We start from the raw sequence: 138474 nt of genomic DNA on the forward strand, positions 1-138474 counted from the left end.
CTCCCACATTGCAGGCGGATTCTTTACCAGCTGAGCTGCAAGGGAAGCCCAAGAATACTGGAGTGGGTAGCTTCTCTTTTCTCCAGGGGATCTTCCTAACCCAGGAATTGAACCAGGGTCTCCTGCATTGCAGGTGGATTCTGTACCAGCTAAGCCACCAGGACCATGAAAACACAGACCCCCCAGTCTCTGGACACAGTGTGATGTGTTTCTCTCCTGGTAGTGACAGCTGCTTAATTAGATACTTGAAAAATCCCGCTGCTGCAGTTTCATCTTCTCCATCCCGGTCTCCTCTCAGGAAGGAGCCCTGTCTCCTGTGGCAGCCAAAGGAACCATGGACCCCCTTCCCCACCGATCAGAGCAGGGAGAGGGGCCTGTGGGTGGGGCCAGGGTCTGGCGGCCTTGGGCGGGGCCTCACCTGGGATCCCAGCTGAGCCCGGCCTCCGGAGGGCCTCCGTCTCGCAGTCACCCTCCCGGGGGCACCCAGCATGGAGGGCCCAGAGTCCAGCGGTGGCCAGCTCATCTCCGCTGTGTGTGGAGACGCCCTTCGGGCTGGGACGCCCCCAAGCCACGGGGGCAGCAGTTTGCTCAGGAGCTGCCGCAGCTGCATTGCTCAGGACGCAGGGCTGGAGGCAGGTCACCGCGCAGAAGGTGAGGGGCAGGGGTCCTTGTCCCCACCGACCCGGCCCGGCCCAGAGCCTTCCGAGCCCTGTCCGCCGGGCCCTGGGGCCAGAAGACACATCTCCGCGCTCCATCCACGCGGCCCTGCGCCCGACGGTCACTGCGCGTCATCCTTCCGGGCAGGTGTGGGCCACAGAGCCCGGGCCCCTCCTGCCCCCGGGGCCCCTCCTGCCAGGACCCCTGCCCCCCTGGACGCCCCCCCCAAACTGCCCCCCCTCCTCCCGGTACCCCTACACGTCCACCCGCGCGCCCCCCTCCCACCCCACTCACTCCGCCCCGCCCCGCACCCGCATCACCTTGGCAACCACCCACGGCCCACAGGCCAAGACGATGCCAGTGCGGAGCAGCCGTTGGGGGTGCTTCTGGGAGCTGCGGGCGAGGCAGCTGCAGCGTCAACTGCAGGTGAGAGACCTGGGACCCCAGGCCACCTGCACCCCACCGCCCCTCAACTCAAGGCACCACTTAGCCCCAGCGGGTTTTGGCTGATCGCTGAGCCCCGCCCCGCCACCGAAGCTCCACCCCCGCCTGGGGCCAGCGGTGGGCATCCCCGCCTCCCCGCTCACTGCCTTCCCCATCCCCACCCCCGAAGGGTCTCAGTGTCCCCCCTCCAGGGACGTCTCTCCCTCCACGCCCCACCCCCACTTTACTGACTGTCTTCTGAGCCCTGGGCTAAATGTCAGAGATCAGGCAAGAGGAGTAGGCTGTCTCCCCGGCCCTCGGGGGACACGCAATTGAGGAAGAGGAATATTGTTGCTGTTCAGTCGCTCAGTCATGTCTGACTCTTTGCGACCCCATGGACTGCAGCACACGGGGCCTCCCTGTCCATCACCAACTCCCAGAGCTTGCTCAAACTCATGTCCGTCGAGACGGTGCTGCCATCCAACCATCTCATCCTCAGTTCAGTTCAGTTTAGTTCAGTCACTCAGTTGTGTCTGACTCTTTGCGACCCCATGAACCGCAGCACGCCAGGCCTCCCTGTCCATCACCAGCTCCCTGAGTTCACTCAGACTCACGTCCATCGAGTCAGTGATGCCATCCAGCCATCTCAGCCTCTGTCGTCCCCTCCTCCTCCTGCCCCCAATCCCCTCCCAGCATCAGAGTCTTTTCCAATGAGTCAACTCTTCGCATGAGGTGACCAAAGTACTGGAGTTTCAGCTTTAGCATCATTCCTTCCAAAGAAATCCCAGGGCTGATCTCCTTGCAGTCCAAGGGACTCTCAAGAGTCTTCTCCAACACCACAGTTCAAAAGCATCAGTTCTTCAGCACTCAGCTTTCTTTACAGTCCAACTCTCACAGCCATACATGACCACGGGAAAAACTATAGCCTTGACTAGACAGACCTTTGTTGGCAAAGTAATGTCTCTGCTTTTCAATATGCTATCTAGGTTGGTCACAAGTTTTCTTCCAAGGAGTAAGCATCTTTTAATTTCATGGCTGCAGTCACCATCTGCAGTGATTTTGGAGCCCCCAAAAAATAAAGTCTGACACTGTTTCCCCATCTATTTCCCATGAAGTGATGGGACCAGATGTCATGATCTTAGTTTTCTGAATGTTGAGCTTTAAGCCAACTTTTTCACTCTCCACTTTCACTTTCATCGAGACTTTTTAGTTCCTCTTCACTTTCTGCCATAGGAATCAGCAAACTAAAATGGACTGGAATGGGTGAATTTAACTCAGTTGACCATTATATCTACTACTGCAGGCAGGAATCCCTCAGAAGAAATGGAGTAGCCATCATGGTCAACAAAAGAGTCTGAAAGGCAGTACTTTGATGCAATCTCAAAAACGACAGAATGATCTCTGTTCGTTTCCAAGGCAAACCATTCAATATCACAGTAATCCAAGTCTATGCCCCAACCAGTAACGCTGAAGAAGCTGAAGCTGAATGGTTCTAAGGACCTACAAGACCTTTTAGAACTAACACCCAAAAAAGATGTCCTTTTCATTATAGGGGACTGGAATGCAAAAGTAGGAAGTAAAGAAACACCTGGAGTAACAGGCAAATTTGGCCTTGGGATACAGAATGAAGCAGGGCAAAGACTAATAGAGTTTTGCCAAGAGAACGTACTGGTCATAGCAAACACCCTCTTCCAACAACACAAGACTCTACACATGGACATCACCAGATGGTCAACACCGAAATCTCATCCTCAGTCACCCCCTTCTCCTCCTGCCTTCAATCTTTCCCAGCATGAGAGTATTTTCCAATGAGTCAGTTCTTCACATCAGGTGGACCAAGTATTGGAGTTTCAGCTTCAGCATTAGTCCTTCCAGTGAATACTCAGGACTGATTTCCTTTAGGATGGACTGGTTGGACCTCCTTGCAGTCCAAGGGACTCTCAAGTGTCTTCTCCAACGCCACAATTCACAAGCATCAATTCTTCCATGCTCAGCTTTCTTTATACTCCAACTCACATCCATCCATGATTACTGGAAAACAATAGCTTTGACTAGATGGACCTCTGTTGACAAAGTAACGTCTCTGCTTTTTAATATGCTGTCCCTTTTCTAAATCCAGTTTGAACATGTGGAAGTTCATGGTTCATGTACTGCTGAAGCCTGGCTTGGAGAATTTTGAGCATTACTTTGCTAGCGTGTGAGACGAGTGCAATTGTGCGGTAGTTTGAGTGTTCTTTGGCATTGCCTTTCTTTGGGATTGGAATGAAAACTGACCTTTTCCAGTCCTGTGGCCACTGCTGAGTTTTCCAAATTTGCTGGCATATTGAGTGCAGCACTTTCACAGCATCATCTTTTAGGGTTTGAAATAGCTCAACTGGAATTCCATCACCTCTACTAGCTTTGTTTGTAGTGATGCTTTCTAAGGCCGACTTGACTTCACATTCCAGGATGTCTGGCTCTAGGTCAGTGATCACACCATCATGGTTATCTGGGTCACTGAGATCTTTTTTGTAGAGCTCTTCTGTGTATTCTTGCCATCTCTTCTTAATGTCTTCTGCTTCTGTTAGGTCCATACCATTTCTGTCCTTTATTGAGCCCATCTTTGCATGAAATGTTCCCTTGGTATGTCTAATTTTCTTGAAGAGATCTCTAGTCTTTCCCATTCTATTGTTTTCCTTTATTTCTTTGCATTGTTCACTTAGGAAGGCTTTCTTATCTCTCCTTACTATTCTTTGGAACTCTGCATTCAGATGGGTATATCTTTTCTTTTCTCCCTTGCCTTTCACTTCTCTTCTTTTCTCAGCTATTTGTAAGGCCTCCTCAGACAACCATTTTGCCTTTTTGCATTTCTTTTTCTTGGGGATGGTCTTGATCACTGCCTCCTCTGCAATGTCATGAACCTCCGTCCATATTTCTTCAGGCATTCTGCCTATCAGATCTAATCCCTTGAATCTGTTTGTCACTTCCACTGTATAATCATAAGGGATTTGATTTAGGTCACACCTGAATGGCCTAGTGGTTTTCCCTACTTTCTTCAAGTCTAAATTTTGAACTCCTTACTGAGTTCATGATCTGAGCCACAGTCAGCTCTTGGTCTTATTTTTGCTGACTGTATAGGGCTTCTCCATCTTTGACTACAAAGAATATAATCAATCTGCTTTCAGTATTGACCATCTGGTGATGTCCATGTGTAGAGTCGTCTCTTGTGTTGTTGGAAGAGGGTGTTTGTTATGACCAGTGTGTTTTCTTGGCAAAACTCTTTTAGCCTTTGCCCTGCTTCGTTTTGTCCTCCAAGGCCAAACTTGCCTGTTACTCCAGGTGTCTCTCGACTCCCTACTTCTGCATCCAGTCCCCTATAATGAAAAGGACATCTTTTTTGGATGTTAGTTCTAGAAGGTCTTGTTGGTCTTCATAGAACCGTTCGGCTTCAGCTTCTTCAGCATCAGTGGTCGGGGCATAGACTTGGATATTGGATGGTTTCCCTTGGAAACAAACAGAGATCATTCTCTCGTTTTTGAGATTACACCCAAGTACTGCATTTCGGACTCTTTTTGACTGTGAGGGTTACTCCATTTCTTCTAAGGGATTCCTGCCCACAGTGGTAGATATAATGGTCATCTGAGTTAAATTCACACTCACAAAGTAAATGTCAGCTCGGAAAGGAACTGATGGGGCTCCAGGGTGTGGTCGGCCATTCTGGTCCAGCCACCGTGGGCCTCACCTGGGTCCAGAGTGTTCCTCAGAGCAGGTGGAACCAAGTCCTGGGGAGGTGCGAGTGGGGTCAGGGGTTCAGGAATGACCTGCCCCGGGGGTGACCTTAGTGGGGCTGTGTGGTGGGCAGGGTGGGCCCCGGACTGGCAGCATGCAAGGCCGTGAAACAAGCCTCAGTAAATTGAAACGGGCAGAAATCAGATGCAGTATGTTATCATATTGCAATAGAGGGAAGCCAGGAATTAATGACAGAGAGGACTTTGATAAATTCACAAATATGTAAAAATTAAAAACACCTTCTAAATAACCAACAATTTAAAGAAGAAATCCAAAAAGAGATTAGGAAATATTTTGAGATGAATGAAAATTAAGGTTCCACACACTAAAATTTATGGGATGCAGCCAAAGCAGAGCTTAAAAGGAAATTTATTTAAGCACCTATATTTTAAAAAGAAGGTAGATCTCGTGCCAATGACCTAACCTCACCTCAGGACACACTGGATAAGGAAAATGAGACCTAACCTAGAAGAAGGATGGAAACACTAAAGATTAGAACAGAAATAAGAGGAATAGACAAAAGGAAAGCTATGCGGAGAATCATCAAAAGCAGAAGCTGGCTCCTGGAAAAGATGCACAACATTGACAAGGCTTTAGGTTGATGGAGAGAAGACTCACGTTAATAAAATCAAGAATAAAAGAGGGCTTGACTGCCAACCTTGCAGAGATAAAAAGGATTATACGAAAATACTGTGAGCAGCACTGCGGACTGATTAGATACCTGGGGTGAAATGGTCAAATGCTTTAAAGACAAAACTGCCAAAGCTGATTCAGGAAGAACTAGAAAATGTCAACAGAGCTGGAAGAAGTAAAGAGATTAATAAATGAAAAAAACCCTCACAGAGTAAAGCCCAGGCCCAGATGGCTCCAATGGCAATTTTTACCAAATGTTTACAGAGGAGCTAACTCCAGTCTTTCATAAACTTCCAGAAAATAAAAGAGGAAGGGACTCTTCCTGCTCCGTGAGGACAGGATCACGCTAACAGCACAGCCACAAATAAGTACCTCAGGGAATCTACAGATCAGAGTCTCTTACGAATCTAGATTCAAACTTTAACAAACATTGGCAAACGGAACCCAGCAGTGTACATAAAGGGTAAGGGTTATACATCATCACTAAACTGCAGTTGGGTTTACCCCCAAACGCAGAGTTGGTCTAGCAACAAAAATCAGTTAATGTAATAAACCACATCACTAGAATAAAGGCCAAAACCTCCACCCTTATTTCAATCAACCCAGAAAACAGCATTTGACAATATTCAGCTCCCCTTCGTGAAAAAGCACTCAGCCATCTAGGAACAGAGAGGAATCCATCAACCTGATAAAGGGCACCCGTGCAAACCCACAGCGACCATCAGGCCTTGTCCTTAATGATGAATGAGAGGAAGGTGCTCGTCGTCCCCGCTTGTGTCCAGTCTCATCCTGGCAGCGTTAGTCAGGATGATTAGATAAGATAATGGGGGGGTGGCATGTGGATCAGGAAAGAAGACTGTTTGTACATGACATGATCTCATACACAGAAAACCCTAAGGAATTCACACATCCCCCCACCAAAAAAACACCTAAAAAACTATTAGCACTAAAAAGTGAGGTCAGCTATGGTTTTTCCAGTAGTCATTTAGGGATGTGAGAGTTGGACCATAAAGAAAGCTGAGCACTGAAGGATTGATGCTTTTGAACTGTGGTGTTGGAGAAGACTCTTGAGAGTCCCTTGGACTGCAAGGAGATCCAACCAGTCCATCCTAGAGGAAATCAGTCCTGAATATTCATTGGAAGGACTGATGCTGAAGCTGAAACTCCAATACTTTGGCCACCTGATGTGAAGAGCTGATTCATTGGAAAAGTCCCTGATGCCGGGAAAGATTGAAGGCAGGAGGAGAAGGAGACAACAGAGGGTGAGATGGTTGGATGGCATCACCGACTCAATACACATGAGTTTAAGCAAGCTCTAGGGGATAGTGAAGGACAGGAAAGCCTGGCGTGCTGCAGACCATGGGGTCACAAAGAGTCGGACATGACTTTGCAACTGAACAAGACGAGCTCAGCAAGGTGGTGGGATACACGGTCAATACACAGAAGTCAGTGGTGTTTCTACTCCATAGCAGTGAGCGGTATCAGCAAAGATGACCAGATGTTTTGGAGGGAATTTGCCCCCTGAGGGTGGGTAAGGCTTGCCCTCTGAAACAGTGCTCGGGGCCACCAGCCACCAGGCACATCCAGACCAGACCCCAGCAAGGTGCTGCTGCGCACTCCCTGGAGGACTGTCATCAGAAAAACAGAGGGCAGCTGGGCGGGCCAGAGGAGCCGGAGTTCACGCACGCTGCGGGTGGGGGTGTGAAATGAATGCAGCCCGGCGTTTCCTCCACCGGCTGCAGACGGGCCCTGCGTGCAGTGCCAGTCCTAGGGCACGCGCAAGCTTGAGGAGAGCGTCCTCAGCAAAGGGAGGGACTCTCAGAGCAGCCCCCTTCATCACAGCCAAAGATGGGAGGCCGCCCCGCTGGCCCTCAGCTGGTGAATGACAGGTGTGGCCCCTCTGAACAATGGGATAGTATCAGGCAATAAAGGAACGAGATGCTGAAACATGCCGCGATGCAGTTACGCCTTAAAAACATGTGCTGAGGGGAGGAAGCCTGTCACAGAGGACCCCACTTCGTATGACTCTATTTACAGTGTCCAGAACTGGCAGAAATGCAGGAACTGGAAGTGAGTGAGTGGTTTCCCAGCGCTGGGTGTGGCGAGTCAGGGGTGATGATGTGGGTTTCTTTTGGGGGTGGTGAACAGATTCTGAAGTTAGTTTTGGCGACTGTCGCACAGCTATGAATGTACTTAAGAGTCTCTGAATCGTCCACTCAGCTGGGCGAGTGGTGTGTGAGCTGTCGCTTAGGACAGCTGCAGTCGGGGGTGGGCGTTGACCATTGCACCTGTCGAGGTAAGAGCTGGTGGGATCTTAGGATTAAGCGAACTCTCAGGGAAATATTTGAGGCGTTGTTTTTTAAGAGGTAAAATTGACTGCGTTGGATAACAGAAATCTAGATGGCTCCAGGTTTCGGGTTTTCTCAGCAGTCACATAGAGTTCACATGTCCACAAAGTTCACATGTCCTGAACTGACCAGGTTCCTTGTGAGCTGCTCGTCAAAGCCTGGGGGAAGGAAGGCTCCCCAGCGGGAGGGCCCCCCTGAGCCCGCCTTCCCGGGAGCTGGCACTGTCCTCTCCCCCAGACCCCCAAGGAGCTGGTGCTCTCAGCATCCGTGCGTGGCTAATACTGAGACTCCTCCGCCCTGAGCTCTGCAGCTCCTTCCTGCCTGCTCACGCCTCCCTCCAGGGGTCAGGGAACCCTCGCTGCCGTGCCCCAGGCTGACTGGCCTTCCCTCTGTGCCTGCGCTTGCTAAGCTCACTCCTGCCACATGGCCTTTGCACGGGCTCCCCCCTTCACCCGCCCGCCTCCAGGGAGTGGCCTGTCCGAGCTCACATTGCCTGTTTCAGTTCTAGCGGAGCTGCTACTCTCTCCGCTCACCGGCTCCATCCACGGGTGTGTGAGTTACCCCACAAGGGTGCTGACTCCACAGCCCCTGGAAGGTCCCTGGCACACAGTCGGTTTCTAACAAGTGTATTCTGAGTAAGTGAATAAAAGGGAAGAAGCAGTGGGTTTTGATGAGCAGCGTCTGTGGAGCCCTGCCTTTCCAGCTTGCGTGTGCCCACCGTGACCTGGAGAACGTACTGAAATGCAGACTTGGGTCCATTTGGGATGGGAGGGTCCCAGATTCTGGGCTTCTAGCAAGCCCCTAGCTGCTGGTCTGGGGCTCTCACCTGGGCCCCGGGGTCGCAGACAAGGGCCGGGGGTCCACCAGGGTCCCGGGTGGCCCTCCAGCCCCCGCCACCGCCTGCTCCCCTCCTTGCCGGCCAAGAGCTTGCAGCCTTGTGTGTGAGCCATCGTTCTGGGGGTGGAGGCAGCTGCTGGTGACTGTCACTGACGCTGGTCGTTTGCTTTCTGGATCCTTGGTTGTAGGCCAAAGAGGAGAGAATAGTTGAGCTGGAAACGGAGAACGCTCTTCTTCACCTGAAACTGGCGGAGGTAATACTCTTACCTGTCTCGCGGTTGGGATGGATTATGTCCGGTGTGTGGTGACTCAGCGTCCAGATTTGTTTCAGGCTCTGCAGAAGAAAGTGTTGAGATGCTCTTCTTCCCCCAGCAAGGACCCTTTAAAGTATCTTATGCTGAACCATCTGTAGGTCTGACTTTCTATTATCTCTGTGCTCATGAGTATTTAGGAAGTAATAAATTAACAAGCTGCCTGTGCTTTTAAAGCCAGCTTTATTGAGGACTTACGCAGGTACCAGACATTCACTCGGGTGAAACGTATGGTCCGGTGTTCAGTAAGCTCACGGCTACAATCCCAGCACCGCAGTCAGCTGTCGACCTCTCCCTTCCGCCCCGAAGACGAACCTGTGTGTGATTCTACCCGCGTCATCTGCCTCCCTCACCACAGCCAGAGAAAAAGGAGGCAGCGCTCAAAGCAGTGCTGCCCAACTTCTCTTGCAGATTTGTCCTTCGCTTTGACACATGGGGAACGCTGGCGGATCCTGCTTTGCTTATTCCTACGTGACTGGCTGTGGCCACCTTTGGTCAGCTGGAAAGTGGCCCCCAGAGATGTCCATTCCCTCCTAATTCTGGATGCTGTGGACGTGACCTTGACCAGGGATAAGACCTCTGCAGACGGGATTGGATTTGGGGTGGGGCCTTGTAGGACGGAGGCAGCGGTGACAGAGGACAAAGGAGGGAAATGCGGAAGACTCAAGAAGAGGGGCCTGACGACATCAGGACCAGTGGAGGGGAGGGTCCCCCGGGCCTCGCAGGGCGCGCAGCTCTGCCCTGGGTCTTGGAAGGCTGGCCTCAGGACGGGAGGAAAACGTTGGCGCAGTCCAGCCTCCCAGCTTGGGGTGCGTTGTTACAGCGGCGACAGAAAACCACCCACCCCCGTTGAATCACTCCCGCTCCCTGGAGGGCCCCCGACCATCCCCGGGGGAAGCAAGCTTCAGGCTCCCGGCGCCCTGCAGATAACCCTGTTGTTTCACTGAAAAAATGTAGTCACACTAAAACTGCCTGTTAATTTAGGGCTAGTCACACTAGCTTTAAACAAAGCGCATATTAATTTATTAGCTCCCCTTCAAGTCTGTGATTTTCTGGAGCTTCTGAGCACACTTATTGTATGGCTTCTCTCGGCCTCCAGCTGGCCTGAACTGATGGAAGGTGACACCCTGAACTCATTCTGCGGCATTTCCCCGGCCTCATCGTCCTGGACTCAGGCTGCCCCGGCAGGTCACTGCCTGGAACCCCTTGTGGCCGGGGCTGCTCACGCCTGAGAATAAACTCCCGGCGCGTGTTTGGGGTTTCCACATGTGTCTGCACCATCAGCCTCAGTGGTTGTTCTGCAGCCGCTCAGGCGCGTCCGACTCTTTGCAACCCCATGGACTGCAGCACGCCAGGCCTCCCTGTCCGTCACCAGCTCCCGGGGCTTGCTCAAACTCAGGTCCATCGAGTCAGTGATGCCATCCAGCCATCTCATCCTCAGTCGCCCCTTCTCCCACCTTCAGTCTTTCCCAGCATCAGGGTCTTTTCCAATGAGTCAGTTCTTCGCATCAGGTGGCCGAAGTATTGGAGCTTCAACTTCAGCATCAATCCTTGCAGTGAATATTCAGGATTGATTTCCTTTAGGATGGACTGGTTGGATCTCCTTGCAGTCCAAAGGACTCTCAAGTGTCTTCTCCAGGACCACAGCTCGTTCCACCAGTGGGGGAGCTTCGGAATGCCAACCATTTTTCCAGCTTGTCATTGAGACAATTTTTTTTGCTTGTTTTACATGTAAGATCATTAGATATAGAATGTCAGATACAGCCTGTAAAATTTCGAGCATTTATGAGTCCCTGTATTCTTGTCTGAAAATTGACAGAAAAATCTCAGTCTCTGTGGCCCACATCCCCCATACTGTCACGGCATCCGACACCATTGGCTCAGCCCCCGGCCTCGGTGGGAGCAGACTCTGTGTCTGCGCCGGTGTGTCCAGCACTCAAGGACCTGCCACGAAACGGTGGTCTCATTTTCACCCCCTGCTGTGCAGGCCGAGACAGCTGTCGTCCCGATGGTGGGACTGCGGCCCTCCCAGGATTCACACTCACTCCCGTGTTCGTTTCGCAGTCGCCTGGACGAGCCCCGTGTCCTTTGCCCGAGGGGCCCTGTGTTCGTGTTGGTCTTCATCCAGCCTGACTCCTGGTTCTCTCCCTCTCCCTGGGGGTCGCCCTCCCTGAGAAACATCTGAAACCTCCTCCCTCTTCCCCAGCCTCTGCTCCTCCAGCCCTGCCACCTGGCCCCTCGTCCTGGCAGGGGCGCTGGCCTCTGGTGTCAGTGGGGGCCTCCTCCCCTCCGGGGTCTGACACTGTGTCGGCTGCATCCCCTGGCGCTCCGGGCAGGGCTGCCCTTCCCGCGAGACCGGCTGCTCAGCTGCCGAGCCCCATCCCCTGGGCCGTTGGCCTCTGCCCAGAGCTCAGCGTCTGGTCCCGCCCTCGCTCGGTCCTGCCCGGCCTCCGGGGTCCATGTGCCCTCTTCCAAGCACACGCCTCGGGGCCTCTGTCCTGGTGCCCCCTGCAAATGGCATTACCTCCAGTGTCCCCTGCACCCCCGCTCGGAGGCTGGAGTCCCACCAGCCGGGTGTGGGCCCCCAGCACACTCTCCGGACAGGACGGGCCTGTGTCCTCACCGGGATGCCCCACTGGACCCCCGGCCATCTCCTCTGCCCTCTGCCCGCCCCCAGAAGACAAGCAGCGGTTTCCGCTGATGGAGTAGAGCGCGCGCCCACCTCTCATGTGGCTTCTGAGCTGTGTGTCTGTCTCCTGGGCAGGTGGTAAGGTGGGGTCATGGGTGGTCTAACCACTCGTTCTCACTGCGTGGGGACGTGAGCTTGCTGTTCTGCGGAGAAACTTTGCAGCGTCCGCTGGCTCGTGAGGACGTAGTGTGAGAGCGCGAACACCTAGAGAAGCCCGTGGGAGTCAAACAGAACGAAGGGAGCCCAAGCTGGCTGGCTGTGCCCAGGGCCTCCCTGCCCTCCCCGCCAGCGGCTCAGGCCGGAGCCCGTGTTTCCGTCCCATCCTGAGAGTTTGACCCATCGCTGTTCACACGGTGATGCTCTGACGTCCAGACCATGAGGGCCCGCCGTCCGCAGTCTGAGCGCCTTGTCCCCTTCCCCCCGTCCTCCCCGCAGGCACCAGCGTGAGCTTTCAGAACATGCGCCTGGGCTGCAAGTCCTCCTCGACGTCCACCACCTGTGGCTCCTCCAGGGAGTCGCCCGCAGGCCCCGCCCCCGCTGGAGATGGTGGGGGCCTCTGGGCTCCCCCGCTGGGCCCCCGGCCGTGGGCTGCTCCCCTCACCCCGGGGCCTCCTAATTGCTGCTCCCACTGTGCCTGCCCTGCCCCTGAAGCAGCGCTGACCTGGGCCCTGCTCGCCCAGCCTGGTCCTTGCAGGCTTGTTTCGGTGGCCGGTGCCCTGCAGTCCCACCACTCATGGCAAATCCATGGGGAACAATGGAAACGGTGACAGACTTTGTTTTCTTGGGCTCCAGAATCACTGCTGGCAGTTCTGGGGAGAACTGCAAACAGAGACCACAGCCATAAAATTAAAAGACGCTTCTCCTCGAAGAAAAGCAATGACAAGCCTCAACAGTGTATTAAAAAGCAGAGACGTTACTTTGCCTACAAAGGTCTGTACAGTTGAAGCTGTGGTTTTCCCAGTCGTCATGTATGGATGTGAGAGTTGGACCATGAAGAAAGCTGAGCACTGAAGAATTGATTTCTTCGAACTGTGATGTTGGAGAAGACTCTTGAGAGTCCCTTGGACTGCAAGGAGATCCAACCAGTCCATCCTAAAGGAGATCAGTCTTGGGTGTTCATTGGAAGGACTGATGCTGAAGCTGAAGCTCTAATACTTTGGCCACCTCATGCGAAGAGCTGACTCATTTGAAAAGACTCTGATGCTGGGAAAGATTGAGGGCAGGAGGAGAAGGGGACGACAGAGGATGAGATGGTTCGATGGCATCACCGACTCAATGGACACGAGTTTAAATAAACTCTGGGAGTTAGTGATGGACAGGGAAGCCTGGCGTGCTGCAGTCCATGGGATCACAAAGAGTCGGACACGACTGAGCGACTAAACTGATGCCCTGTGGCCCCTGAGCTTGCCTGTGGCCTGGGCAGTGGCTCCTGGTGGGCAGATTGGCATCCTGCGGACAATCAGGAAGTGTCTCCGTCAGAGAAAAGGCCCCTGTGTCTGTCCCAATGCTCTAAGTTGTCTTTTCCTCTCTTCTGGGCCACAGTCCTGGGAAGTGACCGGAAGGGACCGCAGGGCAGAGACACACACACTTCTCAGGGAGCAGATGCCCTGGCGAGGACACTCTCTCTCCGCCCTGACCCGGCTCTGCCTTGCTGCCCAGGTAAGGACTCCCTGGGGTCCGTCTTCACTCGTGGGAGGAGCGTTTGTGTTCAGTCGAGAGAGTGGTTATTTTCTGGGGAATTGTGTGAGTCGTGCGGGTCAAGATAGATGTGCTCTGCTTTCACTTTCACTTTTCACTTTCATGCACTGGAGGAGGAAATGGCAGCCCACTCCAGCGTTCTTGGCTGGAGAATCCCAGGGACGGGGAAGCCTGCTGGGCTGCCGTCTATGGGGTCACACAGAGTCGGACGCGACTGAAGCGACGCAGCAGCAGCAGCTGTGGCGGCGTTTGTGTTATGGGAGTTTAGTTGACTGACAATGTCGCGTTAGTCTCTGCTGTACAGAGAAGTGATTCACTCACATTCGCACGTTCGGGTTTCTAAATATTCTTTTCCATTGTGGTTTATCACGGTGGATCTGCTCTTTTAAAATAACTTCCTTGTTTATTTTTGTCTCTGCTGGGTCTTTGTTGCTGTTTGGCCTTTTCTCCAGTTGTGGCAAGTGGGCCCTGCCCCACCAGAGACCATGGGAGCCTCTGGCCTCCCCACCAGCAGCTCAGGCCGGAGTCCGTGTTGCAGTGCTCGGGCTCCTCGTTGCAGCAGCTTCTCCTGCTGTGGACACATGCTCCAGGGCGCACCAGCCCCAGGAGCTGGGCTCAGGGGCTCAGCGGTAGCAGTTCCCAGACTCCAGAGCACAGCCTCAGCAGTTGTGGCTCACGGACATTGCTGCCCTGCGGCATGTGGGATCCTCCCCGGGCAGGCATCGAACCCTTGTCTCCTGCACTGGCAGGTGGAGTCTCCACCACTGAGCCACCAGGGAAGCCTGACGATCCACTCTCATGGAATCACAAGCAGCCTTCGTTTCAGGAAGCAAAGCCCCACAGGGTGTTACGTGTGGACTTTCCATCACAGGCGACTGCGTGGTCTTGTTTATTAAACGACAAAATGATTCCCATTTTTATAATCAGTAGTAGACGCAGTTCACCGTGGGCATTCTGCTTTCCGAAACTAAAGAGAAGGCTAAACCTCAGAGTCCGATTGAGGCCTCGTGCAGAGACAGGAAGGAAATGCGTCTTGGCCGCAAGGCGGAGTGCTGCATGCTCCTGGTTGTGGAATTTCATACGTCACAGTTGCTCTCACCCACGCTTCGCGTCAAATGTTAGAAAACTGGCTCGTACACATCTCATTAAATGGTGTTTGTACAGCAATGGCACCCCACTCCAGTCCTCTTGCCTGGAAAATCCCATGGATGGAGGAGCCTGGTAGGCTGCAGTCCATGGGGTCGCTAAGAGTCGGACACGACTGAGCGACTTCACTTTCAGTTTTCACTTTCATGCATTGGAGAAGAAATGGCAACCCACTCCAGTGTTCTTGCCTGGAGAATCCCAGGGACAGGGAAGCCTGGTGGGCTGCCTTCTATGGGGTTGCACAGAGTCAGACACGACTGAAGCAAGTTAGCAGCAGCACAGCAGATTATCCAAGAGAGCACCTCCTTTAAAGCACTGCGGCTCCTGGCAGGAGCGGGGGGCGAGGCACACAGTCCGCCGGCGATTCTCCAGGGTGGGTGCCTTTCCAGCGCTGTTCCCCTTTTGTTACAAACAGTGTGACCTGGGTAAAGATTAGAAGGAAAAAAGATCATCATTGCAGCAATAGAAGCACCATCTGTTAATAGGGTTAGTTTGCCCTGGGGTGGTTCCCCGCCCCGCCCCCAGCATGAGCTGCATTAGTTTATTTAGAATGGGTTTGTATGGAATTAATTCTTCATTCTCTTCCAACTGGGTAAAATTAATCCATCCTTCAGTGAAGTATATAACTTTATCTGCGTTCCACAAAGTGAAAATAATTTAATTCAATTTAGTTTTGATGTTTTATGAAAATGTTTCCTAAACACACTGAAACGGTCCCCACTTTATAGCCAGAAAGACTTAGGAAAGGGACCAAGAACGTGTGTTTCAGCCCAGTTAGGGCTCCATGAGTTAAGCGTTTGGTATTAAAGGGCAGCACCTCCGTCCTTTCACTTCATGGACCGGTCTTCGCGCCAGCATACCTCCAAGTTATTTCAGTGCTGTTCAGCTGGGCTGTCGCATTGTTCCCGGGGCTCTGGAATCCAGTGTTTGTGTGCCTGGAATTCCGCTGTGCACGTTTATAACCCAGGCGGGCATTGTTCTCACGCCTGGGGAGTAGATTAGAGCTTTGTTCCCGGGAGGGGAGCCCCCTGTCGCAGGAAGTAAACAGCAGGCGGAAAATCGTTACAGGCGAACTCTCCACTGGGCCATGGGCTGCGCTTCCTACGGAAGCTGGTGAAAGACCTGATTTTCTTAAGCACTTCAGCTGCACAAGTGTGTAAAGCCACCCAGGCTGCTTTGTGAAGTGCAGACCCCAGGTCTGGGCTCAGTGCTGGGAGGGAGCCGGGGCGTGTCTGTGTGCCTGGCGAGCGTGCCTGGGTCTGGGTTGAGGGCAACAGCCTGACCAGATCTGGGTCTGATCGACCGTGTGTGGTTGTGCCTTGTGCCGGGGCGGGCTGTGTCCTCACCCTGTGGAAGTCCGGTGAGTGCGCTGTGATGAGCAGCAGCCATGCCCATCATGTTAGTCCTGTGGGTCCTTGTTTTGCAGAAGCTGAAACGAGAGATGGAGGCGCTTCGGTCCTCTTCTCGGGGGCTTCTCCAGAGTTACCGGGAGGAGTATCGGGACTGTCTTTCTGAGATAGTTCAGGCCGTCCAGACGGCCCAGCTCCACTGCGAGGCTCTGCTGGGTAAGACAGACCCCGACCGAGATGCCGCGAGCAGCCCGCCTGGGGCCTGGGCATCCAGCCCCCTCAGTGCTGGGGGCCTGACAGCTCACGGGCAGGGCTGAGTCCCTGCTCTCTGGGTGACCGCTTGACCTCTTGACCTTAACCTGTGGCTGAACAGGGCCCTCTGTGTAAGGGCCCCCACCATGGTGCCCCAGGAACCCACTAGTACCCCCCACCCCACCATGATGCCCCAGGAACCCACATAGTGCCCCCTGCCCCACCATGGCACCCCAGGAACCCACATAGTGCCCCCCGCCCCACCATGGTGCCCAGGAACCCACCTTGTGGCCCCCACCCCACCATGGCACCCCAGAAACCCACATAGTGCCCCCTGCCCCACCATGGCACCCCAGGAACCCACCCTGTGCCCCCCACCCCTGTCCAGACCATGGTGTAGGCCATCAGGATGGAGATGAGCGTCCATGGCCGCTGTCCTGAGACCCAGGGCCTTCCCTGAGGCTGGCACAGGCTGTATTTTGGTGCCCTGGCTGCCAAGGGCCCAGCCTGCAGCGCACTGGACCCAGGGCTGGTGGAAGGGGCCGGGCCCTCGGGAGCCGCTCTGACGGGGTGACCTTGCCTGCAGCAGCCTGTTCGGCGGAGGCGGGGCGTCTGGAGCAGTCCCTGAGGGATGTGACAGAGCGCTGGCAGCGGGAGCTGCGGGAGCGGCGGCGGCTGCAGGACGCCCTGGTGGTGGGTGACCCTCCGCCCGACCCTGACAACGGGGGCAGTGTGGGTGGGGGTCCTTGTCCCCCCGCGGAGGCCGCCGCCTCCCCGGTCCTCTGGCTGCTCTGTCGGGGACAGGGCTGGGCCCCTAGGCCAGGCTGGGCGATGCGGTGGCGGGAGGTGACCACCCAGCACCTGGGGGGCCTTCGGACGGGCCGGCGGGCGTGGGTGGGGAAGCAGTTTGCAGAGGCGGAGACCCCGACGCAGGACAGGAGCCCAGTAAAGCCTGAGCCGCCTCTGAGACGCTCGCGGGCACAGGGGGCAGGCCCTGCCTCCTCGCCAGCTCTTGTCCACCCAGCCAGTGTCTGTGCAGAGGTGACAGCTGGGCAAGGCCTGGGGATGTGCTCCGGCCTCCGTCCAGACCCGGACTCTTTGGGCCCTAATTTCATGTGACGATAGAAATAAGCAGGCAGGCTGATGACTTTGAAGATACCAGTTTGGAAGGAATTGATCGCAGACAGGTTGAACAGCAAAATATTTCAGCAGGCTGCACCTGGCCTGTCCCCGGAACACCAGGCACTTGTGTGGGGACCGGGTGTGGCCCCGCCAGCGCCAGCACCACCTGGCTGGGCCGAGGTCCGTTTCTAGGCAGACCAGCAGTTAGAGCCGGTGTCCCCCCACCCTCTGAGCCGCCGTTACTGTGGCTACTCGTGGGCCCTCTGGCCGACCTGCAGCCCAAGCTCGGGTGACAAGTCCCCCGGGGTCGCTGTCCCTTGGCCTCCAGGCTCCTCTGACCTGCCTCTGGCTGCCCACCTGTCCTGGGAGGTCGCGCCTGTCACTCGCAGCTGTGATAACCCCCGGATGACTGGTGGTCTCCCTTCAGCCGCCGCCTCCGGGCATCCCCCACCTCGTCCAGCGGCCACCTCTCCCCAGGCCTCTTGGGTCCCAAGGGTCCGCACGGCTCCCTGAGAAGCTGCGGCTTCTTCCCCGCATCTGGATTTCTGGCCTGGGATGTTTGTGGGCATCTGGCAAGCCTGCAGCTATTTCTCCTGCTTTCTGGGACTGTCTCCAAAGGCTGAGGAGCTGAGGAGGAGGAGCTGATGGCTCCAGAGTCCCCTGGGCACCAAGGCACAAGGTGTCCGTGGAGTCCCGGTGGGGGCTGGCCATTCGTGTCCATGGCTGCCAAGGAAGCTATTGGTTTACCCAGTGGTGTAGACAGAAGCCCCCTCCGAGAAGGAGGGGGCTCCCTCTGCCTAGAGATGTGCTTCTTGTCCCCGACATGACGCTTCAGGAAGGACGCGGAAGGGCTGGGTTGATCTCAGCCGTGTCAGGAGGACGGTGGACATGCCCTGGAGAAGCGAGGGCTGGCAGGGTGAGCAGGCAGGAAGGTTTCCGGGGGATGCAGGAGCAGGGCTTCCAACAAGCTGGGAGAGGAAGGGCCCTTCAGTGTGGCCCCAAAGGCGTCAAAGGGCCGCGGGTCAGAGGCTCCAGGAAGGGCCCCCTCAGTGTGGCCCCAAAGCTGTCAGAGGGCCGCGGGTCAGAGGCTCCAGGAAGGGCCCCTTCAGTGTGGCCCCAAAGCTGTCAGAGGGCCGCGGGTCAGAGGCTCCAGGAAGGGCCCCTTCAGTGTGGCCCCAAAGCTGTCAAAGGGCCTCGGGTCAGAGGCTCCAGGAAGGGCCCCTCAGTGTGGCCCCAAAGCTGTCAGAGGGCCGAGGGTCAGAGGCTCCAGGAAGGGCCCCTCAGTGTGGCCCCAAAGCTGTCAGAGGGCCGAGGGTCAGAGGCTCCAGGAAGGGCCCCTTCAGTGTGGCCCCAAAGCTGTCAGAGGGCCGCGGGTCAGAGGCTCCAGGAAGGGCCCCTTCAGTGTGGCCCCAAAGGCGTCAGAGGGCCGCGGGTCAGAGGCTCCAGGAAGGGCCCCTTCAGTGTGGCCCCAAAGCTGTCAAAGGGCCTCGGGTCAGAGGCTCCAGGAAGGGCCCCTCAGTGTGGCCCCAAAGCTGTCAGAGGGCCTCGGGTCAGAGGCTCCAGGAAGGGCCCCTCAGTGTGGCCCCAAAGCTGTCAGAGGGCCTCGGGTCAGAGGCTCCAGGAAGGGCCCCTTCAGTGTGGCCCCAAAGCTGTCAGAGGGCCGCGGGTCAGAGGCTCCAGGAAGGGCCCCCTCAGTGTGGCCCCAAAGGCGTCAAAGGGCCGCGGGTCAGAGGCTCCAGTAAGGAGCGTGTAGTGGTGACTCAGCTCACCCAGGAGACAGGAGCTCCCTGTTGGAGGGACCCAGGCACAGCCCTGTGGAAACGTGGCCATGTCCACGGGGCTACACTCAACACGCTCCTGCTGTGAATTCCTAAGATAGCGGGTGCCTCAGCTCTGTGAGTCCCGGTGCAGGCAGCTGTGGCTCCCGGGCTGTGCTGGTGGAGGTTCAGGGCCTTATTCTTCGTCTCTGTTTCTGCATCGTCTCCTCACATCTACCCCTGGGAGGGTCTGGGTGACAAGCCGCTCAGAAGCCTTCTCGAATCCCTGAGAGATTAGCCCGGGGCGCGGTTACACGGCAGCCTCTCGATGTGCACAGCCCCATGGTAATCATCTGCCACGTGAGCAAATAAGAGTGAATTTTTAAAAACGTCTGTGTCATTTGAGGTGACACAGACACTCCCTGCTCCGAGGGGTTTTCTCACTCGTTGAGGCTTGTGGGAAAGTCCAGCGCTCACGTCTCGGGAAAGTCCTTAGCAGACGCTCTTCGAGGAAATGGTCCCTGGGTTCCACGCGCTCCCAGGCTCACAGGAAACCTGCTGCTTCAGGAGCTGAAGGGCAACATCAGAGTCCACTGTCGGATCCGCCCTCTGCTGCCCTTCGATGACGAGGCTCAGGAGCCGGTCTCACCAGACAGGTAACCTGCTTCCTCACTCTGTGTGCGTACATGTGCACACATGTGTGTTTACGTGTGTGAACACACATGTGGTGTGTATGTTGTGTGTGTGTTGTATGCACACGTGTGTGGTGTGTGTTATGGGCACACATGTGTTGTGTGTTGTCTGCACATGTGTGTTGTGTGCACACGCGTGTGTGTGTTTAGGGACAGAGCACAGAAGCGGCACCTGCCTCCTATGTTCTGGTCTCTGGATGAGGCCCTTTTCTGGATGGAGCTGACTTGCTAAGTGAGTGAGTGGCTGCCAGTCTCTCTGGAATGTGCCTGAACGCGGCCAAAACATCTGAGCAAGAAAGAGAGGGGTCGTAGGGGCCCTGCTGCCCAGGCGCTCGGGCAGCCTTTAGTGGTGCAGGCCGCTCTTGCTGGTCCCTGCCCTCTGATTGCCCCCAGAGCCCCTCAGAGATCAGGGGTGGTCACTACTCAGCTCCCGACTGAGAGAAAGTGTCCGTGGTGACGGGTGACATCAAGTTACCTGAAGTTCGTTTCCTTGAAAATCATAACCCTGACTTTCCCTTCTTTCTCCGATGAAACACATGCCCGGTGGCCGTCTCCACGGGGCGGCCCGTCGGAGCAGCTCCTGACTCTGGGCCTCCCCGGCCCGCGTCCCGCTCAGCCCACAGCGTCCTCTGCCCCGCCGGGTCGGGCCGGGCCCGCCCGAGGGCTCGCGGTGGCCGCTCACACCCGCCCCTGGGACTGCGCTCACCGAGGCCCTCCCCGTGCCCCGCCCGCACGTCCTTCTTCTGTGAAGGCCCGTCCGCTCTGCTCTCCGCACGAGCTACAGTGCAGCGCTTGGCCTTGCAGGGCCTTTAGGAAGCCCTCGGTCAGTCCCGCGCGTGAAACAAGTGGTGCAGTGTCTAGCTCTGCAGTGCGGTCCAGCAGCCAGCGGTCCCGAAACGTGGCGTCTCCGTGAACGTGCTCTGGGTGCTGTTTGCAGATGGCCCCGTCGCATTACTAATCTGCTTCTGTGCTGCCTGACGGGGTCACTTCCTGCCTCAGGTGGTCTGTGACTAAATGAATTAAAGTTAAGTAATCTGGACGCGTAGCTTCTCAGCTGCTCCGGCCACGTCTCAGGTGCGCCGCTGGATGGCTCATCATCACAGAAGTCTGTCAGACAGCACCGCCCTGGGCTGTTCAGCGTGGTGAAGCTTCCCGAGAGGCGTCGTGAACTGGGTTTCACGTTCTCCTGTCATTTGCGGTTACTCACTTCCAGCGCTGGCGCGTGTCGCCTCTCTCTGGGTTTGCAGTTGCGAACTGGGGCTCCTGCAGGCAGAGACCTCGGCAGGCCTTTCTTTGTGTCGGTCACCCCAAGCTCCCCACTCAGGCTGTCTGTGTAGGAGGCGTTTACATGTAGACGTACGTGTCCCACAGCACAGCTAGAGAATGCAAAAGTACCCAACAGAGCGGAGGTGTGTGGGGAAAATGCGCCAAGATAAGGGGAGGGGAGCGGGAGCGGAAGAAAGGACAGAGAAGTCGAGACCCAGACGCAGGACGCCAGGGACCGAGAGGGGGGAGCCGGAAGCGAGCCCGAAGTCTGGGATACGGGGGCGGCAGGAGCTCCATCGTAACGCGTGTCTTCCATGCTGTTTATCCCTCAGCTCCGTGTCCGGAGGAGTGGTCCACGCAGTCGATGACGTGAGTGAATTTTCCTTACACTTTGTATCTGGGAGCGTTCCGTCTGACGGTTCAAATATGCCACCGCTGAGTGATTTGGAGGCTGAGTGAATAGGAAGCACCTCTTCCTTTATTGATGCTTTCTTAGTTAATGTTTCTGTTTCTTGATTTCTATCAGACGTGGAATTCGTGAGGCGTTGGGTGCCTGTCCCATGTGAGCCCATAAGGCTGTTCGCCTGTAACTCTAAGGGAGGGAAGCCACACCCCTTTCATTAATTCTCCAGCCCCCACGTCAATCCATGCACATGAGTGAGTCCTAACGTTTGCAGGAAAGAAGTGCAAGTATAAAACGAATAGACTTAAGAATGAACTTAGTCGTGTAAATTTGAAACAGACACTTCTGTTATGAACTCATAATTGTCTTTTCCCTTTAAAGCCCAATTTTCCTCATATTTGAGCTTCCCTGGTGGCTCAGCTGATAAATAATCCGCCTGCAATGCGGGAGACCTGGGTTTGATCCCTGGTTTGGGAAGATCCCCTGCAGAAGGGAAAGGCTACCCACTCCAGTATCCTGGCCTGGAGAATTCCATGGATGATGTAGGCCATGGGGTCGCAAAGAGTGGGACGTGACTGAGCGACTCTCACTTCACTTTCTTTGCTCACATTTATCCGTTGAAAAGGCCAGAAGCAGCAGTGGGTGCAGGGCGGTGGGGTTCCTTAAGGGGTCATGGGTCACAGGTCCTGACGAGCCTGGGACAGGGGAAGGGGAAGGGTCAGGGCTTCCTGCTGGAGGACTCAGAGCCTATTTAACAGAGCGCCCACGGGTGTCAGACGGAACAGTGGAGCTTAGGGGGTGAATGACACAGACCAAAATAACATGCTCTTACGAAAACCTTCAGTTCACAGCTATTACTATTTTTAGATCTCGTTGACCAGCTTGGGAGAGCGCTGGCATGTGGGTCCTTTACTCTGAGACGTGATAAAGAAAGAAGGAGACCTTCTGTGGCCCTTCCTGATGAACTTGTTTCAGGGCAAACGCATCACTGAGGAGGGAAAGTTCTTCACTGGAGATTCTAGTGAACGCATCCTGGAGGTGAAAAATATCAGTCGTGTCTGACTCTTTTGCGACCCCGTGGACTGTAGCCTGTCCATGGAACTTTCCAGGCGAGAGTACAGGAGGGGGTAGCCATTCCCTTCTCCAGGGGATCTTCCTGACCAGGGGTTGGACCCGGTCTCCTGCATTGCAGGCGGGTTCTTTACTGTCTGAGCCACAGGGAAGCCCAAAGATACTGGGTGAGGGTCCTCTGTCCTGCCCTATCCAATTTTGTGTCTGTCTGAAAGTCTCCGTAAATTAAAGTTTTAAAAGATGTCCTAGCTGTATTATGACCATCACAAAATGAATTGCTACAGTTTTAGCTCCTTTATTGACCATTGTCACTGAACATGAAAGTCCAGGCCCTTTAGAGTACAGCGGCCTCTTGGAAGGCGACCAGTCCTGGGCTGCATCGACTGCCCTCAGGCTCGGTGCTCGTCTGCCAGGCCCGTTGTCTGAATCAGTCTTATTGTGATAACATATTATAAACTTGAGCAACTCTTTTTGTTTTCATTTTATTTTATTGTTTTAAAATATACTCTTTTTGCTGGCCTCACAGTCAGGCATTCGGGATCTTAGTTCCCTGAGCAGGGGTCGAACCCTGCCCCCGGGACTGACAAGGAAGTCTCAGCAACTCTTTTTAAAGTAGTTTCAGTTAATGGATCAATAGCTTAATTTTTTAAAATAAAGAAACCATGAAAATTGTTGCAGCTGATTATGAAATTCCGTATAAAATAAGCATTTTAAACTCCTTGTTTTCAGTACTTTTCCTTCTGCTGTTCGGTGCCTTGTAGGCTGCTTTCAGTACGAGTGTCGTGGGGTTGAGCAGAAGACCAGCTAATCCTCATCATTAGGAGTTTGAGTCAAGGGAGTCCTCGGGACGACCGTACGGCCCCCACCTCCGTTTCTAAGTGGTTAAGCTACTGCCTTTCCTACGTCTCCCGAGCTCTGAGGGCATCTGGTCCCTGCGGGGAGCTTCCTGTGGGGGCACATCCGCCCCCCAGCCCCGCCCCCAGTGATGGGGCTCCCTCTGTGGTTTGGTTACATCTTCATCCTCCTCGTGGTCCCCGCCCGTCCTGGCAGACTCCACTGAGTCTTCACACTCGGAACTTGGAGGGTTTAGGAAAATGTTTTACCCATCAAGATGAGATAAAGTTTCTTTCCACTGGGGCCTTTCGGATTGTGCTTTAGGAAACCCGCAGAATCCAAGTCACGCTTCACCTTCACTTGACCCGTCTGTTAAAGGCCTTCCTGCCACTGAACGTGCTGAGGACGCAAGTGGTCTGCCCGTGACCCTGGCCCTCTGGGCTCCCGCGTTGTGCTTTTATTCCCAAGAGTCCGGCGCGAGTTTGCATTTGTCCTGGGCGTGTAGCGCAGCTCTGCGTTTCTTGTTTTTGGCTGAGCTGGGTGTTTTGTGGCGGCTCGTGGGTTAGTCGCCCTGCAGCAGGTGGGATCTTAGTCCCCGGACCAGGGACCGAGCCCGTGCCCCTGAATTGGAAGGCGGACTGCTCACTGCTGGATCACCAGGGAAGTCCTTTAGCGCTTGATTTTGATTTGCGATCCGATTCCACATTGCAGGGTTCTGGATTCAGCCTACAAATAAAGCCCGTCCCAGACGGAGTCGGCCTCTGTGCCGGCTCTGGGTCGCCAGGGCTGCCCATTGTGTCTCTTGCTTGGTTTGCTTGTTTGATGTGGAGGAAGAGATTCTGGCTTGGCCGGGAGAGCGTGAGATGGCCCATTTGCGTCTCAAACACAAATGCTCCAGAGAGGGTTCTCATTGTCCCTCCGATGGCCGTCAACCCCACCCCGCACCGCCTCAGGGCCTGGCACATGCCGTCCCATCCTGATGCCCACCCCCACCTGGCTCCCATACGCATCCTCAGCACACAGTGTGAGCATCACGGCCTCAGGAAGGCCCTTCCTGCTGTCCGGCCTCACGAGGACGCTCTCCCTTGCAGTCTCACCGCATCTGTATTTCTCTTCGAGGTTCTTTGTGGTATTTCAGGCAGTTCTGTGGTGAAGCCCGTCTGTGTTGCCAGACAGGCAGGCGCACATCACTTCTGTTCCCTGGAGGCTCCGTTCAGCTTCCGGCTCGGGCAGCTCTCCAAACATACTTGTCGTGAGGGAATAAAAAGGTGGAAGCACGTTTCTAGCTTGATTTGTTTCTGGGCAGATTGTATTCAGAGACTGAGACAGTTTTTTGCCAATAACTGACTTAACCCAGCTTCACCTTCGCATACAGGATAATGTCTCTTAAAAAGCCAATTAAGCAGTAACACACTGCAAGGGCTGGAGGCTCAGTGGTAAAGAACTTGCTTGCCAACACCGGAGACACGGGTTTCATCCCTGGCCTGGGAGCATCTCACGTGTCTCGGACCAAATAAGAAAGATTAAAAACAAAGCAACATAATACGAACACGATGGCCTGATTGTGCATTGCTCCAGGCAAGGGGACGAAAGAAAGGAAGTGCTGGCGGAGCTGAGGCGAGCCTTGCTGGAAGCTGGCTCCGCCAGGGCAGCCTCCCCAGCCGCGTGCGGGTCCAGCTCCTACAAACCCGCCTGCCGGGCCGCCTGGTTCCGGGTCCCTGTGCTCTGCTGCCCAAGGTACCTCCCTTAACCCCACGGCTCAGTCTCGCCCGCGTTCAGGCCGAGTCCTCGAGCCGCCTGGCCTTTGAGTCTCCTCCCTCGTCTCCCCCTCTCCCTGACCGGTGGTCTGTCCAGCAGTCTCGGCCCAGGGCCTGGGCTTCTCCCACCGTCCACGTGACAGTGTGCCCTTGCCGCCCAGCGCACCGCTGTATCTTCTGCACGTCCGAGGAGTGGACGTCAGGACCTCAGGCTTGGCTGGGCAGCTCGATCCCAGGAGACGGGGGCTCTGGTGGGGCGGCAGCGTGGGGATGAAGAAGGCGGTGGTTGGGGCTGTGGGCTCTCACTCGAGCCTCTGACCGAGCCACTGTCCCCACTCCTGGCCGGCCGGCGGTGCCCTCCACCAGGGACGCTGGATGACGCACTGCTCCTTCCCTGTAACTGATCGGCTCTCAAGCCGAGAGGCAGCTCCCAGCGTCCTGCGGAGGCCATCGGTGAAGTTCCTGCTGAGGTCGTGAGCGTGTGGAGGGAAGCGTGTCATTGGGTTTTCATGCGCTGCTGGCCTCCTGGAACCCGAACGGTCCATCTCTGTCCACCAGGAGCTGCTTCAGGTCCCGCTCGTCCAGTCTCAGGGAGGACCCTGTTGCTGCTGTGGATTTATCCCGGGCTCACGTCCAGCTGACCCCTCTCTACCCCCTCGGGGCCTGCAGGTTGGAGGGAAGCCTGTCTCTCACTTTTATAGTGAGTTTTGTGGGTCTTTGGTTTTGCTATCTGGTTGCTCTGTTTTTGAACGTGGAGATTTAAGGTGATTCAGCATCTGTGCCTGCGTATTTATTTCACTAATTCCCGAGCTTCTCTGAGTCTATCACCTGGTACGAACCAGCCTGTATTTGCTCCCAGGAAGTCGCTGCTTGGCTTCAGCTGTATTTTAGCCTCGTGGGTTTGCTGAGACTTGGCCACATGAGTGCTGGAACCGTTGGTGCGGGGGGCCCGGCACGGGCGAGGTGACAGAGGCCGTCTTTTGGGGGTCAAGGTACCCTGTGTCCCCTCCTGGGAGAGGTTGTCACTCCAGCTCTGCAGACTCATGGCCTGTCACAGGGGAAGGAGCAGCACCCCCAAACATGAGGCCGTGTGCTGTGCAGTGGGGATCCCCAATATCTGCCGTGATGTCCCAGAAAGTGTGGGCTCACTCTTCCTGCTGCAGGGGGGCCAGGGCGTGACTGAAGACCCCTGACCTTGGAGAGAAAGGTGTCCAAGGCTTAGAAACCGCCCACACAGCCCGACAGCGGCCAGGGTCGGGGGGAAGCGGCGAGGGAACCAGAGGCTTGGCTTCCCTCCTGAATGTGCCTGGAGACCCTTCTCAGCCCCAGATTTCTTTCTGTAAAACGTGGGAGCACAATTAAAATTTGCTGTTAGCTCTACGACTACAGGACTGAGTTGGTGAGTAAGAATTTTACGCCCTATATGCTTTGAAAGCTTCCTAGGGAATTGCATCCAAGTGAAATAGATGATGAAGCAGCTGAATGTAAGGGAGATAGCATTACTGATGGCTGACGCTGAGCATGCTGTTCCTTCGGAGCCTTGTGATTGCACAAGGCAGGGACTGTGAAGTGAGCTCTGGGGATGAACCCTGGTGTCTGGACCCGAGAGGATGTCTAAGGCTCAAAGGCATGAGGATTTGGATACGAGGGGTTACTCTGGATGCTTCTTTGTGAGAAGGCGGGGTGTGCGGTGTCGTGAGGGGACAACGTAGGACAGGCCGGGGAGAACTCGGACGCGGCGACTGCGAAAATGAAGCCCTGCCCTCGGCGGCCTCTCGGATGCTGGTTAAATCCAGCGATCACGCCCAGGGATGGCATCCTGAGGGGTCATGGGACCTCCTGGGGAAGGGCTGGTCTTCATGGCTTTGTATGGTCCTCAGATGGTGACCTGGAGCTTTGGGGTGAGACTGTACACCTTAGCAATTCTCACACAATTCTGTGTGGTTAAGCCCGAGGCATTTGTAGACTTCAGCCTGTCTTCAGACGGGGGGCGTGCCTGCACCGTACCTCCTGGGGCACCGGGATTCATTCTGGCTGGTGCTAAAGGAGCAGCCCCACAGTCAGGGAGCAGGAACATGAAGGCCTGCCGCAGGGCGGGGGCGCGGGGCCCAGGCTGCTGGGCAGACTCCAGGTCCAGTGGCCGGGGTGACAGGCAAACCGTTTTGGCCTGCAAAAAAACCCAAATAGGCCACATTTTGCATGTGTATTTATTTTGCATATATATATATATATATATATATATATACATATATCGGAGAAGGCGATGGCACCCACTCCAGCACTCTTGCCTGGACACACACATGTATATAGGTGTGACACCAGCGTTACTAAAATAAATATTAATGTGTGTGTATACTTCCCTGGCGGCTCAGTTGGTAAAGAATCCACTTGCCAAGCATAAGATTTGGGTTTGATCTTTGGGTCAGGGAAGACCCCCTGGAGAAGGGAATGGCAGCCCACTCCAGTACTCTTGCTGGGAGAATCCCATGGACGGAGGAGCCTGGCAGGCTGCAGTCCACGGGGTCACAAAGAGTCGGACCTGACTGCGTGAGTCGGCCGCCACGCACACTGATGTTAGTTGGTGATACTGGTAAGACGATGTCAGTAAGACTTGGAGCGCGCCCCCCTCTAGCGTCTCTGACTGCTGTCACGGAAACCTCAGGTGCCCCCGGGCCTCGCATCCCTGCAGCTCTGGGGCTTTCATTCTTCCCTTTTCTATGTTGTGTTCGCATGATTCACGTTTTGTTTTAGAAGTGGAACCGGCTCCAGTGGCTTGTCCTTCCTTTGCTCGAGAGAAACTCAGGTTCCTTTCTTGCTCACAGATCGCCTTGGCTTCTCTCCGTACAGGATGTTGTGTAAGAAAATAGTTTAGCCAGATCAAAAGTTGATGTGTTTGAACAACAATCCACTGGTCGTAACTGAATTATAACAATATCTGAGAAAGATTCCTTTGGCCCCGGGAAGTCTGACGCCGCCTCACTTGAAAGAGCCGCCGGGGCCGGCTGCCCAGAGCCGGGGCAGAGGAGGAGTGGTGTGCGAGTCTCTCTGTAGACTTGACTCGCTTCTATCAAGAGCCTGGCAGGCTTTCCCTCTAAAAAACCAGAGTGAACCTCACCGTCCTTGGGACCATTTGGCCTGTGTCTCAGTTACTCATTCTATGGAGGAAAACTGAGCCACAGACCGTCTGCAGACAGGGCGGGCTGTGTCCCTGCAGAACCTGTTTACAGCAGCGGCCATCAGCCCGATTGGCCCAGGGGCCGCGCTCTGCCCCCTCTGCTCAGCACTATTAATGCAGCCCTTCGGGGACGACAGCTTGCTTTTTTTTAACTCTTTTCTACTAGGAGACTGTCCTGGTGGAGTGCAACCGGCCTGGCCACGCTTTGATTAATAAGACATACACGTTTGAAAGGTAAGTGCTTTTCAAGACGACAGGTAGAGCAAAGTTACACAAATGGAAACCTTGCACCAGGGTTTGGTTAACAAAAGGCACAATTCATCCTGTCATTCTGACTGGTTGCAAAGGGGCAAAGGCAGTTCAGTGGAGAAAGGTCAGTCTTTTCCACAGGTGATGCTGGGACAACTGGACGTCCACGGGCAGAAATGAAAGGGTCTTTGTGCAGATGTCACAGCTTTGGCAAAAATGAAGTAAAGTGGAAGCTGAGTGTCAAGCCTGAAACCACCAGCTTTAGAAGGTGCACAGAGGAAGCCTTGTGACCTTGGGTGAAGATGGGGTTCTCAGAAACGTGCCCAAAGCATGATCCATGAGAGAGTCAGAAGTTAAACTTTCTATTTTGTTTATGATACTGTTAAGAGGATGAGGGGACAAGCCACACACTGGAGAAAATATTTGGAAATCACATAGCTTACAAAGGACTGGATCCAGAATACACACAGAACCCTGGAAAATCAGAGAACAGACAGCCCAGTGAACAAGCCGGCAAAACACCCAAACAGACATCACTCCAAGGACGGAGGCTCAAGGTCCAGTTACGTGGGAAATGCGCTGACAGCCCAAGGCGATGGCAGGCGGAGCAGTAAACCCCTGACCACTGGACCCAGCAGCCTCTCCCGGGCATTCACCCAAGACTCACGGAAATGTTTACACTCATGTTTGCACAAACCGTGACAGTGGGTGTTGACAGCTGCTTCACTCACGACCGACAAAACCGGGGACAAGCCAGCTGTCCTCAGCCGGTGGGAGGTGGAGCCTGAGGGCCCCGGGGATGGACTGCAGCCCAAAGGGAGGACAGACCACCGTCGTGGGCAGCGGAGGCCAGACCCAGAGGTTCACTGGGACTCGTTCCTTTACAGACGTTCTGGACAAGACTGAACTCTAGTGGCTGCTGGGAGGTGATGGGGGAGAAAATGTCAGTCGCTCCATCATGTCCAGCTCTTTGTGACCCCACGGACTGTAGCCGCCAGGCTCCTCTGTCCATGGGGTTCTCCAGGCAAGGATACTGAAGTGAGTTGCCATTTCCTTCTCTAGGGGATTTTCCCAACGCAGGGATTGAACCTGGGTCTCCCGCATTTCGGGCAGACGCTTTACCGCCAGGGCAGCACTTGGTGGGGGCGGGGCTGGTGTGTCTGCCGGGGCTGCTGGGGCATTTCCCAGTGAGGGCTCGCCCTCCCGGGCAGGCGGCAACGCAGTGCGCTGATCGGCGGGCACAGGGCTGCGGCCCCAGAAAGTAGACTGCACTGTTGGAGGACTTTTAAAATACCAGACATTTTTTCAGAGAGACTTTAACACACCTATCTGTCACTTGTGATAGGGGGATCCTGATTTAATCAAATAAACAAACCATTTAAAACAAATCATGCCGGAGTGACTCTATTCATATCAAAGTTGTTGCTGCTCAGTTGCTGAGTCGTGTCTGACTCTTTGTGACCCCATGGACTGCAGCCGCCAGGCTCCTCTGTCCTTCACTGTCTGCCAGAGCTTGCTCAGACTCGTGTGCACTGAGTCGGTGGTGCCGTCCAACCCTCTCATCCTCCTCCTCCTCCTGCCCTCAGTCTTTCCCAGCATCAGGGTCTTTTCCAAGGAGTCAGTTCTTCACATGAGGTGGCCAATGTATTGGCGCTTCAGCTTCAGCATCAGTCCTCCCAGTGAGTGTTCAGGACTGATTTCCTTCAGGATTAACTGGTTTGGTCTCCTAGCAGTCCAAGGGACTCTTAGGAGTCTTCTCCAGCACCACAGCTTGAAAGCATCAATTCTTCAGCATGCAGCCTTCTTTATGGTCCAACTCTCACATCTGTACGTGACGGCTGGAAAAACCATAGCTTTAACTATAGGAACCTTTATCGGCAAAGTGATGCCTCTGCTTTTTAATATGCTGTCTAGGTTGGTCACAGCTTTTCTTCCAAAGAGCGAGCATCTTTGACATCATGGCTGCAGTCACCGTCCACAGTGATTTTGGAGCCCAAGAGAATAAAGTCTCTCACTGTTTCCATTGTCTCTCCATCTATTTGCCATAATGGGACTGGATGCCATGATCTCAGCCTGTTGAATGTTGAGTTTTAAGCCAGCTTTCCCATTCTCCTCTTTCGCCCTCATCAGCAGGCTGTCTGTTTCCTCTTGGCTTGATTTCAGATAAATAATAATATTACCCGGGAGCAAGAGGGTCATTTCCTAATAACAAAGGAGTCCACGCTGAGAGGACTCACAGCCCTGAAAGTGACAGAGCTTCAGAATAAGAGACGAATGTGAAAGAACCTGAAGGAGAGTCAAAAAGATCTGTCACTGTAAGCAGAGATGCTAGCACATCTCTGTCACCATTGGACGGGCGAGGACACGGGGCTCAGTGCAAATGTCTGCCCTCACGACGTGGGAGGGGAGCATCTCCCCGTCTCCCTCGGGTGGGGTGAGCGGCCCTCAGGGTGGTCCCCATGCTGTCTGCTCAGGGGTGAGGGGCCCTCAGGGTGGTGGTCTCCCTGCTGTCTGGTCGGGGGTGAGGGGCCCTCAGGGTGGGCGTCCCCGTGCTGTCTGCTCAGGGCTCAGCGGGTGTTTAGACCCCGGGAGCACGCAGGCACGATGCTGCCCTGGGGATCAGCCACCGGGAGGTGCACAGCCCCGCCCGGCTCTGACCCAGGACACTGCGAGGGCACCGACGCAGCTGCTTTTGGCTCCAGGGTCACGTCCAGTTATTTATTTGGCTGTGCTGGGCTGTAGTCAGCACGTGGGATCTGTGGTCTTCACTGAGGCACGCAGCACGTGAGAGTTAGTTCCCTGAGCCGGGATGGAACCCGCACTGGGAATGCAGGGTCTTGGCCACGGGACCAGGGAAGCCCCACTCAACTCCTTGCCTTTCAGGAAACTGCCAGTGGACCCAGGGTCAGGAGAAAGTGGTCTCTCCAGAGTACAGAAAATAGTATTATTTTTAAAGTGACAGGAACTGACCCAAAATGCAGTGGGAAAAATCGGTCACTTTTATTGTTTGAGGATAATTTGTGCAGCAGGCAGCTGAGGCCTCCTGGCTGTGCTTGTCTGTTGTGTGTCTCTTTATGCTGTGATGTATCTGCCAACATATTTGCAGTAGTTTCTAGGTGTAGCCGCTCCAGCGTCGACTGAGCCCGTTACGAGCAAGACGCTATTTGGGGCCCACAGAGCGGACGAGGCTAGGCCGTCCCTTCGGCCAGCGTCCAGCTCAGGGGAGGGCGGGGCGGGCAGAGGCACAGGCCCTGGGCCTCCACAGCCAGCTGACCGGGAGGAGCCGGGAGCAGAGAAGGGTCCCCTCACCCCGGCCTGCGTTCCGCCCCCCGCTCCACCCCGTCCTGACCTTCCGTGTCCCCAGCCCGTGTGGGCCCCAGGTTGGCTGCTGGCCGTGGGGAGAAATGGCATCTCTCTGTGCCCCTGGAGGTCAGGTCCAACGTCCTTCCTGTGACTCTGACGTGTTTCTACAAAGTCTTCCTATCTCTAGCTGTTTTTCCATGAAAGTATAGAAAGGATTTCTAATGTAAGGAATTGATTAGAAGTTTAAGGAATGCTCTATTATATTCTAAATTTGCTCTTCTCTATTTTTAGGGGCACTTTATGTATTAGGGAAATCAACCTTTTGTCTGTGATTGAGTTGCCTCTATTTCCCTCACAGTCATTTGTATCTTTTTCCTTGCGCCTGATAGCGTTCAGCCACCTAAAAGGTCTTTTCCTCCCTTCATCATAATCATAGTTGGGAGCCTCCTGGGTCACACAGGAACACGCCCACAGGCTCTGGTACTTGCACGGTCCGATTTCTTACATGGATCGGATCTCACGACCCACTTGGGACGGGACCCAGTGAACTGGGTGAGGTGGGGACATCTCCATGGTGAGACTTCATAGCCAAGAACACAGTGCCGAATGCCTGCTCGCTCATTCACGTGGAATTACGTGTCTTTCAGGGGTGGTTCATGTTTTCTTCATAAAGGGTTTAGACATTTCTTTTCAAATTCCTGCCTAGGGTTTTTAAATTTTCGTTTTCCTATCTCGTGTACCATCTTTCTCCCGTTATACCTGGGAGCTCGTTTAGTTAGTAAGCCTGAATGCTGTTGGTTTTTGCTCACGAATTGCACCACTTGCTACTTTACTAAACCCTCTTGTTGATTTGGTAACTGTCTCATCATTCAGCTTCAGATTGCTGGGATGTCTGGCCGAATCGGCTCTGAGCAGAGCCAGCGTGTCCTTCTGCTCAGCGATCCGAGGGTCCCTGAGTTAGCTGACAGGGCTCAGTACTATGTTGAGTAGCGGAGCAGGCAGCAGGCCTGTGAGAGGCCTTTCCTCCTTCGTGAGAAGGACTCCAGTGTCTCTTTAAATAAAATGTGCATGAAGCCTAAAATGTTTCCCATTCAGAAAGACTTTGCCACCCATGAACATCTGTGAAGACATTCGGCCAGCTGCTGCTGCTGCTGCTGCTGCTGCTAAGTCGCTTCAGTCGTGTCCGACTCTGTGCGACCAGCTGCAATGACACTTAAAAACCGATGGGAAAAACAAACCGTCAGAACACTGGAGCAATGTGTATACTGCCTCCTCTTGGATGACATTAAGGAGTTAGTGTTAGTTTTTACAAGTGTGACGGTGGTAACGCTGTGATGACTTACTGAAGAGTCGTCATCCCTCGGAGGTAGGCAGCGAGCGTTTATGGACGGGCTGGACCCGAGTCAGCTGCAGAGGGCTCCAGGCGGGGTTCAGATGAGGTCAGGAGGCGGGTGACTGTCGGAGCTGGCGATGCACAGACTGGACGCATTCACCGTTCTTCCTGCTTTTGCTATTTGGTGGGATTTTGGGGTGACAAGTAAGAGCTCAGACGGTCCACTGCTCTAAACGTCCTCGCGCTCAGCGAGCAGCGTTTTATGAGGAAGGCCCCTGAAGTGGAAAACCGGCCCTGCTTCTAGAGATGAACTGGCTCCACTGGGCATTAGGACACAGTTTGAAAGTGAAAGAAGAGAAAGCTTTGGTTCCAGCGAAATAAAAACCCGTGTTTCAGAAAACGAAGCTTAAAAGCCAAGCACGTTTGGTTCACGCACGACCCACCGTGGCTTCGTCAGCTCTGGGCGCCGGCCCTGCCTCTCCCAGCCCGCGCTGTTCCCATCGTGTTCAATGCTGTGCAGTGAACCACGGTTTCTGGAAGTCACTTCCTACTTTGGTTTATTCGTACATGTTTATAAATACATAACCGCACCGGATTGCCTTGTCATAGCCAGCATTCCAGTCCCATTTTGTGTATTAACGTTCAGCTGATCCAACCTGAGGCCTAGGAAAACATTTTTAAGAGCGTGAACGTAAAAATTAAGTTTTACATATCAAATGTTTCCACAGTATGATTTTTACATCTTTACTGTTGGACCCACTTAAGTGGAACTCATTTAGTTATGGGATAATTACATGATATCCTTTTTTTCTTGCTTGCTTTTTCTTTCTGCTTTGCAAGCATTTATAACTTTGCTTATGCTTATTACGTTTTTATAACAGAGGAAGCAATTCTCATTCTTCTTTAACCTCTGTTAGCTTGAAAAGTAATAAAATTAATCTTTTATTGCTGAAAAAAAAAAGAATATTGACTGTGTTGGGATTCCTATGAGAAGTACGCAAGGATGTTTTTCTCAGGTTTCTGTATTTGGATAATAAAGTAAAGCTCAGGGCTTCCCTGGTGGCTCAGCTGGTAAAGAATCCGCCTGCAATGCAGGAGACCCAGGTTCGATCCCTGGGTTGGGAAGATCCCTGGAGAAGGAAATGGCAACTGACTCCAGTATTCTTGCCTGGAGAATCCCATGGACAGAGGAGCCTGGTGGGCTACAGTCCATAGGGTCGTAAAGAGTTGCGCGTGACTGACTGACTCACACTTGCTTTACTTACTTACATTTTCTTCCAATAATGCACCATGTTCCCTTTGCCTCTCAGAGTTTACGGCCCAGCGGAGTCTCAGAGAGCGGTGTTTGAGGACGTGTGCCCCCTTCTCACGTCCTTCTTGGATGGGTGAGTGCAAACGTTTCCAAGGCCGATTATCGCAGTGGGAGGTCAACGGCAGCAGATTTCACCCCTGCTACAGATGAGGGTCTGGCATTAGTGTCGGAGTATCTTGTGCGCGTGTAGACCAGACCCACGGCCCGGCACCCACGGCCCTTTCCTGGGAGGAGGTGGAGACATGATTGGAGGAGTAACTGTTAAAGGAACACGGTGCTTTGGGTCCAGATGATCATCCTGTTACATCGCATGCAGAGCACACACGCTCAGTCGGGTCCCACTCTGAGACCCTGTGCCCCGTGGTCCACCAGGCTTCTCTGTCCACGGGATCCTCTGTCCATGGGATCCTCCAGGCAGGAACACTGACGATCCTCCCCTCAAGTCACGTGTCTCACGTGTTGTCTTCAGACTGAGAGGGCAGCTGCCTTCTCTCCAGGATTCTTTGTGCATTTCAGCCCTCCTGTAAAGTCTGTTAAGGAGGCTGACACCAAATCGAGGGGTTTGTCCCGGTGGGAAGGAGCGTCTCCCTGTGGACACTGCTGCTGGCTCCCAAGGCAGTGGCCATGACCTAGGGACAAAGGTCACTTTTGGCAGTGCCGTGCACAGCTCTGTCGGCTTAGCTGAGACCCAGTAGAGCAAGACTTTCCACTTCAGGGCATTTTGAGGAATCTGGGGTTGATGTGGAAGTTGACATCTAGCATCCGGAAGAAGGCAGATCTGTGCCTGCCCAGCACCAGTGAAATGGGGACTGTAATGGCAGGGTGGGACCCAGCCACAGTGTGGCCGCCTCTGACCTCAGGGGGTGTGGGGAGACCCGTGACCCCAACAGTCAGGTCAGCGCAGAAGCCACGTGTCGCCCACTGCTCACGCCTACCTGGCCCACCCGCTGGAGCACTGGGGTTTTTCTGTCCATCTGACAAAAAGAGCTCTTCTGTTGGAAACGACAGGAGAATCTTTTTCTCTCTCTTTTTTTTTTCCTAAGTAGGCATCTTTCAAGTAAGCAGATTCCAGAAATAAAAAATGTCATCGTGGTTAACATGGTCTCTGCCTGTTGTAAATATGAAGCAGATGCGCATGTCGAGTCCTAGGCTGTGTCTCCCCTCTCTATCCCTCAGTGGTCTGGAAGGTCCCTGCAGATGCCCCTCTGTCCCAGCAAAGGCACTCCCCTCCCCACCCCCAAACACGTGCATCTCTCAGGGAAGGTGTGAGAGGTGGGATGCTGGGGGGTTTGTTACAAATGCCTGGAGTCCTCTCGGCTCTGGGAGAAGAGAAACGCAGGGTGATGGCAGAGAGGCCCTTGATGGGTTTTCGACCTCGCATTTGGTTCCCATCGTCTTTTCAATTGAGGGAACGTGGCCTCACAGAAGACGAGGGCCACTGAAGGATCTCAACATTTTCTTCCACCTGTGCTGTTAGCCCAGAAGGTCCGTGAGAAGAGGGGAAGCATCTAGAGGAATACGTGAAGTCAGTCTGTGGTGTAGCTTTACACGCGTGGCCGCAGAGGTGCAGGGCCCTGGCCCGCAAGTGGCTGAAGCTGAGCCCAGACTCCCATCCACTTCCGGGGGGAGGAGACCCTAAAGGCAGGCCCCACACTCGGAGGTTCTGATCCCGCCACTCAACTCCACTCAGGGCCCTCCCAGGCCAATGCAGGGGACACAGGCTCAATTCCTGCTCCGGGAAGGTCCCACGAGCCTCGGAGCAACCAAGCGCAGGGCCACAAGTACTGAAGGCCACGCGCCCTGAGCCCGAGCTCTGCTGCTCGAGAAGCTGCCGCCAGGAGGAGCCGGCGCTCCGCACCCAGCAGGGAGCCCCGGCTCAGCCCCCCAGAGAAGAGCCCGAGCAGCAGTGCAGACCCGGCAGGGCCAAAAACAAGCAAAATTATTTTTAAAAATGTAACGGGGAAAATATGTTTAAGACATCAAAGGCAAACATGCAAACTTCGTGTGCATTCTCGTTAGCCTGATTTTATGAAGATGAACTTATTTCAGGTGACTCCAGACGTTGCAATGAGTGGAGTTTGGGAGGAGGGCCTGGCTCAGGAAGGACTCCTCGGGCAGGCTGTGGTCTCCTCGTGGTCTCCCGTGAGGAACTGCAGAGCTGCCTAGGAGACACAGGTGTCCCGAGATGCATGTGTGTGTGAACACGGATATGACCATCCGTGTGCACCCAGACAGCCACAGGGGCGGGTTATGCCGAAGACAGGTGTAGTTAAACGCAGGGCGGGCTTTTCAGGAAGCAGGATTCACAGGGAATCACTCACACACTCTTCTCAGTCCGGTCGCGGCGCCAGGCCCTCCGCGTGTCCTTCTGCCCTGAAGTCTGGCTTGCATTTCAGGTACAATGTCTGCATCATGGCTTACGGGCAGACGGGAAGCGGGAAGAGCTTCACCATGCTGGGCCCGCATTGCCAGGAGGAGCCGGCCCTGCCGTCGGAACCCCGCGGCGACACGGGCATCATCCCCAGGGCGGCTGCAGAGCTCTTCAGGTACCGGGCGGGCGGCGAGGGCCAGGGCGGGTGCGGCAGACACGGGCCTGAGACGGGAGGCCACTCCCGTCCTGCCGTAGGACCCGTCAGACGGGGCATTACACCGCAGACGCTGCGAGTCCTACGGCACGTCCGTCAGTAATGCTGACTGTCCCAAGTAAGGCAACGCTTCTCAAAGGGCTCCCCGCTGGACAGCTGCTTGCGTCGGGGGCGGAGGTGGGCTCCCGTTCTGCCGCTGAGGGGTCTCGCCCGCCCCGCCCGGGGAGGCAGACACGCGGGTCCTCTTCGCGGGCGACTGGAGAGGCTCCCGTCCCGCTAGGCCCGGGGGTCACGGAGCCGCATCCTCCGCGCTGTCACGGGGTTGCCCCGACCGTTGCTCCGAGGAGAAACCGGGAACGCCGGCCCCAGCGGCCCAGGGGGCAGGGCTCCGGGGCTGAGACCGTGTGGGACGTCTCCTTCCGCGCGTCGTGACCTCCTGCCCCGGGAGCCCCGTGTGCGCCGCGGGCCTCGCTTCTGCGCATGCGCCCTAAGTTTGCAGGGAAGCCGTCAGTCCCGGGAGGAAGGCGTCTCCCGCAGCAGGGAGCCGCGCGGCCGGGTGCCCTCTGAGCTCCCGACCCCTGGAATTGAGGTTTTGTCTCCGTATCTCCTTGCGGCATCCTCCAGTGTCTCAAAATCAGGCGAAACGTAACTCCCACAAAAGCCGGATGTTTTGGTGCCTCTTGGAACCAGTATTCTTCCATTATTGCTGCACAGGAAAGACGCATTTGTTAATTCGCTTCTACTAACCCTTTCTGAAAATAAACCTTGGTAAAATATTTCCCAGTTTTTTGGTCGTTCTCTTTTTCCACTTGCCCCTTGTGATTTTCAGGATGAGACCATTTCCTAGCAGGTCAGACTGTCGGCAGCATTGGGGAGCCGCAGCCGTCACAAGCGTCCTGCAGGTATCCATGGGATGCGGCCCTCAAGGGTGTTGCTCGGGCGACCGTCAGAGCACACGGGAAAGCCTGGGGACCCAGGCCAGCTCGGGGACCCCATGCTGTTTCATCAGCCCTGGCAGGCGACGGCCAGGCCTGAGCTCCGCGGGCGGGACGTCTGTGAACAGCAGAGCCGCTCTCGCAGACACAGGGCTCACCGTTCAAGGGCGAAGGCCTCCTTCTGGGGACACAGACCACGTGAAGTGTTTCTTACTAGTTCGAGAGACCGAGGCCTCAGGGCTGCCAGGGGAGTCTCCTGGTCCCTCCCTGGGGCCCCGCAGCAGGCAGCTGGCTGGAAGCCAGGCGTCGCCATGTGAGAGCCAGGCAGGACCACGTGGCTCTCCTGGGCGTCCTGGGAGAGGGACCCGGAGATGTGGGGAGTGGGTGGGAGGGCGGTGCGGACCAGAGGTCTCTGGGGAGAAGCCCCCGACTCCCCCGCCCACATTTAAAGCGGCTGCACCTGTGCTGCTGAGACAACCGTCCAGACCCGTGGACACAGCGTGGCTGTGGCAGGCCTCAAACCATCGACCGGCAATGCCTCCCTGCCCAGCCTGCCTTCAAGGCCCAGAGACAGAGGAGGCGATCGAACGAGCTCAGGCCAGAACTGGGGCCGGGACAGCGGGAGTCAGAGACGCCCGCTCTGAGCCTCGCGCCCCCGCCACGCTCTCGAGCAGGGGCCCCAGGGGGCAGGCAAAGCCCTGACCGGCGGGGACATGGGCCGACGGCATTCCCCTGAGTTTTCCTTCACTGAATCCTAGTGCGAGCCACGTGCCTGCTCGAGGGTCCGGTCCAGGCCAAAGCTGGACTTGCAGACACAACGTCCCGCGAGTCCAGCGTGGGCAATGTTCCCTTGACAAGTCTCGGAGCTCATCCCCAAGGGTGGCAAGCAGAGGCCTGGGGCCCAGGGCGGGACGGCGGGCCCTGGAAACGCCAGAGCGAGGCTGTTTGGACAACGCTCGGACAGTCAGCGTCTCCAGAGACAGGACACACGGCTTCGCCTGACGGTGGCCTCCCATCGACTAGCATTTAAATCACCTGCTTCTAGAGCGGGTTTCTTACGTTTTGAGTCTTAGGAATGAAATGAGTCAGAGCCTTCCAGCTCAACATTGACTCTTCTTCCGAGTGGCGGCCGTGGGCATGGCTCACTGCCCGCCCCCCTGCCCCCCGCCCAGGACTCACTGCCATCGCTTGCAAAAATAGGACTAATGGTCCAGACAAGGGAAGTTTTCTACCTCTTTGATTTCTGATCAGAAGTAGACAAACCCCGGGAAGGAACGCGTGCAGCCATGTTGGCGGGTGAGTCTGGGCCTGAGGCCAAACCCAGCACAAAACCACCACGACCTCAGGCGTCAGAGGGTGTTTATATGACCTCTTGCCCTAAAATGACTAATCCAAAACTGCGGACGGGACCAAAGGAAAGTGTCCCAGGTATTTTCAATAAAGTCCGGAGGGATTCTTTCTTTCTTCCGCGCCCTCCCCTCCCACCTCCTTCCACACCCTCCACATTAAGGTCAGCTGCCCTTCTCGGCAAAGGCATTTGCAAGGCTTTTCTACCTGCTGGGCTTCCCTGGGGGCTCGGCTGGTAAGAAATCTGCCTGCAGTGCGGGAGACCTGGGATCGATCCCTGAGTGGGGAAGATCCCCTGGAGAAGGGAAAGGCTACCCACTCCAGTGTTCTGGCCTGGAGAATTCCATGGACTGTATAATCCACGGGGTCACAAAGAGTCGGACACGAGTGAGCGACTTTCACTTCACTTTCCTACCTGCTAGACACCGCCGAGGGCTTCCCTGGTGGCTCAGTGGTAAAGAATCTGGCTGCAATGAAGGAGACAGGTTCGATCCCAGGGTTGGGAAGATCCCCTGGAGAATAGAATGGCAACCCACTCTAGTATTCTTGCCTGGAGAATCCCATGGACAGAAGAGCCTGGCGGGCTACAGTCCATGGGGTCACAAACAGGCAGACACAGCTGAGCGACTAACATGCACAGTCACCGTTGGAGGCACAGGGAATATGAACCGTGCATGTGAGCGCATTCAGCCCTCAACAGAATGGAAGCGGTCAGGACCCAGGGGCACATGTGTGGGAACAGACGCCCGGGACACAGAGCCCGGGACACAGAGCCGGGAGGCCTGGAGGGCCGCTTGTGGACGGGGGTCGCCGCCTCTCTCCACCGCCTCTGGGCCCAGCGACCGCCCGGCAGTGCCGTGTCAGGAAGCCTATTCGTATTTTATATGAAGCGTATCATGCTCTGTTGGAGTCGTTTGCCTATAAGCACTTTGTTTCTTCGAAGCCAAGACTGAGGACTAGCTTTTAACACTGTTTGCTGAAATTTGCCACCAATTGAGTAATTCTTGTGGGACAAGTGAATCAATGCATTAAACAAATCAAATAATCAAACAGAAGAAAATCGTTTCCGTGAGCTCCCGGGTACTGTAGAGATGAGACGTCTCATTCCGGTTTGGGGCCCCTTGGAGAGATGGAGCCATGTGGGTTTTTCCTGGCGTGTCGGGAGGGACACACAGTCTGTAGCTTAGCTCCCCTTGGTTTTTCACTTTTCAGACATTCGCTTAGAGTTTTCTCAGCAAAATCCAGTGCTCAGAACTATCCAGATATGAACTCTTTGCCAGCGATTGCTTTCACGAGAGAGCTTAGCTCACATTCTCCTTTTTCATCTCCTTAGCTGTTCGTCTTTAGACGAGGCTAATCCTGGTTTTATCCTTAGACGTCTTGTGGATGCGGATGCAAAGCCCATCTAGCAGTGCTTATGGAGGACTCGCCCAGGCCAGGGCTCAGAGTGTCTTTACAAGAGAAACACAGTCAGAATCAGACTGGCTTTCCTGGGCCAGCGCCAGGGTCACGGTCATGCCCCGAGAAGACCGCCTGGTCTTCAGTGACCACATGGTGTGGGGCGTTAGGTCCAAGGGACGGAGCCAGGACACTGGGGCTGGGAGGGAGCCGGGCTCAGCAGGCACTGCTTCCTGGGCGGGACCGTGGGTTTCGCTCCAAGTGTATCTTGTCCTTACTTTTACATGGATCCGCAGTCTGCATGCAGTACTTTAAAGCTTGAAACAAAATAAGATGAGTGGTGGTTTTCTTTAGCAGCTCGGTGGGTTTTAGAGAGGTCATGGGGAGGGCTTAGTTGAAAGGCGTTGTAGGAGGGGGATTCACTCAACACCACGGACTTAAGCTTCCTGAAATGGAACAGATTTAAAAATAAACAAGCCTGGTTGCTGGACCAGGGCTCAAAGCCTGCTTTGGGCTTCTGTGTGGGACTCGGCTTGGGCGTGGTGACTTCTGGGTCACGCCTGTGGGCTCCTTAAGCGTCTTTACAGTGTATTTAGAGTTTGAGGGCAGAAAGCATTGATTTAGGTACAACTCAGATAAAATAACTGTGTTCCCAAGACAGTCATTTTCTCTGCAGTTTAAAGAGGATGTTCCCTTCTTCCTGCGTGGCCAGTGAGGCGCCGCCCAGTGCTCCTGAATCCTGAGCTTTGCAGCCCGTTTCTCAGCCTCTGGTTGCCACATGTTGGAAGTCACTCTCTGACCCCCGCCTCCCCGGGGTCATCTATGTTCCTCTGACGGTTTAGTTACCTTGTGTGTCTCACCCTCCTCCAGGCTTATTTCAGAAGATCCGTCCAGGAGCCCCGAGGTGGGCGTTTCTGTAGTGGAAATTTACAACAACGACATTTTTGACCTTCTGGCTAACGACGGCTGTCGAGCGGCATCTGGGGCGAAGCGACAGGTGCTGCCCACCCAGCAGGGAAAGACGGTGGTCTGCGGGCTGACCTACCAGTGAGTGAGCCGGTGCTGAGCTCTGCGAGTGGCAGCAGCTGCGAGGGGACCCACGGAGAGCCAGGCGGGGCGTTGGACTCGGAGCTCCTCCCGAGAGAGGGCTCACTGTTCATTTGCCCAGGGTGTGGTTCTCCACTTTCAATTTGCTTTAGAAACGATCTTTTAAAGTCATAATGAAGACAAATTAGATGGTGCTTTAAAATATCCTCTTTAAGAGATGGTGGGACAGGTGTTATCCCCAAGGCTCGGCTGAGGGACGGGCGTGGAGAAGCCCCAGGACCCTCCAGAGGCCCTCGGTTAGACACCAGTGTCCTTCAGTCCCTTGGCATATCAGAATTTTACCGAATACACCAAGGAATCAGCTTCTCCTCCAGAGCTTCGTGTTCTTAAACTCACGTTCAGGAATCAGGTTTGCTCTGGGCAGGGGTCACCTGACTGACCCCCATGAAGGAGAAGGCACGAAGGTCAAGGTCATGCTGCCCATTCTGGGGTCTCAAAGTCAGTGGAGGCAGGGTCTTCAGGCTGTTTCTTTTTTTAAAAAAGCCATTTTGTATTGGCATGTAGCCAGTTAACAATGTTGTGATAGTCTCAAGTGGACAGAGGGCCTCGGCCATACACATGTCCGTGCTGCGAGTCATTTCTAACATTTGAAAAAGCCTAAAGGAAGTCACACCTCTGACCATAAGTTTACGCGAGCTAACCCAAACTGCCAACTTTTAACGGATGTCATGATCAGTTATGACATGATAACTGACACGATCAGTTAGATGTCATGATCAAAACGTTTTCTCCTGCAGATCAGAAGTTCTGCTTATCTCGTCAATTAGAAGAAGAAAGTAAATTAAGTTTGCATTTCATAAATTTGATGAAATTTGGTTTGATAGACAAATATTTTAAAATCTCGGAGTCCTTGAGGGCACCATAAATTCAAGTAGGCTTGATGTTGAGAAGATTGGGAAGCTCCATTTGGTTCGAAAACAGCTGATTACTTCAGGGTAAAGCAATGAGACGAGATAAGTCAACAGACCTCGTTAAGTGAAATGCTGGATTTCTTATGTGTTCTTCTGTCTCAGACGCACTGCTCTCCTGAGCCAGGTACACGTGGCTCATGTCAGAGGCGTCTGTGCAGGCAGGCCTCCCTGACCACCCCCGGCCCCTCATAACCCGCTCGTGCACCCGCAGGTCGGTCCGCAGTGCCGCGCAGTTCCTGATGCTCGTGGGCAGGGGTCTGAAGCTGCGGGCGAAGCAGCCCACCTCGGTGCATGCCGAGTCCTCGCGATCCCACCTGGTGATAACCGTGACCCTGGCCACAGCCACCTCCCGCCGCGGGCCCAGCAGGCGGCCGTCCACGCCCGGTCAGTGCCCATGCTAAAAATGCATGTAGGGCCGGAGGAGCCTGCCTGCTGCAGGCTCTGAGCCACGCCCAGAGCCCGGGGAGGGTCTGCAGGAGCTGGGCTCCGGGAGCCGGGGGACCCAGGCCGAGAACGAGGGGGCCCAGGATACATACTGCGCGTCTTCCTGGGAAACGCGACATGTTCATCACGAATGACACTCTGACTGTGACCTGGGTTTAAGGAGGCACACACGCCAGTGTAGAGGCACACGCTGGTATAGAGGTGTGCGTGCTGGTATAGAGGCGCGCGCCAGTATACAAAGGGTTCCAGCCGTGTAAGAAGATAACGCGCGTGTTGCCAGGTCCTCGTTGGCCAGAAGGTCTAGGGCAGGGCGCTGGCATCACCTGCGGGGCTGGTGGGAGCGCGGACCCTCTCCTGCCCCCGACCTCTCCCGCCCTCGGGGCCCCGGGGCAGGGCTGGAGCCCTGAATACACGTTTCTCCAAGTTCAGGGAGCCAGCGCCCTGTGGAGGACCATCCGTCCAGGGGGAGGGCTGCCCCCGTGCTCAGGAACGAAGGCCACGGAGAAGCCCAGGGCCCAGGGGCTAACCCCCAAAGGGCGTCCACACTCCAGACTCAGGCCAGGGAGCAGAAACCGTCCTGACCCAGCTTGTCCCGAGGCCACTTGAAGCACAGGGCATTACCAAATCTTTCTAAGAAAGCTTGTTTAGTTTCCTTGGGACCGATTAGGCATTGCTTCATGGGTGCTCAGTGGTAGAGAATCCTCCTGCCAGTGCAGGATTCCCTGGATCAGGACATGGCACCCTACTCCAGTGCTTTTGCCTGGAGAATCCCATGGACGGAGGAGCCTGGTAGGCTGCAGTCCACGGGGTCATGTGAGTTAGCGACTGAGCACGCAGAGTTAGACTTTAATTCACATTTTGACCCTTTCAGGGTCTCTGGGCCCTTTTCCTGTCCATGTTCAAGAGGAAGAGTCTCACTTCTTGTGAGGTGCAGGCCTGCGGGGCAGAGCTGGGGGGCTCCCGCCTTTGGGGAGAGACCCAGGGAGCTTGGGCACCGTCTCTCGTCTCTTCTCACACCCCTGCTGCAGCTCCATGGTCAGATCGGTCAGCGTCCGCAGAGCCCTGCCAGCCTGGACCCCGGTCACCGGCCACCGGGAGGAGGCAGAGCCCGCCTGTGCCCCTGAGGACCCGCGGGCACGGACTCGGGCGGGCAGCCCAGGACCGCCTGGGGCAGGTGCGTGCCACCCTGCAGCTCGTGGACCTGGCAGGCAGCGAGTGTGCAGGTGAGTGCGGGGAGCCTGCCCCTGGGTGGCCAGGGCTCGGGGTCCTGACCGTGAGCAGGCGGGGCTTGCAGGGGTGGCGTCCCCCCCCATGCCCTCTGAGTCTCGCCCCTCCCTCCAGGTGCCGTCTCAGCACCGAGGCCCAGAGTGTTAGTTCACATGCCGCCCCACAGGCTCCCGACAGGGAGGGGAGCCCGGCTCCCCCAGGGCTTTCCCTGCCGGGGCCACAGGTCATCATGGGGGGACGTCCAGTGACAGGGTCTCCTCCACGCAGCCCTGCAGAGTGCAGTCTCCCCATTCTGCCTCTGTTTTGCTTTTCTGATGCCTCTTGATGTCAGCAAGGATTCATGCGAATCTTGTATGAGGGGTCTCTGTATCCCCCAGGTGTGTCTGGAGTGACGGGGCCAGCCCTGAGGGAGACTTCCTGCATAAACCGGAGCCTGGCAGCCCTCTCGGACGTCCTGGGGGCGCTGGCGGAGGGCAGAGGCCACATCCCCTACCGCAACAGCCGGCTCACCCACCTCCTGCAGGACGCACTCGGTACTTCTGCGCCACGGCTGCCCGGGGGGCCGCTGCCCCCTGCTCTGCCCCCTTACCCTGCCCCCTGCCCCTGTCCCCTGCCCCTGGGCCTGCTCCTCCTTGCCACACTGCCCAGGGGGCTGGCTGGCTCTTGGGGTCTCTGCCTCCCTCCCTCAGGATTCGCAGCTCTTGTTAACACGGTGGCTGTCTCAAGGGTTGTGTGACCCGGTGGCTGTGGAACGTGGGCACCACCGGCCCCTCGGGCTGGGTCCCATGTTCCCCGGGTGTGGCCCCTGCAGTGCTTCTCTGAGCCGTGGGACCACGCGGCTCCACCTCTGGTCTCAGGGTCTCCTCTTGCTCCGTCCACAGGATGAGGAAGGGGCCGCTTCCAGCTCTGCTGCTGCCCCTGATCTACGCCGACCGGGGCTGGCGCTCCGCGGGGTGCACGGGGCTGGGTGGGGGTGGGCACCCACAGCCCACGCTTGCATCTCTACGGCCGAGCTGCGGTTCCCTCCTTCCTCTGCCTCGCTGCTGTTATTCCCATCTCAGGTCTTTTTCTAAACTTCCTCCCCTACTGCTGGCCCTTCAAGCAACGCAAGAGGGGGCTTCCACTTCGGGGAGAAGCCCAGGTGCCCCTTCCCAAGGGCCTGGAGGGGGCCCAGGGCCCGCAGAGCACCAGGCGGGGCCCCAGCCTCCCTGCACCCAGGCCTCTGTCTCAGCGCTTGTGTGGAGGCCACGGGGGGCCGGGCCGACCCTCCGGAGCTGGGCTTCGGAGATGCTCTTCTCTCACTGGGGCTCTTCCCAACTGTACGTTGTCACTTCTTTCTCCAAGGAGGTGATGCAAAGTTACAGGTGATCGTGTGCGTGTCCCCAGGCCAGAGGCACGTGGTCGAGACGCTGCAGAGCCTGGGGTTTGGCGCCCGAGCGAGGCAAGTGGAGCGAGGCCATCCAGCCCCCAGAAAGCTCAGGTGAAGGAGCAGTGACGGGCTCAGGGCTTTTCTCCCTTAAATGTGCTCCTGGCTTTTCCTTATAATGTACGTGCTGTAGAAATAAACACGTTGAATGTGCTTGTGAAGTTGAGCCAAGTGTGGACAAACCATGGAGGCAGCTGGAGTCTGGGCAGGGGAGGGAGGGGGGTAAGGGGGAGGGGAGGGGCAGGGGCAGGGGAGGGGGAGGGGGGAGGGGCGTGCAGGTGGGAAGAAACCCCTCCCCTCAAGGGCTGCCAGGCTTGGGACAGAGGGATCTGAGAGCCAGAAGGAGTCCCGCTCTGGTTCAGATCTGCACCCTTTTCTTCACGGGAGAGTGATGGGGTGAAACGCTGACGGCCGGGCAGAGATGCTGTGTCTGCTCGGGGGTGGGTTGACGTGGGCCCAGGTCAGCGCCCGGCACAGCCAGCACCTCCGGGAAGGGGGCACACGCTGGCCCAGCCCAGGGGGGCTCCTCTCCACAGTGACCCCCAGTGTCTCAGGCTGGACCCCACCAGGGTTCCCACGACGGGAGGGTGGTGGCCGCTGGAGGGGACGGCCAGGGGCTGCTTCCCGCGTGTCCCGGCTGCCAGGACATGGCTCCCTGGGGAATGGAGGGGCCCGAGCTGGGGGCGGAAGGGGGCTGCCCGGGGGAATCGCAGACACCACCAGCCCTGGGCCTGCGGTGGGTTCTGGCGTGGACGTGAGGCCCAAACAGGCTTGGAGCTATCACGGCTGATGGTGGCCCTGCTGGCCCAAATGGCTGCAGTGCGTCCTGCTTCCAGCCCGTCCCCGCTGAGCGTCAGGGAAAGCGTTTCAGTCTGAGCCTGTCTGGGCGCGGGTGTGCCTGGTGGGACCCTGATGGAAGCCACCAGCCTGAGGATGCCGGGCTTGACGGGCCGGGCCCGGGGCGAGGTCACTGACCGGCCTCCCAGCCCTCCTGCTGCTGCTCCAGGCTGTGCTTTCGCCCAGCTGGCGGCCAGCAGGCCAGGCCCACTCAGGGCAGCGGGCAGACAGACAGGGGCACCGGGACAGAGGGAGCCGGGGTGCCCTGGGGAGAAGGCGCCCCCAGTGGCGGGGCTGGGCTGGAACTGAAGGGACCAGTCTGCACTCGCGGTTTTTAATACAGACAGTCAGCTCCATGGGAGGTGGGTCGGTGAGACGGGACGGTTTACACAGAAGGGCTGCGTGATGTGCTTCTGTGTGCGGCATCGGCACAAACGTGGCTACGAAAGCAGAGCGCCACGGGGGAGTTTCATGTTCACAACTCAGGCGTCGTGAGCAGTGTAGCCACGGAGACAGAATTTTCGACAACGGTGACAACTCAGTACCGTGACAAGTACACTCGTGTCAGCTTCCCTTGATTCACGTGACGGTGGCCTTCCTGCCAAGAATGGCGTTGAAGCGGCGGGCGTGATCCTGCCTGACCCTGCAGGGCGGTGCCCCGGGCTCAGCGCCTGCATGGTCGCCGCCCAGGAGTGTCCGGTGGGGTGTGAGCAGCGGGTGTGGATGAAAGGCGGTGGGCTTGAGGAACAGGCCTTCCTGGCACTGCAGATCCTAGGACCCCAGCCCTGCCGCGGTACCAGCCTGAGACCCCTGCCCGCGGCTCTGAGACGTGCCCTGAAGGCATCAAGGCTCGGCCCTAAGCAGGTGGAAGTGACTCCAGGGAGCCTGGTTCTCACACGGCTCCTTGCCTGCTGGCCAAGGCTCAGAATCCCACTAGTGGGACCAGGCGTTGGGGGCGGATTGGAAGCCTTCCCAGGCAGGACAGCTGCCGGTCCTGCATCTGCTGTGGAGAGGGAGCTGGGGCCGCAGGCGCCCGGAAACAGGGACAGGCCACCCTGGGCCCCGCGGGGCCAAGAAGCTGCCCACAGAACACGCTCGGGACCGGGCTGCCAAGGTGGTCTGTGCCCCCAGGGGACAGCGCGGCCCTGGGCCAGGCTCTGAGTGACCCTCCCAGTGAGCCTCCACGGGCACAGGGCACAGCGAACACCAGAGCAGGCATGTCCACTGAACCTCCCATTAGACCCAGATGCCCCTGTCCTGCCGTCCCGGGAGGGCCTGGTGCAGGGATGGCTGAGGGAGAAGCTGCCCGCCCTCAGGATGCCGATACCTGCTTCGGGGCCTTGTCATCACTCTGGGGAACCTGCCTCCTGGACACGCTCCCCCAGTGCCAGGCCGAGCAGCCTGCCCGGCGCCCAAGTCCTGTGATGCACCCTACCCCACCCTACCCCACCCCACCTCCCCGAGCCCCCACCTCCAGCCACGCCCATGAGTTTCCTGAGGCGCCGTGGCCGTTCCCAGTGGCCGAGGTCTATGAATGGTGGGTATGTTTCTACATTTGCTCTTGGGGGAAAGTGGGGTTTGTGTTCACGGGAATCCAGCCCCATGGGGGAAGCAGGGAGCAGAAGGCACTGGGACCCATCCCTTCGAGAGCCGGGATCTTGGTAGGCCCGGGGGTCTGGGCCTGCCCCTGATCTCACGTTAGTAAACAGAGGGAGACGGCCTCCTGCGGGAAGAGAACGGGCTACGCAGACACAGAGAAAAGCTTGACACCATCAGGTCATGACGTCAAAGCTTCTAAAAAGCCTTCGAATAGCACAAATAAGCACAGCATTCCACCACTTTGTCTGACCGCACCCCCGCCCTTTCTGGTGTGTCTTTGACGAGTCCTTGACCCAGGAAAACACTGCTTTCTCCCGAGTCTCCTGATGCTGAGGTTTGGGCCGGCCCCCTTCAGCCCCCACGGGAGGGCCTGCCTTCCTGCCATTCCAGCCGGGCACCGGAGGTCAAGGTCCTCACGAGACGTGACCCAGACCCCCTGGCCAAGCCTGCGGCCAGGGGGCCCTCCTGGCGGTCACTGTGAACCCTGCGGGTATTTCCCACCAAACTGTGACCACGGGGAGGGTCATGGAATGCAAGCTAGGTGGAGACACAGCCAGCCTAATCACTTAATGGTTAGAAAAGTCCTGGTTCTGCAAATTTTTCCAAACGGTGTCACCCCGTGAACATGCCAGCAGGGCCCAAGGCCCAGCCCTGCCAGCCTGGCGGTCAGCCCGCCCTGCCCCGCCTGCCGGCTCTGGGGAGTCTACACCGCAGGAGCCCTGGGTGGGGGGATGGCTGCCCAGAGTCCCCTGAGCATAGCTGGGGGACGCCTCCCGGTTCTCCCGTGGGGCGGCACCTTGGGAAGCCGCTTCCCCCGGGGAAATGGGCAGGAATCATCAGCATGCAGGCTCCCAGGCCCCAGCAGCTGGTGGCTGGCCCGAGAGCGAGCCCTGAGCAAGCCCTAGGGTCTCTCGTGAGGATGACCAGCTAGTCTCTGCATCCATCAAAAGCGAGCTGGCAAGGCTGGGGGAGCTGTGGTCATGTCTGGCCTGTACTTCCTGAGCCATCTGCCCATGCTTCACAGTCCAGAAGGAACCTGGGGGCTTCCCTGTCTGTCCTGACAAGTGTGGAGGGAAGCATGTGAGGAAGCCCCCCGCCACAGCCCTGGGGCCCGCAGAGCCCTCGGGTGACGGTGAGTCGGTCCACCAGCAGCCCTGATGGCTCTCTGTGAAGACCACAGCCCGTCCACCACTCACAGCTGTCTTCCTGGGTCTCTCCAGTATCTGCTTTGCCTGAAAGGCCTTTGGTCTAATTTAGGCAAAATGAAAGGATGGTTTTTCTGATGTCCTCAAGAGGCCTCCTTCCTCTCCTGCTCCAGCCCTGGCCTTCTGCTGCCCCCTGGTGGGCAGAGACGGAGGGAGGCCGCTGAGGGAGGGGCCGGCGACCACAGTGAGGCCCCTCCCGGCCTCTGCCCATCCCGTACTTGCCCAACCACAGATGGCCTGCTGCTGAGTGGACACTGGGCACAGTTTTCTGCCCAGTCTCCACAAGGCCCAGAGGGAGCGCAGAAATAGGAACGGAGATCTGGTGGTTTCCGGGTCAGCATTGGTGCCTCCGTCTGCGAGGACACAGGGTGCTGGGCCAGCCTCCCTCGGCCCTGGCGCTGGTCACCCTCCGCCAGGCTGGGTTGGATCAGGGTAACAGAAGGGCAGGCTGGATGCGTTGGCCCCAACAGGCCCCGCCCCTCCGCCCAGACACGCCCCCTCCCCAGGCAGCACCGCCCCCAACAGGTCCCGCTCCGGGCCCCGCCCCTCGGCAGAGAGCACCGCCCCCAACAGGCCCCCCCGAGCCCCGCCCCTTTGCCCAGACACGCCCCCTCCAAGGCAGCCCCGCCCCCAGGGCCGCAGCGCCCTGTGCTGGCGGCCCCACTCCACGTGCTGGGGCGGGAGCTCTAAAGAGGGCTTTCCTCCTCTCTGCTCCGTGTCCACTCATCACGTGTGCCTGCGTTCGTGTGCACACGCGGGCACGCCTAGGGGTGTGTGTGGGTCCTGGCCCCAACCTGACACTCAGCTCTGAGCGACAGCAAAGCAGTTCATCGGGCTGGGCTCTCGCTCCCACAAGCTCCTTTAAAGGAAAAAAGATCACCGTGGACCCCTGATCAGGGCAGATGTGGCCTCGTGTTCTACCACGAGGACCGTCCTGGTGTGACCTCAGGAATTCGCAGAGAAGCGGGGCTGCGCCCCCACCTGAGGGCTCTGGGTGCCCCGCCTCACCGTCCTCGCCGCCTGCTCGTGTGGCCACAGCATGGGTGTCCTTGGGAGCCCTGTTTGCAGGAGCCCAGCCGGGCGTGTGGGCACCCCTTGTTCCCAGGACTGACGGGCAGCCCCGGAGGTCCAGTCCCACCACAGCGGACCCTGGTGCTGACCACGCTGCGCACTGGGAGGGCTGCCCCCGTGTGCCACCTCCCCGGGCTGCAGCTGACCTCCTGGGTAACCCCCGCCTAGGGGAGAGGCTGCCCTGACTGGCCCAGGTCATCCTGCTGGCCAGCTCCTTGAGCAACCCCACACCACAGGTGAGGGTGGGTTTCTTGTCACACTTCTTCAAAAAAGGAAATAGGTCAATGTAAGCTCCAATGGCGAGGGCTGGCCTTCCTGCCAAGCTCCTTCTGCCACACAGAGTTGGTTCCTCACAGGGTGAAGCCCAGGAACCTTCATCAGGGCAACTGGGCACCAGTGTGGCTGCGCCTCCCTGCCCACCCAGCACGGGCCGTCCAGGTGTAGACATGGGCCAGCATCCAGCTCTTTATTTGTGCCCGGTGTGTGCACAAACAAGACTGCTTTCACAAAAAGGATCCAGAGGCCCAGTTAAGACTGGGCTGCACCCTCTGCCCCCTGGGCTCAGGTTCCATCCTGAACTGGGGGGACGGTGCCATCTCGGGCACAGCGCTTGGAACCACACAGGTCAGTGCAACCAAAGAGGGCGGAGGGCTGCAAGGGGGAAGGCCGGAGGACCTGTGGTGGGTTAAGCCACACCGCCCACACCCAGGTGCCTGTCACCTGCCTCAGGCTGGCATTGCCCGTGGAGTCCCACCCCCCAGAGTGGCCCCCCAGAGCCTCTGGAAGGGAGGCAGGGGCCCATCTGGGGTGAGGAGGCAGGTGAGACGTGCACCAGAACGTCTGGGAAGACAGAACGCCAGCACGAGGCGGGTCCCTGCCCCAGCTGGGCCCAGCCCAGCCCCTCTGCACTGGCCTTCAGGTGGACGGCTTCAAGAAGGGCCCACACACGCAGGGCCCTCCGGGTGGGATGGCGGGGGCTGTATCTCAGCCCGGGGGCGGCCGCCCTGACTCTGACGGGAGACAGCACACCTGCAGCCCGCCTTCCCAGCGCCCCTCACCCGGCGGGCCCAACCCCAAGCAGGACGCTGGGCCTCACCTGCCTCTCAGACACCCACAGTGCAGCCTCCAGCGAGGGTCAAAGTCTCTCAGCGTGCTTTTCCAGAAATCCCTGTGAAACTCCACTCAGCCGTTCAGCCACCAGTGATGCCAAGCGAAGAGGTGGTGAAGCTCAGGGGGAGGTCTCGCTCCATCTCCCCCAACCTCCAGCCCGGCCTCCTGATGCGGGGAGGGGGCGGTGGCCACAAACGGCCCAGGGGTGGTGGTGACCGGGGCTGACCTGACCAGAGGCCGGGGCTGCCTGACATCTAGATGGCCTGGGGCCGGACGGACACTGGGGCTGGAGGTGGGGGGGGGGGGGTTGGCTCCTTCAGAGCCTGACTTGTGACGCGAAAGGAGGACACTCAAGGCTTCCTTCTGGAACATTCCTTCCGTGCCTTCAGAGGGGACCGTGGTTGAGCCTGTCCCTCCCACTTCCCGTCGCCAGATTCACAAGCTCCCGGACCAGTGTCCACGCAGCCCTGCGGTTCCAGGCCCAGTGCCTCCTGTGTACACACGGCAGACAGGGTGGGGTCCGCTGGGGGTCTGGGCCTACGTAGCTGGGCCCACACCTCCCCCAGGGGCCTCTGTCCAGCGGGCCCAGGACTGTGAGTGGCAGGCGCTGCAGACAGGGTGGGCTGGGGAGCCTGTGGCCAGTGCAGCGACCACGACAGTGACCCTGAGCTCCAGGCTCCTGGGAAGCTTGCTAAGACCCCTTCCCTGCAGGTTGGAGTCAGCACACACCCCACTGAGCAGGGACCAGACCCCCAAGCTTTGGCTTCTGCCTCCTGGAGGCGGATGGAAGGAGCTCAGACTGGCCATGGTCCCCACGGCAGGGCAGGTGAGGCCTGCTGGGCACCTCCAGGCCTGGCAGTCAGAGGTGGCCCACACCTCTGCAGGAGAAGGGGGCAGCGCCAGAGGCCGCATTCAGTGTGGCCAGGGAGGTGGGGGCCTCGGGGTGGCGGCTCGGATGGACAGAGGGACTGAGCCGGGGGGTGGGTGCAGCCCCGAGTGGATAGAGCCGCGCTGCAGGGACAGAGCCCCAGGCAGGTAGAGCGGGTGGCGTGGACTGAGCCCCGTGGTGGTGAAGCAGCCCCTGGAGGCGTCTACACCACAAACTCCTCCGGGAGCTGGTCCTTCTGGAGCCGGCTGGGGGACAGGGAGTTCACGGACCCCCTCGGCCCGGAGTCCAGCGCTCGGCCGAGGGCACGGCTGCGGGGTGCTGGGCGCGGGGCGGGCTCAGGGCGCGTGTGGCCCAGGCTTCGGCTGTGCTGGTCTGCGTGTCCAGCTGCCGCCTTGGCCTCCAGGACCTGCAGGCAGAGACCACGAGGCTGTCCCGTAGCTGCCCCGTCGTGGTCCGGCTTCCTTCCACTTCCCGCCCCCTTAACTCACACATACACCCAGGAAGACCCCCATACTCCAGGCCAAGCTCTCAGTCCCCCACCTGCTTCGCCCCCAAAGCCTCACCCGCCCTCCACTGCCCACCAAGTCTCCCGTAGGCCCTCTGGGGGGCCCCTGGCCTGACTGGAGAGCAGGGAGAGAGCCAGCTGCCTGGCCCACGGCGGGACCGACCTGGTGCAGGGTGGCCTCCGCGCTTGGGGCCCTCATGCTGACCAGCGTGACCTGCACCACGGCCAGCGGCTGCTGCGGGGAGGCTGCGGGGGCAAGGGGGTGTGAGCAGGGCCTGGGGACACCCCCCTGCTCCCGGCAGAGGGGGGCCTCCCCCAGGACCCACCTCGGAGACCAGACTGGGCACGTCTGTGGCTCACACACCGCCCACCCCCAGGCCTGGGGTTGCAGAGCGGCAGTCTGTGACCTCGGACCCCTGCCTGCAGGTCACCTGCAACCCCAAAGACTATCACACGTGTTCCCCATGCCAGGGGTCAGAGCACCTTTAGGAAACGATGGTTTCTGTGGGCGACCTGGGCTCCTCCCCTCAGATGGTTCCCCAGGAGCCCCCCCACCCCCATGCCCGCCTGCCAGTTCCCGCTGCCCGTCCTTCCACACTGGCTGCTGAGGTTGTCCAAGCTCTGACATCCAGGAAGATGCCACGTTACTATTACTAACATTACTGCTCACGCTGGGTCACAGACCACACGCTCGGACAACACCTCAGGGATGGGGCCAGTCTGTCCTTTACCGGAGGACCAGACCCTCAGAAGGTGAAGTGGACAGGGCGGCTTGACGCAAACCCACTGTGTGACCCTGGGTGTGACACTGAGTGATCACTGGGTGACCCTGAATGATGCTGGGTGACCCTAGGGACCTGAGTGACTCTGGGTGGCCTTGGGTGGTGCTGTGTGCCCTGCCTAACCTTGGGTGACTCTAGGTGGACCTGGGTGGCGGGTCCCTTGCACTCATCACGTCCACTCTCCAAGGTGCTACAGACACCCAGGGACTGGCAGAGTCTGTGTAACCTTCCTGGGGTGACCCCTTCAGGGCCCCCCACTCCCAGACCTACTGGGGAAGCATCTCTGAGGACCAGGACCATGCTAAGCTGGGTGGGCTCTTGGTGGAACGCCTTCCCGCGGTGGGGTCTTTAACGAGGGGTGATGGCCGGGCCCGGCTCCCTACAAGGGACCGGCTGCAGGGGGGCAGGGGCAGCCACCTGCCGTGGTTGCAGGGAGCCCCGGTCCTCCCTGCCCCTCCCCGTCCGCCCCCTGGTGCAGGGACTCCCATGTGACCGAGTGCCCAGGAACCAGGGTCACGCACACCCTGGCCTCCAGTGGTGCCCACAGCGGTGGTTCAGCCGGGGTCTAGCCAGGTGGCAGGCTCCGTTTCCCCTGGCCCCGGGGGGACCCCGCGCGCCCACCTCTGCCGCCGCAGCCAGGGCTGCTCCGGCTGGTGCTTGGGCTGCAGGGGGGCTCCTCTGTGGGGAGCGCCGCGACCCCCTCGGGCTCGTCCACCGACATCTCCCCGGGCTCCTCGGGCCCCGCCCGCTGGGGGTCGACCTCGAAGGCCGGTGCGTGGGAGCTGCAGCAGCTGCCGGCCGAGAGGAGCGAGCAGAGACTCAGGGGACGTTGGTCTGGCCCTGCGTGGTCCCCGCTGCCGGCCGGCTCCGGGTCCTGGTTGCCATCCCGCGCGTCGCTGACGTAGGACTCCCGGTAGCACTGCTTCTCTGTGCGGGGAGGGGCAGCGGCCGTGAGAACAGCGCGGGAAGCCCTGGGGTCCAGCCCGCCGCCAGGCCCTGCGAGCCAAGGCCTCCCCGGAGGTGTGGTGGCGGGGAGGGAGGTGCCACCCGAGAGCAGGGCCCCCGTGTCCGCCGTCACCGCCCGCAACCCAGGCGGAAGCTGTCACCCGGCCTCGTCGTCTCTGCCCCAGGGCTCTCGCGTCTCAGCCTGAGCGCACGCACAGGCGCACCGCGCATGCTCGCACGCAGGGCCTGCGGGCGGGGCGGGGATGGCACCCACCTTCCGCCTCCTCGAGCAGCTGCAGCTGCTGGCGCGCCTGCTGCAGGCCCAGGTGCAGCTGGTGGCTGGTACGGAGCAGGCGCAGCAGGTGGCGGGAGCGCCAGGCGCAGCCCGTGTGGTACACAAGCCTCCGGGCCGCGGGCTGCCCGTGTGGCCAGAGCTCGAACCTCTTGCCCTGAGCAGAGAGGAGTCCGGGGTGTGACTTCACGAGGAAACCAGGCGGCGGCATCGCCAGGCCTGGTGCTGGGAGGCTCCCTCCCAGTCTCTGTGTCGCTCTCCGTTTTCGCCTGGAGCAGGGTGGGGGGCTGAGAGCAGCTGTAGCGTGAGGCCATTTGCTCTGGGCTGGGGGAGTCTGCACCCCTGGGCCCACGGCATGTGGGGCGCCTGAGGCCTGAGAAGGAGCCGATGGCCCGCCCGCCCCCAGTGCCCACCCTCCGCCCCCGCCGGGTGCAGGCCCAGCCGTGAGGTCTAGAAGTGGAACCCGTGGTACAGGGTTTCCATGGCCCCTTGCTGACTCCTTTATTGTCCCCACCCAGGAGGCAGAAGTTCTCCTGGTGACAAGAACCGGGCAGCTGGCCCCTCAGGAGGGCGCTTCCAGGGCGGGTGCTGTCTACAAGGCCTGACCACCCCCCGCCCCCGACGCAGACCTCAGGCTGGGCCTGCACTCGTGGGTGATGACGTGCCCGGTCAATGCCCTTTAGGACAAGCGTCTGCCAGGCTCCCCTGGGGGCAGAGGCCCACCCCTAACCTTAACCCTCGGACACGCACCAGAAAGGCCAGCTTCTCAACATGGGGCCAGGGGAAGTCGTAGAGCAGTTGCGGGGTGTGGTTCACCTCCTGCAAGACAGCAGAGTCGGCCGCGTCCACAGTCAGCCAGGGGAGGGGCAAGGCCAGCGCTTGGGGTGGGGCCGGGGGAGGGGCCCCTGCAGTCACCTGGAAGACCTGCAGCCCTCTGAGCGTCAGGCCCAGGACGACGGTGGGTCGGTCCTCCTTCTTATCCTAAAGGTACACAGATGTCAGTGAGGTCGAGGCCCGCGGACCTCCCCACAGATCCTCACTGGTGGATCGGGGAGTCTGCGGGCTGAGTTGGGGTCCCCAGGCCTCCTCCCGCTTCCCCTCTGGCCTTGGGTCATGGTCCTGGGATGGCTGTGGGGACACTGCCCCTCCTCCCCCGTCCTGGTGGGCCCCGGTGGCTCGGCCTGTCCTGGCCCTGGGGAGGCGTGCCCCCCCCATCCGGCAGGGACCTTGTAGAGCCTGAAGAAGTGCACGGGGACGTCCTCCAGCCGGCAAGCCTCCCGGATGAAGCGCAGCTCGGCCTCCCGGGGGCTCAGGCCGCGCTGCTCGCGGTGCAGGGCGGGTGCGTGTCTGAGGACATAGGCGCTGCCCCTCTTGGCGATGAGCTGTGGGGAGACCGCAGCCTGGTCCAGCCTGCGCCCGCCCCTCTCCGATGAACCGCCTTGGCCCCGGGTGGACTCTGCCCCCCTGGACTCCTCCCGCTCCCCGCCCCCACCCCGCCCCCCGTGGATACCCCGCCCCCAGTGGATACCCTCACCTACGTGGACTCCACCCCCAGCCTCCCCCCGGTGGACTCCCCCCTCGCCCCTCGCCCCCGTGATCCTCCCACCCCCGCCTCCGTGGACGCTGCCCGCCCACCCCTGTGGACTCCCTGCCCCCCAGTGGACCCCGCCCCCCATGGGCTCCGCCCCGCTGTGGACGCCCCCAACCTCCCCCGCCCCCAGTGGACTCTCCCGCCTCCGTGAACTTTCCCCGGACCCGACCCCCACCCGCTCCCCTGCCCTTCACCCCCACTCCTCCCTCCCGTGGACCCCCGCCCCCGGGAGGGAGAGAGACCCTCACCCACTGCGGGAAGTAGGTCTGCGGCTGGAAGTAGCGGCCGGCGTGCGCTAACCGGCGGTGGTCGCCCAGGTCGGCCTGCAGCCCGTAGGCGGCCAGCAGGAAGTAGGCCTCCTCGCGGTGGGCGCACTGCGAGCGCAGCACGCGCTCCTTCAGCTGGAGGTAGTACAGGTGCCGGGCCGCGCGGTCCCTGCGGGCGGGCGGGTGGGCTCAGGGGCCACTCCGGCGTCCCTCGGCCTCCTGGACCCCGACCGGTCACCCCGGGCCCTCGGGGCCTGGCGGCGGGGCAGGCACAGGTGGACGTGCGGCTCCTGAGACTCCGGGTGAGTGGGGCCCAGGGACCGGCCTGCAGATGGGTTTGCAGCCGCCCACGCCCCAGGGTGGGCCCCTTTTCTCTGCTCACTCCTCGCACCGCCGGGGGCAGGGCACCCAGGGCCAAGTCCACTTCTAACACCACTGGCGTGACTGGCCCCATGGCACAGGGCCGCCCTCCCTCCCCCCACCTGCCTGATCGCACCCTGAGACTCTTCCAGAACCTGGCACACCTGGGCAGGCTCGTGGGGGCCCAGCTCACACGCTGGGGGGTGGTTCCTGGACCCAGGCCCTGCTCACCCCCAGGCCTAGGCCCAGGTTCCAGGGCCCCTGTTACCCCACTCAGGCTCCAGGGGGTTCTCTCAGGAACCCAGCCCAGGAGCTCAGGAGGAGCCTGCAGTGTGCCCACCCGGGGGGGCACCGGCAGGAGAGCAGCCCCCTACTTGTGCAGGAACCCTCCGACCCTGCCCCACCCCCTGGGGAAAAGCCTAAGCCCAGGGCATAAAGACATGTGCGCTTGAAATGCGCTCGTTTGTACCCTGGTCCTCACACGCATCTGATTGGAAACGCCGGCTGCCCCCCACCCTCCCCTCCAGCCTCAGCGGCCGCGGCCTGACAGCTCATCACCTTCCAGGACGGCATGAGAACAGCGAGCTCCTACCTGATAAGCCTTCCGTTTTCCACGTAGTACTGCACCCCGAGGAAGGCCACGAAGGGGGCGCCCGGCCTGCCACGGCCCTGGGGTTGGAAGCGTGGAGCGCAGGCCGTAGTGAGGCCTTGGGGTGGGGGCTGACCGCCGGCTGGAGCGCCGGACGGAGCCACCACCCCCACCCCCGCAGACCAGCCCGAGCCCACGTGCGTCCTGTGGGCTGCTCGTGGCTTTATGTCACGTTGGTAGAAGGGAAAGCAAGTGTCCAGAACAGTAGGGGCACTCGCCTGCACCCTCAGGGCTAACTCCATGCCACGACCCAGGGGACGGGCCACTCGAGGGCCAGCAGCCCGGGAGCTGACTTACTCCACATGTCTCTCTTTTCCAGTCCTTGGAGAAGTATTTGCTGAGCTTCTGCTCCAGATCCATGAAGACGTGCTCGTTGTCTACGAAGAGAGGCAGGGCCTGGGCAGAGCGTGCTGGGAGTGTGTGAGTGTGTGCGTGCACATGAGTGCCACCGTGAGTGTGCCTGTGTGCACCAGTGTGAGAATGTGTAAACACGTGTGAGTGTGTGCATGCGAGTATGTGCATGTAAGTATAATGCAAGTGTGTGAGTGGTGCATGGGTATGAATGTAGAAGCATGTAAGCGTGAGATGGTGTGCGTGAGTGTGATCGTGTGTGCATGTGAATACTTGAGTATGTGTGTGACTATGTGTGCCAGTGTGCGTGTGACTGCCTGTGTGAGCACGTGTGTGCTCTGATGCAGTGAGGAGGAATCCCCCCATGCCCCTGGAGCACGGCACGGCGGGCACCAGGCAGAGGCCGGGGATCGTCTGCCCCGAGCGCCCGCCACCCCTGCCCTGGGAATGGGCCGGGGTCCCGGGGTCGCTGGGCGGTGCTTGCTTACTTCTGACCACGCTGAGGCCGAAAAAGTGGGCTTCCCTGATGCCGGTCTGGTCGCACACCTGCTGAAGGAGCTCACGCCCGGTGGCCTGCACCTGTGGGAGGGGCAGGAGGCCCTCAGGGCGCAGAGCAGGGCAGCCCCGGGAGGGCGGGGGTGCAAGGAGGGGCTCCACCGAGCAGAGCTGGTGCGCAGGGGCCTGGCTCAGGGGCTTCCCACCCAGCGGGGTCAGCGCTCAGGGTCCCCGGAGGCTCCCGGGCTGACAACCAGATGTCCCTGCATGCAGTGGGCCTCCTGTGAAAGATGGAGGGGGTGCCCAACCCCAGAGAGAGCCCGCCCCCTCCAGGGACGGAGGCTGGGTGCCCCCGACGCCTCCTGACCCCAGAGAGAGCCCGTCCCCTCCAGGGACAGAGGCTGGGTGCCCCCGACGCCTCCCGACCCCAGAGAGAGCCCGTCCCCTCCAGGGATGGAGGCTGGGTGCCCCCATGCCTCCTGACCCCAGAGAGAGCCCGCCCCCTCCAGGGACGGAGGCTGGGTGCCCCCGACGCCTCCCGACCCCAGAGAGAGCCCGTCTCCTCCAGGGATGGAGGCTGGGTGCCCCCGACGCCTCCCGACCCCAGAGAGAGCCCGCCCCCTCCAGGGATGGAGGCTGGGTGCCCCCATGCTTCCTGACCCCAGAGAGAGCCCGCCCCCTCCAGGGACAGAGGCTGGGTGCCCCCGACGCCTCCCGACCCCAGAGAGAGCCCGTCTCCTCCAGGGATGGAGGCTGGGTGCCCCCACGCCTCCCCACCCTAAGCCAACGTTGCTAGGCCACTCCTGGGCACCCCTGAAAGGAGCCTCTGGTGCGGGGGGGTGGTCTGTGCCCCTCCCAGCTCCGCGCGGCCCGTCCTGGGTATGTGTCCACCCTGCACCGTCAGAACCCAAGTGGCCCTTCACCCGCGTGTGCCCAGAGGAGGGCGTGCGCTCGCTCGGTCTGCTTTCCGTTGTCCAAAAATCCTTCAGTCCAAAAACGCTTTAGTCTGCCTAAAAAGCCCATTATACTAAACATCCCACAGGTTTAAATTTCCAGTGGTCTCACGAATGTCAGCGTTTTCCTGCTTTGTTGGTTGGACAGAGCTCAAGGCCTCGACTTCGGGGCACCCAGGTGCTGTCCCCGTGGCCAACATGTCTCCTGGGTGCCTCTGGGCCTCCGTCTGCGTTTCCCGGGCTGGTGGTTGGGCCCGACGGATGGAAGCTACCTTGTGGCGCTGAGTCTGTGCGTGGGAGGCTGGCTGTGGAGGCCGCAGGTCAGGGACCCGTTCACCCCAGGGCGGCCGTGGGGCTGGAGCGCAGTGGCCCTGCGTGCTGAGCGTGGGGCCTGGCCCGGGGTGTCCGAGGATGCTGCTGCAGGCTTCCTGGGGAGGCCGTGGCTCCTGGGACGTCGGGAAGCTCTGTCATCGGGGCACCCACACCGTCTTCAGAGGGGCGTCCCGCCTCTTAGTGGTCAGTTCCTGGGGGGCTGGCCTTGCCACTGTCCATCTGACTTGTTGAGGGTCGGTCCCTCAGCCTGCCAGGATGGTGATTCAGCATCTGGGTCTTCCCAGCCATTGTCTCCTGACGCTCGGTGTGAAGCCGCAGTGCAGGTAAACACGGGGTCCGCCCGTGCGCTCAGCCCGGCGTGCACGTGCCTGGAACTAAGCTGGCCCCAGGTTGCAGGCCCGGGCGGGGAGCCTGTGGGGCTCGCCACAGCCCAGCTCCGTGTCTGCATTGTCGGGCTCACCTTCCTTCTAGACATGCGTCCTCCAGGGAACCTGCCCCCGAGGGTCCCTGTGGAGCCAGGCTCACGTGGGCGGGGCCACACCTAGCACCTCCCTCCCCTCCTCCCCCAGGTCCTCCTGCTGCCCCCTCCCCACGGCCTGCAGCAGCTCTAAGGACACAGTGAACCCTTACTCCTTGGAAGGAAAGTTACGACCAACCTAGACAGCATATTCAAAAGCAGAGACGTTACTTTGCCAACAAAGGTCCATCTAGTCAAGGCTATGGTTTTTCCAGTGGTCATGTATGGATGTAAGAGTTGGACTGTGAAGAAAGCTGAGCGCTGAAGAACTGATGCTTTTGAACTGTGGTGTTGGAGAAGACTCTTGAGAGTCTCTTGGCCTGCAAGGATATCTAACCAGTCCATCCTAAAGATCAGTCCTGGGTGTTCATTGGAAGGACTGATGCTAAAGCTGGGACTCCAATACTTTGGCCACCTCATGTGAAGAGTTGATTCATTGAAAAAGACTCTGATACTGGCAGGGATTGGGGGCAGGAGGAGAAGGGGACGACGGAGGATGAGATGGCTGGATGGCATCACTGACTCGATGGACGTGAGTCTCAGTGAACTCTGGGAGTTGGTGATGGACAGGGAGGCCTGGCATGCTGCAATTCATGGGGTCGCAAAGAGTTGGACACGACTGAGCAACAGAACACCACCAACACCAAAAACCCTTCCTGAGGACTCCCCTTCAGGGAGCAGCCAGCTCCCTAGACACGTCTCTGTGCCTCTAAAGTTGAATAAGACAGGCCGGGCCGGCAAGGGGAGCAGCGAGGAAAGAGAGACAGAGTCCATGGATGGGGCCCGAGCACCCGTGCCAGCTGAGCTCACGAGACAGACGCGTCCCTGTGGACAGCAGCTTCCTGTGCCCCCGTCCCTCATGCCCCCTCCACCCCGCGTTCCCAGGAAGGAGGTACAGAAGCAGGAGCTTCCTCCTCATGGTCAGGGATGGCCATCAGAATCAATCCCTTCATTGGCCAGGTGAGGGCTGCCCCCTCCCTCCCCAGCAGCCCACCGCAGCGGGGCCCCACCCCGCTCCCCGCCCCGCCCTGTGGGCAGGGGCAGCCAGGCCTGCACCAGCCAGCTCGCACACAGGCTCTGGGACAGGGCTGGGCTTCCAGCTGGGCTCCCAGTTCCCCCCAACCCTGGGCCTCAGTTTCCCCATCTGGGAAGTCACATCAGTGCTGGGGAGGGCCCCTGGGCTGCGTGTCGGGAGGGTGAAGGGAGCGGGCAGAGCCCGACACAGCAGGGCTCAGGTCAGTGCGGAAGGGGCTGCCCTGGGCCGGACGGTGAAGAGAGGACGGGTCAGAGGGGCCTGCAGCTCAGACCCCCGGGAGAGCAGCCGCCCCGAGGGCCACACGGGGCGCAGAAGAACCTGAAGGCAGCATCCAGGGCGAGTGGGAGACCCCGTCCCGATGGCAGCCACGACAAGGTCCCGGCTGGAACCGCCCGCCCGTCACTGACCCCCTAGCCGCCTAGTGCTGGAGGCCCCGGGGCGGCTCTGAGTCCGCCACGGCCACCTGCCCAGCGTGCCCCAGCTCAGACCAGTGTGCTCAGACCAGGCCCCACGCGCCCCGCACGCCAGCCGCTGCCCGGGGCGTCCTGTCAGGGCGCTGGGGGCGGGCTCCGGTCCCTCCTGTGTTCCAGGAGCCCCTTCCAGGGACGGCGGAGCAAGCAGGGTCCCGCCTGCGTGCCCGGTGCTGGCCGCCCGCGGGGCTCCGAGGCCGCCTGCGGAGGGTCCCTGGGGCAGGCGGTGGGGAGGCGAGCTTGGTCCCCAGGGCTGTGCCGGTCCTCACAGACGACTCGTGACCCAGCATCGGCGCACATCACCCCTGCCACGGGGACAGACAGCGGCTTCTCGGCCTGAGACCGCGGGGCCGTCTGCTGGGAGCCCATGGGCTGCTCGCTGCCTCAGAGCCTCCGCCCGGGGTCCGCGCCCGCTGTGCCCCCGTGCCTGCTGAGCGTTCATAAGTGGCAGCGCACACGGCTCCTGAGAGGACGGCCTGAGCCGTGAGAGCCCCAGGACACCGTCCGATGGAGCCCTGCCCCACACCCCCGGCCCAGCACGCAGGGGCTGCCCTTCGCAGGGAAGGCGGGGGCTCCAGGGTCCGAGCCTCGTGTCCACCGGAGGCCCGCACGGTGGGCATCGCTGAGGAGGGCGAGACTATGCGGAGGCGGGGCTGGGGGGGGCTTCGTGTGAGAGCCCCTCCCTGAAGACTCGGGATGAGACTTCGGGGAAGCCTGGCCACTAGGGACGCCGGGAGTGGACAGTGAAGGCTGGAGGGAGGAAGGACCCGGGCCCTGTGACGGCACCTGTTCTCAGAGTCAGGAAGCTCTGGGGTCTGGGGAGGACACCTGCTGTGTAAACGCGACTTCCCCCCTTCTTGGGAGGACTGACCGCGGTCTCCTCCCCCAGGCAGGACCTCACGGTCACTCACAGACAGGGCGGGAGGGGCCTGACTCTCGTCGCCCAGGTCTCAGCCTGGTCCCCTAACCAGCTGTAGCGCTTACTCCAGACCTGTGACCCAGCTGCCTGCAGTCCACCCCAACCCCTCCAGGTCCCGGGATGAGGCTTCAGAAGGGATGGGACCCACTGGACGCTGGACACTGGGCACTGCAGGGGCACCAGGCAGGACGCTGGGCACCACAGAGGCAGACAGCAGGACGCGGGCACCGCAGGGGGAGACGGCAGGACACGGGCACCGCAGGGGGAGACGGCAGGACGCGGGCACCGCAGGGGGAGAGGGCAGGACGCGGGGCACCGCAGGAGGAGACGGCAGGACGCGGGGCACCGCAGGGGGAGATGGCAGGACGCGGGCACCGCAGGGGGAGAGGGCAGGACGCGGGGCACCACAGGGGGAGACGGCAGGATGCAGGGCACCGCAGGGGGAGAGGGCAGGACGCGGGGCACCGCAGGGGGAGAGGGCAGGACGCGGGCACCGCAGGGGGAGAGGGCAGGACGCGGGGCACCGCAGGGGGAGACGGCAGGACGCGGGTACCGCAGGGGGAGAGGGCAGGATGCGGGGCACCGCAGGGGGAGAGGGCAGGATGCGGGTACCGCAGGGGGAGAGGGCAGCTCTCAGCCCCAGGACACAGCCTGACACGGGCTCCAGGCTGTGTTCCGCCTCAGCCACAGCCAGGGGCTGCAGAGCGAGAGGGACACACGCCCCATGAAGGTGGCCGGAGCTAGAGTCCATTTCTCCGGGGTGTGGGGCGGCCAGTGGTGTAGGTCAAACCCATGCTGTCCCCAGGTAGAGCCCTGCCCTGCTCCCCTCCACGCTCACCCCTGGCCCCTGCTGACCTCAGGCCCTGCTCCCCTCCACGCTCACCCCCATGGCCCCCCATCCCCAGGCTCTGCTCCCCTCCACGCTCACCCCCGGCCCCTGCTGACCCCAGGCTGTGCTCCCCTCCACGCTCACCCTCACGGCCCCCCGTCCCCAGGCCCTGCTCCCCTCCACGCTCACCCCCATGGCCCCCCATCCCCAGGCCCTACTCCCCTCCACGCTCACCCCCATGGCCCCCCATCCCCAGGCCCTGCTCCCCTCCACGCTCACCCCCGGCCCCTGCTGACCCCAGGCTGTGCTCCCCTCCACGCTCACCCTCACGGCCCCCCGTCCCCAGGCCCTGCTCCCCTCCACGCTCACCCCCACAGCCAGCCGCAGCTGCTCCCGCATGGGCAGCAGCACCAAGACGTCCCGGAGCTCTGCTGTCATCCTTCTGGGTGCACACGGTTCTCAGGACCAGGGTCCTCCGTCTGCTTCTGTGGGGAGGACTCGTCAGGGCCGGGAAGCGGTGGCAGCCGGCCTGCCCCCAGAGGGACGGGGCTGCGTGTCCCCACGCACGGGGCCCTCTTCTGCCGTATGGCTGCAGGCAGGGCGCCGCACCCAGACTCACCAGCTGCCAGCTTCCGGGGATGAGCGCCCTGTGAGCTTCTGGCTGGGAAAACACCAGCAATGGGGCCAGGCCAAGGTCAAGGCTCCTAAGTAGCTGCGATGCCTGGAATGCAAATAAACACAGAGGCTAGCTCCACCCTGCTCCCGCTGACCCCTCTCCCCGGCGGACCACCTCCTCCTCCAGGTCAAGGACTGGGCATGGCCCCATCGTGGCCGCAAGGCCCCCGACGTGGACCGCAGACCCAGGGCCACTGCGGGGAAGCCTGGAGGAGCTGGAGGGGCATCCCGGGGGCAGGTGCCCCAGGTCTCCATAGTTCCCCGCCTGCCCTCACACCTGGAGGGAGGTGAACCCAGAGGTAGCCAGGCCAGTCCCCAGACAAGGTCTCCCCAAAGACCGCCCTGGCCTTCAGGCCGGGATCACTGTCTCGTGCCGGCCAGAGGCCCTGAAGAGTGGAGCTCCTGACCTCTCAGCTGCTGGGAGTGCAGGGAACGGGCGGGCCCACAGGTGGGTTCCGCCCCCGCCGCCGGCCAGCAGGCTGAGTGTCTGACCCCGGGTGAGCCTGGGGGCCCTGAGCTGCCCCTCTGAGTGGGGCTGGGAGAGGCTTCCAGGCCACAGACAGGAGGCCCCGGAGGGTGGCTGGCCGTTCTGGGGAACTTGGTTCCCTCTGTCCTTACGTCCCGCCCCCCAGGGCTTGGAAGGCGTGGGCCGTGGGCGGGGAGATGCAAAGGCCTGGGCTCTGTCTGCCCCTCGCTGCCCACCCTGCCCCCGCCCACTGTGGGGGTCAAGGGAATCTGAACAGCCTGCTGCCCTGCCTTTTGTCTCCAGGGTCAATGCAGCCCTGCTCTCCTCCAAGATGTGTGTCCCTTTAACCTGCAACTTAAGGATGTCTCAGATGGCTGGAGAGCCGGAAAGCAGACGCTGCCCCCTGACCCTGCATGTACGCTTGGTTGCCCGACTCACCGCCCGTGATGCCCTGTGAGCCACAGATGGTCCTGCCATGCGGAAGAACAGACACGGGCACGGCCCCGTTCCATGAGTGTCCGAGCGGCGGCAGCCACGCACCCGGACACACACGCACGGGAACCCGCGGGGGTGCAGGCAGGGGCGCAGAAGCGGGGCTTCCTCCAGCGAAGGCGCCGGGAACGGACGGCAGCCCCCACCGGGCAGCTAACGAGCACAGCACAGGGGCTCTGCCCCGGGTTCTGGATCCTGGTCCGTGTCCTCTACGACGAGATGGGCTTGCCAAGAGTGTTTCAGAAATAAAGCTTCCAAAACACAGGCCCATGAAGTACAGGTTTCACAAAACGACTCAGGAAAACCATTCAGCAGTAAGTAGGAGCAAAGGGCTGGTTTGTGGACAGATGTCAAAAAATCACGCCAACCGGAGAACACAATTTACACAAGTCCGCGACACGTGCACGAGGCCACAGCGGAGGCAGAGAGCAGGTTGGTGCTGCCTGGCTGGAGGCGGCCGCAGGCGGGGACGGGCCACGGTCAGACGCGGGGGCACGGCACTCCATTGTTCATTTGAATGTATTTTTTACATGTAAATCATACCTCAATCACGCCATTAAAATACGCTATAAAATGGTAGAAAACCACAAAAAGTCCTTCCACAGGTGCACAGAATACGTCTGCCAGGAAAGCCGCTTCTAGCAGGCGTGTGTGCCTGTGTGTGCCCTGCGTGTGCGAGTGTGACAGAGTGAGCGTCTGTGTGCCCTGATGTGTGCCTGAGAGCGTGCGTGTGTGCACTGTGAGCGCGAGTGTGACTGTGTGTGCAAGCCCTGTGAGTGTGAGTGTGTGTGCAAGCCCTGTGAGTGTGACAGTGTGTGTGCCGTGCGTGAGCGTGCCTGAAGCGTGTGTGTGCGTGCCCTGTGTCGCGAGTGTGACAGTGTGTGTGTGAGACGAGTCAGCGCCGCCTGTGGCCAGCACCTCACCTGCCCCTCAGGGAGCCGGTTCTGATGGTCGCAACGGCTTGCTTTATGGACAAGGAACCTGAGTCCGGAGGAGGAGCTGCTGGCTGAGTGGCCGTGACAGCCCCGCCCGCCCCCACCCCCCAGCCCAGCCCAGCCACGTGCACTTTGCCCCCTCGAGGGTCACCTGCCTGACCCACCCCGTGTCCAGTGAGCAGCCGGGTCCAGCCCCTGCTGCTTCTTAAGCTGCTACTTTTATTCCCACTTTTCCTGGAGGGGCAGTTGGCCAGAGGCAATGTGGCTTGCTGACTCTATCCGTGGGGAGCCTGAGGCAGAGAGGCCCCTGCTCCAGTGCCTCTGAGACCCCCACTGCAGACCTCGCTGGACTCAGAGACGTGCTCTAGCTCTCACCGCATGTCCAGGGCGGCTCTGAATTCCAAGCGGCAGACTCAGCCTGGTGGGAAGCACAGGGGTCTCACTGCCGCCGGGTGCGGGGTGTGCAGAGTGCTGGGGCCTCCCCGATGTATCCCTGCTGGGAACTGAGGACCCCCAGCAGCCCCGACCTGGTGATGAGACACGGGCGGGATGCCCCGAGGGTGCCCAGGACTGTCTGCATTTGCAGCTGAGGAGAAGAGGAGAGCCGGCCGGAGGGAGGGAAGGGCAGGGACAGGGCGCTCTCCCCGCTGCCCGCGCGCCCGTATGCCTCCGGACCTCAGTGAGAACCCAGTGCCCCAGCGGGGGTGAGGGCAGAGCACCTGCCGTCCACTTGCTCGGCGCACAAGCCGCCTCTTGTTCTGCTGACCTCCGGCCCAGGCGCCACCGCGGGCCCTGCGGGGAGGAACGCGCTGGAATTCCTCACGTCTCAGCATCAGCGCTACTCACTGGGGGGCCGCTCCCCACCCCTGCAGGTGGAGGTGAGCCCTGGGCTCACCCCGCCACCCTTGCAGGGCACATCACAGGGCACCTCTGGGCGCAACTCTCAGGCTGAGATCCAGGGACACCACGGTGACAGGCATGGGCCCGGGGGACCCACGGAGCCAGAGACCCCATGACAGTGTACACGCTGGGGCGAGGGTCATGCCCATCACAGCGGCAGGGATGGCCCTGGACACGCCAGGGACGGCTGCCCACGACACGCCAGGGGCCTCTTCCCATGACACGCCAGGGGCCGCTGCCCACGACACTCCAGGGGCCACTGCCCACGACACGCCAGGGGCTGCTGCCCAAGACACCCGATGCTCTGCCACCCCAGTAGCCCGCCCAGGCCCGCAGCTCCTCCGGGTCCCACCAGCCCTGTCCGGGAGCAGCCGCGAGCGAAGGGACCTGGGCCCAGGTGGACCCACTCCTGGACCCGCCCTGACTGGGCTGGGTGACAGAGCTGGGTTGAGGGCCCGTGATGGGGCACGTGCCTTTTCCAGTCCACACAGTTCTCAGGAACCGGGGCCTGGAACCCAGGACAGAGCAAACAGAGGGGCACAGGGTCAGCGGGGGCAGAGGTGACCTGAGAGGCAGCACCCGGGTCAGAGCGTAGCTCTCCTGGCTGAGGGGGCAGGGCCCTAACAGGCGGGGCCCCTGAGGTTGGGTAGAGCTCACCCCACCAAGGGCCTGGGCCCACGTCTGGGATAGAGCCCCTGGGCGTGATCACTGCCCCCTGCTGCCCCCTCCCCACGGCCCCCCGCCCAGCCCGCCACCACTCAGCCTGGCAGTGCCGCTTCCAGAATGCGGTCCTGGGGGCCTGTCGGTCCTGGCCCCTCCCACGTCCTGGCCGCTGTCCCCTGAGCAGCACTTGCACACCCACCCCCACTTCCCGTCTCCCAGTTTCGCAGGAGCACGGCAGGCGGGGACCGGGGTAGGGGGGTGCTGACGGGGGAAACAGGGTGGAGACCCCAAGCTCCACCCCCGAGGCTAAGGAAGGGGCGCAGGGGGCGGGGGGGGCCAGGCGGCAGGGGGTCCCCGAGGCTCTCAGTTACTCCCCACCCATGTCAGCCCGACCCCCAAGGCTGAGAAAGGGGAGCTGGGGGTGCGGGGGCCAAGGCGGCAGGGGGCACACCGGGTGTGCTCAGGTCTGCGACCACTCCAGTCACCAGCGCCCATCACCCTCACCAGCCCCATGAGGATGGCGGAGGACCCCTGGGATTGACCCCCGGGGCAATGCAGCCCGGGAGCAGGGAGGTGCCGAAAGGACATGAGTCAGCGGTCGTCACCGAGCGGTGGCCGGGCCCACCCGCAGCTCCAGCTGCCCTTCAGCTGGGATAGCAGATTCTTAGAATTCCCTCTGGGAGCCTCCTCTCTGCTGACCCGGCCAGGACCGTGAACCTAGGATTTAGAGCCGCGATGACCCCACCCTCCCCACCCAGAGAAAAGGCCAGCTGTGTGCAGAGGGCAGTTTGCCCAACCGCACGTAGCCGGAGCCGGGGGCGAGGGGCTTTGGGGGCAGGTCAGCCAGGCCCGTGGTCTGCGGGCGTCTGGCACACCCTCCGCTGTGGAAGCACGTGCCTTCTCCCGCGTTTAGCGAGGGTTAGCAGTAGTGTTAGTTGCTCAGTCGTGTCCGACTCTTTGCAACCCCACAGACTGTAGCCCGCCAGACTCCTGTCCATGGGATTCTCCAGGCAAGAATACCGGAGTGGGTTGCCATTCCCTTCTCCAGGGATCTTCCCGACCCAGGGACGGAAACCGGGTCTCTTGCATTAAAAGCAGATTCTTTACCCTCTGAGCTACAGGGAAGGTCAGCGAAGATTAGCAAAGGCTTAGAGCTTCGAGTAGCGAGTTATTTAAACAGACGGCCGTGAGGCACCTGTGTCTGCCGGCTGGGCACCTCTCTCCAGCTTGAGGCGCCGCCCAGCTCTCCAGAGTAAGCCCCTGCCCCCACTGGGGCCCCCTGCCCTCAGCATAGAGTGCCCTGGGTTTTGGCAAAAGGCTGCCAGGTGCCAGGGCCTCACGCTGGGGCCTTGTCTGGTCTCAGAGGCTGCACTGGGCACGGAGCTGGCGCTTGGCCGCTGGTTCAAAGCCAGACTGGCCGCCGGCAGCGAGAGAGTGGGGAGGGGTCCCTGGGTCCCCGAGGCCCCACAGGTCCTGGCCTAAGTGACCCGGTGGGTGTGGGGCAGAGGGGGAGGCGGGGAGGGGCGTGTCGTTTACTCTGTGCAGGGTGAACTGAAAGCAGACGGGCGTAGCATGATTTTTTGCTGGTTCTGAGCCCTCTGCACGCTGGAGGGCACTTCTCAGCAGTGCCCGGCAGGCGCGGCCCCTGCTCTCGGGTCCTGTGAGGCCGGGGGAGTCCCGCGTGGGCTGAGCAGAACCAAGGGCAGACCCGGCCACAGTGGGCCTGCTCATCTGAAAGCAGGATTCTGCCCTGAAACCGGTGCGAGGGTCTCGGCGAAGAAGGAAATTCTCGGGACACGTGGTGCCTGCCGGGGAGGAGATACGAGCCGCCCTAACCCCACGCCTGGCGGGTCCTTCCTTCATTCTCTCAGGAGGCCTCTGCGGAGCCCGCAGGGCCATCCATTGCTGGAAAACAAGACGAGCCCTTCCACCTGGGCACCCCACCCTCCACCCAGGACAGCAGCCTTGGGGGTGGCCTGGGCGCCCCGCCCCTCCCGCGCCCCCCACCTGGGTGCCCCGCCCCTCCTGCGGCCACCCCTCCCCCCTGGCCTGGGCACCCCGTCCCTCCTGCCCTCGGCTCAGGACAGCAGCCTCAGGGCTCGCCTGGGGTCTTTCTCCCACCCCAAGTCCAGAGGGCAGCAAATGCTCAGGGCTTCACCTTCAGGCCATGCTCCCCTCACACCTCCCGGTCCACAGCCCCCTCACCTCCAGTGTGGACTTCGGGGGGGCTCCCAGATCATCTCTCAGCTCCTCCCACCCCAGGACCCTCAACACCTCAGCCCTGAGTTCTTGCAGAAATGGGGCATATCACACTCTAGCCGAGAAAGGCTCCCACCTCCCACCAGAGAGAAGCGGGGTCCTTGGCCTTCGAGCCCCTCCGAGGGCCATCCCTGTCTGCTCTCTGCCCCTGGACCTCTGCGTGTGCCCCCAGGACTCAAGGTCAAGGCCGTCTGGTCGTTTCCCGTGTCCCTTTCTTCCGGCTGAAGAGAAGCCCTGTCAGAGGCGGTGGACCGACGCGCTGGGCGTTGCACTTACGCCCCGAGGAGTACGTCACCGTAGACCCTGACCAGGATCCTTCCGAGTTTACGGTTTCTCAACTTTTACAAGGTGCCTCGGATTTCCTGGACTGACCCACAGTTTCCACTTGCTCGAAGTCACAGCAGGACACGAGAGACACGAATCACACGGACTCAGAGCCGCTTCGCAGACCCTCCATTCGTTGACCGCACGCGCTGGGAGCAGAGACCACGGAGTCATCTGGACCCGCCCTTGCAAGGAGCCTCTCGGAACGGCCACCCGGGTGGACGCTCTTCCCGCGCTTTCTGCTTCTGCCCCAGGGAAGCCGAGTTCTGGTGCGGGCGGACCCCACAGACGGGCCCCTCTGTGGGCGGGTGGCGTGAAACGAGGCTGCCGTCCCTGCGCCGTGTGCGGTGACCCCAGGGCCCCTCGTTCTGCGTGGGACCCTCGACACATCAGGTTGCCCCCCACTTGCTGGCAGGGACCTCCAGCGAGCTAGGTGACTTGTCCCCACTGGCCGGTGTGCCCGGAGGATGTGCCTGGACCCCACAGGGCAGGCCTGATTCTGTATGGAGCCCCAGGGGGGATTGGGGGGGCAGCATCCCTGGGGGAAGGTGGGGGGTCCCCAGGATGGGGAGGGGAGGGGAGTGGCTGTTGCCTTCAAGGTTCCCAGGCTTCCTGGAGGAACCCTGCCAGGCCTTCCAAAGCCCTGAAATAGACCCTGTAACACGTCCTTCCTTCCTGCCTTCCTCTATCAGCGATGGTGCTGCCGGGGATGGGGGCGCCCCGATGTGCTGAGGGCGTGTGCTGCCCCTGAGCCCTCTGCCCTCACGGTGGACACCGGGGCTTCTATCCTGACATGCTGGTTCCAGAGCGAATCTGAGGGTCAGCCCAGGACACAGAGGCCCCCAGGCAGGGGAGGGCTCAGGGCCCAAGCTCCACGGAGCAGGAACCTCACCCCCACAGCGGGCTGACTCCTGGAGAAGCAGAGGTTTCCTACACTAGGGGACCCAAAGGCCTGCATGCTGCATGCTGTAGCTTCAGTCGTGTCCAGCTCTTTCTGACCCCGTGGACTGCAGCCCGCCAGGCTCCTCTGTCCGTGGGATTCTCCAGGCAGGAATCCTGGAGTGGGTCGCTGTGCCCCCTCCCAAAGGGTCTCCATTACCATTTATTTTGCATCTACCACGAGGACCTGCAAGGTTATGGGAGGGGCGCCCTCCCTTGAGTCCCAGCCTGGCCCTGCCTGGCGACCTCCAGGGCTGGGCCAGCCTGTCAGTCATAGTCCTTGGAAGAACACCGTTTATTCCATGATCCAGGTCACGCACATGCGTGTGGGCTGTCAGGGAGTGTGAGGCTTCCAGCGGGCCCCCTGTGGTGGAGGGCGTGACTGCTGGCTGACCACCGGTTGGACCCAGACCGTACATGCCCCTGTCTTCGGAACGCAGCCTCTGCCCACCGTTCGCGCACCGGGGACCATGTTAGGGAGGTGGCCTTGCAGCAACTCCGCAGGGCTGAGACGGCCGGGAGGTGACCTCGACAGAGCCCTTTACGGCCTCTGTGTGGACCTGAGCTCGTGGGCTGCGGGCCGGTCCCGCCTGCTGCTGCCCACGGCGAGCGCGGCATCTGAGTCCCCCGCTTATCAAGTGAGCCTGCCGTCCGGGACTCTCCGAGCCCTCCGTGTACTGAGCCGGCCCAAGTCTCACCCAGCAAACTCCCGAGACTGCGAACCAACCAAGCAAAGCGTGGTCAGTGGTGGAGAGCGCGCTCCCCTCATCGCTGTTCCCGATCTGTGGGCGTCCGCTGGGGGCAGAGGGAACCTCATCAGGGCCCAGTCACAAACGTTAGCTGGCCGCCCCGCGACCCCAGGGCCCAGCACCCTGCGACCCCAGGGCCCAGAACCCTTCAGGGGCTGACAGGGCTCAGGACCACGCCCGGCCGCGTGGCCGCGTGGCCCCTGTGTGTCCTCCCGGCAGACCCACATGCCCGGCGCGGGGTGCTGCTGTGACGGGATTCTCAGATGTCGCGATCAGCTGGTCTTAGCTAAAGCCGATGACCCTCCACGGCGCGGGTGGGCTGCCCCCTAGGAGGTGAAGGCCGGGAAAGACCAGGCCCCTGGAGGGAGAGGACGCCCCTCCCCAGACGGCCTCCGACTTGGGCTGCAGCGCCGGCCGCCCGCCCCGTGGGGTCCAGACCTGCCAGCCCCACGGTCACGTGGGCCAGCTCGAGGTGCGTCTGTCTGTCTGTCTGTCTCTGTCTCTCCTGTTGGTTCTCTCTCCAGAGCACCCTGCCTACCGCCCACCTGCTGCACACCTCCTGTGCGCACCCGGGACACTCCTTGCTCCCTGGTGATGCCAGGAACAGCGCGGGGCGGGGGCCCTGCCCTCCTTCCTCCTGGGTCCAGAGCCCGTCTGGTCCAGGGAGCAGACCCCTCCCTCCCTCCCTCGCAGGCTTCCTCCGGCTCTCTCCCTGCACTAGCCTGCGCTCCCCACACAGCCCTCACTGACTCAGCTCCCGCAGCCCCGGCCTGTGCCCCCAGCTCCCCACTCAGGTCACCAGAGCGGCTGCTCCCCGACACCCCTCCCTTCTCACCGCACCCTGGACGTCTGAGAACGGATGAGGAGTCACTTCCAGGCAAACCCTCCTAATGCCCCCTGCCCCCCCGGGGCCTCTAACCCTGACCGTGTCTCCATCACCTCACCTTCCCTCTCTCCTGCCCAGCCCCTCCTCATCCAGAATTCTACCGAGACCCCCACCTCGGGGACCCCACCTCTCTCTGCACCTCCCCCAGCACCATCCCCTTGGCCTGGGACACGCTCCCTCCGGCAGCAGCCCTTCCCACGGTCCACTGGCCTCTACCAGCCGGTCACCCTGGCCCGACCCTGTGCCTCACAGACACTGGGGCTCGATTGTGTCCCAGACTCTGTGTCTCCCGTGTCCCAGGGGCGGGTCTCCTGGCTAGCGCCCCACACTCCCTGCACAGGTCCGTGCCCCACTGTTTCAGTGGGCCTGGGCCCAGCTGCTTGGTGGACACGTGTGAGGCCCAAGGGGCCATGTCACTCTCTGGAGGGCGGAAAACAAGCTGTACTGTCACCAACCACCCATGGCTTCCTTCACCAGAGCGGCGTCCGCTCACCCCATTCCTGGCACAAGGCGTGCACCCCGGGAGATTCCCTCAAAGAAAGGACCGACTGGCAACAACCACTGTGCTGTTCACCTGCCCCGGACCGTTCCTGGCGGCTGGGTCTGGAGGGGGCTGCCTCCAGTGGGTCTTGGCGGAGGCCTCGGAGGACAAGGAGGAAACAGCCGGGGGCAGGGTCCCCTGGGGCAGGGTGTGGCGCCGTGGGGGCGGGCCTGGGGGCGTGCGTCCTTGCAGAGGCTTGGCCTCCCTCCCGTGTGTGCCTTGCGGTGTCAGTTACTGTCTCGGTCCTGCTCTCCGTGTCCCGACAGCTGGGCCTGGGGGGCAGTGCCTATGGGCACCCTGCAAACCTCTGCTCCTTCCCCCTCCTTACGTTATTGAGTGAAATAACCCCAAGAACAGCCCCCTTGGTGATGCCACCGCCCACAAGGCCAGTCCAGAGGGGACGTGGTCGTGGCCACTGCGTGTCCATCTAAGGGCTCTTGGCTGGTGCAGCTGGGGGCTGGGGTGCTCCATGGCAGGGCAGTGAGCAGGACCACCGGCCGCTTCCGGGTCGTGCAGCGACCACAGGGCTGCGGTCCCTGCAGCGCTGGACCAGGCGCTGGGCACCCGGCTCTCCTCCCCGTCGTCCACGCGTCTGTGTTGTGACGGCCACGGTCGCCCTCCCGCTTGCTCACTGAGCTGATTCACCGAACAACCCCCCTCCCCCCTGCCCCGGGCCGCCCAGGGCCTCCCAGCAGGAGACCAGGAGGGCGTGGACCGCAGGGCAGCGGCGCCCTGGCCCCGGGTGCAGGACAGGGGAAGGGGCGGAGCCCAGGGCGGAGGGATGGGGAGGGGGCGGAGCCTAGAGGGGAGGGACAGTGGAGGGGGCGGAGCCCGGGGGAAGGGGGCGGAGCCCAGCGGGGAGGAACGGGGAAGGGGGGTGGCCGAGCCCAGGGTGGAGGGACGGGGGGCGGAGCCTAGAGGGGAGGGACAGGGGAGAGGGCGGAGCCCAGGGAGAGGGACGGGGGGGCGGAGCCCAGGGGGAGGGGGCGGGGCCCAGGGGGGAGGGACGTGGCGGGGTGCATAGTCCAGTGGGGAAGGACGGGAGGGGACTGAGCCCAGGGGGAAGGGGGCAGAGCCCAGGGGGAGGGACGAGGGAGAGCCCGGACCCAAGGGTGCAGGGAAATGCGAGGCTCCCAGAGTCAGAGATGTCCCCACCTGCCGTCCACCCTCTGGCCCAGGCTGCTGCTTGGGTCTAAGGATGGGGGGAGGGGAGGATCAGGTGACCTCGACCCTCTCCTGAGTGACACCGGCCCTGGGACAACAGGTGTCATCTGAGAACGTCCCAGCCCCAGGTCCTGCCTGTGAGACCAGAGACTCGACCACTCCCTCATAATCCAGCCACGTTGCACACCGGTCACAGGTCCTGTCAAGTACAAAGTGCTGGTCGGCGTGCCAAGGACACGCCACACTTGGAGGAAGCCAGCGACTCTGGGGAGGCCAGTTCTTGTACTTTTCCAAGCCAACCACCTTCCTGAAAATACCGAGGCCTGAAACAGACGGGGCAGGAGTACAGGAGCAGGTCTGCCAGGCCCGAGCACAGGGTCAGCCCTCTGCTGGGGGAGGCGGGGGGGCGGGCCGCCAGACAGCCCCAGCCACGCCCACTACGACACACAAGCATCCCCTGGGGGTCAGGTGGCCGAGGCCTGGGGGACACAGGCCTGCCCCTTGTCCGCACGGCCGGTGCTCAGCCCACCCTTGTTGAAAGCAGAATGGCACAGAAAGGTCTGGCGGACTTAGGCTCCTAGGCAGTTACTGCTTCGAGAAGAAAGGCCCTTCTGGGAGGAGGGCAGGGTGCCATCAGCAGTCCTTGTGGGGCAGACCAGTCCTGGCTACCCTGGGGCTGGGGTCAGGTGGCGGGTGACCAGGCCCTGCCCTTGGAAGCAGCCGGCAGGCCGCCACCCGCCTCATCCTGCTGCAAAGCACAGTGAGGTCCCAGGGGCCCATCTTGGGGGCCGAGGGTCTCCTGAAGGTTAGGCTCACCTCTCTCATCCCCTGAAGGGAATGGTGCCAGACCGATGTCCAGGAGGGTGAGCACGGATGACAGCTGCTCTCGGAGGAACCGCATAAGGCTCCGCCAGCACCTGCTGCCCCCAGCCCCACTGGCACCCGGCCCAACCCAGGGCCAGGAATGGGGGCAACAGAACGCCAACCCCAAGGCCCCCGCTCTGCCTAACCACACCCAGGTCAGCGGGCAGCCGGGGCTTCTGTGCCCTGTGTCACCAGGATCCTGGGTGCGGGAAAACCCTTGGAAGTCCAGGAGGAAGGAGCCAGACCCGGCCATGGTAAGTGGGGGCGACTCGGGGAGCCTCCTCTTGTCAACAAGCAGCTGGCCCCCACAGCCAGCCCCCACCCCCAGGTGAGACCAAGCCCCCAGCATGGGTGGGGCCTTCATGTGGGTGCCCTCCACCCGGCTACCTCTGGGGGGACAGGCTGGGCACGCCCCTCCCCCTCCCGCCTGCCCCTCCCACGCCAGGATTGGGTGGGTGGGTGTGGGGTACACTTTGTCTCCAGGCACATTTTAATGGAGGCGGCGGGGGGCAAGGTTCCACAGAAACAGGGGTACAGGACCATTTCAGGGCCCAGCTCCCTGCTGACAGTGTCCTAGAAAAGCCCCCTCTGTTTTCAAGGAGACCTGGCAGGTGGAAGCAGGGACTGTGGCCCACAGACCCCAGACCACCTCCTGTACCCCTGCGCTCACCTCAGCCCCCAGGCCACAGAGCCTGCCAGTCCCCCCGCCGCCTCCCGGGACCTGAAGGAGAAACGGGCTCTGGACAGCCAGGGGAGCCCTGAAGCCCTCCGCTTGGCGACTTGCTGCCTGAGCCATTCTGTAGCCTTGCTCACTGCCCGCACCCAGCCCCCATGCACAACCTCCAAGACCACCCGACCTCCTGGCCTGCAGGTACCCCGCACCCTGCGTTTCCTTCTGCACGCTTCTGGGGGCAACAAGAGACAGGAAACTCTGCCTAGAACCTGGGTGCCCCTTCTGCAGGACGATCTCTGCCCTTTCAGAGTCTAGCCCTCAGGAGCAGGCTCAGAAAACCCGCATTTCAGGCCACCCCTGGATGAAGGGTGGGGGCCGGGGTACTGGGGACGGAGCAGAGGCTGGGCTGAGAGGAGACAGCAGGGGAGTGGAGGTCGGGGAGCCGGGGCGGGGGCCGGGGGCTCCTCCCGAAGGACCGCAGGGCAGGTGGCGCACTCTGCGCAGAACCGGCCGAGCCGCCTCTACATCAGAGCGGGACCGATGTGGTCCATACAGCAGAGCCAGACCAACCCGGCCCCTACAGCAAGCCCGGCCCGACCCCGTGTCCACAGCAGAGCCGGCCCAATCCGCCTCTACAGCAGGCCCCGGGGCGGTCCCGAGGCTTCGGCTCTGGACCCAGCTAGTCGCAGCGGAGACGACAGCCATCGGCCAGGTCCAGGCCAGGGCGCAGGAAGGGGCGCCTCTCGCTCCCTGGCACGCTCACCTGCAGGAATGGGAGTCCGGGTCCAGGCAGGGCTCACGGGTCCGGGTCGGGGTCTGGGTGGGGGTCTGGGTCCGGATCCGGATCAGGGTTCGGGTTCGGGTCTGGGTCCGGGTCGGGGTCCGGGTGGGGGTCAGGGTCCGGGTCCGGGTCCGGATCGGGGTCAGGGTCTGGGTCCGGGTCCGGGTCCGGATCTGGGTCCGGGTCGGGGGGGCCGAGGGTCAGGGCGGGAGTCCAGGTCCGGGTCCTGGCGGCAGCGTGAACTTGGCCGCTGCTGGGTTGAAGTCAGGGTGGAACCCGCGGGGGACGGCGGTTGGGGGCGACCCTGGGGGAGGGGCCTGGGCTCGGGAGGGGCAGGCGCCCCCGCCCCGCCCGCCTTCTCCTCCTCAGGCCCTGCCCTCGCCGGCCCACTCCGCCCACCTTCCTGAGGTTGCCCAGTCCCCTTTGTTGTCCTTTCCCAGGGTTGCAGCTGCACGGGGTCGGAGGTCTTTGGTGCCCCTCTCCCGGGGTCACACGGGCCCAGGCCCACCGGGGGGCCCAGTGGAAAGGTCCCGCCTGACCTCGGCTGGTACTGGAGGCGCAGCGGAGACCGCGGAGGCGCGCGGAGGAGGTCCGGGAAGCCTGGCTCCCTCGGGGGGGACGCTCGAGGCGGGGTGCCACCACCCCGCGATGCGCGCGGCTCCGTGCTCTGGGCACCGCTCTGGGGCCCGCAGGAGGGTGGCGGGGGAGGGGAGGGGTCGTGATCCGGAGAGAAGCAGGTGAGGGCCCTGCGAGTGTGCACCCCGAAGCCCAGCATCACCAGGTCCCAGCCTCGCTTCTCTACACAGCTCGTGTGGGCTTCTAGTATTTCAGTTACTTACTCTCATTTTGACGGAGTCCCCTCGTTAGAGTGTAAGCTCCATCAGGTAGCGGCTATTTCTGTTTGCTGTTGAAACTCGAACACCTGGAGGAGTGGCTGGCACCCCATGGCTGTTTGTTTGTTCAGCCTCAGGGCCACAGGAAGACCGCCCACTGGGGTGAAGATTTCGGCTTCCCTGGGACTCTGCCCGTGCTCACTTCAGATCTGGGTTATGTATGTCACAGATTCATTTGCAGTGTGATTTTTGCTGTTGTTGTTGTTTGTCTAGGCTTCAACAGTATGTGAATGGAGAACTTTCAGATGTTCAAGCTGGATTTAGAAAAAGCAGAGGAACCAGAGATCAAATTGCCAATGTCCGTTGAATCACAGTAAGAAAATTCAATAAAAACATCTATTTTTGCTTCATGGACTACACTAAAGCCTTTGACTGTCTGGATCACAACAAACTGGAGAATTCTTAAAGAGATGGGAAGAGCAGACCACCTTACCTGCCTCCTGAGAAATCTGTGTGCAGGTCAAGAAGCAACAGTTAGAACTGGACATGAAACAACGGACTGGTTCCAAATAGGAAAAGGAGGACGTCAAGGCTGTACATTGTCACTTTGCTTATTTAACTTCTATGCAGAGTACATCATGAGAAATGCCTGGCTGGATGAAGCACAAGCTGGAATCAAGATTGCTGGGAGAAATATCAATAACCTCAGATATGCAGATGACACCACCCTTATGGCAGAAAGCTAAGAGGAACTAAAGAGCCTCTTGAAGAAAGTGAAAGAGGAGAGTGAAAAATCTGGCTTAAAACTCAGCATTCAGAAAACTAAGATCATGCAATCTGGTCCCATCACTTCATGGCAAATAGATGGGGAAACAATGGAAACAGTGACAGACTTATTTTGGGGGGCTCCAGAATCACTGCTGATGGTGACTGCAGCCATGAAATTCAAAAACGCTTGCTCCATGAAAGAAAAGCTATGACCAACTTAGCATATTAAAAAGCAGAGACATTACTTTGCCAACAAAGTCCATCTAGTCAAAGCTGTGGTTTTTCCAATAGTCATGTATGGAGGTGAGAGTTGGATTATAAAGAAAGCTGAGCGCTAAAGAATTGATGCTTTTGAACTGTGGTGCTGGAGAAGACTCTTGAGAGTCCCTTGGACTGCAAGTGGATCCAACCAGTCCATGCTAAAGGAAATCAGTCCTGAATATTCATTGGAAGGACTGATGCTGAAGCTGAAACTTCCATACTTTGGCCACCTGATGGGAAGAACTGACTCATTCTAAAAGACCCTAATGCTGGGAAAGATTGAAGGCTGGAGGAGAAGCGGACAACAGAGGATGAGATGGTTGAATGGCATCACCAACTCAATGGACATGAGTTTGAGCAAGCTCCGGGAATTGGTGATGGACAGGGAGGCCTGGCTTGCTGCAGTCCATGGGGTCGCAAAGAGTCGGACACGACTGAGCGACTGAACTGAATTGAACTACTCCCCCACCAAGCCCCAACTCTACCATGAGAGCCTGCTGGCTGAGGACAAGCTGTTTTTTCATGATGCTGGTTTTCTGCTGCGTATTCAGTAGTGTGCTTAATTCTGCAAGGCAGGGACCAGCCTTCCCATTTTACAGAGGAGGACTCTGAGGCCAAAGCAGATCAACACTCTGGGAGGTGGCACCACTCAGCAAAGAGGAAGCAGGCTTTTCCACAGCCAGAAACCTGTTGAATAAATTGATTAGCAAATCATTATAAATTATTCCCTTACATTTATTTAACTTTAATATCTTTCAAAACAGTGTGTGTGTATGTTCACGCACACGTACTCAGTTCTTTGTGACCCCATGGACTGCAGCCCGCCAGGCTCCTCTGTCCATGGAATTTTCTAGGCAAGAATATTGCAGTGGGTTGCCATTGTCTTCTCCAGGGGATCTTCCCAACTCAGGGATCGAACCCACATCTCCTGCATCTCCTACACTGGCAGGCAGATTCTTTACCACTGAGCCACCAGGGAAGCCCCTTCAAAACAGCCTTACCTCTCATGCAATTGGCCAAAGTGAAAATTGGCAGAGAAGGTATTATGCCATGGCTAAGCATAGAGATTCTGACTTTTGGGGTCCAAACTCTGTCTTTTTCACTTTCGTGCTATGTGATCTGAGGCTACTTAATCTCTCTTTGCCTAAAATGGGGGTAATAATAGAACTTAAGGAGGAGTTTGAGGGTTAATTGAGTTAATATCTGTAAAACATTCAGAAATTGCCTGGCATGTAAGGGCTCCGTGAGATTTGGTCTCTCTGCTTTTTTCTGCCTGACACAGCAACATGCAACAGTGCAGACCATCGCAGAGAGACTGCTGTGTGCGAAATGGAGAGCGGGGAGAAGCTGCTCTGAGCACAGGGCGCCCAGCCTGGGGCTCTGCGATGACCGTGTCGGGTGGGGTGGGGGGAAGGAGGGGGACTCAAGAGGGAGAGAACATTTGTATAATTATGGCTGATTTGTATAATTATGGCCATTGTTGTATGGCGGAAACCAACACAGCACTGTAGAAGTTAAACAAAGCAACACTGTAAAGCCTGTGCAAAGCCCAGGCCTTTGGTCTTACAGGGAGGAGCTCTGGTGGTCTTACCTGTAGCAGTGACAGAGAGAAGACCTTCTCAGTGGTGTGGCTGCTTGTCCCCTGGTGCCACCAGGAGCCTGGGTGAACGTCCAGCTTAGAAACAGCAGCCTTATCAGCACCATCGGATACCAGTGGGTGTCAGCCTTCAAGGGCACAGGCTTCAAAGTGAAATATAAGTCCGGCGTTCCGTGTCTCCAGTCTGGGGTGACGAAGGTGGAGAGACCATTTCACTGTCTCCGTAGTAAACAAAGAGCAACCTCATCGGGACCGGACCGGCGTATGGGGTTTCACTGACCTCGGAGAACAAAGCAGGTGGAGCCCAGCTGGAAACTCCCCTCAGGGCTCAGAAGGGCGCTGAGACGCATCCCTGGGAACCTGGGTGCTATGGGGAGCAGACGCCTCGCTGTAGACGCCTGGTCGCTACAGGTCAAAGCTTCAGGAAGGTCATCCCTTTAGGAATGGTCCTTGTAGACTGCCTGGCGTGTCTCTCTGCCTGGAGGGTTGGGGGGGTGGGGGGGCGGGGGGCTCATGCCCTCCAGCGGGGAGAGGGCAGGAAACGCACCCCTGAGTGCGTGACAGGACATTGCAGGGTGAGGAGTCGCTGGCGAGTCTGCTCCTCCTGGTCTGTAAGTGAATTCACACCTCGGTTAATGCTTAAATCTGGCAGACTCTTGACTTAGAGACTCAGAGCCTCCAGTGGATGGGAAGTCAAGCTAGGAAAGGCCAGAGTGCAAAGACCCGCCAACTGATCAGAGTCCAGAAGGAATCAAGGGTGCTGTTCCCCAGCTTCAGGGCCACGTGGACGTGGGCTGCCCCGTGCAGCGAGGAGGCAGGCGGGCGATGTGTTGAGCCGGGAGCTAGCCGCAGGGCGTGTCGTTCTGAGATGCTTTTTGGAAGCAGGGTCCACCATTCCTTTGGAATTTATTGATATTAGTGAAAATGAAGACTCCGTAACACAAGTCAAAATCATACCTTTTTACTCATTCTCGTTTGTTCTCTGCTGATCTGGCATAATATTCTAAATAAAATTAATGTTATAGCAAAGTGATGCAGGAACCAAACTTTAATGCACTGAAAATCACTGAATGGACAAGAAATTATTTCAATGAAAGGAAAGTGATCATGTTTACAAAATGATACTATCAATATTGAAATAAAGAGGATGAGATCTCTTGACATTTCATGCCAAATGTGCCAACAAAGAAAATAATAGAAAAAGAAAAAGGAATGCTCTTTCTACCTGTATTCAGCCCATCTCTGAAACATAAGAAAATTTAAAAATCAATTTTTTTCTATGTTAGAAGCAATGATAATTGTGAAATAAGGTTTTGAAAATACTGAAATAATTTTATGGCCTTTACAGTTTTCCAGATGACTTATGAAATCTGGAAACTGGATGAATTGACATTCCACCAGATCAGAAAGTGTGTCTATACTGAATCTGTGGCTGAACACGGAGGATGACACTGACTGGGGTGGGGGGGGGGGGAGAGGGGCAAGCTGTGTATGGGAATCTAAAAGTTTCAGGCTATTTTCTAAGATCGGATGACTCCCATTAAAGTACTGTGACCTATTTGCAGCAGTGATTTATTGGATATATCTCTGGATGATTTTGAATCTGTCGGGACATATACAGCTATCATTTGCTAGTGGAAAGTGTAGCTTCTCAAAATTTACTTAAAATTGCTTGTGATCCACAGCATCATAAAAACTTTCAAATCAAGTGCCATTTTATAAGATGCAATATTGAAGCCAGGAAGTAATGAAATGCACTTAAAACATTTTCTCAGCCAAAGCAAAGCGTACTTCAATAAATATTTTAATATTTATTTTATATTTTTATAAATCTAGTGGCATGGAGTTTCTAATTATTGTGATTAAAATTTAAATTTGTATTATTTCATGCTTAACAAGTGTACAATTATACAAATTGATTTTGTTATAGTAATTGTTGATAAATAAGTAATATACTGATATGACAAGATTTACTTGAAAAAGAGTTTTGCCTTTTAAAATTCACAAAACAGGATGAGCTGGTCAATACCCTGAAACAGACAATAGTGTGATCTAAATCAAAATTATTAAAGTGGATTGACCAAAGATTTAAAATAATTATGTTAAATGTATCAAAGCAGATAAAGAAGAGATATCAAAATGATATAAAACCAAGAAACCATAGGAAGGCCTGACTGGAAACCCGGCGTGGGAAAATGCAGCTGCTGTAATAACAGGTAGTAGCATTGCTGGGGAAGGGAGAGTTGTCCCAGCTCCTGGGGTGGGGAGCGTCCTCCATCAGCCCTCCCCAGCACCAGCTGGGGTCCCGTTCCACTCAGTTCTGGCACCATCTGAGCCGCTGAACGACAGCCTGCAGACGGCGAGGGTAAGGGCGCAGTCCTAGGAGACTCCCCCAGCCCCCACGTCAGACACCAATTCCTCACCTGTGTTTATGACCCACAGGATATACATCTGGGGCTCCAAGGACCCCTGTTCTTGGTTTCTATTAATTTGCTTGAGTAGCGCAAGGTTTCAGGAAACCAGCTAAACTGGTGTGACCAGTGAACTCAGGAAACTGACGAGATTCCTGGGTTTATTAAGAAAGGCTGTAACTCGGAAAAGCCAGAGGAGATGGGCTGGGCTAGGCTGGGGGAGGGGCTTCGTGCCGCCCAGGTGCCCCACCCTCCCAGCGCCTGCGTCCAGGGGGTCACCAACCCCGACACTTCAAATCCTTCCTTTGGGGTTTAGGGAGCTTCATTACACAGGCAGGATTCCTTCAGTCCTGGGCCATTGGTGACTGAACTGGGTCTCCAGCGACTCTTACCTCCGGAACTGAAAGTTCTAACCCTCTAATCACTTGGTTGATTTCCTGGCAACCAGCCCACACCCTTAGAAGCTTTGCTAAAGTCAAGTAATTTGAACAACAAAAGACAGCTTTACAGTTTATCACTTAGGGATCTTCAAGAGCTTGAGGAGCTCTGTGCCAGGAATAGACCAAATACTTATTTTTCATTATGAATCACAATATCACAGGTAGATACAGGATGAAGGAATAAAGTAGGAATCAGATGAAGACAGACCTCAGGAGTCTGCAGGAAGGAGTAAAGAAATACAAGCTGCTCAAGAAAAGTAGAGATACCAAGGGTAGAATTAGAAGTCTCAAATACGAATGCCGGGTTAGAGGAATCACAAAAAAATAGCTTTTAAAACAGGTGAACTATTCATTGCTGTTATTCAGTCGCTACATCGTGTCTGACTCTTTGTGACCCCCTGGACTGCAGCACGCCAGGCTTCCCTGTCTCTCACTGACTCCTGCTCAAATTTATGTCCATTGAGAGACGCCATCCAACCGTCTCATCCTCTGTCACCCCCTTCTCCTCCTGCCTTTAGTCTTTCCCAGCATCAGGGTCTTTTCCAATAAGTTGGCTCTTTGCATCAGGTGGCTGAAGCACTGGAGCTTCAGCTTTAGCATCAGTCCTTCCAATGAATATGAGTTGATTTCCTTTAGGATTGACTGGTTTGATCTTGCAGTCCAAGGGACTCAAGAGTCTTCTCTAGCACCAAAACAGGAAAGCATCAATTCTTCGGCACTCAGCCTTCTAAACCAGAGCTTTGCAAGCAGAGGATCTCAGGGTAAAGCCAGAGCAGAGCAGGGCCAGAGCTGCTTCCAGCTCCAGGGAGATGGGAGTGGGAGGCGGGGGGCTCCCCACCTAGAGGATGGCTCAGACATCTGGGGTGGGGGTGTGGTGTCTCCTAAGGGGCTGGCAGAGCAGCAGGGAGTTCTAAGGACGTGCTGAAAAGAAAGAGGAAGGGGGTGAGCACTCAGGACAGGCAGGTCCTGGGGGTCGATTCAGCACACCACCGCTCTGTCCATCCAGAGGTGCCCAGGCCTGGCCCAGATGTTACCACTTGGGCCACTCCTGGGACCTGTGGCCAGCACAGGGGGGCAGGGGAGAGGGTGGGGACAGCAGGCTGCTTCCTGCAGCTCCCGGTGCCTGGGGGGTCCCTGGGCACCACCCTGGGGGCCTCGGCCAGGGCTGGAGCCCATGGGCCAGCCAGCGGCTCGGCACGTGAAGGCTGCCTCCAGCCCCAAAGGCACAGGTTGAGCCCCACACATGTCTGGGCTGCGTCCTCCCTGGAGGGGAGTGCCACCTGGTGACCCACAGAGGCCGCTGGAGCCAGGCCCAGTTGGCTGGAGCAGGTGGCGGGCCACAGGGGTGGCGGGGGCGACGGGCCCGCAGGTGGAGCCTGCTGCCCAGCGCTCCATTGTCCTGGAGGCAGCTCCCCCGTTGCAGAGGCAGGTGAGCCAGAGTCGCAGGCCCTGCTGCTGGGTTGCAGTGACACGAGTTCCGACCCCTCTTTTCAGTGAAGGTGGTTGTTGGCCAGAAGAGGCAGGGTCCGTGTGGAGGCCGAGCGGGGTGGGGGCCGGATGAAGCATCCTCTGCAGGCCGGGGCTCCTGGGGGGGCAGCCTGCAGAAACGTCTCTTTAGCTTCGAGTTTGCTTTCTGAGCCCTTCAGAAAAGCCGCAAGCCCGGCGGTGGCCAGCGCATGGACACTGCAGCCCCGGTCGCTCCCCAGCGTCTCATACGATTCCTCGGGTCTGCGGAACACTGAGAAAGGACAGCCGCTGGTCAGACTCTTCAGGGACTGAGGCCCTGGAACCTGTCTTTTCTGAGGCCCCCCGCTCAGATCCCGTCTCCGCTGAGGCTGGTGGGGGAGGCCCTGAAATGGGCGTCAGGCTGTCATCCTGGGAAGAGACCTGCAGGCACCCGTGAGAAGACAGGAGCGCCGGCCCGACAGACAGACAGATGGACAGACAGATGGCCCCAGTCTCCCCGAGGCGCAGGTGGACTCAGGTCACGTGGGAGCCCCTGGGACCGGCCTGCAAGGCTGCCTGTGCCCCGACTCCAGGCGCTGCTCCAGGAAAGCTCGCTGGCCGGGCCCTGCACGGGGGAGAAAGCCGGATGGACGGTGGCCGGGGCCTCGGTGACAGCAGGTGACCAGAGGCTAGACATGCGTTTTAGCTGACAGTTCAACTTTGCTGTTCAGTGTTTGTCAACATGGATTTTCACAAAAATGTCTTTCTTTTCAAATCCTTAGGTTCATACCAATGCATTCAAAACGGACATAGAACTCTGAAATCAAGGCAGCTTAGTAGCACTTGCCTTCAAACCTCTGAAAATCATTATTATTTTTTTGGTTCATAGGAATGTATACATTTTCCCATTTATACATATTTTTCAGCTTCATCGAGGTATTATTGACAAATAAAACTGTAAGATATTAGAGTATACAGCATGATTTTTTAAACATAAGCACTGTGAAAAGACCCCCCCCAAGAAATCTAATTAATTAACACATTCATCACCTCACGTATTTTTCTCTTTTTTGGTGAACAATAAAGTTCTGCTCTCTTAGAAAATTTCAGTTACACATAGCGTGGTTCCAACAAGTCCTCATGTTTTACATAGACCCGCAGACCTTGAAAATCGTTTTTTAACACGATCATCCACAGATACGGACATGACTTTGAGCAAACTCCGGGAGACAGTGGAGGACAGGGAAGTCTGCTGTACTGCAGTCCACGAGGTTGCAAAGAGCGGGACACAACCTAGCAACTGAACGACAACAAATCCACAGATGACACACAAAGAGAAAATCTCCCGTAAGCACCCACAACGCCCACCACTGAAGTCAACCATCGGCTTCCCTGGTGGCTCAGTGGCAAAGAAGTTCCTGCAAGGCAAGAGACCCAGCCAGCTCTTTTCGACTCGCCGCTTGGCTGCAAAAGCGGGATCACACTTAGAGCCAGCAGGTGGGTGGGTGCGGGCCCCTCCAGTGGCAGCAGACCAGCTGAGGAAGACTGACAGTGCCAGTCGCTCAGCCGTGTTCCTCTGTGACCCCGTGGACTGCAGCCCGCAGGCTCCTCTGTCCATGGGAGTCTCCAGGCAAGGATACCGGAGTGGGTGGCCATGCCCTCCTCCAGGGGATCTTCCTGACCCTGGGATCGAACCTGGGTCTCCCGCATTGCAGGCCAATTCTTTACCCACTCTGGGGAATTTTTTCAACTTTCTTCTCTCTTGGGTCCACGTCCACGTGTCCGCCTCCCTCTCCCCACAGTCCACACTTTGAGTCCCTTTCTGCGGGCCCACCTCCTGGGGGTCCACATCCCCATCCTCTCTTGTGGAATACCTGACCCAAGAGAAAGGAGAGCAGCTTTGAAAAGAAAGAGCGACCCCAGGCACCAGCACTGACATGCAAGGCTCTAGGAAACCACGCTCCTTCCAGACGGCCAGCCTCTCAGACCCTGACCCACACCCCTGCCTCCTTTCTGGCTGAACAATCAACAGCCGTGGAAGAACCTGCCTCCTGGGGGCCTCGCAGCTGGGAGAAGTGCCACAGGGGGCAGATCAGCAGGTCCAGGGCTCTGTCTGGGGACTTCCTTGCGTTCCCTGTTTGAGGAGTTGGCCAGACACCTGACTGGGGATGTAAAGCCATAGTCAGGTCCACAGTACATCCAGAAGCGAGAGGAGAGGTTTAGGGTGGAGAGAAAGGCCAGGGGCCTGGCGCTGAGGAGAGAGAGACAGGGACAGACGGGCAAGCTGGGGAGGGTCCATTTGGAGCGGGGAGGGGCAGCGGGGAGAGGGGAGGGAGGGAAGGGGAGAGGGAGGAGGAGGGGAGGAGAGAGGGGAAGGGAAGGCAGGGGAGAGGGGAAGGGAGGGGAGGGGAGGGGAGGTGGGAGGGCCACCGGGCTCTGAAGGCCGGTCCTGTCCATGTCCCCGTCCCTCCTGCCTCCTTCCAGAACTTTCCAGCTTCTGAGTCCCATGTTTTGTTTGGTAAGTGTCGGTCTCACCCCCAGCCAGGATCCAGGGCATTCTGTTCACCTTTGCAACTCTATCACCCCAGACTCTCTCAGCCTGCAGTGTCTCAATAAAGTGCTCGATAAGGATGCAAAGAACAAGTCAAACGGGCGGCATTCCTGAACCAGAGCCCGGAAGCTGATGCCCTGCGCACGTCCTGCAAGCTTGTTCCCTGTGTCCCAGAATTTCTCCTTCAAACACTGGACAGGACCAGGGAGTGAGGCCCCACCCACCACAGGGCTGCGGTCCCTCCAGCCCCAGGATGGGGAATGGGGGGATCCACTGTTGGGGGTGCGAGCTTCCCTTTGAGGGTCGGACCACCCCACCTCACTCAGAGCACCAGGCCGGGACCTGCTGGGTCTCCAAACTTCACAGGAACCTGGGGCTCGGGCCTGGTAGGAGCCGGGGTTTGCTGGGCCCGCAGGTGTGAGTGGGAGCGGGGTCAATGGCCACTGCAGCCCCCAGGGGACAGAGTGGCTGGAGGGCTGCACGCACAGGTGAGCGGGGCCGGCCTTGGGGGCGGGGCCGGCCTTGGGGGCGGGGCCGGGCCTTGGGGGCGGGGCCGGCCTTGGGGGCGGGGCACCGGGCTCTTCCTGTGGCTCTTCGGAGCCCCGGCTCCCTGGACCACTGTCCGGTGTCCAGGAGGCCCCAGGACGGCTCGGAGATGAGTGAGGGGCCACTTTCCAAACTGATACTGAGAGGTTAAGGAGAGGGGACCTTAGAGACGCTGATGGAAACGTTTAAGCACAGTCACCCTGATCAGATCAGATCAGATCAGATCAGTCGCTCAGTGTGTCCAACTCTTTGCGACCCCATGAATCGCAGCACCCCAGGCCTCCCTGTCCATCACCAACTCCCGGAGTTCACTCAGACTCACGTCCATCGAGTCAGTGATGCCATCCAGCCATCTCATCCTCTGTCATCCCCTTCTCATCGTGCCCCCAATCCCTCCCAGCATCAGAGTCTTTTCCAATGAGTCAACTCTTCGCATGAGGTGGCCAAAGTACTGGAGTTTCAGCTTTAGCATCATTCCTTCCAAAGAAATCCAGGGCTGATCTCCTTCAGAATGGACTGGCTGGAACTCAGAGAGTTCCAAGGGACTCTCAAGAGTCTTCTCCAACATCACAGTTCAAAAGCATCAATTCTTCGACGTTCAGCCTTCTTCACAGTCCAACTCTCACATCCGTACATGACCACAGGAAAAACCATAGCCTTGACTAGACGAACCTTTGTTGGCAAAGCAATGTCTCTGCTTTTGAATATGCTATCTAGGTTGGTCATAACTTTCCTTCCAAGGAGTAAGCGTCTTTTAATTTTATGGCTGCAGTCACCATCTGCAGTGATTTTGGAGCCCAGAAAAATAAAGTCTGACACTGTTTCCACTGTTTCCCCATCTCTTTCCCATGAAGTGATGGGACCGGATGCCATGATCTTCGTTTTCTGAATGTTGAACTTTAAGCCAACTTTTTCACTCTCCACTTTCACTTTCATCAAGAGGCTTTTGAGTTCCTCTTCACTTTCTGCCATAAGGGTGGTGTCATCTGCATATCTGAGGTTATTGATATTTCTCCCGGCAATCCTGATTCCAGCTTATGTTTCTTCCAGTCCAGCATTTCTCATGATGTACTCTGCATAGAAGTTAAATAAGCAGGGTGACAATATACAGCCTTGACGTACTCCTTTACCCTGAAGGAGCTTCTTAAACCCAGCGCAGCTACTGGGAAGGAGGAATTAGTGCAAGGACAAGAGAGAGGGAGCCGCGTGAACGGAGCTGACTATACAGCCGGGCACATGCCTCCCCCACACCTGGGCACAGAGCCTTCAGTCTGCTGCTGACCTCACCCGGGGCTGCGGGAAACATGGGCTCTGCACATCTAGACCCCTCGGACAGCTCAGAACCTGCCCATCAGGGAGGGGGGCGGGGAAGGGGCAAAGTGCTGCCATGACCCAGACCCCAGGACACGGGAGGGGGCAGCTGCAGAATCCAAGCTGAGATGTGACATTCTTCACAGAGGAGTCATTATCCAGTTCAGTCGCTCAGTCGTGTCCGACTCTTTGTGACCCCATGAACTGCCGCACGCCAGTCTTCCCTGTCCATCACCAACTCCCAGAGCTTACTCAAACTCATGTCCATTGAGTTGGTGATGCCATCCAACCATCTCATCCTCTCTCATGCCCTTCTCTTCCCAACTTCAATCTTTCCCAGCATCAGAGTCTTTCCAGTGAGTCAGCTCTTCACATGAGGTGGCCAAAGTACTGGAATTTCAGCTTTACCATCAGTCCTTTCAATGAACACCCAGGACTGATTTCCTTTAGGATGGACTGGTTGGATCTCCTTGCAGTCCAAGGGACTCTCAAGAGTCTTCTCCAACACCACAGATCAAAAGCATCAGTTCTTCGGTGCTCAGCTTTCTTTATGGTCCAGCTCTCACACCCATACATGACTACTGGAAAAACCATAGCTTTGACTAGATGGACCTTTTTTGGCAAACTAATGTCTCTGCTTTTTAATATGCTGTCTAGGTTGGTCATAGCTTTTCTTCCAAGGAGTAAGGGATCAAATTGCCAACATTATCCACCAATAATTTTAGCACATCTCAAATGTGTGAAATAGCTTCTGTTTCAAACTCAAATATGTGTTCTCATGGGATAACCAGTGATGGAGAAAGAAACCTCTAGACTTTCAGGGGACAAGAGCTGGGACACTTGTTCTCCCTGCTGGGCCAAGAGCACTGGTGGCAGGGTGTCCCCTGTGTACTGGGCTGCAGAGCAGCTGTCTGTTGGCTTCAGGGCCCCGGGTACTCCCCTATCCAGAGGTCGCTCTGTGTCTACCCTGGGTTCCTTCCTGCCACCAGCGTGGGTGGCCCCAGGGGTCGCCTCTTCCCTCTGCACAGCCTGGCCTAGGCACCCTTCTCCCTGGCTCTTGGTGATCTGCTTTGGGCCCCGGCTCGTCTGTCCTGTGAACACTGTGTCCACTTCCGGCCTCAGGCTGACCATCTGGTCCCGGAAGGCCCACTGCTGCTGGGCTTACAGATGGGGCAGGGAGGCACAGGCGGTGGGGGCCGTGGGCTGCCTCGTTCATTGTGCGCCCACGCCCCAGAGCACACGGCCCTCGAGAGGTGGAGGCACCTGAGTCTGTAGCTCACACGAGCCCCCGGTCTCGTCGTCCCTCAGCGTCCATCATTCTCTGTCACACGCATGGCCCTTTCCTGTATGTGGGAGGCTGTGGTGCAGCTCTGCAGGGAGGGCTGGGGGTCCAGCGTGGGGCTGGGAGTTTTGCTCGATGAGCCCATCAAGCCCGAGCTGGTGTGAGCTCAGACGTGGGTCTGCTTGGGGTTGGTTTCTCTGTGGTGCCCAGCAGGGATGGTGGAGAACACAGAGGTGGGCTGAAATGACTTTTTTCTGTACGTTCTGGCTGCCAAGTGGTTACCAAACATTTTCCTAAGAAGCACAAGAGCTGTCAGCTCCGTGGCAGGCTCCTGTCTAATTCCTAATCTGAACAGGATGTGAGGTTCCTGCTTCGGAAATGGGAAGTGAGAAAACATTCCCACGGTGTGGCCTCTGTGGGGCACTCGCACTGCCTCCCATCTGAGATGAAATAGCGCAGCTCGTCCAGTCTCCACAAACCCTAAACCCTGAATTAATTAAATTTCTTGGATTAAATAGAACTGCCAAGCAGTGTCTTAGAAGCTACTGAATAATGCTGTGAGTGCTTTGAAGATTAAGTGAAGATATCAAAGGAAGTGAACCTAACCCCTCCCGCCCAGAACGTAAACAGATGTGACGCGATGCAGAGCTGGGCTGTGCTGTGAGTCTGGGGAGAGCTCTGGAGTGGACTTCAAGCCCCTCCCTGATGAAAAGCAAAGTGTCCCTCACCTAAACGGCACAGGTAAGCAAATCCTGTATTTGATTTGGAGATGCATTCTGCAAGTTGTCTTCTTTTGGGAAAGTATCTTCCGAAGTGTTGGATCAGATTGGGAACATCGTGATTCTCAGATTCACACACCTGTGAAAATTATAAATTGCTTCAGGATTAAATTTAGCCAAAGTGGAGAGTCCCTTTCTGCCACTTCCAGGAGTGCGGGACCCTCGGTAAGCTTCTTAGTTCCTTTATGCCTGTTTCCTCACCTGTAGAGGAGACTCTTGAGAGTCCCTTGGACAGCAAGATCAACCCAGTGAGTCCTAAAGGAAATCAACCCTGATAGTCATTGGAGGGACTGATGCTGAAGCTGAAACTCCAATACTGTGGTCATCTGATGCAAAGAACTGACTCATTGGAAAAGACCCTGATGCTGGGAAAGATTGAAGGCGGGAGGAGAAGGGGATGACAGAGGATGAGATGGTTGGATGGCATCACCGACTCAATGGACATGAGTTTGAGCAAGCTCCGGGAGTTGGTGAAGGACGGGGAAGCCTGGCGTGCTGAGGTCCACAGGGTCTCAGAGGACAGGACTTAGTGACTGAACAGTCTCATCTATAGAATGGAGATAACCCCAGGACCAGCCCCTTCATCATGTTAGCGATTCCAAGGAAGTTCTTACAAACGGCCGCCACTGTGGCCAGAATCATCATTGTCATACCTTCCCCCCACCCTCCACCAGAACTCAATCTCAGGGTAAAGGAGGTGCTTGCTGGGAATTTTGTAAATTGTGCCATTTGGATCCTATTTCTAAGGGTACTTAAAATGCCTCAGTAGGTTACAAAAGGCCACCATATAACGAGAAACTGCTGAGGCTAAAGACGCGCGTGCTTAGATTTTACGCAGGACACACGTCCGTGTGGCTTGTGGCATTTCCCCGTGTGACAAGATTATCCGGCCATCGGTTTCCTCATGGATTCTTCGTGTTCGGTTGGTCCTTTGGCCTGGCGTTTGGGCTGAGTCGTAGGGCGGTGCAGTGTCTCTCTGAGCTCTGAGCCGGGCCCCCTCCCCGTCCCACAAGTCCTGGCGCGTGCACCTGTCACCTTGGTGCCAGGCTTCCGAGGACAAAAGGCCCAGAGTGGAAGGTTCTCTGGGCAGAACCTACTTTCCTTTTGTCGTCTTTCTGCTTGTTTCCAGCAGGTGGCAGTCCAAGCCTGCAAATAGCATTGTGCTGGGGCCTCTGGGGGTGCGGGGTTCTCTCTACCGGTCCAGGACCCACGAAGTCCTGCAGTTGCTGCGGTCCCTCCCAGGTCGGTCCATGGGGGACTTGCCTTCAGCAGGACAGCACTGTTCCTTGCGCTTTCTGGGTTTAGTTATACGGGAAAATCTACAGTGGTAGACGGGCTTCCCAGGTGGCTCTAGTGGTAAAGGACCCGCCTGCCAATGTTGGAGACAAGAGACACAGGTTCCGTCCCTGGGTTGGGAAGATCCCCTGGAGGAGGGCATAGCAACCCACTCCAGTGTTCTTGCCTGGAGAGTCCCCATGCACAGAGGAGCCTGGCGGGCTGCAGTCCCTGGGGTCACAAAGAGTCAGACACGACTGAAGGGACTTAGCAAGCATGATAGAGAGTCTGTAGCGTCTCTGGTTTTTCAAAGATCTGCATCTCGACAAGCTGCAAGCTGCAGTGAGTGCTCCAGGCTCTGAAACACCTCCGCACACTCCACTCCTTCACTTGAGGCTCAGCGCCGCGGGCTCACGGGTGAACTTGTAACAAAAAAAACACGAAATAAAAGAAAGAGAAGGGAAAATGCATGAGGATGCTGGGAGTGGGAGGAGGTCTCTGCCCACTTGAGCAGACAGCCTGGAGGGCAGAGGAGAAACAGAAGTCCCCCTGGGCTGAGGCCCCGCAGTAAGGGAGGACTGCTGCCTGATCTTCTCAGGTCTGCCGTTTCCCACCACGGTAGTTGAGGATGAAGAGGGACCTACCTTGCCCTGTCGACTGGGAAAGACTGGGGAACTCCAAAGGCACAGGCAGGACTGGGGGGATGGGGAAGGTGGGAGGCGAGGAAGGGAGCCCTGGAAAGAGCTGGGTCTGGAAAGATTGAGGAAGTTTCTAAAGTGTAAAGAGGAAGAGGGACATTCCATGGAGGACGCCATGGCTACCTGCACAGGGGTGGGCATGGAGCCTCCTGGGCCCCCTCAGAGAGACCACGAGGAAGGGGGATGTGGATGAGGTGGCAGGCAGTCCGCAGCCATATGGCGACCATAGATTTTTGCTGCATTTTCTGTCTGATGTCCTAGCCAGGTGCAGGGCGAGTCCTTTGACTGATGACACATTCATCACAGCCCTGTATCCTGGAGGCTTCGTCACCTGGTAAGTGTCCACGTCCTGGGTCTGTCTGGACTGCATGAATTCAAGGAAAAAGTTCCCCAAGCATCCTGAGCTTTACCTCCAATGTCTCCAGTCTAAACTTTATGACATCACTTCTAGCCTCATTTCTCAGCTTCGCAGGGTGGTTCTTGGGGGGAAATATTATACCACTGGATAAGTCTGGCTTGAGTGACTGAAACCATCTTGAACGAGTAGCAAAAAGTCCTCCCTTCAGTGTGGCCACTGGCGGGCGAGTGTCCACAAAAGCTTGCTTTCCGAATCTCCTTCTCGGCCCTGCGGCCCCAGCAGGTCTGGGGTCAGCCTGCAGATGATTCACAGGACACAGGTTTTGCTCCAGGGCGATCACTACTAAGTGAAAGAGTCCCTTCCGGAAACATGGCCTGGGCGTTATGCGAATGCTCCTCCCTGCACGGCTTCTCCGGGCTCCTCCCGGGTGTCCCGGACAGCTCGGGGTGTACCTGCCGAGTGCCCCTCCCAGTTCTCCCAACCCCGGAGACTGCTGCCTGCGCCTCTCCGCCTCTCCGTCAGGAGCTCACCTCTCCCCCGGTCTTGCTGACTCACCTGTACCAGTCACAGCGTGGGCGCCGCTCCCAGCTTCCCCGGGGGGCTGGGGCCCCTCCTGCGCTCCGCCCCTGCGTCCCCTTGGCGCCCTCCAGCTCGGCACCGGGGTCCCTGCGCACTCACTCCCTGGCGCGCCTCTGCTCACGGCTTGGCCCCCACCCCGGGCACGGGGCTGCCTCTCCCTCTCAGCCCTTGACAGGTAAGGCAGGGAAGCGCAGAGGTGCCTGGCAGCATTGCCCGCTGTGGTTATCAGGAGTAAGAGCTGGCAGGAAAGCTCCAGGAGAGAGGTCTCTTTCAGAGGCGAGGACGGGGGGATTCAGAAAAACGTGTGTCTGAGGCTATGGGAGCCTGGGTGAACTGAGACGAGCATTGGCTTTTTATCAGTAGGGGGTCCTCCATGCACGAAGGCAAGCAAGTGCAGTCGTCCAGTGGTGTCCAAATCCTCGTGACCCCAGGGCTGCAGCCCGCCAGGCTCCTCTGTCCATGGAATGTTCTAGGCAAGAACACTGGACTGGGTTGCCATTTTCTCCTCCAGGAAGCCCTCCAGGCATCCTCCAACGTAGTTAAAACTTTACAAAGCTCATCGCTGTAATGTCAGTTCTGTGGATGGACCAACATCCCCCAGCCCAACCCCGCACGAAATAAATCTGCAAACTCCTGAGACACCGCTGGCTGAAGGTGCCCCTGCCTTATGTTACATGTGGGAGCGCGGCGGCCACTGCCCCGCCTGAGGAGCAGCCCCATGGCTGCAGACGGAGGGAGGCGCTGGTCACAGAGCAGAGACCACTCCGCCCCGCCCCCAGGAACCGAGCCCCCAGGAGACCCTCCAGCCGGCCAGAGCAGCCCCGCCTTCTGCAGCCAAAACCTCTGCTCCTCACAGTGAGAGCAGGGCTTGCCCCCTGCCTTGGTGCTAAGCAGGGACTGCAGACGCAACCCCAGGCCTTTAGAACGGGACGCCAAGGCACAGGTAAACCGGCTTTGCCGTGGGACAGTCAGCTGCCCAGAGACGCGAAGCCGTCCAGTAACCAAGCTGTCTATTGTGTCTGATGAACCCAACAGCTTTGCACAAAGGCGGCTAACCCTCCGGCACAGCCGCAGCCTCTGCTCAGGAAGCGGTGTGGGTGTGAAGACCCCCGGGCTTCCTCTGGCCCACAGCGAGGCCCGGCCCACGGGAGCGTCCTGTGCCCCGCAGCCGTCATACGCCTTCTCCTCGTGAATTCACAAGGTCTGAGAATCTGGGATGAGCCAGGCAGGGCCAGGTAAGCCCCTGCTGGTGGGGGCCCTTGCAGGCAATGCTGGCTGAAAACCCAGCGCCTTCTGCTTCAACAGCGTCTTTCAACTGGAAACGTCTGCCTCAGAAGAGAAGCCTCATCTCGGTAACCAGGAGCTTCAAGCGCTATCAGGGAGGGGCGGGCGCACCCTCGGGCCTCGCTCGGCCTGTCTCCCAGGGGCCCGGCTTTCTGAGGGCCCTGCCCTCGCCCTGTCCCCCCGCCCAGCTTTCTGAGGCCCTGGCTGAGGACCCTCATGTGATAGAAAGACCCCGAGCTTTGCAGAGACAGACTGATGGCCGAGCTTACACCACAGGGCGGTGGTCAGCCAGGCATCTCAGCTCCTATCTTAGCCTGTTTCTGCGCAGAGGGAACGATGTGTCTCCTCTCAGGGGCCAAGTGTCTGTCCAGTGGAGGAAGGTCCTGTCCCAAGGCAGCCAGGGGGAGGATCCGCCAAGCCCCAGTCCCAGCCTGGCCCGAAGCCCCCGGAGAGGAGTGTGAGGGGGAGCGCCAGCCTGGTCCCCCACTTGCTCGGTCCTGGCCCCCTCAGCCCCACGCTTCTCTCATCCTGACCCCCTGGGGCCCCACCTCCCTGGACAGGCCTATCAGTGACCCTTTGCCTGGAGTCAGCTCCGAGTTTCTTTTTGGGCTGAGACGACAGTGGTGTGAGGTCGGTTTCTGAAAAGTGGCTTCAGGGTGAGACTTGTTCCTTCCCCATTGTGAACACTGACAGCTGGAGTGAGCGGGGAGGGATGACCCGGTCACGGTGGTGAGCCGTTCTTGTTTGCAGCGCCTCTGAGTCCTGTCCTCTCAGGTCTTCCTGGGACTTCACGTCGGGCCTTCCCTCAGTGTGACTAAAGTGTGAGTGAGCTGGCACTTTGTCTTCCAGGCACTGCTGAGCCCCAGACCGTGGTATACCACAGACACACACACACACACACACACACACACAGACACGAATAGAGACACACACACAGAAACCTACTTATACACAGACACACACACACACACATATAGAGAGAGACACACACCCAGAAACTTACATATCCACACTTATACACACAGACACACATACACACACACAGACACACACACACACATGTACACACAGACATACTTATGAACACACACATACGTGCATGCACACTTGCACACGCACACACACACCCTTATGTATACAGACGTATATACAAATGGCTTCCGGGTGGCGCTAGTGGTGAAGATCCCGCCTGCCGATGCAGGAGACGTAAGAGACGCAGGTTCGATCCCTGGGTCCGGACGATCCCCTGGAGGAGGGCATGAGACCCCCTCCAGTATTCCTGCCTGGAGAATCCCGTGGCCAGCGGGGCCTGGCGGGCTACAGTCCGTGGGGTCACAAGGAGTCAGGCATGACTGAGCGACTAACAATAGTACACACACACACACATGCACAGACATGCACATTCCCCACCCCCCCCACACACACGTGTGTGTTGCTCTTAATCACAACTCTGCCTCTTTCTCTGAGGACACGCTCCCTTCCCTCGGGGGGAGGTCGGCCCTGTCCCATGAAAAGCACTGACTTTGCAGGTGGAGGTGGCGGTTTGTGCTGTATCTCCATGGTGTTTCCACCGTTAGAGATTTTCTTTTAACACCTTAAGTCCATCAATCAAGACAAAAACTTTGAACGCCTGTGGGAAGTATGTTAATTGCTCTCTCTAAAAGCTCCCTTCAGATGAGAATAAAAGAAAGCGACTGAGTTACTGAACACAGCAGGCGGGCTTGTTCCTTTTCTCTCCTGCTCTTTTGCATGCAGGAGATACCAAATATCCCCAGTAATTCTCCTTGGCTGCTGTCCCACAGTCTCAGGAGCAAACCAGCAGGCATCACGATGCAGCTCACACAGCTTGACTGAAAGGCTAGGCTTGCTGGCGGTGCAGCAGCTCCAGCTGGGAGATACGGGACACACACACTCGGCCCGCCACAAGCCACCGGGGCGAATCCTGCAGTGATGCTGAGTCTCTGGCAGCCGCAGACCCAGCGAGGCCGCCCCGGGCTCCACCTGCTTTGTTTTAACACTTTTCTAAGTAGAATATACTTAACATTTCCAAGCGTGATTCACTGAGGCACACGGCATCAGAGACATTACTGAGGCGTCACCGGCTCACCATGCAGGCCAGACTCTGGCCGCAGAGGACGCTGGCCTCGAGTCTGTCCAGCGTCCACTCAGCGTCAGGTGCTGGTCCATTCAGGGCGCTTTAAAGTGAGTGTCCTGGGCGGCACCCGTGACAGCGCTGACCACCGTCCCCTGGAGCCCAGCACCCCCCACCCCGCCACCCCCTGGGGGCCGAGGAGGAGGGCAGGTGTGCAGGGCTCGGGCTGTGGCCCAGGACCCGGAGCAGACTGTGCAAGAGCAGCAGGCGCGTGAGGCTCAGCCCCGGGAGAGCTGGCCGCTGCTGGCACCGTCAAGGACCCCGGGGGCGGGGTGTTTGCAGCCAGAAGACGTTTTGGGTAAATTACTTACAGAGATCTCAGAAGAAAAGGCCCCGCATCTCCACGTTTCTCCTGATTTGTAAAATTCCTTTCCTCCTTCCAAAAACATTCACTTTGTTTCTCTATTTTTATAACTGTGCTAAGTTGCTTCAGTCATGTCCAACTCTTTGCGACCCCATGGACTGCAGCCTGCCAGGCTCCTCTGTCCGTGGGATTCTCCAGGCAAGAACACTGGAGTGGGCTGTCATGCCCTCCTCCAGGGGATCCTCCCGACACAGGGATCAAACCGTGTCTCTCACGCCTCCTGCATCTGGCCGGTGGGCTCTGTGCCATCAGCGCCACCTGGGAATCCAACTTTATGACTGGCTTCCCCCAATTTTACAAGATTTAGACTAGGCGAAGCCCCTCAGCCTCCAGGGGGACATGGGACAAGGGGGTGTCTCCGGGTTCCTCTCTGAGGCCCTGAAATACCCCTGGGGCATCTCCTGTGCTCAGACCCAGGAGGGACAGTGAGAGAGGCCACCCCTGACCCTCCACAGGAGCGGGTCCTACACCGACATCCTGGGCAGGCGGTGGTGCCGGATCCATCTGCTTAGCGGCCACTGAGGTTTGGTGGGGGGAGGGATGTCCGCACAGCCTGTGATGCGGTCCACGGATCGCAGCTAACCCGTGGGGAGGTGGAGGACGCCCCGCTGCTGCCACTCCTCAGGGGACAGAGGACACCACCTAGTCCTCGTGATCTTGCCCACTCTCATTTCAGAATTTGACGTGATGATGCTGTCGTACCCTGTGCTTTGTTTCCTAGAACAACATCCTCTGTGTTGTGACAGAACATTTTTCCCTACTGTAGCTCACGTTTGTTTAAAAAGAAAAGCAGGAGAAAACCCCTCCCAGCACCTTGTGCGAGGCTTCCAGCTGGGGGGTCGAGCACCTGAGTCTGCTGTTGAGTGTCTGTGCCGTCCAACAGAGAGAATTAACTCCAGCCTATATCCTGGGGCTTGTTTTTCCAACACACAGAGAGAAAAGGCTTGATTCTTTTCTCAGTTCAGAGAGAGGGTGTGTTTTTGTGGCGTCTCTTTTTCAGAACTCCCAGCTCAGATGCAGAACGTTTATGCATGAGGTTGCTTTCTTTCTGCGTCTCTGCTTTCCAGAAGAATCGAGAGTGAGACCTTGGCGGTCAGAGGTAACATGGGTATGCCTCAGCTCGGGCCAGCAGTGGCCTGGGGGCTCCTTTTCATCTTGCAGGTATAATCCAAGTCCACCCGCGTTTGTTGACGCGAGGTCTGGAACTGGACCCCAGTAGAGGGCAGAAGCAGACTCGAGCCCATCTCCCACGGCTGGGGCCCACGGAGGTGGGTGGGAAGTCTGCGCGAGGACCCGGCTCACGGCAGAGTCTCAGGTGTTGGGGTCAGGAGGGCCTGGGGGGCGGGGTGGCGGGGTGGTGGGGCATGGTGGGAAAGGGCCTCTTCTTTTGCTCAGAGCACGGAACTCCGATGCTGCTCCTGGCTCCGTGGGCCCTGGGATGCTCACGGAGCGTTCCCAGTGTCAGGGCCAGACTCCGGCAGAGGCGGGTGTCTTGTCTACAGGAGCAGAGCCTTGGAACAGCTCTGGGTCAGTGGGGGAGACTGGGGAGCTGGGGAGCGAGGTCAGGGGCAGTGGGGACTGTGGGGGAGCGGGGCTTCTCGCTTCCAACATTGAGAGACGGTAGAAACGCAATCGTTTTTGTAACAGTGTCGTGGAAACCCAGCTGTGCGGGGAACTTTCCAGTCACTTTTCCATCACTCCCGGGTAAAGATTAGAGAATCGATGCAGACAGCGGATGCTGCAGAAGGGGGTGGGTGCCACCCTCTTCCTACGGAGGACTTTGGGTGATGTGCAGCTTTTGAGAGCCCAGAAGATGACCTCACGTGACTGGACGACGGTTTTGGGCAGGTGGCTCCGTGACCATGAGCCTGAAATCCTAAGTGCAGCTTTGGGGTCGGGAGCCCCTCATGCTCCCGAGGTTCCAGGTTCCAGGTGTCCTGATTCGGGGTTCGGTCACAGAGCACCCCATCTCCTCCTTCCTCGTTTGCACGAAAACCAGGGATTGAGTTGGGCCTTTCCTTAGACCTTCAAGGATGGTGAGAAACAGCAAATTTATTTCTTCCTACTTTGAGCATTACTTTCTGGATTATTTGGTTACATTTGGGTTTTTAACTAAACAATTCTAAAGTAGGTTTTGTTAGTCTTATTCTTAGGAAAATAAACGATTAAAATTAAACTGCAAATCATCTGATTCATAAAATCGACCAATTTTAATAAAAGTATTTATCTTTTTAAAACAAGGCATTTGAATTATGTCTGTTCAGCCACATCAGTACAACTTTTCTTTCTATATATTTCCTTTGCTGATTATCATGACTCAACAGGACATTATGACCTGGGTCCCAGCACCGGGAAAGCAACTGTGGTGCTGATGAGCAGCGGTGACAGCTGTGGGCAGCGCCCAAGTGTTACAGCATCGGTCCAAGCGCCGGCTCACACTTCCGCAACAACGCTGGCTGGGTGCTGATGTTAGGCCTGCTTTACAGACGTGAAGCCTGGGGTCCAGAGGAGGTGAGCCGTGAACCATCTGTGTCCACTCCCACCCACTACCTTGAATATGAGGAATCCAACGCCCCCTGCCCCTGGGGCCGTGTCCGTCTTCTCAGTGTTGGGCTTCGGGGTCTGGTGAGTGTCTCACACACTGAAGGCACCCAGAACATCAGCTGAAGGAGCAGCGACTTAGCTGCAGGACGGACGGATCAGCTGGCATGAACCATCCAGGTTCTGCAGCCTGGAATGATATCTGTGAAAATATGGCCTGGAGAAAATGGATAGAAGAGTGTGTTTCCACAGCTGAGGCTGCGATTAAGGCCCTTTTCTGCGGGTGCTGACTAGAGCCTGGAGAAAACGGATAGAAGAGTGTGTTTCCACAGCTGAGGCTGCGATTCCACAGCTGAGGCTGCGATTAAGGCCCTTCTCTGTGGTGCTGACTAGAGCGTGGCATCTCGAGGCTTTGGCCTTGTTTCTTGGACCTGAGGGAGGGCAACTCTGTCTTCGCCTTGCTCTCCCTGTCATGGCTGCATCGCCTCATCGCCTGACAGCTCAAAAGGTTCTGGGTCCATAGGGGCCCGTATTTGGGTTGATGTAAAAGTTTTGATTTCTGGGGCTTTGCGTCTCCAGTAAACGTTCGAGTCAGTTTGTCAGTTTCTGTAAAGTTACCTGCTGGGGTTTTGGTTGGGATGATGAAGCTGGGAAGAACCGACAACTGGACCCTACAGAATCCCCTTATCCGTGGACATGTATTTAGATATTGTTTGATTTCATCATCAGAGCCTTGTTTTCCTCACGAGTGTCTCATACGTACCTTGTCAACAGGGCACCAACACATTCTCTTTTCGGGATGCTAATGTGAGCGGCAATGTATTTTTATTTTCAAATTCCACTTGCTCATTACTGGAAGCATTGACTTTCTACCCGGTATTTTTCCACTTTTAACCTACCGTCCTAGTTGCTAACAAGGCCATCACACGGTGACGCCTAATTAAAAAGTGGATTTTGAACGATGCAAGGTTTGGCTAATGATTCCCCGTGAGTACGGAAGACGGTTTGGAAAGACTTTAATTCCCCGAAGCCGCAGGGCCACATATCGCGTGACTTCACTTCTATTTCATGGGGGATATTTTCTCTCTGTCATCATGGGACTCAGCCCTCTTGCCACCCCGGCCAGAAGGGCGCGGCCTTGACCTCATCTTGCCTCTGGCGGGACCTCACTTTGACGTGGCCTCCTCCTCCCTGGGTGGAGGGGGTGCTCCTCCCTGACACGTCAGTTTTGGAAGGAAAACCTTGAAGAATGATTCTTAGCACTCACCACGTGGTATTTGAAGGATGCAGTAGTCACGCTTTCAGGGGTTTTGCTTGGTCAGAGGACGGTCAGCTTCTTATATGCATCTCCAGGATGGTGGAAGGTTCTAGATGTGCTGTGGTGGTTTCTAGAAGGAGAAAACGTAGGTGCGAAGAAATACCTGAGGTCCTGAATAACAGTGATTTGAGCTCCGTTAGCATTGTTAAATCATGTGGTGCTGTGATTATGAGGTCCGAGTATGTTCTTTCTGCCCTCAAAACTCAGCCAATGACCGGCTGCCTCCTCCCGACCTGAGTGGGGGGAACAGCGGGACGTTTCCACCCCTCGCTTTCCTGGGGAGCGGCTATGCCGGGGTCCCCCCCGTCCGGGTTTTCTCCCGGTTTTGTGAGGGGATGGGGAGGAAGGCGGCGTGAGGAGGGTCACCTCAGGTGGGCGTTTCTGCCCGTCCTCCCCCAAGGGCACCTCTGTCATATGGAAGGACGCCCTCACGCGAACTGGGTGAGTGGGGCTTCCTCCAGGTTGCACCGTCACCTGTTGGAGGAAAGCGACGAGAAGGCAGGGAGGGCGGTGGGAGGTCAGGTACCCCGAGGGCGTGACCACACTCACACACCACCCCGCATCCCTCACCCAAGGTGACCACACTCACACACCACCCTGCGTCCCTCACCCAACACGACCACACACACAACACCATGCCTCTCACCCAGCGTGTCCACACTCACACACCACCCCGCGCCTCTCATCCAACACGACCACACTCACACACAACATGCCTCTCACCCAGCATGACCACATTCACACACAAAACCATGCCTCTCACCCAACGTGACCACACTCACGCACAACCCACGCCTCTCACCCAAGAAGCTGATCCCAGCAGGTCCAGGAGGTCCTGCAGCCTCACTGGCCCCTTTGCTGCATCTTCCAGGTTGATAAAGTTGCACTCAGAAGGCACCTGTCTCACCAAGGAGAGGCTCTGCAGCCTGATGCCGCACCACGTCCCTTTCGCAGCTTCCTGCATCACAGGAGTGGCCAGGAGGCACCGAGACATGTTAGTTGTGAAACAGAAGGAATTGGCTTCTGTAACTATGACCTTTCTGAAACGGCTAGGACAGGACTCTAGAATCGATGGAAACTCCTCACGTGAGAACTGGTCTTTGGGGTGTAATTCTCTCTGCAGAAAGACAGGGCACTGGAGTGAGCGGGCCGAGGTCTGGCGACCCCATGACCGTTGTGTAGGGGAGCGTGAGGGCTTTCCTGGCTCACACCTCAGTTGCCACCACTGGCTCAAGGTGGTGTTTTTGTCTTTCAACAAAATGGGTGAGGGATTAGTGAGGTACTGGGGGTAGCACGCTGGGGCGTCACTCTGGAAGCTTAACAAAGTGCTGGCGTGGCTGCGGGTGGGGTTTGCCTGCCTCTTCAGGCTACTTGGCTCCTTCCATCTTTCAAAACTTCCTACTAATGTTAAACTACCATGCAGCAGTTTGCCTCTGCATCAACAGAGTCAGGGTCTCGGATATCATTTATAAATAAAAGACTGATGTTCATCTCAGAAGACACAAAGGCTAGAGGCCATTTCTGAGCACCTCAAGTGTGAGCGTTACTGCACGTTACAGGGCACATCTGGGGCTAGGAGAATGATTTCTTCGGGGTAGCTGTGAGGCTGATGGTGCTGGTGTTTCCTCCTGGGGGTCGGGGAAGGGGGAAGCTCATCTATGGAAGGCTTTCTTCGTGTCCCCCGGGGTCTCTGAGTGCATCCGGCCTGTGTCTAGGGACCATGCGACAGCGTTCATGGCCATACATCTCATTTCAGCTTGATGTGACTGAAAGTTGACTCAGTTCTTGGTCAGAAGTGTTTTGTTGACATTGGTTGAAATTCATTTGGTTTGTGTGTCTATCCCCCCAGCGTGGGTGCATTTATATGGTAGAGTAAACATGCATTGAGTAAATGCAGTGATACATGTCTGTACACAACACGGATGAGACATAAGACAGTCTTGGGACAGACAAGGTCACCTGGAAACAGTTATGTCCAGAGCTGTAGCTCCAGGGGGTTCCCAGGAGTAAGAGGGATGGTCCATGTAGTCAGACTGGGCGGCGTCTCCTGAGGGGCCACGTGGGGAGGTGGCCCCCCCTTGAGTCTTACTGGACTTTTTGGCCGCAGCGCACAGCATGTTGGGTCTTAGTTCCTTGACCAAGAATGAAACCCCTGTCCCCTGAGTGGAAGGCGGTCTTCCCCACTGGACCACCGGGGAAAGCCCTAACCTGGCGTCTTAATTCCTTGGGGGCAAGAAGTGACTCCTTGGGAGTGGGGCGGTGAGACCCTCTCCACGACGTTGTTGACGAGGGTCTCTATTCCAAGGTCCACTGCTTTCCTTATTTACAGAAGACGTAGGGTGGAGCTTGGCGTGCCTGAGGGCAGAACCAGAGACTCCCCTGAGAACAGCCTGGGCCCCAGTGACCACGGCTCTAAATGGATGCTCCAAGGCCTCGGGAAGAGGGTCTCTGAGGGGATGGTGGGAGGGCGCACTGCTGCTTGGCCAGAGGCTCGGTGGGCGGGAGCAGGGCCCTCCCCATGTCTCCAGGGATGAGCCACCTGCAGAGAGACTCCTGAGGGTCAGCAGGGTCCATCCTGGGACTTTAACTGGACACTCCACCTGCCTGGAAAGCGAGGCCTTCCTCTTTTTTATTTATTTTTAATTGAAGGATAACGGCTTGACAATATTGGTTTAATTTCTGCCATATATCAAGATGAATCAGCCATAGGTGCACCTGTGTCCCCTCCCTCCCTCCCACCTCCCGCCCAGTGAGGGCGTCTTTGAAGAGCGTTGTTCGAATAAGAAGAGTTGGAACATTTCCTGTCTGTCCTTGTGTGCAGAGAGGTAGGGGCGTGGGGTCCCCAGGAGGGGAGGTTGGCATCCTGCCCCCTCACCATCTCCCCTGGATGCCCTGCGCTGCCTCCCAGGGGAGCACAGACACTGGGGGGACCCCAGGCTCAACTCTGAGGACACTGCACTGGAGGCAGCCCTGGGCGGGGTGGGGGTGCTGGGGGCTGGAGGGATGAGCTGAGGTCAGATGCCCATTGAAAGTTTACTCAGCTCGAACTAAACCATCCAAGACCCGAGATGAAGCTGCATCCGTACCTGGAAGGGGCAGGAGAAGCAGGGAGCCTGCCCAGAAGCGGTCCCGGGGCAGGGAGGTGTGCGTGGGGGCCACAAGGGGAAAGGACGTCCACTCGGGCCACATCCCGCCTTGTCCAGGCCCAGCCGGCCAGCACCAGAGCCGGCCGAGGCCACGGCCGGTCACGCCCCTCTTCTCCCGGGTCCCCAGGGTGAGGACAAGGCCGGGGGTGGGGCGTGCGCGGAGCAGTGTCAACCCCCTCCCTGGTCACAGACGTGCGCTGGACCTGCCTCACGGGCCTGTGGATCCCGGGGAAGGTCACAGTGCCCGCTCCCCCCGGACCCGTCACATGTGGTTCTCAAATAGGCACGGCTATCTTATTGATAGGTTTAGATAATTTATTTGAAGACCTGCAGGACATTTGGTCCTGTCCAATACGTGAACCGTGAACTTCCAGATGCTCAAGCTGTTTTAGAAAAGGCAGAGGAACCAGAGATCAAATTGCCAACATCCGGTGGATCATCGAAAAGGCAAGAGGGTTCCGGAAAAACATCTATTTCTGCTTTATTGACTATGCCAAAGCCTTTGACTGTGTGGATCACAACAAACTGTGGAAAATTCTGAAAGAGATGGGAATACCAGACCACCTGACCTGCCTCTTGAGAAACCTATATGCAGGTTAGGAAGCAACAGTTAGAACTGGACATGGAACAACAGACTGGTTCCAAATAGGAAAAGGAGGACGTCAAGGCTGTACATTGTCACCCTGCTTATTTAACTTATATGCAGAGTACATCATGAGAAACACTGGGCTGGAAGAAGCACAAGCTAGAATCAAGATTGTCAGGAGAAATATTAATAACCTCAGATATGCAGATGACACCACCCTTATGGCAGAAAGTGAAGAAGAACTAAAAAGCCTCTTGACGAAAGTGAAAGAGGAGAGTGAAAATGTTGGCTTAAAGCTCAACATTCACAAAAGGAAGATCATGGCATCTGGTCCCATCACTTCATGGGAAATAGATGGGGAAACAGTGGAAACAGTGTCAGACTTTATTTTTGGGGGCTCCAAAATCACTGCAGATGGTGACTGCAGCCATGAAATTAAAAGACGCTTACTCCTTGGAAGGAAAGTTATAACCAACCTAGATAGCATATTCAAAAGCAGAGACATTACTTTGCCAACAAAGGTCCGTCTAGTCAAGGCTATGGTTTTTCCTGTGGTCATGTATGGATGTGAGAGTTGGACTGTGAAGAAAGCTGAGTGCCGAAGAATTGATGCTTTTGAACTGTGGTGTTGGAGAAGACTCTTGTGAGTCCCTTGGACTGCAAGGAGATCCAACCAGTCCATCCTAAAGGAGACCGGTCCTGGGTGTTCACTGGAAGGACTGATGCTGAAGTTGAAACTCCAATACTTTGGCCACCTCATGTGAAGAGTTGACTCATTGGAAAGGACTCTGATGCTGAGAGGGATTGGGGGCAGGAGGAGAAGGGGACGACAGAGGATGAGATGGCTGGATGGCATCACCGACTCAATGAACATGAGTTTGGGTAAACTCCGGGAGTTGGTGATGGACAGGGAGGCCTGGCGTGCTGCGGTTCATGGGGTCGCAAAGAGTCGGACACGACTCAGCGACTGAACTGAACTGAACTGAAAGTGCCCACTCAGACACTTGGTCCCCGTGAAAAGGTCTTTAAAATTTCAGCAGTTTTTTGTATGTCCGTCACACCCCCATGAAATGCTGTAAAATGAAATAAATGAATTTTCATGGCCTCCTGGCATATTCCATTCACTGTTTTCACCACAAAGAGAACGTTTTCCCAAACTGCACTTTACTTTTAAAACTATGTCCACCTTATTTGAAAAAATAAGGCCCATGTATCAAAAAAGGGCCAATTATGGAAGATCTCCCCAAAGAGAATCAAGAAAATTCTCCTGTTGCTACCTAGATGGCCGACTCCTGTGAGAAAGTGTCAGATGCAGAGGTTTTCGAAATCCCGCCAAGTTTCCCTCGGTTGCCGAGCGGGACGGGCAGCAGCAGGTAGGCTGGGCGGGGAGGCTGTGGCCAGGCCAGTGACGGCCCGGGGGGCGGGCACCCTGGTTCTGCGACGCGGGGCAAATTCCCAAGCTCCTCACTCCGTCTCCCTGGGCTCCTCCTGAAGCTGTGGGTGTTACCCGAGGGCAGGGTGCTGGGAGCCCAATGGTTACGTGGTGCGCGTGAGGCCCCGGCACCCAGATGGCTCTCGGTCAGTGTCAAGCGTGACCGGGGCGGCTGCCCTGGGCTCAGCACACGCCCCTTAAGAGGCCGCACAGGCCTCCACCCACAGCGTGCACCTCGGGGGTGTTCTAGACGCCCAGCCCCCGTCAGCTTCAGGACCTTTCCACCCCCGCCCCCGCCGGCTGTCACCCTCCCCTCCCGGCCCTGTCTTGGGAACCACAAACCTTCCCTCTCTGTGGATCTGCCAGTTCTGCAGATTTCACACAAATGGAATCCTGCTCTCTGTGCTCTTTTGTGACTAATAACATGTTTTTGAGCTCATTTGGTGCCAGTAAAGATCAAATGAGATAAAGTCTGTGTACATAAATTCATGCTCTATTATTAAATTTTGATCATTTGGCCTGGGTTTTGTCCTGCCCCTGATGGCGGCTGTTTATGATAAATATGTCCTTTCATCTGTCCCCATAACAGTAATTAGTCAAAAATAAATCAACAGCTAAAAGTCTGCTAAAAATTGTCTGGTGGCCCCTCAAACTTGCAATCGATTTTGTCTCATTTTGGTTCAGTTCCAGCTGAAGTAGCAGGGACAGGGACGCCCGCAGGACACGGTCTGAGGCTGGTATGGATGTGGGCGCTGACCCTGGTGGGCGGCCTCGGGCGCCTGGGGTGGCCCTGAGCCCAGAGCGGAGGCGTTTTGGAAGCTGCGTCACTCGCAGGGCCTCTGTGGGCACTAGCGGGGAGCGGGGGCCGCTGAGGACGTGGGCATGCCGGGCCGGGGTGGCAATAGAGGCTCGGGAGACACTCTGTGTGCTAGACCCCCGCTCCCCTCACCTCCTGTGACTTCCGCTGGGCTGTCGTTCGGAGGGAAGAGGCAACAGGGCGGAACCAGGGACACGTCGCCGGCAGAGCCCAAGTCCTTTGGAGACAGGAGGAGGGGGAGGCCCAGGGCTAATTCTAAGTCCTGTGGGGCAGATGGGGGACTTGTGTCTGTTCCCAAGGTGAAAACTGCAGAAAAGAGACAGGGAGGCCGGGAGATGCCGGTCGCCAGTGCAGGCACCCTGGGGGGCCAGCTGCCGGAACAGCCAGGTGAAGATGCCCGGAAAGCCGCTGGGTATACGGCCTGGGCTCAGGACTGGGCTGGAAACACTGCAGTTCTGCAGACAAAGGCCTCCCACGAGCCCCGCTCTGCGCGGGACACGCAAGACGGGACCAGCAGGCCTTGCTCCGTGGGTCACACGGATGGAGGTGCAGACAACGCTTCGATCTCGGGCAAGATGCCCGGTGCTGTATGGGCATCATCTGTGTGATCCTCACAGAGCTGCACGAGGTTAGAGCCGTGCAACCGACGAGGGGACAGACAACTGCCCAGACCACACAGCTCATGAGGGGAGGAAGCGGAGGGGACTGTGGACGTCTGACCCCCGAGAGTGGCCAGCAGTGCGTGGTCAGCACTGACAAATGCTAGAGAAGGGGAGAAGCTGTACTGAAGCTTCCTGAATGTGGCAGAGGGGCTGCGGCCCCACAGCCCCTGGGGGAGCTGGGCCAGGAAGCTGTGAGCAGAGGCTCTCACCCGCCCGCGGGCACAAGTGCCCTAGAGCGTCTCTGCCCGTGGCAGCCTGGAATCCGCGCCTGCATCGCTGGCGTGGCCTGTGGCCCCCGGCAAAGTCTTCGTCAGGATCTGGGTTATTGTTTTTGTTCACATCCTGGGCGCGGCTGGACCTGAGAGGCCGACAGGAGAGAGAGAGCAGGGAACAATGGGCGGGGCGGCCAGGGAGAGACCGGGTCAGATGCAAAGCGGCCGCGTGCTCACTAGACACAGGGAACACGGCGGCCGCCCAGCTGGAAATGGCGTCGGTGCCTCAGGGGGACCTCGGCACAGACACCGGAGGCTCAGGCCACCAGAGCCGGCTGACCGCCAGGGAGTCAGAGGTGGAGTCTGAATGGGAGAAACAGCCTCGTCAGTCAGACGGCCTGACACACGGGGTCTCCTCCCCATCTCCCGAGAGAGCAGAGACCCCAGGCCTTCTCTGACCCTTGCCAGCCCCCAGGCCCCCGCCCGAGGGACCCCACGTTCCTGCTCAGGCCAGCTTCTCAGACAGGGCTCAGAGCTCCGGGCCGCTGGCCTCGGCACTCAGTGGCCCTCGGCCTTCTCCGGGCTGCGGGCCAAACGTGACAGACGCACCTCGCTGAGCATTTTGCCTTCGTGTCTCCTGCTGAATCATCTCACGTGCCAGGGCTTCCCCTCTTAACCCTCCTGGCTGTCAGATGCCTTCTCTGAGGAGCAAACAGGGTCTGCGACAAGTGGTGCAAAGTCAGAGGCGAGAGCCAGTCCGGAAACGGCCACGTGGACGTGCAGCCTGGCTGGTGACGCCAGGGTCAGACGGCCAGATGACAGGTGACACCCTCCCACGAAGGAGTCCTGGCCCTCACAGGACCCTCAGGAGGGCTTCACAGGTGTCCCAGCCCGCGGCCGGCTCCGCCGCCGAGAGAGGGCCGCCCCAGCATAAGACGGGGAGCGCCCTGAACCCGGACTCACACTACTAATCAGCTGTCACTTTAGTGGTCTTTCCCAGCAGATTGTTTTTCTTTAAAATACTTTATTATTGGCCCAGATGTACCAAAGGTGTCTATTTTCAATGGAAAACATACTTTGCTGGGCTGACATTCTCTGGGCTTTTGGACTCGTTCCTGCCCTGAGCCGGGGGAGGGGGCCCTGGCAGAGGGCAGACGTGAGCTGGAAGGTCTGTCCTTGGGCCGCAGCCTGGCTCCTCCTGGAAAGGGGCCAACAGCTCCCGTCCTCTGTGTGGCCCCAACTGCCGCTTCCTCACACCCAGACCGCTTGCCGCGTTCAACCGTCCCCAGTGGAAGCATCGCCACACTCTTTCGGTATTACCCCGGACAATCTTGACCCTCAGAAAGGTTGCTCCATCCTGGGTCACATCTGATTCTGTCCCAGGCGCCGTTCTGAGCCCAGACCCGGGCGGCTTTCAGCGTCTGTGGCTCGGGCGTGAAGCCCGAGCGACCCGGGCGACGTTCAGCGTCTGTGGCTCGGGCGTGAAGCCCGAGCGTCACAGGGACGGCCGCCCAGCTGCATTGCGGCTTTTGGAGGACACACGTTCCAGGGTCATCGCCGTTTCTCCACCACAGACACATTCAAATGAAGCCGCGTCCTCGGCCTCTGCGGTGGACCGTGCCGGACGGGGCTGCCCTGAGACCAGGCCACCACCCGGAGAAGCGCTCGCCTGAACAAGCCCGGGGTCCAGGGGACTTGCTCTCAAAGACCACCCGCCTGTTGGGCATCTGTGGGGAAAGAGCCCCCAGAATTAGCACGAGGGGTCCCACACTCACCCCACGACAAACCCCTGCTGAGATGTGAGTTCGGCCCCAGTTCCCACGATCCTCAGAGACACGTAAGGAAGCCCTGCTTCCCTGGGGGCCACAGACCTCAGGGCACCCTCTCACCCCAAGCGTCACCCTGGCCTCACACCCGCTACCGTGATGGAGGGGCCTGGGGAGGGGTCTGAGGGGCCTGGGGAGGGGTCTGAGGGTCTGGGGAGCCTGGGGAGGGGTTGGGAGGGGTCTGAGGGTCTGAGGAGGGGTCTGAGGGGTCTGTGAGCAGATGTTTGTGTTTGGGCTGGGAGAGGCGGGGAGGCCGCGCTCTGCAGGGAATCCTGGGCTGCTCTTCCCAGGCTTCTTTGTGCTCAGTCACCTTCAGGACTGTCGAGGCCGGGGCAGGGTTCTGCTGGGCCCCGTCCACACGCGCTCAGGTGGATGCAGACGTCCGGGCGTTTCCTCCGAGCAGGGCCGTGTCCAGGAATCACGGCACACGTGCTCCACACAAGCGCGGAGCTCAGCCTTCAGGAGACCATGAAGTCAGGGCGGCGGTGTGCTTAAGATGCAGACAAAGAAGAAAAGAGCAGGCCCGCCCCGGATCCCTCCCCAGGCCCCTCTCCAGGTTCCTCCCCCTCCCCAGGCCTCTCCCCAGGCCTCTCAGACCCCTCCCCAGGCTCCTCCCCAGGCCCCTCCCCAGATTCCTCCCCAGGCCCCTCCCCAGACTCCTCAGACCCTCAGACCCTCAGACCCCTCCCCTGGCTCCTCAGACCACTCCCCAGGCCCCCAGACCCCTCCCCAGGCCCCTCAGACCCCTCCCCAGACCCCTCCATCACAGTAGCGGGTGTGAGGCCAGGGTGACGCTTGGGGTGAGAGGGTGCCCTGAGGTCTGTGGCCCCCAGGGAAGCAGGGCTTCCTTACGTGTCTCTGAGGATCGTGGGAACTGGGGCTGAACTCACATCTTAGCAGGGGTTTGTCGTGGGGTGAGTGTGGGACCTCTCGTGCTAATTCTGGGGGCTCCTTCCCCACAGATGCCCAGCGAGTGGGTGACCTTTGAGAGCGAATCTCCTGGACCCCCGGGGTCCAGTCCAGTCAGACGCGCAGAAGCGGAGCCTGGGCAGCCCGGCGATGCCATGCAGGGGCTCCGTGCCCAGCGGCTGGACTCTGACCGCGCGTCTCCCCACCCTCAGCCTGGCTCCCTGCTGCACTTCTGGGGCCAGGCAGCCCTGGATGCTGCACCCAGATGGCCGATCCCGGGCACGGTGTCTCAGGCCACAACACGCCTCGTCCGCCAGGAGCAACGCGGTACCCAGGGGCGGGGACGGGCCTGGGTGGGACTGATGGCCTCAGAGTTGGACTCGAGGGCGGACACAGGCGGGACCTGCTCAGATCACGGCCTCTGCCCCAGGAGGCGGGTGTGCGGTCGGGCACTTATGAGACGGAGGGAATCAGGGAAGCCGGCGTAAGCGTGTGTCCTGTGGGGTCGGGAAGGAGGGGCCCAGAGGCCGGCCTGGCCCCCGACTGCAGTGAAGCAGCTTCTCAGGCGAATCCACCGCAAGCATGCGCCAAAGCGCCATTGCAAACTTGCTGATAAAGCTTCTTTTCAAATAATTGAAGATGTTTTGGGGAGAGATTTTGTGGTGTGTGTGTGTCTGGATACTCTGAAGTAACAGTAAGGAAAGGATTTCCGGCAGCGGTCACCAGGGTGGCCGCGGGGATGAACCTCCCGGAACCTGCCGCTCCCTGGCTCTCTCCCATCCCGTGCTCCCACGACCGCCTTTTCTTCTTATTCCTGAACACTTAAGTCACGTAACCTTTCACCCTCTCTGAGCAGGGTCCTGGTCTCAGCCTGGTGCCTGCCGCCCCGGCTGTTCCATTCCTAGCCAAGTTCGGGGGTCATTTGAGATTGGGGTGTCCCTCCAGCCCTGACAGGCCTCTGTCTTTGGGGAAACCCGCCCAAACATATCCCCAGAGGAGGAACTCGGCCCTCCCTGGCAGGGGCTTCACCCGGGCAGGAAACAAACCCCACAAAGGGGGTTTGCTTCAGCTTCCCGTAGAGGTGTGATGGACTCCTGGTTTCATCTCTCTCTGCTGAAGTGACGGATGGTCACCAGGCAGCCTGTGCCCAGACTCATGGATAAAACGTGACTCTTCACAGGGCGCTGTGAGGAGCCCTGCCCCCGGGTCTGCAAGCGAGGACTCAGCCCCCTGGGCACGCGTGTCTGATTTTAACGTTAATGCTCAGTGACACCAAGCAGCTCCCCAATTAGCCGCACCACAGGCCTTGGTCGGAGGTGGCAGGATCCTGCGGAGCCAATTAGCGGGCAATCGGGCCCTGGTCTCCGGGGGGCCGCTGAGCCCCTCCCGGTGTGACTGCCCTCCTCCTGCCTATTGGGGATGTGCGAGTCCACCCCGTGATGAATTTCGTTTCCAGAGGTCGGTCATGTGCTTTCCATTTAGGACCAAATAGGATTTCCCAGTGAGACTGAAAAAGGGTCATTTTCGTCTTGTCCACAGTACAAGCAGGGAAATCGGTGATGGGTTGTTTCACGGAGCAGTGTGTGTGTGTGTGTGTGGTCTTTTTTTTTGGCAAGAAAACTGCTCCGTTTTCTGTGAATTCCTTATTACTTCATGCTTTATTCTTCGATTGAAATCCTTGGAAGAAATCTCTTGTGTTTTGTCCAGCTTCCTGTAAAGATCTATGCATCACTACCTTTTCTGCACAAGAAGATGGGAACCATGTAAAAGTGGGTTATCTATTATGTGGTGTTGTTTACTCTCTAAGTCATGTCCAGCTCTTTGCGACTCCATGACTGTAGCCTGCCCGTCTACAGGGAGGCCGGCTGACTCGTGTCTGACTCTGTGGACGGCAGCCCTCCAGGCTCCTCTGTCTGTGGGATTCTCCAGGCAAGAACACTGGAGTGGGTTGCCATGCTCTTCTCCAGGGGATCTTCCTGGACCAGGGATTGAACCTGAGTCTCCTGCTTTGGCAGGCAAGTATTTTTACCATTGAGCCACCTAGGAAGCCCCATATATGTATTTTTAAGAATTAAGTTTCTAAAGTAGCCTGCAAAAGTAATAGTATTGTTGACAACATTATTGATCTCTTTGAAGTATCTGTTTTCAAGGCTTGTGCTCTATTAGACTTACAAGCTTTGCAACTAATTGTCTCAACAGCTCTCGCTCTGCCCTGTGCCAGGAGTGCCGCCTGCCCGCTGGGCAGCCGAAGGGGCCCCGAGCATGCCCCCCATTCACACCCAACAGAGCATGCCCCCCATTCACACCCCAACAGCAGCCAGCCCTGAGCATGCCCCCCATTCACACCCAACAGCAGCCAGCCCTGAGCATGCCCCCCATTCACACCCAACAGCAGCCAGCCCTGAGCATGCCCCCCATTCACACCCTGAGCATGCCCCCCATTCACACCCAACAGCAGCCAGCCCCGAGCATGCCCCCCATTCACACCCAACAGCAGCCAGCCCTGAGCATGCCCCCCATTCACACCCAACAGCAGCCAGCCCTGAGCATGCCCCCCATTTACACCCCAACAGCAGCCAGGGGGGCCCCGGTGGCCCTGGGAGCTCCGAGGAGCCAGCCTGGCCAGGTGCTGGGTCGGGAATGCATTTGGCTGGTCTGCAGAATGGGGAGGTTGGTGGGTTAGGTTAGGTTAGGGTCGGGGGCTGGTGGGCTTGGTGTGGGGGAAGGGCTGGGAGGGGAGGTCTCTCTGGGTGGAGGGAAAGCTGTAAACATGGGAAATGCCCTGAAGAGCCGTCAGGAGACACAAGCTCCTGGAATTTAGGGCCCTTTGCTGCCTCCAGCCTCACCGTGCCGCTGCGGGCAGAAGGGCACAGGAGGAGCGAGACCACTCAGCAAGTGCCAAGTCAGAGTCGACTGGACAGGAGCACAGAGCAGACGCCCGAGGTCACAGCCGCCTCATTTTAATTAAGGATGTGATAACGTGGAGGATGAGGGTCTCAGAAATAGCATTACTTTCAACAGGGCGGGGGGCTTTGCTGTCTCCATTGGAGACGGGGAGGGGGTCCGGCCAGCTGTTGGACACACGGGGCAGGGACCGGAGCCTGGACCTCGAAGTCCTCTGGGTTAGGGGCCCAGGGTGGAGTTGGAACCCCGTCCATGGACGCAGGTGGTCCCCACGGACCTGTGGATGTGTGTAGACGATTGCGGGGGGGGGGTTGTGGCGTGGGGGGCTGGCAGCTCCAAGGTTCAGGGAAGCAGGGCTCTCCCCGGACTTCCCCGTGGGGCTGAGCTCGTGGGCAGTGTCGCTGTCCCGCCTGGGGGCCTCGCTCAGTCTGCCTCCCCCGCCCCTCCTCTGGGCTTGGCCCCTGCCTGTGGCTCCGCAGTGTCTGCTGTTGTGTTTCCTGGCGGCGGGGTCGGCTTGCCTGGTGCCTGGCCACCCGCTTCCACGGCTTCATCTGTCCTGGTATTCCGTGCCCAGCGTGCTGTGAGCAGGGGTGGCTACTCAGTAAACGTGAGTTTGAGAAAGTCATTTCCTAGGCAGGTTGATAAGGAGTCTAGGGGTCCCCAAGGAGAGAGGGGTCTGGAATTCTCAAGGAGGAAGAAAGGACAAACTTTTTTTCCTTCTCTACATTCCTTAGGATTATATAACAATAATGTATCCCACCTGAGGACAGTCTCTGGATTAAGGACAGTCTCTGGATTAAACCTTCTGTTATCTTAAAATGTAAATTATGGGACTAGGTCTGGTGAGGTTTTTACAACCTCCAGACATTCTTTGGATTCATTGGAGAGTATATAACTTCATTGCTAACACTAGCAAGTGGGTACTCTTTCTGCCCTCTTCTGATGCCTATGTCAGAAGCTTTCTCTACTCCTTTATACTTTAATAAAACTTTATTACACAAAAGCTCTGAGGGACCAAGCCTCGTCTCTGGCCCCAGATTGCATTCTTCTCCTCCAGGGGCCAAGAATCCCGGTGTCTTCGCGTGATTCAACAACAACCTTTCAAGTTCAGGGGCACGGGAGGAGGGTGGGTGTGGACTCGGAGGCCCGGGGTTGGAGCCACGACTGAGGCTGGTGATGGCACCGGCCATTAAGAGGTGGGGCTGTGGGGGTGGGGAGACGGGGCCAGGCTCCTGGCAGTCTGGGAGGTCATGTCATAAAAGGCTTCACTGGGGAGGTGGCATTTGACATGAGCTTCCCTGGTGGCTCAGCTGGTAAAGAATCTGCCTGTAGTGTGGGAGACCTGGGTTTGATCCCTGGATTTGGAAGATCCCCTGGAGAAGGGAATGGCTACCCGCTCCAGGATTCTGGCCGGGACACTTCCATGGACATTAGCGTCCATGGGGTCGCAAAGAGTCAGGCATGACTGAGCGACTTCCACTTTGAGCACTCCGCATTTTTTCAGCAGTAGGTGCCCAGTGAATTCCAGGAAGAAAGCGACTGACGTGTGTTGAGTGGACTTGACTGGCACTGTGTTCAGTGCCTTTCCTTGCCTGCTCCATGAGACAGTGCTACGATCATAACAGCCTTATGGGGGGCGGCATGCAGCTCAGAGGGCGGTGTCAGCTCCAAGCCCCCTGCTTGCCACGCTGGAACTGTCCCCGAGCCACACCCGCCTGGGCCCAGGCTCCCGGAGGTTGAACCCTGTGGCAGGATGAGGGCGAACGCGGACGTGTTAGAGACGTTTGTTTAAGGCGCTGCTTTAAACCCTGTGATGTCGTGGGAACGCCGCTCTGTGTAGGCTTCTGTGCCTGAACTCGCCCGTGGCCCCAGGGTGGACCCCACGGCTCAAGGAGCCTGCCCGTGGCCCCGAGGTGGACCCCACGGCTCAAGGAGCAGGCACGGAGACAAATCAGGACCCAGAGACTTTGAGGAAACACTCTGAGGCTGAAACCCTGGGGTCTGTGGACAGAGTGAGCGGTGTGGCTCCTTGCCCTGTGTAGGGGTCCCAGAGGTCTCTCCCACAGAAGCCAAAGCTGAAGGAGGGGTGGGAGTCAGGGATGCCGGGATGAACGGAATCAGGCGTCCATCTAAGGACCTGATTCGTGCTGGAGACGCCCCTGGAGAGGCTGTGAGATCCCAGCCCTGACTGTCCTGGAGACAAGGCAGGTGTGTCCCTGAGCTTCGGGCACCCGAGGGTGTGTGCTGGGCGCCCAGCAGCGGATGGCTGAGTTTCGTGCCCAGCACAGCCCCAGAGCCACCCTCCCTGGCGTGGGAACCAGCCTTCAGAAGTCTGCTGGCTGCTGCGCCTCATCCCTGGAGAGAAAGCTGCCTCTCGGCTTTATGTTTGAGGGTGAGACACACACGCGTCTCCTTTCCCACTTGAAGTGCCCCCTCCTCCTCCCCAGGCGACGTGAAGCTTTGGAGCAGCCTGGATCTCAAGGGTGAGCACTGAGGCTTGGTCAGCCTTTGGCCCCTTGCCCCGCAACATCGTCCCCTGGCCTCTCAGCATCGCCCCCAGACTCTCAGCAGTGCCCTGGGCCCTCAGCATCATTCCCGGCCCCCAGCAATGCGCCCAACCCTGCAGCGTTACTTCCCGGCCCACCAGCACCATCCCCCCGCCCCCAGCCTTGCCCTGGGCCCCCAGCATCATTCCCAGGTCTCCACCAGTGCCCCCGACCCTGCAGCATTGCCCCAGCCCTCCAGCATTGCCCTGGCCCCCAGCCTCACCCCCGGCGCCCAGCATTGGGGTGGGTGGCTCCATAGCACCTTCCTCACCCCAGGGTGGGCCGCGCCGTCCTGGGAGGACTTGGTGGAGCTGCAGGGATGACTCCCCCCAGCCCCTGATTCTCTCTCTTCACAACGTGGAGCTGTGTTTAGTTTCCTGGAGGTTCTCCGTCCTGCTCTCGGTGCTTCAGCGGAGCCTCCCACAGCAGGAGGGTGCCCCTCGCTGGATTCAGCCTGAGCAGGCCGCAGCGTAATTACAGTTTTCTCGTCCCCACTGGATCCCGCTAAGGAGGAGGTGTGTTCACAGACGGTCGCCTCCAGGAAATTTGTTTTTAAGCCCGTAAGCCTGTAAACATCACATTCCGTCTAAACTGCCTGTGATCCCAGGACATCTTTAATTATAGCATGAAGGAACAGCCAACACCCTCACATCATTCTTTTCCCTTAACAAGATCAAACTTAATTTTTTCAAGCTAAGCCAGAAAAACAGATTAGTACTTGAAATGTGGACACGGAAAAGAGCCGGGCCTCTGGTCGCAGTGCCGCAGCGCCTGGAGGTACCGTCTGCCCTGTCCCAGGGCCCCGGGGTTGGGGCACCATCTCCTGACCTCTCTCGTCCCCAGAGAAGGGAGCCTGGATGGCAAGCTGACAGTGCACTCAGCTCCCTGAGGACGTGGATGTCATTTTAAAAAGCTAGGTCTCCTACACATTTGATTACTCAAAGCTCAATTTATTGCCATGGGAAAATGTTATTGAACAGTAAATCTCAGATGATAGAACCCAGGGTTTGATCGCTGGGTTGGGAAGATCCCCTGGAGAAGGGAAATGTTACCCACTCCAGGATTCTGGCCTGGAGAATTCCATGGACTGTAGAGTCCATGGGATCGCAGAGTCGGACACGACTGAGTGACTTTCACGTGGGGACAGGGTCGGTGAGCAGGGAACAGAGATGATCCCAGATTACAGACGTCCTGGGAGCTTCATCCAGTCAGAGGAGGGGAGCCTCTGGAGGTTCACGGCTGAGGACGCCACACCAGCAGCCAGGGCTGGGGGAACGCGCTGGGCAGGAGGTAGCCGAGGGAGCATGGGAGGGGGCGACTGGGAGGGACTGAGGCAGCCCCAGGGATGGTGGGGGGCTGGCGGCCTCAGAGGGGCGCAGCTGGTCTCCTTCCATGGGGGAGAACCAGGGGCACCCCCAGCAGAGCTGACTCGGAGGTCATGGGTCAAGACCTCCCATTGCTGGGATGGCCCTTGGGTGCAGGCGTCCAGATGAGACAGGAACAGGGAGTCGGTGGTGAGACATATCGCTGCCTGAATTTCTGCTGGGCTCCCGGTGCCTGCCCGCCCAAGCGCCTTGCTAATCGTCTGCGTGTCTGTCTGTGGCACCCACTGGACTGGGACCCCTGCACAGGTTCACACGGCCTCTCCCTTGCTCCCATTCCTGGGCGTCTCTGCCCCCACCAGGCCTGACCCCAGGGGTGCCTTCAGTCTCAGCTCTTGCCCAGTCAGATCTCCCGGCTGATGCTCGTGGTTCCCTGTCCTTCCCTTTGCTGTCACAAGAGCCGTCTGTTTAGCAAATCACTGACGAAACAGCTGCGGGTTGTAGGTTTCACACCCATCTCCGCCACAGAACGTGAGCCCGCAGGTCAGAGCCGTGTCTAGCCCCCAGGCCAGCACTGCTGAGACCTCAGACACGAGACTTGTGCCGCGGACCTTCTGGATTCTGAGCTGCCTGCGTCCCAGGACCACGTCTCTGCCTCCAGGGGACTTACCGCCTTGCAGAGATGGGGAGCCCAGTCCAGACATGCAGCGAGTGTCCGCCCAGACCCGAATCTGTCCGTGTAATCCGTGATTGTGGTCAGTGAGTGTCCGCCCAGACCCGGATCTGTCCGTGTAAGACATGCAGCGAGTGTCCGCCCAGACCCGGATCTGTCCGTGTAACCCGTGATTGTGCTCACTGCTTTCCCTGCTCTGCCATGAAGGACATAAAAGCTCAGTGATGTGATAGGAACAGTGTCAAAAAAGGCACTTTTACTGATGGTTTTGTTTAAAAAATGTGACTCGGGGCGTCTCTTCATGTGCCTTGGCCACCTGCGTGTCTTCTTTGGAAAAACGTCTATTTAGGTCTTCTGCCCATTTTTTGATGTTTTTTTTTTTTTTTAAATTGAGCGTCATGAGCTGTTTGTATATTTTGGAGATTAATCCCTTGTCAGCTGCTTTATTTGCAAATATTTTCTCCCATTCTGAGGGTTGTCTTTTCTACGTGTACACATAGCTAATTCGCTTTGTTGTACAACACTGTAAAGCAACTATACCCCGATTTTAAAAAGTGTGATTTATTTTCTTAAACTCTTCAACTCTAGTTTGACACAGCTGCCATTCTCGACGCTCCTGCACGGCGCCCGCCTTCCGGGGACTCACGGATGAACAACCACCCCCCGTTTACTTAACATGCGGATTCAGCTTTTCAAAGCTTTTCTTTCCACCTTGACAGGACGCGTTACATGTAGAATTTCAGCTCAAAGGCTCATTCTGCCCAGGAGACCCAGAGGGCTTTGGCTTCCTCGGGAGTTGGGACAGGCGAGGTCCCCAGGTGCCAAGGAAAACACCCCCGAGTTTACCCAGCACGGAGAGTCAAAGCCCGGCTGTCACTCCCTCAGAAATCGTCCCAAATCAAAGAGACTGGAGCCAAGAGATCAACTTACAGTTCTACAATTAGGGTGTTAGGAAAAAAAGCCCGTTGTATCGTAACACAAAGAACAATAGGGCACACGCTGTTCCCGCAGAAAGCTTCCGCTTCCTCCGATCAGCTCCAGTCCACTGCTGAGTCGGTGTAACCTGTCCCCTCCCGGCCTGGTCATCGTCCACGTGCCCGTGGTCCCCATCTCCACTTTGGGGGGGAAACTGCACGTCTGGGGAGGAGGGTCCCTGTAACCCAGACACAAGCACAGTCATGCAAATCACCATGAATTTCCTCCCGGTTCAATACCTGAGATAAGTGTGATTTTCTTGTACCTCCTGCGTAAACCCTTTATAACACAGGCCCTGATGAGCAGCTGCCTTTTAAGACGGCAGCTTCAAGCAGACAGCACCGCTTCTGGGCACACACTGCTGATTCTCCTCAAGGAGCTTCTGGGCACAACAAAACGGCGCTTGTTAAGACATGAGCGAGCGTCCACACCGGCTCAGCAGGAGAAGTCTGCTCAGTTCTCGGTGCCAGTTCAGGCTTCATCCCGGGCCGCTGGCAGGGTGAGTGGCTGGAACCACACGAGCAAAGACAATTGGTTCCTCTCCTTTCCCGGGAGAGCAGCTCACAGCTCGAGGCTGGGGCTCAGGGTTCCAGCATCTCTCACTGTGGTCGCTGGGGAAGGCCAACACCGAGCCCAGAAATGGCAGGTTTTACTAACAGCATCTGGGGGACTTGTTTGTTTTCCAAACGCCTGTTTTATCTCCCTCAGCGCCTCCCCCAGTCTACATGCTTTCAAGTGTCAGAACTGTTGAGAAACAAGTGAGCTGATATAACTGAATATTCTAGAAACTGTCTTCTGTAGAGAGGGGTTAAATAGCGTTTTCTCCCTTGACCTGAGGGTCAGGCCAAGAATTTTTCATCTTTGGAAGAAAAGTCAATTTCACAGGCATGTTAATTTGACTAAAATTCAGAAAAGCAGAACTTTTGAAATGCTGAGAACAAATCAAAACTTTCGATCCTGTGGTTAATAATATTCTGACTCACTCTGAATTTACCATCAGTTTTGAATAACTTGGCACACCAATGAGTGCAATTTTTGTATGGGAATTATGCTGAACTTTTACCAGCAGAGAATCACTTATTATTTGAGGGACTGAATCATAAAAACACTGCCATTTTTTGTAAAGTCTTTGGGCTGAATTAGACTTTAAACCCCGAACCTCAAAGATGAATTTGTATTACGAACACTGGAAGGATCTGAGTGGTGTTAAAACGAAATTGGAAATATTTTTCTTCCAAAGCTAATAATGGATTTCAATCCCGCAAGCTTCTTATCTACAACACTGTTTTTTCTGTAAGACGTGACCGCAGTCTATACACCATGCCTTCATCCTCGGGCTCATGAGTCACTAAGTTTGCACCCTAAGTTTTTAGTCTTGGCTACTAATGCTTAAAATTCAGCTTGGACTCTGTGTGTATGTAACACTACTCGGTTCAATAATTTCTTATGCGCTGGAAACCCAAAGTAATAGAGGGAAAGGAAGCCAGAAAACGCTCTTGAAATTTTGACACCTACCCTCCGGTTTTCGGGTTAAAAGCTCCGCTGTATCAGGAGACACCTCACTCCTTCCCTGCTCCCAGACGCCCAGCCCCGCTCCTGGGAGGCCTGTCCACCTCCTCCCCCGGAATCTACGTGTCAGGGGCGACAGGGCCTGGAAACTGCCCCAGGGACCCGGCGCCGGCCCGTGGTCCCCACTGAGAGTGAAGAGCAGGGCACAGGGACGTGGGTGGCCCCTTGGGTGAAGCAGAGAGCCCCTGCGGCGGGGGTGCGGCCGGGGACCTGTGAGGGGCGCTCCTCCCTTCAGGCCTGCAGGGAAGACGTGCCGCCCGCGGGACCCACGGGAGGGACACCGGGAGGTCAGTCGTCTCACTGCTGCCTGGTGTGGGGTGAGGGTGGGGTCAGACCGTGGCGCCCAGATTGCAGATGTCAACGCAAGCCCCTCCGCCGGGGCCTGCTCCGTTTCACCGCTCGCCCAGAAAAGGGGCGTTTCAGCGCTGCTGGCGCAGGGTCGGCTACTGCAGACGGGGTGCGCGGGCGCCCTGGAGGGGAAGGGGTCGCTGAGGGGCGGGGTCACTAGAAGCCGGCTGCGCGGTGGGGAGGCGCACGTTTGGGTGTCTCTGCCGGCGGCGGGGAGCGGGTCACCGATCAGGAAGTGACTGCTCGGGCGCCCGCTGTGTGAGCTGCTGGCCGCAGGGGTGCGGTTTGTTTGACGCTCGGTCCGGAGTTCTGCGTGTGTGTCCGTTCCGGCACTGGGGTCCTGAATGCGCCTGAGGGGGCGACGCGCATCCTCACCTCTAGCACCTAAGCCCTCCTCCATTGGCAGCCTTGAACTTGGGGTGCCTGCCCAGCAGCGGGGTGGCCTGGGCGGTCTGGCGGAGAGGCGGGTCGGGGCCCTGGCATCCGGGGCGCTGGGGGCCGGGATTCCCAGTTCCCGGGTGTGGGGGCCCAGGCTGGGGTCTGTCCCTGGCGCCGAAGGAAGGAGCAGTCGGAGGAGGCCTGGGAGAGGGCCCGGAGCAGCGCCTGGGGCAGGGCCTCGGCCAGGCTGGTTCCGTGAGTCCTCCCGCCCCCCGCCACGAGGCGTCGGTCCTCCAGCTGGTGGCCAGTGAGGGCTGGCGAGGGGGTTCCGCCAGAGGACCGTCTGTGGAGCCTCAGGGGTAAACTGTCTGTCACTGGGGACGCTTGGCTGAAGCCTGAGTAGCCTCCACGGGGGCTGCGTATTTCTGAGACGGTCCTGGAGAAACGGCAGAGGCTTTAGGGGAGGTGCATGGTCAGCCCCTCGAGAGGGCTGCTCTTCTCCTCCCTGGGGGGCCCCTGCCCCCCAGGCCCGCCTCGCCACGTCCTCCTCACCTGACCACCTCCCCTCTCAACCATCTGTGCCCACGCCCTGCCCCAGGCCCTGCTAGGATTCTGCCCCCACCACAGGTTACCGCAGGGGCGGGGCCGCCCTCTGCCGGTTTCCCTGGTAACCAAGGAGCCAACCTGGGATTGGTGCCCCCATCACTGGGAACACCTCCCCCACGCCCTGCCTGCTGCCCGCCGCACGGGGTGGGTGGGTGCCGCTCCAGGACCCTCTTCAGACGTGCGTGCTGCCCCCCATCCACTGCACCGTGCTGTCTCCATGGCGGAGGCCGGGTTCTTGAAGCTGAGCGAGCCCAGGGCCTGCAGGGGCGCAGCCCAACGGAGACAAAGGCGACCAACCAACAAAAACCCACAGCCAGGGGACCCGAAGGCCAGCTTTAAATTTCTCTGGTTCCAAGTTGATTCAACAAGGTCATCCAAAATATTTTCCCTCAGGAATGGTGGCCTTACGGTAAAATTTCACAGACATGCTTTGAACACATCTCAGGCCGAGCTCCCCTCGTCCACCCACGGAGGAGCCACCCTGACGGTGCTGGCTGACTTCTTCCCTGCGGCCCACACTGGTGGTAGGCCGGCCTCCCGCCGGGAATCGTTCTCCCAGACCCGTCCAGGTCTTCCCGCCGCAGAACCGCAGACCCGCCCGTGCGCTGGGAGCGGGTGGCGTCCGAGGAGAGGCTGCTGCGGTGACCTTGGTCTGGGAAGGCTGAGGACGAGGGCCGGGAGCTGAGGCCACGGAGCCTGCAAGGACCCCCTTAGCGGTGACTGGGGACGAAGACTCTGCTCTGCTCCCCGCGGTTCTTCTATTTAAAGTGCACCGAGCCGGGGTGGGTAGCGGCCCTCCTTCCCCAGGGTCCGGCTGACCGGCTGCTGGACTCCCCGCCCCCGAGGGCAGTTCGCAGACACTTCTGGGGAAGTGCGGAGGCCGCGATGTCCTGTTCGGGGACCCCCAGGGGCACCTCCGCTGTGGCTCCTCCAGATCAGTGCCTCATAAAGACACCACCGAAAACTGTCACTGAAACAGCAGACTCACCAGAAACAAGCATAAAATAAACGGAAAGAGCAAGATAGAGAGCGGAAAAAAGGGGAAAGCCCTGCACTTACAGCTGACTGCCGGCAGCCCTGACCCTGCCCGACTGACCCTCCACCCAGTGAAACACTGAGCCACGCGCAGAAAGCAGGGACACTAATAAAGGATAAACCCTGCAGAATGCCCCGCTCGCCTCCCCACCCGCAAGTTCGGATGCAAAGAGACGCCTGGGTAGATATTTAACCTGAACTCAGGCCGGAGCTGCCGCTGGACCCTGAACCGCTGCATCTCCAAGAGAAAGCCCGTTCCCTGGTGCTGAGAGCCAGGCCCCTGTGCCCCTCGGCTGGGAGGGAGATGCCTGCCCCAGACCCCACCTAGGCGCCCGCCTGCTCCCTGACTCAGGGTCTGCATCGCCTCCTCCCTTTGAGGCACCCGCCTGCTCCCTGACTCAGGGCCCGCATCGCTTCCTTTGCGTGTTTGCGGACGGCCCGTTCCCACCACAGATATCCACAGCCTCTTTCCGGCAATCGTCTTTCTGTCTCTGCCGAGGTTGTTTTGGGCAAAAGCTCTTGTTCCTTGCTGCTGTGTTTCTGATTTTGGAGGAAACATTTATTCTAAAGGAATAGGCTATATTTTTTTAGGTGGAAAGGTTGACCTGCCACATCACTTTGCACACACGGCCCTCCAGCCACCCAGCGTAGACCCTCTCGCCCCTTTACCACCTGGCTGAGCCCCTGGAGAGGGCAGCGTCCAGCTCAGAGCCCAGAGCACCTGGTCTCCGGCCCTGAGGGCTCCTGGTGTGGGTTTCTGCTACATCAGAACCACGCCGGGCCCGGAGAACCATGCCAGCCTGCTGATGCATCTGGGGTGGCTTCTCAGGGGGGGAAGGCTCGTCCTGTTCACCCATGCATCCCGCACCCAGGAGGCGGGGGATCACAGGCCCTTTCTTGCCGCCAGCAACCCGGCTTGTCTGGAGCCAGCTGCCTGCCCACAGGGTAGAGTGTTCTACGGAACTGGGTCTGGCGGTGTGGTCCTTTCAGAAATGGAGATCGCAGCTCATGGACAGAAAGTGGTTTTCACCTCGTGGAACACCCAGGCCAGCTTGGAGCAGAAGCAGGCCTGCCCCACTGGCTCAGACAGCTGTCTCCAGGGCGAGTGAGCTCGGGACACGCAGAGCCGCGGGGCTGGGTGCAAACGCTGGCCCTGCAGGGGCCACTTTGCTCAGAAAGCTGCAGCCCAGAGGCCAGGCCGTCAGCCTCAGTGGCTGCAGACCCCAGGGCAGAGTGGCTTTGCCTGGGGTTGAAGGCCAGGCTTGGGGGTTTGCAGTCATCAAAAATAAGCCCAGATTGGAGGGTTCTGACAACATGCAGTGGCGGGGAGCTGTGCTTTATTAGCCGTCCATGGGTCCAGTCTGCTTGCTACACATGGCTCTTCTATTTAAAGTGCACTGTGCGTTTGAGAGGCGGGAGAAACGCGCTCACTGCACACAAGCGCCAGCCGCGGCCTCGAGTGGCCCGTGAGCGCTGGTTTTCCTACAGGCAGGGCACAGGGGGCCAAACAGGCCGAGAGCCCGGGAAGCTGAGAGAGCCCAGGACCCTGAACGTCTGCTCCGGGCACGCGGAATCCTGGGGGCACTTTCCGTGGCGCCCCCAGAAGCCAACCCCACCCCAGCAGTCCGGTCACACGTCTGTGGTCACGCGTGGGCCTCGGGAGGGCAGGCGCAGACATATGAGGGCCAAGAACAAGCCGGGTTCACGGAGGAGAAGAGAGAGGCTCGGAGAGCCCCCAGCCCACCGCTGGGCCTCCCCAGAGCCTGTGTCCTTTCATGGTAGAAACAGTTCCCTGTGGGAGCCGCTCCCTCCCCTGGAGACAGCAAGTCTCCCACCCCTGCCCTCTGTCTGCTGGGCTGGCAGCCTCTGCTGCAGGCTGGAGTAGACACCACACTGCATCTGTGCAGGTGGGGGCTTACGCAACAGTGTCAGGATTCCTGAGCAGGGTGTTGGGGGTAGGGGGTCCTGGGGAGCGTCCCGGGATGGGAGTATGGAGAGTCCATATAGTTAGGTCTGCTGATAGACGTTAAGATTTTAAAATTCACTCACAGGGAAAAAAAATGTCACCCGAGAGGCCAAATGGTCTATTGAGTTTGGAAGATTTCCTGGGAAAGTTATTTGTCTGTGGGACACGGTGCTGGTCTGAGATGCCAAGCTCCAGCTACATATAGCAAGCAGTGTCAGCTTTCTTTAAAAAGTTTTTTAAAGTGTCAGTTTTCTATTTCACTTACTAAGGCAGCAGAACGAGTGGAACAAGAATAACTTTTAATAGATGAGCACTCTCTCCAGAGGTAAGGACTCAGTTCTCCGGGCCCTGTCCTCCCCGGCCCTGGGGGCGCTCAGGGTCTCATCTGCTGAGTGGAGGCTTTCCCGCATTGGGTCCGGCGAGCGCTGGGTTCCTGACGCGCTCGGAGCTCGTTTTCATCCTCCGTTGTGGCTCTCAGAGGAAAGCGGAGCGCCTGTCCCCGTGGCACTGGGGTTAAGCGGCTCCCTGGCAGCAGTCTTCTTGGCAAGATCGGGAGATTAATTCTGAGCCCAGGTCTATCAGTGACCCACATCATCACCGGCTTACTGCCCGCCCACGGGACTTCGATTTCAAACAGAAGTCTCAGCACATTTGATAAACCGAGGATGAGCTGCTGCTGCTACTGCTGCTGAGTCGCTTAAGTCGTGTCCCCATAGATGGCAGCCCATCAGGCTCCCCCGTCTCTGGGATTCTCCAGGCAAGAACACTGGAGTGGGTTGCCATTGCCTTCTCCAGGTGAGCTGGGACGGTTATTGTAGTAACCACTGGGAAGGGGATCACTGCCCCGGCTGGCACCCAGGGCACCCCAGCATCTGAGAATGCAAGTCGGGCTTAGCCTCTGAGCATGCTCGGAGCCTCCATTCGGAGCTGAGTGATGCCACCGGCGGCCGGGACCTGCCCTCCGGGTTGGCGTGCAGTTAGCGCTCCCGCTGCCACGTAAATGAAAATCACAACTGCACGTCCTTGAGCATCTTGTGTTAAAAAGGCAAACTTTGAAAAAACGTGCTGTTTGGGAAATAAATCAACGAAGCAAGCAGAAATTTATGTGTAGGACGTAGGTCATGAATCTCTAAGTAACAATTTATGGGCAGAACTTCAAATAGCTTTTTGTTATAAGTAAACCTTGCATGGTCTAGGATTTGGGTGTAGAAAGAATCATTACCTTTTTTTTTTTTTTTTAAAGGAACACACAAAGCTACCTACAAGTCAGCCAGCCCGGAACTAAGTGCACCCTTGAGACTGGCTGCGACCTCTGGTCTGGGGGCTGCCTCTCCGCCTGGGGCCTGACGCTTGAGGTTCCAGGGCCACGACCTGCTGCCTGGGGTCTGTCGTGAGGACCCCAGACTTGCTGTCATTCTCTCCCAATTAGTGGCTGAGGAACCCTGTGCCTCCCTTCAAAACTATTGATTTCAAAACAGGTTCTTCGATAAGAGGCAGCTTTGCCTGAGGCTTGGCGGTGACTTTCAGAGGAATGTTTACTGACTACTCGGAGAAGGATTTTAAATAATCGCTCTCCTGAGGCAAGCTGTGCATCAAAGAAAAGAAGGCACAGGCATTGCTTTGTAGAATGAAGCTGGCTCATTGCCACTCCAGACCTCAATCTACCAGTCTGATTATTTATTGGATGAGTGCAGATGTCTGGACAGTATTCACTCTTTTATTAATGCATCTGGTCCATAGCTGGAGAAAGAAATGGCACCCCACTCCAGTACTCTCACCTGGAGGATTCCATGGACGGAATCCTGGTAAGAGGAGGACTCTGGAGGAGCCTGGTAGGCTATAGTCCGTGGGGTCGCAAAGAGTTGGACATGACTGAGCGACTTCGCTTTCTTCCTGGTCCATAAGCGTCACCTGAGCATCTGCACAGGCCAGGCGTGCGCAGCGCAGGGCAGGCTGGCTCAGGAGAGTCTGCACAGGCCAGGCGTGTGCCGCGCAGGGCAGGCGGGCTCAGGAGAGGGGAGGCGCCCACCAGGCTTCTCATTCTCCGAAAGCTGATGCTGAGGGCGGGAGCGGGGTCCCTACCATCTGGGTCCTGTAGTGGGGGTCTCCCTTCACAGGGGCTGTCCCTTCACGAACTCGGCTTCCCTCCCTGGAGGGGTGTGTGCCGTGCTCCCCGGCAACCCAGCTCGACTGTGTGTTGAGCCGGTGAGGCACCGTGTGCTCGCGGCTGGAAAATCAGTGCAGGAGTTGAGTGGCCCACAGGTGCAAAGATGTATCTGCAAACAGGTGTGTTTTTGTGGACCAAAGAGGAATCCAAAAGGAGAAGTCTCACGTTATCCGGTGGACGGGTTAGGGAGCTGGCTCCCATGACCACCGCGAGGCACTGGTGTAGAGACGGTGACGATGAAGCCAGCGCTTCTAACCCGAGTCCCACTGATCACGCCAGCGCTTTAGCCCGAGTCCCACTCATCACGCTCACCCTCGAGGGGAGAAGCGGCATTCCCCATCCCACAAAGACACCGCCCCCCAGAGGGGCACCGGCCCGGGCCAGCAGGCGGGACCCTGGGAGGCAGGACCTGCCATCCCCACCTGAAATTCTGCGATGTGTGCTGTGAGGTTAGGACCGTCCTCAGGAAGAGGACCGCGCATGGCAGAGATGAGGGGCCCGTGGGCTCACGGTCCTGGAGGCTGAGGCAAAATGGAGTTGGCTGCCTTGAAACCTCATTTCATGGAGTTTAGCTTCATTTAACAAACACTCCTGAGTTCCCTTTGGCCCCCAGCTGGGGGAGGCAGTCACCAGCCGGCGGGCAGTGTGATAAGACTGCAAACTCAGACAAGATCAGGAGAGTCCCCTTGGGCCCTTTGACTCCACTTTAGAGGAAACTCACATCTAGAAGCAAATACCTCTAGGATTCATGGGCAGAACATGTGACGCAGCAGTCCTTTCACGCTCAGAGAGGAAGGAGCGGTGAAGAGTCCATCTGCCTGCCCGGGGCAAGGGGTGGTGAGGATGAAAGGCAGGGGGCTCTCCCCATCCACACCCTGAATCCCACTGGCTTCAGAACCAGAGGCAGAACCCCCCTGCTTCAGGCACGGCAGTCTTCACCCCACCTGGATCTGGCTTCATGGGACCAGCCTCCTGCTGACCTCTGAACTCTGACCCCAGCTCCTGCCAGGACACAGGATTCCACTGAGGAGGTCCTGAACTGAGCAGCTGGAAAAGCCATCCTTCTAGAGAAAGCATCCACAGGAGCAGAGCCCACCCTTAGGAGGAGAAACGTGCCGCTTTCTGCTTCCGGACACGGGATCGCACCAGACCATCACGGAGGGCCTCAGCTGCTGCGGTGAATACTTTTCAACATCGGCCCTCAGACTGGCAGTGTCGTTTGAGAAGTTTGCCAAAAAATCTTTACTTTTTCTGACATTTTCTTCTCCTCTTATTCCCTTAAAACTGGTGGTTGTTGTTGCTCGGTTGCTCAGTCGTGTCTGATTCTTTGTGACCCTTGGACTGCAGCACGGCGGGCCTCCCTGTCCATCACCAGCTCCCGGAGCTCCTCCACTCGTGTCCATCAAGTCGGTGATGCCGTCGAACCGTCTCCTCCTCTTGCCCCTTCTCCTGCTCTCAATCCAGTATACCGATAGCTCTGTTTTAACATTTTTGGATTAAAAAGTCAAAGTTCTGTGGGAAGAAGTTCTTGCTACACTTATTAAGTGAAAAGCTTACTTAAAGCAGTTTCATTATCCAGCGCTTCATCTGTAAATGTAGACGCTTCACTCTTTGAGAATCAGCTGCACGGGAATGCCAGGGGTGCGTCGTCTCTGGACTGTAGACTACAGACTGCCCCCGCCCCCCTTTCCTCTCCTTGTCTTCATTTAACTGTACTTTCTAAACTTTCTACAGTGATTTCAACTGTTTCAACTGTTTTGTAATAAAAAAATTAAAGCAAAAAACGCTTACTCTAAATTGAAAGAAAATAAATGACAATTGAAATATACATCAAAGTCTGCCTTTGAATAAGAGACACTTTTTAAAATCATGTATTTCTGTCAGTATTTCTATTGATCATCTTAACATTTTATATTTATAACCACTTAAATTTTCAATCTCAAGCCAAATTTACCTGAGATAAAACTCCAAGTCACCGTAATCCCTTTGGAGCAAAGCATGACCTGAGCTCCGTGAACTGTCTTCCCATTCACTGTCACTGCCTTTTATCAATCACTTTTTCACAGACGGTCCTCAATACGATTGGAAACGCTGCCAAGGGTGTACTCTGATGACACAAGGAGCTGCTTCCCAGACGCTCAGTGCGTCTGAGTCCCGGGGCACCTGGTTAAAAGGCAGGTCTGGGGGGGCTGCTGGACCGTATGATCTGAAGACAAGTTGGCATCTGAACATGAATGCTGCTTCCCCGAGTTCTCGTAGTGAAAAGCCTGAAATTATGCAAAGGAAGCCAGTGACACCTCACTGCCGTTGCCTGACTCAGTCCTTTAGAGGCTGTCCCAGCTAGTGATCGTTACAGTTTTGAGGTTTGAAATTTGAAAGAACTGGGTTTGCTCAGAAGCTCGACACTCACCTGCGGAGAGGCCTGGGCAGCCGTCAAGCTCCCTGAGTCTGGCTTTGATGAGAGCTACTCTTGTGTACGCCGGGGTGTCATCCAGAGCTGGCTCCCGGGTCAGCATCTCCAGGCACGCGGTTGCACACTTGACCTTGGGTGGTGTGTGACGCTGCGGGAGTCCCGCTGGGGACAGAGAGGCCGGCCCTTCCCTTGCTCCCTCGCTCACACCTCAGTGACACCCGAGTCACTCTCAGGAGGCTGCGGGGGCCGCGTGTGGCCTTTGCAGAAGTGGGTGACGAAAACTACAGCTGCTTTTCTGCCAGGAACAAATGCCTACACGGCTGCAGACCCAGAGACGAAAACAGGGACAGACGCAACCTGGGGCAAGTACACTGTCTGCAGTTTCATACGATCATTTCCTTACAGTGTACTCGCTCCCAGCCTGCTCTTTCAGCCCTGACGCGCTATTATTTATGGGTTTGTATTTTATGAGGAACTCGGAGCTCTCTGTGGGGGTGAGGATGTCCACAGAGGGGCTGCTGAAAGGAAAGCTTGGCCTTTTCTCTTCCTGGAGCCCAGGAGGATCAGATGGGCCGAGCCGATGTAGCTGAGGGCGTCTCAGGTGGCACAGTGGTGAAGGATGCACCTGCCGGTGCAGGAGATGCAAGAGATATGGGTTCAATCCTGGATCGGGAGGATCCCCTGAAGGAGGAACTGGCAACCCACTCCAGTATGCTTACCGGAGAATCCCACGGACAGAGGAGCCTGGCAGTCTGCAGTCCATGGGGCTGCAAAGAGTCGGACACGACGACCTTCACTTATGCTGCACTTCAATCACAGAGCACCTCCGGGAAGAGGGAGAGGAGCCGAAGAACGGATAAGCTGCGACCTTTCGAAAAGCTACTTGCTCTCAAGACAGGAAGGAGTTTCAGACAAGAGGTTAGCTTATTATAATATGAAAAGGAAAGGCTGAATTTAAATAAACTATCCTACAATTGCAAGTCTTTTCTGGAGCTCCCAAACTTCCCAATTTAAAAAATAATCTGACTTTCCTTTTAAATCCTCCTTCTTCAAAGAACCCACTCAGAGGAAGCATTGCATTCCCGCCGCACTGGGCCGGGGGCTTAGGGTAGATTCAAGACAGGGGTTGAGCAGCTGTCTGGGGCCTTGTACAGGCCGGGCACAATGTCCGGCTGAACAAACTGCAGATGAAAAGACTAATTGGTCCCCAAATGGAGGCCTGTGGATCTCGACTTCTAAAATATTTATTTAACACAAACACTGGCCGGGCCATGAAAAGCCTGCCCCTCACTCCTCTCGACACTCCGTGACCCCTTCCTAGGGGCATGGTACTTTCTCCCTTGGGGACGATTAAAGCTGAAAGGGCTTTTTCATTTATTCTCCAGCAGTCCCTAAGTGCTCACAGATGTTTTAAAAATTAACCAGGACCCCGGCCAGCAGCGTACGGCCGCCAAGCTCCTCTGCCTCTGGGGTCCTTGCACAGTCGGAGCGGCTGGAATCACCGCGTCGGGCAGGCCTTTCTTCCAAGCCCCCTTCTGAGACTCACTCACAAACACCTCACAGCCCTTCATGGCGTGTCCTGTGCCTCTGCAAACACAAGCTTATTATGTTTTACCGAGGGCCTTCTTACGAGAAATAAAGCATAAAGCGCGGTCGGTATTGTGAGAGGCCCGAGTCCCTGGCTTGGACGTGAACCGTAGTTTGGGGCGCAAGGCTGCCTGTCCTTAGAGTCTGGTTGAGGCACGGTGCTACCCTGAGGGATTGTGGTAGCTGAAAACCAAAATAATCCCCGCCGTCGTGAAAACGAAAGCCCAATACATAGCCTCTGAGTTTGCGCCTCCCATCCCAAGCTCGTTTCTGCTCAGCACCAGGCCCTCAGCGTCCTCCCTTCTGCCTTTTCCCTTTAGGAGCAGTGCAGTCTCCTTTAGGGGCAGAACCTGCAGGTCTGAACCTGCTCACGCGACCTGGGACCAAAGAGCACGCGTGCGCTGAGTCGTGCTTTGTGAACTGTGGCATGATTTAAAAACACAGCTTTTTTTTGAATAACAAAATGAACCTTAAAACCCATTTCCCCTCGTATGCTCATCACTTTAGCAACTGTTTGTCTCTCTCCCTGTTCCCGGCGAAGGTTTCTCCTCAGATATGGTCACGGTTAACTGTAAACCACCATCGGTCTCACTTTTGCTGTCCAGGTGTCTGTGTGTTTCTTAGAGATCCTTAGATTTGCAAAGACTCCAGCCAGTTGATGGACATACTTCCTTGCCTGTTTATCCAGTGCTGGATATTAAGTTATACTATAGAGAAGCCAAAATCACTTTGATAAGAAAAGACACAGGGTTCTTTAAAACTGCCAAAGTGAGGAAACGAGAATTTATTATTTTGAAAACTGCTTCTTTATTTGGCTGCCCTGGGTCTTAGGTGCCCTTTGGGATCTAGCTCTGTTACCAGGGATTGAACCTGGGCCCCCGGCACTGGAAGCGCAGAGTCCTAGCCCCTGCACCACCAGGGAAGTTCTGAGAATTTTAAATAAAAAGCATGTCCTTCAACATTCTCGAGTCCAATCATCCAGACTGTGGGTCAGTGTGGTTACGGTTTTCCTGAAGCTCCGTCAGGGATGGGGACCTCTGACATGTGATGACCCCACCCTTTGCCCCCTCTCTCTCTCCCACGCCCCGTGTGTTACATAAACATTTCCTGTTGGGAAGCTGGGGGACCACATGTCCACGGCCCAGAAAGCGCACGGACTCAAAGAGCCTGGAAGATAGCACTCAAGTAAAGAGGGCCCTGGTGTCGATGCCCCCGGGTCCCTCTGTAGGGACTAGCGCAGCGTCCAGAAGGCACAGCGCTTGGCTGTGTGCAGAAGAGAGCAGACCGCGGGGACCCACCAACATGGAAGAGCTGGCAGTTCAACCGGCACCATCATTTCTGCTGCAGAGAGAAAACCGTCCAACAGCCCAGATCAGTGATAGAGCTAGAGTGTGCTTCCCCATCAGGACGCTCTCTGTCCCGAGACACCCCACCCCAAGCGTCCTCGGGAAATGTGCTTCCCCATCAGGACGCTCTCTGTCCCGAGACACCCCGCCCCAAGCGTCCTCGGGAAATGTGCTTCCCCATCAGGACGCTCTCTGTCCCGAGCACACCCTGCCCCAAGAATCCTCGGAAAATGTGCTTCCCTGTCAGGACCTTCTCTGTCCCGAGCACACCCTGCCCCAAGCATCCTCAGGAAATGTGCTTCCCTGTCAGGACCTTCTCTGTCCCGAGCACACCCCACCCCAAGCGTCCTCGGAAAATGTAGATGCCTCTAGACTGAGAGCAGACCAGCCACCGTAAAGCCCAGCGAGAAGCCGAGAGAGGCTTCCTGTGGGCCAGCGGCCTGGTCCCTGCTGGGGGCGGGGAGCGGGGACGGTCCCTGATGCAGAGACAGTGCCGGAACACGGGATGGGATCTGTAAGCCCGAGTCACCCTACAAAGGCACTTTTCTAAAGGCTGAAACTGTCCTCTGCTCCCTTTCAGAAGCTGGAAAGCCCCTTTCCTTGCAAGTTCAGCCAATTACCGTCGACAGCTCTACTTGGCCATTCTGGAGAATTTTCACAGTCGTCTCAGCTTAAAAGCCACAGAAACCAGCTAGTTCATCTCTCTTCCGCCCGGGGGCAGCTGGTAAGAGATCAAACCACAAAGCACCCAAGCACTTAGGCTGGAAGAGGCCCCTTCTCACAGAGCAGGCTAACTGCTCAGCTGCTGGAGCAGAGCCAGGATGCAGCCCGGGAACGCGCTAGGCACAGGGCCTTCTTTCTGCTTTCTTTTTAGCGCCAAAATTTCACATTTTATTAGATATATTTTTTAAGAGGACAGAGATGTGTGAAACCCTCCCTACACACAGAGCTTAACTTCTCCTAATTTATCTTAAAGCCGTGCATGAGATGTAAGTGGCGTTACACGCCAAATGGAACGTGGCGATGAGCACTTTTGTGCTGAAATTCTGTGAAAGCTGTGACCCATTAAACAGCATCCGATCAGTCTCCACTCTAGGCTCTTCTGTCACATCAGCAAGTCTGAGCAGAGGCTTAAGAGAAGGAAGCTATTTCTGCTAAATCCCTTATTTATAAAACAGCAGTTAGACGCTGCTGTAATCGTGTCTTTTTTCTTCGGGGACTTGAGTGGAACTAATAAGCAGGCTGCACGCAATTTGCGCGACACTTTCTGCGTTTGTTCCCATTTCCACCCAGACTCCCGAACCTCCTCCCCTCGCTTTGCGTGAGCTGCTGTCGGCCGGTGGATGGGCTGGCGCTGGGGGCCTGCAAGGGCCTTGGGGTCCCCGTCTCCGGTTTCTGGAATAGGGAAGTCCCACTGCTGCTTCTCCTAGCGGCCCGGTCCAGGTTGATTTTCATCATTTAAGTTGCTTTTCTGCTCCAGAAAAATACCAACAGAAGCTTTCTTTTTGATGCTCTGAGTAGGGGCAGGGGACTGTGGGCAGGGGTCCCAACAGGCTGCTCCTCTAGGCTGGCCGTGTCCCCAGGCCTCGATCCTGACTGGTGGGGGCTCCTCAGGGTAGCCGAGTCCCCAGGGCTAGGTCCTGGCTGGTGGCGGCTCCTCTAGGCTGGCCGTGTCTCCAGGCTTCGATCCTGGCTGGTGGGGGCTCCTCTAGGCTGGCCGTGTCCCCAGGCTTCGATCCTGGCTGGTGGGGGCTCCTCTAGGCTGGCCGTGTCTCCAGGCCTTGATCCTGGCTGGTGGGGGCTCCTCTAGGCTGGCCGTGTCCCCAGGCCTTGATCCTGGCTGGTGGAGGCTCCTCTAGGCTGGCCGTGTCTCCAGGCCTCGGTCCTGGCTGGTGGGGGCCCTTCTAGGCTGGCCGTGTCTCCAGGCCTGGGTCCTGGCTGGTGGGGGCTCCTCTATGCTGGCCGTGTCCCCAGGCCTCGGTCCTGGCTGGTGGGAGTCCTCTAGGCTGGCCATGTCCCCAGGCCTTGGTCCTGGCTGGTGGGCACTCCTCTATTCTGGCCGTGTCCCCAGGCCTGGGTCCTGGCTGGTGAGGGGCAGGTGCCGTGGGGTTCCGTTTCCCCTCCTCTGGGTTTCCTTCAACATGGATGTGCTCTTGGGACTTCGCTTTCACTCCAGCTGTCTCTCTGTGAATCCAGAGGGAGAAGACAAAGTTTTGGGGCCCCCGGGACGTGCCCCCTCCCAGGCCACTGGCTATGCTGGCCGAGCCCCCTGGCCCCGGCACTGGGAGGAACCCCCTTGGGCAGAGCCAGCACTCATGGGGGCCGGCCCATTCCAGCACGGAGCCCCCGAGACCCTCCCTCTCCCGCGGGTGCCGGTCCGGAGTGCCCTTGAGAGCCCCGGTCCAGGAGCAGGTGCTGCATCCACCTCGCGCCCCAGCTCTGGGTGCTGGTGCCTTATGGGGCAGACGCAGTTCTCAGCCCAGCAAGGGGGCTCCTGCCGCCTCCTCCCTGGAGTCCTCGTGGGGGTGGGCGGACGGCCGCCCTGGCCCGGGCTCCATTGTGGATGGTTCTCCTCCTGGGAACAGTTTAATCTTTAACGTGTGAGACAGTGCACCCCGAACCCTGTGTGATCGACTGTTTAATGTAGAAGTCCTGACCTCCGCGCGCGCCTCCGCGAGCAGGCGGCGGAACGCTGAGCCCCGGGGCCTGGGCAGAGGCCTGAGGCCTTCCAGATGGACACGTCACAGTGTCCTGCTTGAGAGGCTTCCAGCTGCTGAGCCCCAGACCTGCTCCGGCTGGGTTGTACCAGCGCTGACATTCAGGAGAGGGTCCATCTCAGTGACCCTGACGGCCCCGGCGACGATAGCAGAGGCGTGGTGAGACGGGACAGTGCGGTGGTCTGCAGTCCAGGCTGACAGCCTGAGGAGGGCAGCGGCTGGCTGGGTGATGAAGCCTGCTTTTCTGAGCAGTGTGGTCAGGCTGCTTCCGCTCCTCCCAGTGAGGAAGCCCTGCGCCCCCAAGCTGGCCCATGTCCTGTCATGGACGCACTCGGAGCCGGGGCTGTGGGGCTGGGCTCCGCGGCGGCCGGCTGGGCGGAACCTCGCCTGTTGGTGCAGAGATGGAACTGGGAGATGAGGATGCCGTCGGCCGAATGGCCACAGTCGGGAGTGGGCCCGTCTCCTGCTTGTTGTCACAGCCCCCACGCCCAAGGGCATCCCTGGGCAGGACAGAGAGGTGGGGCCTCCTGTCGGCCAAGCCCCCCGGCCCCAAGCAGGAGGACACGAGGCGGGGGGAGCAGCAGGCAGGGCCCTGTCCTCCCCTCCCAGACTCACCCGCGTCGGGCACCGCCAGGGCCATCTCACAGCAGCGGAAACTGAGGCTGAGAGACAGAGTCTTCTCCGGGGACACCAGGGGTGTGGGACCAGGAGGGGCATCCATGTGGCTGGCAGCTCCCCGTCCCCCCAGCCCAGGGGGCGGCAGCGTCGTCCCTGCAGGCCGCTTCCTGCCCACGGCAGCTCCTGCATCTCCCCAGCCCAGGGGGCGGCAGCCTCGTCCCCGCAGGCCGCTTGCTACCTACAGCAGCTGCCCCGTCCCCCCAGCCCAGGGGGTGGCAGCGTCGTCCCTGCAGGCTGCTTCCTGCCCACGGCAGCTCCTGCATCTCCCCAGCCCAGGGGGCGGCAGCGTCGTCCCCGCAGGCCGCTTGCTACCTACAGCAGCTGCCCCGTCCCCCCAGTCCATGGGGCGGCAGCGTCGTCTCTGCAGGCTGCTTCCTGCCCACGGCAGCTCCCCCGTCACCCCAGTCCATGGTGGCAGCGTCGTCCCCGCAGGCTGCTTTCTGCCCACGGCAGCTCCTCCGTCCCCCAACCAGGTGGGGAGGCAGCATGTCCCTGCAGGCCACTTTCTGCCCACGGCATTCGGGCTCACCTCCTCTGGAAGAGGCCCCGCGGTTCCAGAGCGGCCCTCCCTTCCTGACGGAGGCCGAGGACTGTGGCAGCCCGTAGGCTGGGGACCCGCCTGGCCTGGGCCGGACGCCTGGGTCGGGGTTCCGAGGGCAGTCGTGGGGCCTCCAAGGTCAAGCGGCTTGCCCCGCTGACCCCGTCCTGGGGCCCCTACGTCCTAAACTCCATCCTGGGGTGCCCAGTCCCCTCTTGCTCTCTGTGACTGTGATCAGACCCTAGAAGTGACCCCGGGGAGGAGCACTGGGCATGCTCCTTCATCTCCCAGAGCCGCCGGGGGCGGGGCTGGGTAAGGGGACGTGACGGAACGTGAGGGGTTGTGGTCAAGGACACTGGCCATCCTGTGTCCACATGGCAGAGATTTAGAGGCTTGTCAAAGCCCTCGTCTGCCATGATATCATGGAACCCCGATTTTGAAGGTTATGCCATTGGGGTTCATCTATATCTGATGGATTACAAGAAAATAAATTTAGTGGTAACCTGAGTTTCTGAAGAAATTCAATTATTCACTCCAGATTTTCTCTATTTTTGAGTACCAGAACTATCACCAGAGCTTTGTCTCATGTGATGTCTTATAAAAGCTTAAAAAATGACCATTAACTTTGCTTTCAGAGCGGGAGGAAGACCCAGGTTGGCAGTACCTGGAGGTTTGTAAAGAGAAGACGTTTACAGAACAGAGGCGTGGTGTGGCCCCCCTGCTCAGCACGGTGTGAGCCGGGGAGCCTCCACTCCTCGCGTTCAAGCCTTGTCTTCTCGGGCCTCCTCTCTGTCCCGCAGAGTCCTCCACCCGGCACCTGCCCACCTTTCAGTGGCTTCCATCTTACTGGTTTACGCGTCTAGTATCTCATAGAATTGCACTCATCTCACACGCTAGTAAAGTAATGCTCAAAATTCTCCAAGCCAGGCTTCAGCAGTACATGAACCGTGAACTTCCAGATGTTCAAGCTGGTTTTAGAAAAGGCAGAAGAACCAGAGACCAAATTGCCAACATCCACTGGATCATCGAAAAAGCAAAAGAGTTCCAGAAAAACATCTATTTCTGCTTTATTGACTATATCAAAGCCTTTGACTGTGTGGATCACAATAAACTGTGGAAAATTCTGAAAGAGATGGGAATACCAGGCCACCTGACCTGCCTCTTGAGAAACCTGTATGCAGGTCAGGAAGCAACAGTTAGAACTGGACATGGAACAACAGACTGGTTCCAAATAGGAAAAGG

At 58.1% G+C, this 138474-nt stretch overlaps 3 protein-coding genes and 1 long non-coding RNA gene across 14 annotated transcripts; 3 read left to right on the top strand and 1 right to left on the bottom strand.

Moving 5' to 3' along the window:
• Positions 1-457: 457 nt before the first annotated feature.
• On the top strand, positions 458-45931 carry KIF25 (kinesin family member 25). Of its 5 annotated transcripts, none has more exons than XM_024997155.2 (15): positions 458-1083; positions 8855-8920; positions 13209-13325; positions 15937-16075; positions 16698-16804; positions 19558-19646; positions 21281-21317; positions 28355-28422; positions 34384-34458; positions 36782-36931; positions 41521-41697; positions 42880-43052; positions 44141-44335; positions 44717-44872; positions 45684-45931. In XM_024997155.2, exons 1-15 carry the CDS (start codon positions 1012-1014, stop codon positions 45821-45823), a joined length of 1761 nt encoding a protein of 586 aa, XP_024852923.1. In that variant the 5' UTR covers positions 458-1011; the 3' UTR covers positions 45824-45931. The 5 variants fall into 5 exon arrangements, with proteins under 5 accessions (XP_024852923.1, XP_024852924.1, XP_024852925.1 ...); XM_024997156.2 differs by having other exon boundaries at positions 16701-16804; XM_024997157.2 differs by lacking the exon at positions 8855-8920.
• A 4998-nt stretch (positions 45932-50929) lies between these two features.
• FRMD1 (FERM domain containing 1) lies at positions 50930-77149 on the bottom strand. Of its 5 annotated transcripts, none has more exons than XR_009495896.1 (15): positions 77063-77149; positions 64389-64490; positions 64139-64254; positions 58706-58796; positions 58164-58243; positions 57810-57886; positions 56840-57026; positions 56227-56382; positions 55916-55981; positions 55751-55819; positions 54983-55157; positions 54385-54690; positions 53145-53227; positions 51574-52882; positions 50930-51128 (listed from the first exon to the last, which is right to left on the bottom strand). XR_009495896.1 is itself a non-coding variant. In XM_010808763.4 (15 exons), exons 4-15 carry the CDS (start codon positions 64205-64207, stop codon positions 52679-52681), a joined length of 1563 nt encoding a protein of 520 aa, XP_010807065.1. In that variant the 5' UTR covers positions 64208-64254; positions 64389-64490; positions 64722-66755; positions 67057-68255; the 3' UTR covers positions 50930-52678. The 5 variants fall into 5 exon arrangements, 4 of the variants coding, with proteins under 4 accessions (XP_010807065.1, XP_059745985.1, XP_005211218.1 ...); XM_010808763.4 differs by lacking the exon at positions 77063-77149 and adding exons at positions 64722-66755; positions 67057-68255 and having other exon boundaries at positions 50930-52882; XM_059890002.1 differs by having other exon boundaries at positions 50930-52882; positions 64139-64251.
• On the top strand, positions 74363-79666 carry LOC132346152 (uncharacterized). 3 transcript variants are annotated; one of them, XM_059890003.1, is made up of 3 exons: positions 74363-75117; positions 75597-77669; positions 78187-79666. In XM_059890003.1, the coding sequence occupies exons 2-3, from the start codon at positions 76661-76663 to the stop codon at positions 78201-78203; spliced, it is 1026 nt and encodes a 341-aa protein (XP_059745986.1). In that variant the 5' UTR covers positions 74363-75117; positions 75597-76660; the 3' UTR covers positions 78204-79666. The 3 variants fall into 3 exon arrangements, 2 of the variants coding, with proteins under 2 accessions (XP_059745986.1, XP_059745987.1); XR_009495897.1 differs by lacking the exon at positions 74363-75117 and having other exon boundaries at positions 75387-76497; positions 77521-77669; XM_059890004.1 differs by lacking the exon at positions 74363-75117 and having other exon boundaries at positions 75387-75880; positions 76226-77669.
• A 19722-nt stretch (positions 79667-99388) lies between these two features.
• Positions 99389-101713, top strand: LOC101907159 (uncharacterized). Its single transcript, XR_001501084.3, has 3 exons — positions 99389-99542; positions 99663-100051; positions 100340-101713. It is a non-coding gene; the product is annotated as an uncharacterized lncRNA (long non-coding RNA).
• The last annotated feature ends 36761 nt before the right edge of the window (positions 101714-138474 follow it).

Source organism: Bos taurus, chromosome 9, assembly GCF_002263795.3.
Source record: "Bos taurus isolate L1 Dominette 01449 registration number 42190680 breed Hereford chromosome 9, ARS-UCD2.0, whole genome shotgun sequence".
Taxonomy (NCBI): Eukaryota; Metazoa; Chordata; class Mammalia; order Artiodactyla; family Bovidae; genus Bos; species Bos taurus.

Coding starts and splice junctions, on each gene's coding strand:
- KIF25 (XM_024997155.2), top strand. CDS start 1,012: ATGCCAGTGCGGAGCAGCCGTTGGGGGTGCTTCTGGGAGCTGCGGGCG. Junction 16,805..19,557: donor GGCTGCAGGACGCCCTGGTG/GTGGGTGACCCT, acceptor CTGCTGCTTCAG/GAGCTGAAGGGCAACATCAG. Junction 19,647..21,280: donor GAGCCGGTCTCACCAGACAG/GTAACCTGCTTC, acceptor TTTATCCCTCAG/CTCCGTGTCCGGAGGAGTGG.
- FRMD1 (XM_059890002.1), bottom strand. CDS start 64,207: ATGACAGCAGAGCTCCGGGACGTCTTGGTGCTGCTGCCCATGCGGGAG. Junction 56,383..56,839: donor AGACCTACTTCCCGCAGTGG/GTGAGGGTCTCT, acceptor GTCTCCCCACAG/CTCATCGCCAAGAGGGGCAG. Junction 52,883..53,144: donor CGGAGGCCACCCTGCACCAG/GTCGGTCCCGCC, acceptor CTCTGCCTGCAG/GTCCTGGAGGCCAAGGCGGC.
- LOC132346152 (XM_059890003.1), top strand. CDS start 76,661: ATGAAGGGTGGGGGCCGGGGTACTGGGGACGGAGCAGAGGCTGGGCTG.